Source organism: Zingiber officinale, chromosome 1A (assembly GCF_018446385.1).
Source record: "Zingiber officinale cultivar Zhangliang chromosome 1A, Zo_v1.1, whole genome shotgun sequence".
NCBI lineage: Eukaryota > Viridiplantae > Streptophyta > Magnoliopsida > Zingiberales > Zingiberaceae > Zingiber > Zingiber officinale.
Window position 1 is genome coordinate 178,842,189 of NC_055987.1, and position 144,179 is coordinate 178,986,367.

The following is a 144,179-nucleotide window of genomic DNA, read 5'->3' on the forward strand; positions in this document are numbered from 1 at the left end:
CGAAATTCTATCTGTGTTGGCAATGGCTCTGCCAATGGCTCTGCTTACTCAGCCTAATACTGAGCACTTGGAGCTGATCTCGGCGCTTGGTCTTTCAACCTGCTCTCATCCGCTAACAACGGTCGCGGTGAAATGGAAGCCCATTCAGGGCGCCTGGAATGGATTCAAGCACCTGGAATCCGAGCGCTTGAATTAAATCCAAGCGCTTGAAATGGTCAACTCAGAAGTTGATTATTCTTCATTCCCGTTGCTTGGGTGATGCTCCAAATATCTAGAATTGAGTTCACCCGATCTCAACTCCGCCCTTCACTTTGAGTAGGCTTCCTCTCGACTTCTCGTCCCTCGGAAGCGCCTTGTGTGTCTTTTCACTCCACCGGTATACTCTTCTGCAACTCCTCGTCTCTCAGATGCACCGAACATGTTGGCTTCCTTCCTGTGTCATTCTTCTCGCTCGTTGCGTCTTTCGCTCGACTTCTTATATTCCTAAGTTCCCTCCAACTTAGATGCAATGCATCAAACACACAGGACTTAACTTAACTTGGTTGATCAACATCAAAACTAGCCGGGGGTACTTACAGTATGATGCTTCTCCAGAACTTCGCTGATACAAGAAATATGAAAAATTACCACGGGTATAATGCCGACAGAGTGACTAGCAGGTTGGCTCGTCCGGAATACTAGCAAGTCGACTCGGCCAGGATGACTAGTGGATCGACTTGACCGGGAAGAGTGACCAATTGTCTCTGCTAAGAAGACTAGTAGGTCAGCTCGGTCAGAGTGATTGGTGGGTCAGCTCGATCGAAATGACTAGCGGATTGACTCAGTCAAGATAACTAGCGAGTCAGCTTGATCGAGAAGAGTGGCGGATCGGCTCAATCGTGAAGAGAGGATCTCATTTTGATCAACATTCCAGTCAACTCACCAATAATCTAGCCCTCGCCAATATTAGACAAGATCACTCACATTGACCCGATATTAGACAAGATCACTCACATTGACCCAAATTTCATACATCATACTACTATTTTATATCTCTAAAATTAGTCTTCTGTTTTTTTTTTTAATTGTGCAACACCATTGCATTTTTCAGCCCGATCTTGAAGGATGAGCTTGGGATTGGTCCCAGTGCATGAGTCATGGCCATCATAGCAACAGTCATGTCGTGTTGGGCCTGGCTCAGTTCCATCTTGGATCATGCATGGCCCACCCATTGGGTATACCTGTCTCTGCATAGCTCAACCCATGAAACAAGTTGGGTCAGATCTAAGATTGTTGACGTGCCGTGTCAGACATCACATATTTCATGTATGAGAAAAGACAAGACCGGATCACGGGCGATTCAACTTATTGGACACATCTACAATCATCGTAGCCGCTGAAGAAGAAGATGCTACTCGAGAAAATTCCCCTCCTCACTAGATCCTTAAGCTCTCTCTCTCTCCAGGATTTCTGCTGCTGTTGCTGCTCTCGTTGCAAAACCAAGACTCGGATAGTATTTTAAGCTGGTGTTTTTCTGCCCTTAATCTACTTCATCCTGTAATTTATTTTCTAGTGCCCACACAAGATAAGACTCCAAATTTGAGCCCATTGACTGTGCCTAGAAGGAAATTGGCCAGCATGTGAGTTAGGAATATTGATGAACAACTAACAACTCGCGACCTAGTCAAACTTCATCAGTCAAATTAAGGCACCTAAAAGGACTTAAAATTAAAATAGATTAAGATAAAACAAAGGATCATGAACAGCCAGTCCACCTGTCCACTGCATTGAGACCAATCATGAGATATTGGTCTTACTAAATCGTGTTATAATCAAATGTGTCAGTGAAAATTCAACTTATTTTCTTTGATATTCCAGATAAACTGGATTAATTTTAAATTTTCAGGTTGATGATTTACGTTTACTCAATATGCAAGTGTCAGACAAAAGACTACCTCATTTTGTTTGTTATAGCTCCTTCTAACCGTCGTACAAATCGTTGGGTGTCCGTTCAACAACTGACTGATGGCTATGTGAATATTTTTGGATTCAACTACGTCGCCAAATATTTGGGTCTCTAACCAACGGAGTCTCTTTAAGAGATAAATCAATGCCCAGCTAAAAGGTCAAGTGCTAAAATTGAAATAACAATGATGATAATTTCTTGATAAAATTAAATGAGAAAAAATTAGAAGGACGTCCGAGAAACATCGCATTAATCTTATTTTAAAAAAAATTGAAATGACCGCTCATGATTTTATCTTGAAAATATTTTTAGATTTAGCATTGTTATAGAAGTAACTTTTATAATATGTAAAAACTACGGGAACTTTTACAATGCGTCAGTTAATTTCTACCATGTGTAAGAGCTATAATAGGTAGCTATTACATGTTTATAGATGTTAGTTTCTACATATTTAATCATAATTAAATTATTTCATTTAAAATATAATGAATATCATAGAATGTACATGTTTATTTTTCTCATTAAAAATATTATTTTAATTAGATCATTATTTAAAGAAATAAAATTAAAATGAAATAAATTTTGATGGATTGAAAGCGCTAGAGGGGGGGTGAATAGCGCTCGTGGCTATTTCGTTTTTCGAAATCGTAAAAGCTTGTTCAGAAATAACGCAGCGGAAAGTAAATAAAGTGGACACGAAGGATTTACTTCGTTCGGAGCCTGTGACGACTCCTACTCGAAGGCCCGCGATCCTTGATCGCTTCCGGTGGGCAACAACTATAATTCATAAAAGCTATTACAAGCTAAGTACAATTTAAGCAGTAAAGAATATTGTACCGACAATAAAAAGACTAAAATTGAAGCTCCGGGTTGTCGTTGCAGCACTTCTGAGTCGAGACGTTAGCAGCTTGTCGCACGGAGAATGCTTAGAAGATTGTTGTTTCTAAAGCTGCACCTCAACCCTCCTTTTATATGAGGTTCCGGGCGCCTGGGACCTTTCCGGGCGCCTGGAGTGTGACGTGGCCAGCCAACCAGGTTGCTCCACGTCGCGAAGTCGCGCAGGGGATAAAAGTTGGTCCCGGGCGCCCGGACCTCCTTTTTCCAGGAGCCGCTTCTCCTGCAAAACAAGGTTAGTCCGAGCAATTGCATACCCTGCAAGACAATGTTAGAATCTGATAGTTCATAAGTGAAAAAGAGCTGACAGTCTTCGGACTGTCCGAGTCTGACTTCGGATTTCCAACCGAAAACCCTAGGTCGACCCGACGCCTACTGTTCCCTCTACGAGGAACGCGTCCTCACCTACTCCACTCAGGAGATTTACCTAGTGCCAGTCCGGTCCTTCAGACCGACTGGACTTTTCGCCTAGGGTTACCACCCCCTAGGACCTAGGGTTACCGCCCCCTAAGATTTTTCTCCACCTAGGATTACCGCCCCCTAGGACCTAAGGTTACCGCCCCTTAGGGTTTTCCTCCACCTAGGGTTACCGCCCCCTAGGACCTAAGGTTACCACCCCTTAGGGTTTTTCACCTGCCTAACCGCAGCTATGACTTTCCTGAAACACTCATTCAAACATGTTAGATCACACACTAACTTAACTTTGAATCCTTTGCCATTATCAAAACTAAGGTTCGATCGTCGGATGCTTCCTACACCAACAATCTCCCCCTTTTTGATAATGGCAACCGAAATTCAATGTTAAGTAAAAAATATGCAGTTATGTATAAGCACAAGAAACAAGATAAGCAAGATAAACATCAACATAGCTCCCCCTTAATATAAGTTTATTCTCTTTGAATTTTTTTTACTAATAGCCATAGCTCTCCCTTAATACAAGCTCCCTTTAAAATATTTTCTTTGAATTTCTCTACTCTCCCCCTTTGCCATATATCAAAAATGAGCTAGTTTTGAAAAACTTAACTTTTCAAGACAGAATTTAGCAGAAAACATTTTAACTTAGGCAAGGAGCAAGTGAAAGGCAACACCTTAGAATAGCAACATTTTTCAAAATTGATTTTGCTTGAAGAGATTTTGTGATATAGCAAAAAGGAGCTCTTTTTAACTTAGTGTATTTTGAGGAGTTTCCAAAATTTTCACAGAAAAATTTTCAAAACACAATTTTCAACTTCAGAAATTTTCCGGGAAAAAAATATTCAGGTTTTTAAAGAAAATTTCCAAGGAAAATTTTCAACTTAAAGAAGTTAATTGCAGCTTAAAAAATTTTTTTCAAACTTTAAGGATTTTTCTAACTTAAGAAAAAAAATTTTTAACTTAACGAATCTTCGAAAAAGTTTCAGCTTAAACAAAATTCCAAAAAGAATTTTCAAAATAGGGGACACTTGAAAGTTTTAAATTTGGAGAAAGATTTTGAAAAGCTGCTTAAGGCATGTTTTTGAAATGAATTTCAAGAATACTTAAGGCAAAGGAGAAGCGATAACCTTAATGTTTAATAGCTTGCCATTTTGTTTTAGTAAGGTATCAGAACCCTAAAGACCAAGCATGAGTCAAGATTTGTTTTGATCAGGTGTCAGATCCCTTAAGTACAGACATGCTTAAACTTTAATATTGCCTCTAGAGAACATCTTGCCAATTAGCTAAGTTTAGAAAATAATTTAACTAAGTTTAGGTAGAGAAAATTTAATTAAGTACTTAGCTTTGAAAACATTTAGCTTATAGGGGAGTTATAATTTGAAGGTCAGGTCATAAATAATTTTAATTTTAAAGCTAAAAAATAGCTTGAATTTTCGAAGATATGCCAAAAATAGTTTTTGATTTTGAGGTCAAGTCAAAATTTTTAAAGAAAAACTAATTTTAAAACTGACTCAAAATCACTCCCCCTTAATTAATGCCTTAATAAATTTTTGAGTTCAGGAGTTCAAGCATAAGAGGTTAAAAAAATATTTTCCTAATTTCCATCTCACTCATTCTAGATTAACAAGCATGTTTAGCATATGAGTGAGTGTGAGATGGAGTTTACTTTAATTTACAACATTAAAAATATCAGTTAGAATTCCAAATAGGTGACCATTATTTTGAAGATTTAAAAATTAATTGAGTTTAGAATTTCAAAGAATTTAATAACTTCTGAAAAGAGTTTTGAAATTAATTTTTCAGAGGATATTTCAAATGATTTTTCAAATAATTTTTGAAATAATTTTGAAATTAAATTTTCAAGGGATTTTTCAAATGATTTTTCAAAAGATTTTGAAATGATCATTTTTCAAATTAAGTTTTAAAATAATTTTGAAATGATTAAGTTTTGAAATTAAGTTTTAAAGATTTTGAAGATTTCTCAAATAAATTTTAAAAGAATTTTAAAAGATTTTGAAATGATTTTGAAAAGATTTTTCAAATAATTTTTAAAAGAATTTTGAAATTAAGTTTTAAAGATTTTGAAATGATTTCTCAAATAAATTTTTAAAAGATTTTTGAAATGATTTTGAAATAATTTTGAAATTGAGTTTAAAAGATTTTTCAAATAATTTTGAAGTTAAGTTTAAAAGATTTTTGAAATAACTTTGAAATTGAGTTTAAAAGATTTTTGAAATAATTTTGAAATTGAGTTTAAAAGATTTTGAAATGATTTTGAAAAGATTTCTCAAATAAATTTTAAAAGAATTTTAAAAAATTTTGAAATGATTTTGAAAAGATTTTTCAAATAAATTTTTAAAAGAATTTTAAAAGATTTTTGAAATGATTTTGAAATAATTTTGAAATTGAGTTTAAAAGATTTTTCAAATAATTTTGAAGTAATGTTTAAAATATTTTTGAAATAATTTTGAAATTGAGTTTAAAATATTTTTGAAATAATTTTGAAATAATTTAGTTGAATTAACTAGTCATCTCACTCGATCTAAATTTTCAATCAGGGAACCCTATAATTGATGTGAGATGAATTATGGTTGAATTTAAGGGTCTGGTTTAACTTTGTGTTAGATTCAGGTTTAGCTTTGGGTTCAACAAGTAAGCATTCTTTGGATAAACTTCTGGGCTATGGTGAGTCACAAGGTACTCATTAAAGTAACCATGCCTTCGAGGTTTCCCAAATAGTCCTACCCATTGAGCTTAATACTAAACCTTGGTCTAACTAGTTAGGATCCATTTAAGGGTAGCTTCGGTCAGTTCCACTTGGCCAAATGCACCAGGTCGAAGTCATATCTTCTTAGACATGCGATGCCCAAGTTTTCCCAACGTACTATCATCCAAAAACTTTACCAGTACTGTGGGTCAAGTTAAACCTAGCTCATTTTGATCTAACCTTAATTACCCTGCCGGGTAATCTACTCTTGTTTTACCCATTTCGGGTAGATTAGGTTCAATTACCCTATCGGGTAGTTCAGTTGGGGGTGCCAGCGAGTCTAGATCCTCCATCTATTTTTATTTAACTTAAGTTGAAATTTACTTTTAATTTGAATTAATTTCGAATTGAATTTCGAATTTAATTTAATTTCAAATTTTTAATTGAATTTTGAATTTTGAATTTTTTAATTTAATTTTGAATTTTGAATTGAATTTTGAATTTTGAATTTAATTTTGAATTTAATTTGAATATTAATTTGAATTATGTTCTTAATATTATTTTTCTATTAGCTCCCCCTGGATCATAGCCTCGATATGGTCTATCAAGGTAATAGACTTGATCCTTGGGGACCCAATAGTGACCATTTCCAACTTAATTAACCAAGTTAGATTTTGGCACCCATGCTTGGACAATTTTTCTATTATTTCTATTAACTAGCGATAAATATGATTTGTATTTTATTTTAGTTTTAAATCCAAGTCCAGTTTTGTTGTAAACGGCTCGCTGTTTTCCAAGAATCAGATCCAGATTCTTGGAGCCCAAGGTGAATCGTTCCAACGTGTCCTTGAGTTCTTTAATTTGAGCTTTCAAATTGGAATTTTCTTCCTCAAGTTGTTGGACTTGAGTTGAACTTCCAATTTGAACTGACTCAGTTAAAGAGCTCGAGCCAGTCGCTTCCTTAAGGGCTGTTACCTCCTTTTGGAGCGACTTAACTCGGACGTTGGATTTAGCCAACTTTTTTACTAAGTAAGGTAATAATTCATGCAAGTTATCTAATTGAAATTCTGCGAGTAGTGAACTTACAGTGGGTTATGGTCCTTCGGAAACTAATACGGATTCGTGGCTTCGATCAGACTCAGTCTCGGATTCGCTCTCGATTTCTGACTCATACTCGGACTAAGTTTCTGCCACGGTTGCTTGTACTGGTAGAGCGAGGAAGCTCGTCGGTTCTTCTTCGTCGGACCCGGATTCATCTGAAGACTCGGACCATATCTTTTCCTCTGTCTTACTTGTACCTGCAACCATCGTAATACCTTCCTCGGCCGAAGTAGTATTATTCTGCTCATCTAATTCAAATAAATCATTTATTAAATTATGCTTACTTACTTGAGCGTCGGAAGTGCCCTCGTGTAGTTTCATCAACTTTTGCCACAACTCTTTTGCACTTGCGAAAGGGCCGATGCGGTTCAGTTCTTCATTGGTTAGGCCACATTGTAGCATGCAGGTTGCTTTGGCATCGGCTTCAACTTTTTTTATTGTGATAGAATCCCAGTTAATGCATGAGATAAGTTCTCCGGTGTCGTCACGTGGAAGTTCGAGTCCGGTCTGGATGATGATCCACATCTCGACTTGCGTCTTGAGGTGGTATTCCATCCGATTCTTCCAGTATCCAAAGTCCTTGCCAGAAAAGAGCGGCGGTCGGACAGTGCAGAATCCTTCTTGGAATGTCATTTTAAAAGAACCTTGCACACAAAAAATAGCAAAAAAATGTACTAGGACTTGATCCTGGATTAGCAGTGCGGTATGGAAGGATAGAAATAGAAGTTCACCAGTTTCGAGAAAAAATAATAAAATAATAATAAAATATTATTAAAAAAATATTTAAAAATATTATTTCAAATTTTGCCAAATTCAATATTTTATCAATACTAATAAACCGTGAAAGGATAAAAATGAATTTTTCAAAAATAATTTTGGAGGGAAAAAAAATGAAAGGCGTATACAAACGACAAAGCCACGAAAGATGCTTGAATGGTGGTTACACCAGTTCAAAGCGACCCTGCTCTGATACCAATTGATGGATCGAAAGCGCTAGAGGGGGGTGAATAGCGCTCGTGGCTATTTCGTTTTTCGAAATCGTAAAAGCTTGTTCAGAAATAACGCAGCGGAAAGTAAATAAAGTGGACACGAAGGATTTACTTCGTTCAGAGCCTGTGACGACTCCTACTCGAAGGCCCGCGATCCTTGATCGCTTCCGGTGGGCAACAACTATAATTCGTAAAAGTTATTACAAGCTAAGTACAATTTAAGCAGTAAAGAATATTGTACCGACAATAAAAAGTCTAAAACTGAAGCTCCGGGTTGTCGTTGCAGCACTTCTGAGTCGAGACGTTAGCAGCTTGTCGCACGGAGAATGCTTAGAAGATTGTTGTTTCTAAAGCTGCACCTCAACCCTCCTTTTATATGAGGTTCCGGGCGCCTGGGACCTTTCCGGGCGCCTGGAGTGTGGCGTGGCCAGCCAACCAGGTTGCTCCATGTCGCGAAGTCGCGCAAGGGATAAAAGTTGGTCCCGGGCACCCGGACCTCCTTTTTCCAGGAGCCGCTTCTCCTGCAAAACAAGGTTAGTCCGAGCAATTGCATACCCTGCAAGACAATGTTAGAATCTGATAGTTCATAAGTGAAAAAGAGCTGACAGTCTTCGGACTGTCCGAGTCTGACTTCGGATTTCCAACCGGAAACCCTAGGTCAACCCGACGCCTACTGTTCCCTCTACGGGGAACGCGTCCTCACCTACTCCACTCAGGAAATTTACCTGGTGACAGTCCGGTCCTTCAGACCGACTGGACTTTTCGCCTAGGGTTACCACCCCCTAAGACCTAGGGTTACCGCCCCCTAGGGTTTTTCTCCACCTAGGGTTACCGCCCCTTAGGGTTTTCCTCCACCTAGGGTTACCGCCCCCTAGGACCTAAGGTTACCACCCCTTAGGGTTTTTCACCTGCCTAACCGCAGCTAGGACTTTCCTGAAACACTCATTCAAACATGTTAGATCATACACTAACTTAACTTTGAATCCTTTGCCATTATCAAAACTAAGGTTCGATCATCGGATGCTTCCTGCACCAACAAATTCATCGTTATAAAAACTAGAAATTAGCATCTACACATTGTAGAAGCTAGTAATTAGCTAGTTACTACATGTTGTAGAAGTTATATGTTAATTTCTTGACTAATGTTTACTCGAAATGTAATGAATATCATCATGGAGATGGAGTCTTCATCATTTATTTTACTCATTTAAATATTATTTTAATCAGATTATTTTTCAAAGAAATAAAATTAAAATATATAAAATCATTGTTGTAAAGATTGATTGTTAACTTCTACACAATTGAAGGATGTGATAATGTAAGAATATTTTAGACAGTTTATATTAAATGGAACTTTTATTTAATTTTAATTGTAAACTAGGGGTTTATATATGATTTTACAAATGATGAGTGTCCTTTAAATTTCAGCTCAAATTAAAAGGCGTAACATTGCGCAAGAGAAGCCGTGCAAGTTTGATCTGGGAAGACATAATCAAAGTAGCTGCGTCATCTCTATAAACCCTCCACCAACCACCCTCAATAGCTCCCTGCCGACACACATGAAAAGGAGACTAGATTAACATTATAAATAGCAAAGATCTAAGCTTAAAATAACCCCCAAATCCAATCTATCAAGTCATGAGCGTCCTGTGGTCTTGTTGGATGGGGGATCTTATCACGTGGGCGTTTTCCCATCAAAATCGTCGCGGCCACTGTTCAACATTTTGACAACACATCTTTAACAATTATTGACGATTACAGAGGGGAGAAAATGAGAACAAACGATTCACGAATTTTGAATGCTGAAGGAACAAGCCAGTGTACAGTTGTTGGTAATTAACACCAATAATGGAGATGCATGGCGGCATGGGCTAGCTTCGATGGTCAGTTGACGCGTCTGCAGTTGGTGCGGACCTCTCCGGGGTAGCCGGTGAGGACGCCGATGGCGCTCATCTTGACGATGGAGGCGGCGAACTTGAGCTGGAAGCGCTTGTAGTTGGAGGCGAGTTGGTTGACTTGGAAGGCGGTGCTGGGGGTGGAGAGCAGGGTGTGGTCGGAGGTGAAGAGGCCGCGGTTGCGGAGGACGAGGCGGTAGTAGTGGTTGTCGAACTTGTGCGGCGTGTGCGGGTCCATCGACACCGTGTTGTTGCTCTTGGCCGGGCACTGCTTCCTCAACGCCCTCGCGTACTTTCTGTCCAGCGTCGGGTCCTGAGAATCCAGCCGCTTCTCGAAGGCGTCGCAGTGCGCAATGCCCACCGTGTGAGCTCCTGCAAAGTCCAAATTAACGAGTTTAATTCATTTAGCCAGTAGATATATCATGGCCGATCGATTGGTAGGGGTTAATTTATAATTCACCAGAGAGGACGACGAGATCTTGCTGGCTCAGGCCTTTGGAGATGAACAAGTCGGTGAGCTTGGCGAGCTTAGAGTTCGGCGACGGGAGGATGTCGGCGTCGGATTCAACAGAGATCCGGCCATCTTTTCTGCCCGACGGCACCCTGTAGTGGATTCCTCCGTACTGCGACACGGCAGATTAATGAGTCATTGACGAAGCCACTAACTAGCTGACTAATAAGAGGAAGAAGCAGGGGAATTGAGTCAGAACAAAAACAGAGGTCCTCACATGAACAACGGCGTCTCTGGCCGCGAATGCGAGGAGGTCAGCGCAGGAAACGACTCCCTTGCAGGCAGCTTCCAGCTTCTTCTTCACGGCGTCGATAATTTCGAACCCCTCCAGCTCGAGGTTGATCTTCGCGTCCTTCTCCGCTTTGCTAGTCTTGGTGGAGTCTAAAAAGATGGAACCATCACAGCCCTGCCACAAAATATATATCGCACATGCCCATCAGCGTTCACAACTTCCATGGATGAAGTTGATGACTGAATTAATTGCTTACCCTGACGAAGCAATCATGGAAAAGCATCCGAAGCAGGTCAGCTCCGACACCTTCATCATCCTTGAGGGCCTTCTCTATCTCCTCCCTCACAATCTCTTCAGCTCGAGGGCAACTGTGGGAGTAGTAACCAACCTGGAGCTGGCCTTGTGCTCCCACTGCGCCAAGCCACAAGACCAAGGCAAAGGCTGCCAACATCACTCCTCTTCCTCCCAAAGCCATATCGTCTCACACCTCCACTCCACAAGCTAAAGTACCAGTCTCAATTACTTAGTTCTCACTGTTGCTCAATTGAAGAACGTGTTTCATCACCCTCCTATATAGCAATTAGCAAGGTAGGTGCAGGCTTTTTTAATTGGTCCTCTTGCATTGCTAGTAGCTAGCCGCCTCTATCCATCATGTGATTCTCTTCGAAGAGCTGGAAGCCATTGCACAACAGCCAAATAAGCTGGTCCCTTCACTCGTATGCAAAAGAAAAGTATCCTGTACCAATGCATCCTCTCCGCCATCATAATTAGACCAATGACAACAAGGTACAAATAAACATTGATTAAATATTCATCTTGCAAATATTAAATTGGTGCTACAATTACAATTATCATTAATCTCCTTATTTCATTGTAGAAAAAAAATTAAAAGTCCAAATTAATCTCATAGTCTTTCAAAGGGAATATATTTTAGTGGTTGTGGTCATACATTTAATGAGATATTTTATATCTATTAAAAATTTACCTCCTGAGTTATTAAAATAATTACTCATATAGGTATCAACTGTACTAATTCATGGAGACAATCATATTTTTTTATAATTTCTATAAAAAGATTATATGTTGATCTCGGATGCCCAACACGATCGGTCTCACAAATCAAGAAACTGAACAAATCATCAAACAAAAAAAAATATTTTCTATCTTTAAGTGAATGGATATGTATTTCTTGAAATGTTATTTTCACAAGCATGTGACATCTCAACTCGATACCACCTAACATTACACTGGAAAAGCAACGAATTGCTCCTCCTGTCAAACACGATATTGATGCAAACAAAAAACAAAAAAAGGAATGACATTCTAGGTCTAACACCATATCTATCGATCTTGGGGTCTCTTCTTTTGATTCCTCCAACAAACTATCCAATCTTGACAAAACCTACTCTCTTTCTCTAGGTTCTCAAAATACAATACCTTCGTGAAACCAACCTGCTCCATCCCCATCAACGACCAACTCTAATGGTAATGTTCCTCAATGCACACTTCCCCTAGGTAACATTTATGCTCAATGTTCATCTCGTCATTGTTGGGGCCATTGACATCACTAGAGAGGTAGTGATTTGCTTTGTTTCACTTTCTTTGATTATGTGCTCATCTATAAGATGTTAATGCACAATGAAAAATATAAAATAAATACATAAATAAAATACAAACACAACAAATCAATTTTTATGTAGTTCAGAATATCTGGTTATACTTCACAACCTAGCATCCTAGTGATAGCATTACAATACTTAATCCTTCTCGGATATCTTCTCAAAGCAGAGAAACCTCTTACCATTTCTGTTCTTATAAGCAACACAAAACAAAGACAAAAATACAAGTGAAAATAAATAAATTGAAATAAGCAAGTTTACATTAATTAAACGTTTCCTTAATTAAGCATTTTTAGTTGCTTTGGATTACCTCCTGAAGGTCTAGAATGCAACAACATTTTTTGTCCTCTTTTATAGGCTTCAAGTTGTGGTTATAAACCATCCAATAGTTGACTACTAGCTCCAATCAATCGATTGATTTGATCAAAATTGAACATTACTCTACCCAATGGCTTCATCTGAACAACAGTTGACTAACCATCTCTATCAATCGACTTATGACAATTAGTAGAGTTGATCAGTCTAGTTTCAGACATTCTATTTGTTCAAATAATGTCATTAGTCAACTAATCATCTCCATCAATTGACTGATGACAATCAATCGAGTTCTTGAATCGAGCCAAAAACATTTTGCTGACTGCAACAATATCATTAGTCGACTAATGAACCACATCAATTAATTGATCACACTGGAAATTCCTTAAACCCCTCAAATCTTGAATTCATGATTTAGGGTTTATCAATCGATTATTGTTCCATAGTAGCCAATTGATATTGTTGGTGCAATTGACCTCTGGTCAAGGTTGACTAAGCTCGAGTTGAGAGTTCGATATTTGATCAATATATTAGTTGGACAAATGAGACGTCAAGTAAGTCAAGGTTAACTAGATATTTAACAATCGATCAATATTTAAAATCGGTTGAACGAAAAGTCAAGCAGGTGAAGGTTGATCGGATACTTGATAAGATATGAAAAGTTTAAGTGGGTCACGGTTAACCAAATACTTGGCGGTTGGAAGTATAATAGGGAGTTGGTAAGAGAAAATCTAAGTGGATCATAGTTGACCGGACACTTGGTGATTCGAACTCCAATAGGAGTTGATAAGTGGGAAGTCCAAGTGAGTCATAGGTGACCAGACACTTGGCGGTCGAACATCCAACACGAAGTTGGCATGAGATGGAAAGTCAAAGTGGATCATGGTTGACTAGATACTTGGTGATAGAAAGTCCAAACAGATCAGGGAAGACTAGATATTTGGCATGGATAAAGCCCTACTAAGTCAAGAGTGACCGAATACTAGGCTCGTGAAGTCTTGACAGATCAGGATTGACAAGTCCAAAGATGTAGACTCATTGACTTCTATGCAAGAGGACTTAGAGGTTGAGAGGAATTCAACATCCAAGAAGGAAGTTGAAATGACATCCAAAGATCATTGACACCGGAATAAGAGAAATTCTCAACATCCGAAGTAAATAAAGAAGAATGTGTTCCATCTACGAGTGGAGATAGTTCAACTCATAAAGGTATATAAATTTTGTCCATTAAAGATAAAATTCATATTATATGCTTTGAGTGTAATAAAAATGGACACTACAATAGCAAATGTCCACAGTTAACAAATAACAGAGATCAAATGGTACTAAGGCAAGGGAGAAGTCAAAGAAAGTTGAATTCTTAGTGTGAAAGGGAAAATAGCATACTGCATGTTTCTCATGCAATCAACGAGGGAACTATCGAAACAAATGCCCAACGGGAAGGCACCAAAGTAAAGACAATGGAGGAAGCTCAAACCTAAGGGGAGCTTCTAAGGTATCATTTAAATGTAATGTCCTTGTATCATAATAAAATGCATGCTAAAAATAGATTTTATCATCTTAATATCCATTATCATGAAAATAGAAAGCATGATAATTCTAAAGATAATCAAAGTCATATCATGTTAGAACAACCTTACCTAAGGATATAATCAAAGTCATATCATGCTAGAACAACCTTACCTAAGGATAGGAAAGTAGAAAATAAGTCCTCTCGGGATGGACAGTTGGCTAGTGCATTGTATTGTTGTCACCATGAGCTCTGAGGGTCAAATCCTGGTTAGTAGTTAGGTGTCTGCCCTCTGCTATGCGCTATTTAACTGCCCAAGGCTAATAGTAATCCGTAATTTACCTCTTCCATGTTCACCTAGGGATGGATTGGCAGAGATACTGGGCGAATGAATCACCTTTTGCAAACAAGAAGGTAGAAAATAATTTAGGTAATAATCCAAAAAGTGTAAACACATGCCTAGGAAGAGAAATCATCAAGGAAGACATAATAAATCAAGAATAATGAATTTAGAAGTTAAAAACTAAGTCTTGAGGTCAAAACTTGATTATTTGGAGAAAACTTTGAGAAAGATGAAAATTTTGTTTAAATGGTCAAATAAAAAAGATCTAGGTTTAGGTAGACAAGAGTCATCTATCGATAAGAAGGGTTTGATGAGATACCAATACAAGTCCAAAGAAAGCATGGTTTCATTGCAAAGAGTTTCATATAGTTTTGGAATAAATCCTAAATCTAGGAGTCAAGTCAAGGTGGCAGGGAGGTCATCCCTAGTATTGACCTTGATGAGACTACAATGAAAGAAACATAGACAGTCATTAGAAAGGTATCTAAAAAAGTTATTCTTAATAAATACATAGTATACCCAAGGAGCTCCAATAAGTATTGGATTCCTAAGAGTATGATTCCTTCATATTAGATGAGTTTAGGATGTGTTAACCTTAATTTAAAGAGTTAACTTAATTATGGTAAAATTGACATCTTAGAGCATTTTCAAGGTATTGTGATATCTTGAGAATAAATATTTAAATTGTATCCTTGAGGATTTTGTAGGGTACCAATAAGAATTGAAGTCTTGAGATTGATCAAAATTGACACAAATATGATAGAATCATAAAGTGTGTCAAGTGTAGGGTTTGGCATATTTGAGGGAGATAGGGTCACTTATGTCAAATTATATATTTGACATAATGATTAGATGATGACACTTAAATTGGAAATCTAGGTATTTTTATTATCCTATCATAATTGTTATACTTTATGTGTCATGTCACATTTCATGATGACATACATTAATATTATATTTTTCCCATAAAAAATAATACATGTCATATCATACATGCATTATTAAGCATGTTCGATCTCTTTATGACGTTATGCATTGGATGTATGTCATATTTATTCATATGCTTAAATTGTAAGTCTTACAATTAAGGACAAATGACATTAGTTGACAACCTAAATAAGATAGTCAATTTAAAAATATCTAGATAGAGATGCATAATTCCTTAGATTTAGGAAAAAATAAATTTTACATCTCACAAATACCATAGGATGACTTATGTATATATTGAGACACATTATATACAAGCGAGATTTTATGATGATGACTAAGTTCAAGATAATGTTGATTTGGTGTATCAAAATAAGCTTTAGTTTTATCAAAACAAATGAATTTTGTGTTAACCAATCATGAGAAAAGTTAATATACAAGTCATATGCATTTAGCTCATAGATCATGGTTAAAAATTTGGTTTGAAATCATTTTAAAAGTATTTTGAAAAACTTTGGTAAAGTCTATCATTGATAGAAATCATCATTGATTAAGTTGATACAAAATTAGAGTAAATCATTGAAGTTTTTAATAGTTTCTAACTTTGTATTATTTTTTAAAAATAAGATATATTTTCATATAAAATTATTTTTTTCTAATAATGTTTGACTTAAATAATGTCCCTATGAAATTTCTTAATTTTTTAAAAAATATAGAATTACTTATGCATTTCTAAAGTTGGTCTGAAATTGAGGTGCAAATTTTCACATAGTCAATCGATTGATGTTGAGTAGGAGTCAACTAGTGATTGTGTTTTTGACTAAAATAGGTTTGTTTAAGTCTTTTAAGTTCACTCCCAAGTATCTTAATTATCTGTAACTCTCGGATATGCTTAGATAAGCATTCGAAGGTGATTTTCTTGATGAAAATGAGAAAGGGATGTTAAAATGGGAAGAATATGGAACTGAGGGGAGGTTTAGATTCAAATTTGAATCTTTAACCTCGTGACTTAGATTTTGAAATTTTCTAAATCTTTAGGAACTTCAAATTATTGTTGGTGCAATGATTAAAATTGAAACATACTTTGAGGGGGAGGTCCTCCTTAAAGGCATGATTTTGATATGAAAGGAGGAGAATACAAGAATTTGAGGATTAGTGAATAAATGAAAGATTGTATGCTCAAGGTTGGGTATTGGAGAAAATGGAAAGTAGAGAACCTCTATTGTGGTGTTGGAAGTTAGGAATGGAAGAAGAGAATAGATTTTGAGAAGAGATTTTTTTTATGTTGCCAAATGGGGCAATTGAAGGGTTCAAGTAAGGTAACCTTGATTGGCATGAGAAGTAGGATATTAAGCTAATGAGTTAACCTAACTTAAACATATTGTCAATATAAAAAAAGGATAGATTTTTGATATAATCGACCCCTAGTCAAGGTTGATCAGATTGACTAAGCTCAAGTTGACTAGAGTTGGGGTTTCAATATTTGATTGATATGCTAGTTGGTCGAGTGAGATATCAAGTAGGTCAAGGTTGACCAGATGCTTGACAATCAATCAATATATTAAGATTGATTGAGAAAAGAGTTAAGTAAATCAAAGTTGACTGGATACATGATAAAATATGAAAAATCTAACTGGGTCACGATTAAGTAGAGACTTGGTAGTCGGAAATCCAACGGGGAATTAGCAAGAGGAAAGTCCAAGTGGATTATGATTGATTGGGCACTTGATGATTAGAAGTTCAAAAGAGAGTTGGCAAGCAGTAAGTCCAATTGGATCATGGGTGATTATACACTTGGCAGTAGAAAGTCAACTTGAAGTTGCACAAGACAGAAAGTTCAAGTGGATCATGATTGATTGGAATCTTTGTGATATGAAGTCCAAACAAGTTAAGGAAGACCAAATGTTTGGCATGGATGAAATCCTAACAAACCAAGGGTGATCGAATGTTGGGAAACAAAAGTCCTAACAAGTGATGAAGGACCGGATGTTAGGTGAGTATCGAAATCTCGATAGGTCAAGATGTATCGGATGCTAGACAATGGAAGCCTTGATATGTTGAGATCAACTGGATAGTAGGCAAGATGAAAATTCATCCTTAAAAAGACTATAATAGGATTGGAAAATCCTAAACCCCAAATTCGAGGTCAGGAGGTTCTGGAGAATGAAAATGGGTTGGGAGTACTCACGTTGCTCAAGCAAGTTGTTCGTTAGGTTGGATCTTAGCAACCCACTCAGGCTCGAGAGCCGGTATTCAGTCGAGTTGGCACTCAAGAACCTACACGGGTTCAGGACACGGGAGTCGACACACAGGAACCCACTTGAACTCAGGGTGCACGAGCAAGTGTCCAACGCCCTCTCAGACTCTAGCGACTCGAGTTTGGGGTGCTCGAGAGAGCGCGAGAGTCGGCACACAGGAACGCACTAGGACTTGGGGTGCTTGGGAGCACACTCGGAACTCAGGCTACTTGGATACACAAGAAACTTGGGTAGTTTGCCGACCTAGGCTTCAGCGTTTGACCACTCCCACAACCCACTTAGGCTCGGGTTTCAAACTTCAGATTTTGGCCTTTGTCATTTGACTGCGACCTCAACCCACTGGAGATCTAACATTGACAATCGACCATAGAAAACTCAATCGATAGTAATCAGTCAAATGATGGAGTGATCAATCAATTGATGTCACTAGGGGTGAGTATTCGGTTAAAATCAAACTGAACCGAACAAACCGAATCCGAATCAATTGATTTTTTTTCAAAATAACTAAACCGACTAAATTTCTCAAAAAAATTGAACAAAGCAAATTGATCAAATATCGGTTAATTCGATTTTCAATCGAATTACCCAAATTGGCCAAATAATTTTGACCCAATTCAATTTTGTGTTTGTTTACATGTGAATATATTTTGACTCCAATTAAAAACAACTGAATTGTTGAAAGAGATTTTAGGATTGTTTCATCTTACATTGTCTATTTTTATAAGTTTTAATTGTTGAAAAGAGATTTTAGGATTGTTTCATCTTACATTGTCTATTTTTTATAAGTTTTTATTCGTTACTTATTAGCTTCGTTACCTGGTCCAAATGCACACATAGCCTTGGTGCCAATTTAGATGCTATTAAACCATTCAATCATTCAATGTTAATTAACATGATATTCTACTCAGTTTTTAAATTTAACACTTGACTCGCTTTCGACTAAAAGATTGTTCAAGCCATTTGTCTAAAAAAAAACTAAAAAATTTCTCAAGATAAATGAAATTTGATCATGAAAACAACAACACAATAGCAGAAATAATAACTTGAAGGATATCTAGCCATCGTTAAATAGTTGAATTCAACAAAGAATTCATATGTCATATAAGATCAATGATTACTAATTTCAAAATATCGAGTAAGTAGGTATCATAATTTTATATTTACCCACAATGTAGAGCAGTTATTGGCTACTATGGCATAAGGATGAGGGGACTAAGGAGGAATGAGCACTCGAGCCAGTGGTGAGAGTGACAGGAAAAGGGAGGGCTGAGCAGTGAGTAGGTGCTTGGCGACGGGAAGAGGGAGGGATGAGCAAGGAGGACCGACGGAGAGAGCGACAAGAGGATGGAGGGCTATTGAGCAAGGAGGACTGGCAAAGAGAGTGACGGGAGGATGGTGTTGGTGCAACCTTAGGTCAAGGTTGACCTGGTTGACCCGACTCGAGTTGACCTGACTCGAGTTGTATTTTGATGTTTGACAAGAACAAAAGAGTTGTATTTTGATAGGAGATTGTTGGTACAACTGTAGGTCAAGGTTGACCTAGTTGACCAAGCGTAAACCTTGGTCATGGTTTCAATGTTTAACAATACAGAAAGACATGTAGACATGGACAATGCAGGTGCAGCTGTCCATGCGGAGAGATACTGATCAGGGTCTGATCAGGTTGGATGAAGAAGAGTCAAGTAGGTCAAGGTTGACCGGATACTTGACTGGGGAGTCCTAACTGGGATGTTAGGCAGTTTGGAAGTTCTGGTGAGTGAAGTCAAGCAAGGGAAATCCAGATGGGTCAAGGTTGACCAGACATCTGGTGAAAAGTCCAAGCAGGGAGTTTGGCACGGGAAAAGTTCAAGTATGGAGAGTTGGCACGGAGAAGTCCAAGTATGGAAGCTTGGCACATGGGAAGTCGGAGAGGGCTCGGAAGCTCGTTCTCCGGACTGTGGTCAGAGAGGGCTCGGGAGCTCGTTCTCTGGACCGGATGTGGAAAGTCCTGGTGAGTGAAGCCAGGCAGACCGATAAGTCCTGGTGAGTGAAGCCAGGCAGTGGGAAGTCCTGGTGAGTAAAGCCAGGCAGTTGTGAGAACCCTAGTAAGTGAAGCTAGGTGAAAGTCCTGGTGAGTGAAGCCGGGCAAGGGAAAATCCAGATGGATCAAGGGTGATCGGACATCTGGTGTTGAGAATGTCAAGTAGGTCAAGGGAGTGATCGGATACTTGACACGAAGAGAAAAGTCCAAGTGGGTCAAAGGGATTGACCGGACACTTGGTGGGGAGTCTTAGCAGGTCAAGGGAGTGACCGGATGCTAAGCATGATGTACCAACAGGTCAAGGTTGACCGGATGTTGGTTTGGAAGGTTTGGGACTTGGTTTGGGCAAAAACCAAGCTCTGGATCGATCAGTGGATCGATCCAGTGATACACTGGGTATCTGGATCGGTCTGGTGACCGATCAGTAACCAAACAGTAGCCTACTGAGTGTTATCTGATCGGTCTGCAGACCGATCAGGAAACAACGATCAGAGGCAAGAAGTTCGGCAGAAAAGCATGTTGATCGGTCCCATGACCGATCAGCAGCACTCTAGACCGATCAGGGTGGAGCCTGATCGGTCCAGCCCTAGCCGTTGTGACTCAACGGCTAGGTTATTTCGGGCTTCTGTGTTCTGGTCTTTTTGCTTGCAGGTTCGCAGGTTAGCCAGGGTATCAGGGGATATAAGAAGAGATCGAGGGTTGCTGACTACTACTCTTCTTCTTCCTCCTCGAGCTGCTGTTCTTCTGAAAGCTGTGCTTGAGCTTTGCTGAGCTCTGAAGCTTCGGGGGAGCTTCTTTGACTGAGTTACTTGTTGGCATTCGTCCGTGAAGTTCGTGCTTCATCCGAGACTTCAGTCGACGAGAAGGCAAGCGAGTATTTGTACATTTATTGTGTATTTTGTTCTTGCTCTTCTTTGTACTCCTTATTGCTGTTGCAAAGTTCTTGTGGCGAGGTTTCTCCACCCATAAGGAGTTTATATTAGCCGGTTTTCCGGGGACTCATCCACCGACGGATTGATAGGCTTCGTCCACCTTACGGACACGCCGAGGAGTAGGAGTTTCATCTCCGAACCTGGTTACATCATCGCGTTGAGGTTTGATCTTCTTGTCTTTGTTTCTATTGTTTTATATTCCGCTGCGCTAACCCTAATTTGTAGAAAGAAACATGATTTTGAGGTCGGCTATTCACACCCCCCCCTCTCTAGCCGCGATCATCGTTCCTAACAGATGGAGGGCTGCTAAGTATGGAAGACTGGCAGAGAAAGCGAGGAAAGGAGGAAGGGTTGAACAGTGGGCAGGAAGGAACGCGGTGATGCTCAGCAACAGGAGGAGCGACGGCTAAGCAAGGAGGATCGGCAGAGATGTGGAGTCGCTCGACGATGGGAGGAGGGAGGGCTGAGCAAGGCGGACCACTGGAGTTGTAGGTTCGACGAGATAGCGACGGGAGGAGAGAAGGCTAAGAAGGACGAACCGGCGGAGTCGTAGGTGATCGACGGCGAGAGCAATGAGAGGATGGAGAACTGGAGCCGAGAGGGGAACGTGAGCGGCGAGGGAGGAGATTGTCACGAGCAGAGTGAGGAGATTATGGATTTTAGGATTCACATAGGATTTAAGTCTAGTTCGGGTGGATTAAAATTTTGGTTTTTTCAGTTTAACCAAATTAAAAAAATTAAAATCGAAATCAAATCAAAATAATCAATTTTTTAACCAAATTAATTGAAATTCTAAATTAACCAAACTGAAATTAAAAAAATTGGTTGGTTCGATCAGTTTATTTGATTTAATCAAATTTTTGCTCACCCCTAGATCATGTCACTATTTGAACGACCAAAAAGTTCAAAACTCGATTGTGAGATTCAACTGATTAGTTAACAGTCAACTGATAGTAATGGATAATCAAATGATGTTGAGGTGGATGGAGTCGTTGAGCTAACTTGTCAGAGTAACATTCAAATCTATAGTTGATCAATCGACTAATGGGTAAAATTAGTCGATTGATAAATGGAAATCAACCTCAAACTGAAGGATATAAAAGAAGGGTTTTGAGGAGATTTTCCCTGTCGATTCTGTTGGGATTGCAAAGTTACAAACATAGTCTCACATTGAAAACACATGGGAAAGATCATGCGTTTATAAGAGAAAAGATATCTCCATTGGCATGAGACCTTTTGGGTAGAGTCCAAGAGAAAAACCATGAGATCTTAGACCCAAAGTGGATAATATCATACCATTGTGGGGATATCTAAATTTTTTTCGATACTAAAATTAGTATCAGAGACCGGACTGCCAGAAGGTTTAACCACTGACTGTGCACAAGAGCTATGGTCTGATTAAGCCATGTGGATACAATATTGACCTCGAACAAAGAAAGTGAGGGCTTCTATGTTCGGATCAAGAGGACCAGACACCAGACAGGGGCAGAAAGACCTGGTTGGTCGAGGATCAAACGTGGGAAGTCTGTGGTCCTTTGTTTGAGGGGGAGATTGTTGGGGTTGGAATGTTACAAACATAGTCTCACATTGAAAACATATTGGAAAGATCATGCGTTTATAAGAGAAAAGATATCTCCATTAGCATGAGGCCTTTTGGGTAAAGCCCAAGAGCAAAATCATGAGGGCTTAGGCCTAAAGTGGACAATATCATACTATTATAGAAATATCTAAAATCTTTTTGATCCTACAAGTTCTTGGAGGTTTGAGTATGAAGTACTGCTATATTTTCGGACCAACAAGAGGCAATTTCAAGAAGCAAGAAAGAGCTCAAAGTAAGATTCATGAAAAGTAATTTACTTTCATTGTATTTGCTTGTATCTCTTGTATTCACTTGTATTTTTTTGTAAGGACAACTTGTAAGAGATTTTTACACCTTCAGAAGATATCTAAGAAAAAGAATGATAGTAGTGGTAGTCATTAAGAGTATCCCTTGGACAGTAACTGTGAACTAAGTAAAACCAATAATATTGTGTATGTGGCGTCAAGTTTGATTCAAGTTTTTTGTTGCTCATTCAAACAATGAGCATGCAATATCATGGAAGCAATAGAAGCTATTTACCTCCCTAGCTTTCATGGGACCTAATAGATATCTCTAATTCATCCTTACCAACGTTGAATTTTTACTTTGCCTAGCATATAATTAACTTCAACCTATCAAGACTTTCTTTGCCTAGTATATAATCAATCTTGACCTTTCAAGACTTTCTTTTCCTAGTTTTTGGTCAACCTTGACTCATTGTAATTTCACCATTGCCTAGCATCCGATCAACTTTGACCCACTAAGATTTCGTTATTGCCTAGCATCCAGTCAACCTTGACCTATTGAGACTTCACCATTATCTAGCATTTGATCAACTTTGAATTGACAAGACTTCATTACTATCTGACATCTCGTCAATTTTGACTGGTTAGAACTTCACCATTGTCAAACAATATCTGATTGTCCTTGATCTGTTTGGACTTTTCTTCTCATGTCTAATATCCGATCATCTATGACCTATTAGACTTCCATCATTTGCAAGTGTTTGATTAACTTTTACTCACTTAGACTTCACATCTCATATTATATGTTTAATTCTCCATGACCCACTTGGACTTCGCCCTTGTCAACTCTCTTTTGGGCTTCCAATTACCAAGTATCCAATACTCCACAACCCATTTGGACTTTACATCTTATTCCAAATATCCGATCAATCGTGACCTTCTTAGACTTCTTCATTTTCAAGTATTCAATCAACCCTGACTTACTTGACTTTTCACTCAACCATTAACCATTGAAACCAAAATAAATCTTAGTCAACCTTGACTTGAGGATCAATTGTACCAAGAATCTTCCTCTCCAACAATCTCTCTTTTTTCTTAACTTCTCGCTCTATCATTAAACATATTCATCAAATATTAAAACACAACTCGATCGAGTTATACATAAACAACTGTTAAACATTGATTAAAAGAATTCTTCGTTGTATTAAAGATGTTATTCTACATAATTTTCTCTTATATAGTCAATCAGCATGTGAGTTGCATATCTATAGTAATGCAGAGTGGGTTGATTCTCTGGGAGATGTACATACAATCTATTAGTGTGGATACGCAGTATTTGTTGGGACATAATTTAATTCCATGACATTTTAAAAACAACCTACCATATCTTATTCAAGCTTTAAAGTTGAATATAAACTCATTATTAATGCAAATCTGAGATCATTTGGCTTGGAGCCGTATATATATATTATTGTAAATCTAATTTTTTATTATGCTTTCACAAAATATAAAAAATTTGATTTTCACTTTTATTTAGAAACATTTGAAAATTCAACAATGGTTAGTTTTTAAATATCCACGCATAATCAACTGACTAACATTTTACCAAAGTATTAGCTAGATAATTTTTAGCATGTTGGCAATTAAACTCAATGATTAACATCCTATATTTCCTGTTTGATCTAAAGGGTGATGATTGTAAAATTAATTGTACGGCTCCAATTTCACAATTAATTTAAATCAACAAGAGTTTATTATATGTACTAAAAGATAATAATTAACATTCACCTCATGTGATTCAGTATCGGCCCTCCGATTAAATACATACAGATAAATTATGAGGATTTTGTTCAACAACAATAACACATATAAGGAGTAAGTTAATCAATGAAAGTACCACACCTGTTGAAAATCAATCCTAGATTTATCTGTGATAACAAGCGTTTATTATCAAACAAAGAACATTTTGTACTACAATTGTAACTATCATTATTCTATATTACATTCACGTAACATATTTGTGATGATATTTTCTATCAAGTAATCAATTTCTCTTTTTACAACCTTTTCTACTTTGAGATACTAGCCATCTCTATCTATCCTCGTGTGTTTCTAATCTAATTGGTTCTTCATGGGATAATCTAATAATTAGCACATGAGGTGTTGTCATCATGAGTTCGAATCTCACGGCAAAATCGAGGTAAATGTCTTCCTTATATGTTAGTCACTATTTCAAAGATTAGTAGTCGTTCATAATTTACCTTCTCCGTATTAATCCTAAGATAAATTAATGAAAACATTGAGAGCAAATGTATTCACTTTTTACTGTCACCGTGTTTCTAATCTAATTGAAGAAGCCATTACACAACAGCCAAACAAGCATGGTCCCATTATACATCACTCATATTACAAAAGAAATGAAAAGAAAACAAAAAGAAAAGTAAACTGAAGCTTTATGCCCTCCTCCCTCCTACCTTTTGCAGCACGTACAGGAATATTAATTAATCACTGCTCTTTCTCTTTAGCCCATTTCTTTATTTATTATATGCCTTGTCCCGCACATAAAAGACGGAACACAGGCACAGCCATGATCACCGGACCCATGCACGTTGGTTGATTAAGGGCATATGCTACATATGCCCGCATATATACCGACGCCTAGAGGAAGATGCAATCGTCAAACTAATTAATTCACTAACATGGCTGGCCCACTCCACCAACCAGATAAATTATTTAAATGGAACTCAGTTGATGAATAAAGACACTGTAACATGTCCTCCAAAGGACAGTGACACTTCATCTGCTGAGTTAGTAGTTCATCAACGTAACTTTCAATTTCGGACGTTTATTCATTTATTTATATGCCACAATACGTAATGGGGCAGGGTCATGGATGCACCACACTGCCGGTCGCCTGGGTATCTCTCGTTAAATAACTTGGAAACTTCCATCTGATCAAGTGTGACAGACGTGACAGTGATGATGACTGGGTGTAAAGTGTAATCAGGTTGGCTATATCTATCTATTTTTTTCTTTATGATTTAATTATTATTGATTCTCCTTTAATTTCTTTCCGTTCTCCATCTTTTGCTTTGGTTATAATCAAATCCCTGAGGCATTAATATAATGCAAAGTAGGAGTTTCGGTGTTGCTTCTTTTTAGGGCGAATAAGGCGGCCTCTGCTGAATTTATGAACAGTTGGATCTATAATTAGTTCACTGGGTGGCGTGCGTTGACTGACGAACAATTGCGTGAACTGATTGATCAGCTGAAATCAAAGTAGAAGAAGAGAGAAAGCTAAACAGAATTCCAACCAACACGTGGTAGCATATAAACGACGGCAACTCTCCCCGTCGTATATATCAGAAGTTTCCATGAAGATGATCCTCGCTCATGGAGAAATATTATTACATCGATAGTTTCATCAAGGTTACTGACGAAAGGATGACTGACACTGTTTTTCCTCTTCTTCAAGCGAAATTAAAGTGGACCACTCCAATGGGATAAGATTTCTGTCGTGGAAGTCTAAACCGACAAAAACAAAATTTTATATTTTTTAAGGGAAAAAACACATTTTCAAAATATATCAAAGTAAGAAAATAATCTGATACAAATTTCAAATTTTACATTTTAAAAATTAAATAATGAAATTAACTAACTATTTCATTCAAATTAAGATTAGACGGATAGAAAGTCCTAGCTACGATTAGGTAATAAAGTCCTAATCCAGATGACTGGATAAAGTCTTGCAAATTGAAGATGTTGGGTGAAATCCTAGAGTCGAGGACCCTATGTGGGAATCCTAAGGGTCGTATACACCAGGTGGAAGACTAGACGGGTCAAGGAGCGGGCGTCCAACATGAAGTCCTGATGTCTCGGACACTGAGCAAAAAGTCCAGACGGTGTGGAGGACCGGTCTGGCAAAAGGTAATTTCTCTTGAGAGAAGTAGGTGAGAACGCATTCCTCAAAGAGGGAACAGTAGATGTCTGTCTGACCTAGAGTTTTAGCGAAACTCGAAGTTAAGACCAAACAGTCCGAAGACTGTCAAAACTTATGATTTTTATATATTATTGCCTACACTAACCCTATCTTGTAAAAAAAAAAAAACTTGGCAAAAATGGTGGTCCAAGTGCCCGAAGGATGTCCGGGTCTCGCAGTTCGAGCGCATGGAGCTATTTTGGGTGCCCAAACAACTTTGATCGTAGAAGAAGCTCGAGCAGGTGTCTGTCCAAGCACCCTGGCGGTCCAGGCTCTCGGAGGTACTCCAGGAGCCTGGACAGTCAAAATTTGATTGACATGTTGAGCTGGAGCACGACAATTGGCCGACCCACGTCAGCAGTCCAAGCGCCCAGAGGGGGTCTAGGTGCCCAAACGTGGATAAACTTCAGGGATGAAGTTTTGACGAGAGCTCACCACGTGAGCACAGTCCAGACACCCGGGAGGGGATCCAGGTGTCCGAATAGGGCTATAAAAGAAGGCTTTGACCAGTAATTTCATAACATTATTCCAATCATCTTCCGCTCTTACACGTTGCTTAGAAAATACTTCTACGACGCCCAAACACTGCTTTGATGACCGAAGGCTTGATTCTTCAAATCTGTATATCATCGGTACATTTAAATTATTTTAGTTCTTCAAAAGTTGTAAATGCTCTACTTGTACTATTTCGAGCTGATAGTGATTGCCTATTAAAAGCATTTAACGAGTGGAGATCTTGTAGTAAGAGTCGTCACAGGCTCTGAACCAAGTAAATCTTGTCCTTGTTAGCATTGTGTTTTCTTTTCTTTATTCCACTACCGCTTTTTCAAGGAACACTTTGTGGGCATTCATGGTGGATGCTTATAAAGTTTCTAAGGATCACTCTTTAATTAGGTTAGATGAATTATTTTTTAAATTTAAACTTCACGAACAAACTAATGTACTTCCGGTCGAGAAAGGTATTGCGTTAGCTGCAGGTACAAGCAAGACAAAGAAGTCTAGAAAGAAGTACAAAATTGAACATGAGTCTTAAGGCAAATCTGACTCGGAAGAAGATGACGAAATTACCTCCGAACTCGTGAAACTAGTTCGGAAACTAAACAAGAAAGAGAGGGGCTTCACCAAGCGAGAGATCAAGAAAGTGACTCAGTCGAACACGAAGGCTAAATCCGAAGTTACTTGCTTCGACTGCAAAAAGAAGGGACACTACAAGCCAGAGTGCCCAAACATGAAGCAAGGAAGAAGCCATTGAAGGCAACGTGGTTTTAGCCATTGGAAGAGTCAGACGAAGACGAACAAACTCAACCAAGCTTATTGGCACTACCGGTACAAGCTCATGTTGCCGAGACTGAATCTGAGTCCGAGAAAAATCATAAGTTGAGTCCGAGCAAGGGCACGAATCCGTATCCGGTTCAGAAGGTTCCTAATTCACTATAAGTACTTTTTAAATTAGATCACATAATTTAATTTCTTACTTATCTAGAAAGTTGGCCAAATCTAACCTCCGGATCAAGTCACTCCAAGAGGAGGTCAAAACCCTCAAGAAAAAGACTAGCCCAAGTTTATTAATTGCGAAGCCAAATTGGAACTCCAACTCAAGTCCAACTTGAGAAAGAAAATTCTAATCTGAGAACTCAAGTTAAAGAACTTAAGGAAACATTGGAACGATTCACCTTAGATTCCAAGAACCTTGACCTAATTCTTGGGAAACAAAGAGTTGTATACAGCCAATCCGGACTCGGATATAAGGCCAAACATCGATTCAAATCATACTTATCCTTAGTGAATCAACTAAATAGAAAATTAGTTCGAGCATGGGTCTCTAAGTCTAACCTAATTAATCAAATTGGACTCAATCAATATTAGATCCCCAAGGATGAAATCCATTATCTTGATAGATCTTATCGAAGCTATGATCTAGGGGGCCAATAATAAAATTATTTTTGTTATTAACTAGACATGTTTGATTTACTGTTTTCTCTATTCATGCTTAGCTTAGGGTAGAAAAGGACTTAGGCTTGATCAACACTTGGCTAGTTAGACCTTGGATTTTTAGAAAGAAAATTAAATATTCAAAATGCTTTGTCTAGAAGTAGTTGTTGCTCCAATACCTAAGGAGGCCTAGTATCTCATCACAGTTTAGAAATCAATTATTGAAATTAATGTTTAATTCACTATCTGTTAAACCTTAGTCTAACTCAAATGTAAATCAATTCTTAGATTTAAATATAAATTGAAGATAAAATAATCATCTTATAAAACTTATAAGGGTCCCTAATTGACAATCTAGAAAAGGGTGAGATGAATTTAGATTTAAAATAAAAATTAGTTAACCTTAACCAAACTTAAATCGAATCAAATTAAACTTAATTTAGCCTTCAAAAATTAATTTTTAAATATTCATTTTCAAATTTTAATAAATTTCAAAATCTTACTTATTTTTAAATATTAATTAAATTTTAAATTAAAATTAATTTTTAAATTTTAATTAATTTCTAAATAAAATTCAAACTTAAATATTTTCCAAAATTCAAACTTAAATTTTTTAAAAAACTTAAATATTTTTAAAATATTTTTCAAAATTAAAACTTATATATTTTTCAAAATTGAAATTGAAACTTAATATTCTTCAAAATTAAAACTTAAATATTTTTTAAAATTAAAACTTAAACATTTTTAAAATTGAAAATTTAATATATTTAATAATCCATACTTAAATCTCTTTTAAAATTTAAACTTAAATATTTTTCAAAGTTAGAGACAATGTTCTCAAACTTAAAATTAACTTAACTCTATCTCACACAAACTCATAAGCTAAGTATGTTTAATAACATAAACTGGGTGAGATAGAAAATCAGGAAAATAAATGATTATTAAACTTATTTTTGCATGCTTGGACTCTAAGATCATAGTCATTAATCAATGTATTAATCAAGGTATTAATTAAATTATTTATGCCTATTGTCTCTTATAAATTACTTAAACTTTTTAAGAGGGAGAGAAATAGGGTGTTAATTTTTTTAAAAAATTAAATATTTTCAAAAATTAAGTTTTTTGAGGGTTATATTTCAAAAGAAAGTTTATAAGTTAAGTTCTTTCAAAATTAATTACTTCTTCAAATTTTTAAAATAATTGTTTTTAAAGCTATGCATTTAAATAAGCTTTTTTATAAAAAAAATATTTTCAAAGTTAAGTATTTAGATAAGTAAGAAATCCTTTTCAAAGCTAATTAAGTATTTTTTAAAAGAAATCCTTTTCAAAGTTAAGTATTTAGCTAAGTTTTTTTTCAAAGATTTTTTTTTTTAAAACTAAGTATTTGGCTAAGTTTTTTTTAAAGAAACTCTTTTTTGAAAAGAAAGTTAAGTGCTACTTTCAAGAGGGAACTAATTAAAATTTTAACTTTTCAAATTTAAAGTATTATTTTAATTTAACAACTTTTCTCTCTATTTAGTAGTTGTTTTTTATTTATGTCAAAGAGGGAGAAAGAGGTTAAAAGGAAAGTAAAAATGCTTTATTTTGAGAAAAAATAATACTTAAAGGGAAGTGAGCAACATTTTATTTTTACCTTGAAACTTGTTATTTGTTCTACATGCCTTACTATTTTTATGTTTTTACTTAACTTTGAACTATATTATCATAAATCAAAAGGGGAGAGATTGTTGGTGATGGAGACACCAGCTAACCAAACTTGTATTTAATATTGGTAAAAATTTAAAGTTAAGCTGTGTTGTTATTTTAACAAGTTAAACTGAGTGTGCAGAAAAGTTCTAAGTAATCTTAGGCAAAGAAAAGTCCTAGTTGACACTAGACAAGTGGAAAGTCCTAGCTACAATTAGACAATAAAGTTCTAGTCTAGGGGACTAGGCAAAGTCTTAGCGGGCTAAGGATGTTGGGTAAAATCCTAGAGTCGAGAATGCTAGGAGAAACCTCTAGGGGTCGCAGACACCAGGTGGAAGACTGAATGGGTCGAGGAGCGGACGTCCAGCATGAAGTCCTGATGTCTCGAACGCTAAACAAAAAGTCCAAATGATCTAGAGGACTAGTCTGGCAAAAGTAATTTTTCTTGAGAGGAGTAGGTGAGGACACATTCCCCGAAGAGGGAACAGTAGGTGTCGGTCCGACCTAGAATTTCAGTGAAACTCAAAGTCATGACCAAACAGTCTAAAGGCTGTCAAAACTTATCATTCTTTATATTATTGGCTGCACTAACCCTATTTTTCATAAAAAAAGACTTGGCAAAAATGGTGATCTAAGCGCTTGGAGTTCAGGCATCCGGAGTTGTTCCGAGTACCCGGACATCTTTCATCACAGAAGAAGCCCAGGTGGGTGCCTGTCCAAGCACCCTGGCAGTCCAAGGGCTCGGAGGTGCTCCTGGCGCCCGGACAATCGAAATTTGATCGACATGCTGAGCTAGACCGTGATGACTAGCCGACCCACATCAGCGGTCCAGGCGTCCGGAGGGGGTCCGGGTGCTCGGACATGGATAAATTTCAGGGACAAAGTTTTGATGAGAGTTCACCACGTTAGCACAGTCCAGGCGCCCAGGAGGAGATCCAGGCACCCCGGACAAGTAAAATAAGGCTTCGACTATCAACTTCATAACATCATTCCAATCATCTTCCGCTCTTGAGCGCTACTTAGAAAACACTTCCATGACGCCTAAACGTTGCTCCGACGATCGAAGGCTCAATTCTTCAAATCTGTAGATTGTCGGTACATTTAAATTATTTTAGTTCTTTAAAAGTTGTAAATCTCTACTTGTACTATTTGGAACTGATAGTGATTGTCCATCGAAAGCACTCAACGAGTGCGGGCCTTGGAGTAGGAGTCGTCACAAGCTCTGAACTAAGTAAATCTTAGCCTTTTAGTATTGCATTTTCTTTTCTTTATTCCGCTGCCGCTTATCTCTTGAAAGTTTTAAACAAACATGAAAGTCACGAGCGCTATTCATCCCCCTCCCCCTCTAGCGCAACGATCCTACAGTTTGGACTTTTGTTCAACATCCGAGACTTTTAAGAATTTTCGTTGAACGTCTGAATCTTGACCCGTCCAATCTTCCGCCTAGTGTCTGCAACCCCCAAGACTTTCACCTAGTGTCCTCGACCCTAGGATTTTTGTCCAATTTCTTCAATTTGCCAAGAATTCACCCAATCCCACAGGTCAAAACTTTCTTGCCTAGCCGCAACTAGAGCTTTCCACCTGCCTAGTATTCACTAGTACTTTTAGCTTACCTAAGCTTACTTAGGACTTTTCTGCACATTTAATCAAATTTGTTAGAACAACAATAAGTCTTAACTTTAAACTCTTTGCCATTATCAAAACTTAGGTTTGATCATCTGATGATTCCTGTAATAATACTATGGAACTCGAATTTCTAAAAATTTGAAATGAGATTGAAGAGGTGAGTGTGTAGAAAAAAGATATGGTGAGAAATCCTAGTCCTAAGTCTCTTACACGAAGTTATAGACCTATGTCAATTGGCACAAAGTTTGAAACTTTCTAAACCTTTTGAGCAATATTGAGAATCTTTTATAATGATAACGTAGGGCACCCTTGGACTCTAAGGTATTATAGAAACCTATAGGAGTTGAAATGAGTCCGATCAGAAATCTCTAGGTCAATCAATGAGTTTTGACTAAAACCCATTGATAGACTTAGATTTTTAAATTTTTGTAATGAGATGAAAGTGTAGAGTGTGTAGAGTGTGTAGAAAGTAGATAAGGTGAGAAATCTTAGTTCTGAGTCTCCTGCATGAAATTATAGACCTGTGTCAATTTGCTCAAAGTCTGAAACTTTCTAAAGCTTCTGAGCAATGTAGAGAATCTTTTACGATGATAATAGAGGGCACCCTTGGACTCCAGGGAACTATAGAAACCTATAAGAGTTGGAATGAGTCTGATCAAAGCTCTCTAAGTCCATCAATGAGTTTTGACCGAAACTCATTAATGAACCTAGACGACTTGAATTTCTAAAATTTTATAATGAGATGGAAGTATGGAGTATGTAGAAGGTATATATAGTATCCAATCCTAATCCCAATACACGTAGGCAAAGTTATGATCGTGTGCCAACTAGCATAGACTGTGGTGCTGGTTGTGGGTGAAGCATGTGAGAAGCAGCAACCCATTCGATGGCATTCTCGGTTGCAAAGAGGAGCATGACGGTGAGCTTCTGCAGCAGCACTCATTGTTGCCTCCACCGTCGTTATAGCAGCAGGCTAGCGGGAAGAACAAAAAGCTCTACCACCACCACACCACTTGCCATATCCAAGAAATGGAAACGTAAGCATACCACTCAACGATCCCCCTTGCCTCCATTGTTTTTTCTTCCAGCTATAAACTTGAAAGAGATGAAGATCATAATTTATTCTAGATAAAATGCATGAGTATATATATGAATATTTAATACAGTCGATCTTAATTAACGAATAGGTTATTTAAGGAATGTTACATGCTTTTCACATGTAGAAGCTTGTTATTGCGACCCTCTCGGGGCTGAGAACACCATCGAGAGGGCTACCACTTCTCACATGCTTCATCTACAATCAACATTGTGGTGCTAGTTTCTGAATACCAACACCACAATGGTGTTGGTCATCGGAAACTAGCACCACAATCTGTGCTAGTCGGCACGCAATCATAATTTCGTCTACATGTATTAGAACTAGGATTGGACACCATATATACCTTTTACACATTCTACACTTCTATCTCATTGTAAAATTTTAGAAATCCAAGTCATCTATGTCCATCAATGAGTTTCGATCAAAATTCATTGATGAACTTAGAGATCTCTGATTGGACTCACTCCAACTCCTGTAGCTTTTTATAGTTCCCTAGAGTCCAAAGGTGCCCCTCCGTTATTATCGTAAAAGATTCTCAACATTGCTCAGAAGGTTTAGAAAGTTTTAGGCTTTGTGTAAATTGACACGGGCCTATAACTTAATATTGGAGACTCATAACCAAAACTTCTCAACATATCTGCCTTCTATACACTCCACATTTCCATCTCATTACAAAAATTCATAAATCCAAGTTATCTAGGTCTATCATTAGATTTTGATCAAAATTTATTGATGGAACTAGAGAGCTCTAATCAGACTCATTCCAATTCCTGTAGGTTTTTGTAGTGCCCAAGAGTACAAGGGTACCCTCCGTTATCATTGTAAAAGATTCCCAGCATTGCTCAGAAGGACTAAAACATTTTAGACTTTGTGCCAATTGACATGGATCTATAACTTCGTGTAGGAGACTCATGATCAGGATTTCTCACCATATCTCCCTTCTACACACTCACCTCTTCCATCTCATTTTAAATTTTTAGAAATCCGAGTCTCCTAAGTCCATCAGTGAATTTTGGTCAAAATCCATTGATGAATCTAAAGAGCTTTAATCGAACTCATTCCAACTCCTATATGTTTATTAAGTGAATCTGAATTCAAATAAGCCATTATTTACTATTTTAAGTTCCTCCCAGTAATGCTCAAAATTATTTAAAATTTTCATGATACTGTGGTGCTATTTTTCAAAAATTAGCACCAGAGTGATGTTGATATTTAAGTTGTGGTATTGATTTTTGAAGACCAGCAACAAAGTAATTTTTATTTTATTTTATTATTTCTTTGTATTAATGAAATCTCATTAATTTTAGTTTATTATTCTTTTATAATTAGATATTAAAAATGGAAGATATTAAACAATAGAAAAATTATTTAGATATTTTATTATTTTTTTTATATTTTATAAAAATTCATTAAAGTTTCAAAATTAAAATTAAACAAATTTAGAGTGTTAATTAAAATATAAATTAATTTGAGAGGAAAGAGAAAAGAGAAAAACTAAGAGAGAGGAAAGAGAAAGATTAAATATTGCTTACAAATGAGAGAGAGAGAGAGGAAAGTGAAGAAAAAAAAAAGTTAATAATTGTTATAGGGATAAAATTGTAATCAAGTATGTCTTTTGAGAAGAATGAAAATTGGATACACCTTTTGGGTAAAACCAAACTTGAAGTACCTCCTTTGGAAATTTACTAATTTTTGAATTGCTCCAGTCTTCTTGGCATTGAGAACAATTCAATTTTATATTGTGTCAATTATTAGTAACATTGTTATTTTATAATATTATTTATGTATATTACCTTTTGGCATTTTTACACTCACTTTACAATTTTTTTAATTTAATTATCATCATTATTTTATATATTTTCATTTATTTTCATATTGCTTAATTTTAGTTTATTATTCAAATTATTTTTTCCAATTTTAAGTTTTATTTTAATTTTTTGCATACTTTAAATCTGTTTTTAAAAATAAGATCTTTATTCTATTTATATTAAATCACTTTGAGAAATTATTTTTAAAAATAATTTAGCTCTAATCATCTATGCAGATTTTTTTAATATGTTAATTTTATTTTATAAGCTCTAGGAATCTAATTTTCTAAAATAGTGCATCATATAAAGATTATCAAACTATGTACTAATTATTAAAAAGATAAGATGTAAGAGAAGAAAATAAAACTATATCATCTCGGAAAAGAATTTTTAAAATAAAATCCTAAAAAATTAAGTGCCTTAGTGTATTGAGTTGTTGTGTTTGTTACGATGAAGAAACTTGTTAAAATGTAGGTGTCACTAAGATGAGCTGTCAATTCTAAGTATTGAACTAGATTGATATTTTTTTTGGGTGAACATTGAACGATATTTATATGAATGAATTACATGTGTCCAAAACATAGTTGAGCAATTACAATATAATGATTCCATAATCACAGTATTAAATTATCGTAGATTATGAGCCAAATATCATGCATGTGCTTTATCATGATTAACGTATAAGATATTGTCATCATGAAATCTGGGGTGCAAATTTTGATAAAATTAAGGTAAATACTTCCCTTATGTGTTAGTCATTATTTCAAAGGCTAGTAGCCGCCCGTGATTTACCTCCTCCATGTTAACCTTGAGACAGATTGGCGGGGGTGCTAGGGGCAAGCGTATTCACCTTTTGCCACCATAATTTTTATACACCTGCTGCCCAATTTCTTAAATATACATAGTTTGATTCTTAGTTACGGTGTATTATAATGTATTTTCCTTTGATGGGATGATAAATTTAGGATGTTGAACTACTAAGTCATTTATTACAGATACTTTCAAATTTATCTTAATGACCTATAGAAACTATACAGTAGGAGTGTAACCTTTTTTTTAAATTTTCTTGTTTATTTTTTTAAGCAACTGGTTATGTTAATCAGATTTTATTTTTAGGATTTAGGGATTGAGTAATAGTCTTAATCTAAAAAAAAATTCAAAACGAAAAAAAGAAATAAATGCTCACAGGATGTGCGACATGCAGAGCTCAGCATATGTGTGTGAGAGATATATGTTCAATCAAATAGCATGTAACATGGAGTATAAGCATATGATTTCTGTCATAATTCATTAATTATAGAATGATAATGAATCAAAAGCATAATATTCACCTAGAGCAATTAAAAATATGTATCACGAATAACACATGGCATGAGGAGATTCTAATTGATATGCCAAATCATCTTTCCGTATTCATCGATGCAACCTAACCCAATTTAAAAGGATGAAATGATAGATTTAAGATCCTAAAATAAGTTGGGATTAATTGAGTTGCTAGTGCTTTGTCTTTAACCTAGTTTTAAACCAAAGATTTGGTTAATTAAAAATTATAAAAAATAATTTATCTACAGAAGAGAATTTACTTTATGGTTGCTTTCATTTGTTGCTTTTTTTTATTTGTTCTTATCTCCTTGTTAAGTTGTTATCACTAGAAATTACCAGTAAAGTTAAGTGGTTGCACCTCTTGGATCTTTTTTTTCTAGATTTATCATTAATTCAATATCGCCCTAATGATGTCTCCTTCTTCAACAAAGGAAATTTAATCTAAAAGTTCCTTATGACAATTGAAGTATTATTACTTTTTATTTTCCCCCTATTTTTGATCATTTTTTGGATTTCACTAATGTTCAAGTTCTTATTCTTTTTTATTGTCTTCTAATTCATGTGAGTTGTATGGATATCGTCATTGTTATCTAATGACGAAGATGATAATGATGATGATGGTGGCAAACTATCTTTGTCACCTTCTTCTTATGTCACAAGCGCTAGCTACCTCTTCTTTGGTCTCCTTTGAAATTCAATTTGACTCTTCATAGAGCTTCATTTGGTTAAAAAATGGTCATCTAAAAGGAATTTTTAAGGTTCTTGATATTTTGTAGGCATCCTCTATTGAAGTCAAGAATATTGTCCTAAAGAATATCTTCAGAGTAAAATGTACCAATCATGATTGACAATTTCCTCTCTAAGTACAATCAAACCATTATAGATTTTCTTGAATCATCCATGAATGTAATTCATGGGCTCTCTTTCTTGCATCTCGAAGTTTTATAATTCATTCATCAATAGGTCCCTCTTGCTACCATAGAGTTGAATGTTCCTTGATGCAATTTAATGATTTGTTTCTCATAGCTCCTTTGCATTTTGAAATGGTTTCGACATTGTAGAGTGATGATAGCCTTTGCATTTTTCTTGGAATTTTTTTTTTCTAAGTTGATTGTTTCATCACCTCCATCAATCAAAATCTCAAAATCTTTTATTTACGCTCATCCATATATCAAAATCTATCATAAGAGACTCTATTCTCAAGCAAGGTGTAAAAGTCATCATCTCTATCGAAGAAGATGCTAATCAAATGAGCAATTGAGCTAAAAAGTACGAGTAAAGTAGCACAATACAAAGCAAAACAGGAACATTAGTGTTATCGAGTGAGCATTAAAGCAAGATCTCGACGAGGTGAGTTAATTTGTCAGTAGCATTGTCTATTTTCTTCTTTGTTTAACTTTTTTTTTTTTGTCGTCTATTCACATCTTTGGCTCAATCGAGTCAACCTCCCTATGGAAATAGGCTTTTAATCTTCATTGATGCATTCCAGTTCTTCCCAACAAATCTATTAACCAGTGTTTTAAATACATTTAAGGAGAGTATTAGCCCAACCATAAAATTACTATCGAACTGTAGCTTAAAAGTGACAAGTAAGGTATACATATAATAGGTCTTTAATTTTCCGGGACCGGGACGGGGGACATGGAAACTTCATGCGCAGCAGGCTGCCCATTGCTTATATTGGTTCATCCAAGAAATCAAATTAGGTGGGTCCATCCATGCATAGCCAATCACGGGAAAAAAAAAATGTATGTATGTCCCAATGACAACGAAGCGTGCGAAGAAACAAACGTGAGGAAGGAGATGCAGATGAAGTTGATGCATGCATCATATTAATTGCCACATCGAGGAGCTGTCTTTACTTGCGCTGCTCTCTCTAGCTGTCATTAAACAAAATAAAAGCAAAACGACGCCTAACAACTCTCTCGGCCGTTTGTGTAGAAACTCTACTTGTACCACACGCAATACTCTTCATTTTTTATTAAACTTTATAAAAAGACTACACGTGATTATTGTGTCTAAGACCGAAAAATATGTGCAAATAAAAATGTCACTTCACCTGACAATTGACAATTGACAATTGTAATACTCATTCAAAATTAGGCATGATCTAAAATATATATGTATATACTTTTTTCCAAAATGATAAATCGAAAATGCTTTTGGGAGGGCTGGTGGTAGTTCAAGAGAAAAACAGAGTTATTAGTTTTTCCACCTATCCTATCTGAATATTAAAAAGATGACCTACTAATTTACGTGGATAATTTGTTTATAAATAATTGATTCTTCGATTTGAAATGAAGCTCCTCAATGATATTTTACATAATCAGTCAATCCAAAGAAACATTAATGATTAAAGATCAGGGAAGGGATCTCTGATAAGATCCTCCGACATTCAAGTAAGTACAGTTTTCTTACAAGTGGAAGAAAAAGAACAATAGTGGATGTGCGAATGAAGGTTGCAGATAAGAAAATTACGTACCTTGTCAACAGAGAGGACCCTCTTTTATACCACCTCTCATGATCTATGTGACCATGAGATGGCTTTATGCGTCAGAGTTTGTTAGGTAGTTCCTTAAAGAGCTTCCAAGGAATCTTTTGTATATCCACAAATGTACATCTTTTTATCATTTATAACTAAACTTTTCTGAAGTCATTAAAGGGGGGATGTCGTTATAGATGAATCATCGATGAAAAATCAGATAAACTCCAGAGGAGTTTCCAAAAGAATATTCCCCGACAATTATGTAAGGTTGTTAAAATATTGTCGGTTGTTTGTCTGTTGCATATATCTCGGTTAATCTGGAATGTCGGTCATATGTTTGTCATTATATTCTATCATAGTATCTCGGTCGGTCCATAAGGCTGGCTATATTGCTTGCCATTGTATTCTGTTATAGTATCTAGCCAGTCCATAAGACTGACCGTATTGCTTGTCATTATATCAATCTGCCCTATCGTATGTTAAATAGTATAGGGATCTGTTCTAATATAGTGCCCTGCCAAAGGTTCATTCAAGAAGTTGTATGGTAGATTACGTCAAGATTTATTTTAGAGACAAGATGACATTAAGTAACTAAAACTCGGTCAACCTGTGTCTGACCGAGTGAATATGCAAAGTTTTCTAAGGATAGTGTCTTTAAGCCAGCTTGATCTTTACCAGGTCGGGCGTACACGGAGATTCTTGTGTTTAATTGACCCTCGTCAGACCAATCTTATACTAAGAGCTTTATAAGGCCAAGTGTCTTTAGGCCCGCCCGGTCTTTATCCGGCCGTGTATATACAAATAGCCTTGTATTCGATCGACCTTCATCCAGCTGATCTTATACTAAGACTTGTATGAAACCAAGTATCTTTAAGCTCGCACAGTCTTTGCTCGGCTAAGTATGTACAAATAGTCTTGTGCTCGATCGGCCTTTATCCGGTCAGTCTTATACTAAGACTTTTTATAAGGCCAAATGTCTTTAAACCCGCCCAGTCTTTACCCGGCCGGACATACATAAATAGCTTTGTGTTTGATCGGCCTTCATCTGGTCGATCTTATGCTAAGACTTTTATAAAGCTAAGTGTCTTTAAACCCGCTCGATCCTTATCCGGCCGGGCTTACACAGACAGTCTTATGTTCGATAGGCCTTTATCCGACCGGCTTTATATTTTTGTGAGGTTAAGTGTTGCTAAGCCTGGTCGACCCTTTGCCCGACTTGCTTTCCTTGAACTCGGTCGGCTATTAACTGACTGAACACACTATTTTTTATTTTTTGAGTAAAACCCTAAAATCCTTATATTCAACCAAGTTCACATCCGATTGTCCTTATCTGGACGTTATGCTATGGGGTCGCACGGGCAAGATCTGATAACTCTGAGGCCAGATGATCAACAAAATCAAGTGTAGAATGCTCATCTATTTTGATTTTGTCTATCACATCATCTTGATTTTAATTATTACAGTATCTTCTGGATCAATTTGATATGACATGTATCATCCACTTTTCACCATGTGGATTCTAAAATGTTGCAATGCGTATGATTTAGATAAAATATGAGAAAATTTGCATGCAGCCCCTATTGATAAATAAATCTTTGCATGCAGTCTTCATCCATAAAAATCTTTATTTTCACTCCCTAATCAAACATATTTACCTAATTGCCCATGATATTTTTAGGTATAAAAAATCCAAAAATCAGTATAATTCCTCTTAAATTCAATATACGATTCTTTTTTCACTTCAATTGGATGGAAAATATACTAGATTTTCTTTAAATGATACTCAATCGAATGAAAAATATACTAGATTTTTTTTAAATAGTAAATGGTGCTAAATTTATGAGGAATTATATTAAATAGGAAAAAAGTTGTGCTCAATTTAATAGAAAATATATTCAATTTTAGTTTAATGTGATGAATTTAATAGGAATTATACTCATTTTTAGATTATTTGTACCGAAAAAATATGAGGGTTAATTTTGATAAAAAAATATAGTCGATTCTAATATAAAGTACTGGATTCTAGTGTAAAGTGCTAAATTTAATCGGAATTATACTCGTTTTTAGACTTTTTATACCTAAAAAAAAATCTGAGGGGTAATTTAGGTAATAATATTTACTTGAGGGAGTTGAAACAAGTAATACTTTACATGCAGGGAATGGAAATAGATTTTTTTATGATGGAAGACTGCATATAAAATTATCATTATGATTAGAGATTTTTCTCTACTTTATCCATAAAATATTAAACTTTAAGAGGAGAAAATGATAAAATATGAAATAAAACTTTTAAAAGTAATTTATATCGCTACGTAATAAATCTCATTCCTTCCCGATTAAAATTAAATATAAAAAAAATGAAAATATCAAAAGCATTTTGTCCTTAAGTCGCAATTTGGCATAGGGTGAGTTAGTCGGTCAATTCGTTTTCCAACAAAGGTTGGGCTGTCGTTGTTTATTTGAGAGGGCAAATTGAAATATTTTGATCTGCATCAAGGGAAAGAAATAAAGTTCCAAAGTGGAGGTCGCTCACATCAAATTGCGACGTTGCAGTGCGACACTATGATTGTTTATCGACTCCGATCCTTCTTTCGGAATCGTGAGTTCAAAGCGTTTGACTCCGATCGTTTTTGTCCGACAAACAAGAGGAGTTTGATCCCAATTAAAGTTAACTAAAATATACATCCGTCTTGTTTTGACTTAAGATAAACAGTGCATAATTGAATCAGATGGACAAGAGACGAGTAGAAAAAAAAATCACCTGCTACTGAATCGTCTACCGTGAACTACGTATATGATCCTTTAAATTGATGTAGGACAGTAAACCTAATTTTAGGTTTTTCAAATTTATCTGATGAGATAATCAAGTAGAATCTAAAATAAATTATTCACCATCTTTGTTCATAAATAACTAGTTGAACTCATGTGTTTAAGTTTATATCATGTGTCAAATTTATTTATTTAATTTAAGAAATTATTTATATATTAAATGAATATAAATAAACTCAGATCAAATTCGCTTATGAATATATTTAATTCATTTATGACTCTTAACTTGATTCTCCATTAATAAGAGGGTCAAAATAATATAAGCACTGCCTGCTGGCTTTTAAGATGGCAAGAAATGACAACTTGACTAGTTAATTAGATTGATAAAGTGTAATGTTCATGAGTTGGCGCGTAATTGATATCTAATGTTTATTTTAATAAATGATATCTATTGTTTATTTTAATAAATTTTAGGATTGTAATTGATATCTAATTTTATTTTAATAAATTTTAGAATTAATTCTCAACATATATAAATAAACATCTTATCCCATCATACAAAGAAGTGCTAAATAAAGTATCTCTCATAATTTACTTATCTATATCTTACCACTTATCTATATCTTACTATATGACCGATAATATTAAACCGTTTAAATCAACGACATCACTTTCTTTGTTTTTTTCAATAGGACTGCAGCAAATAAATCTACCATGTAAGAAACCCAGGAATCCAGACAAACGACCTTTTTGATAGAGATTGGATCAAGTCAAAATACACGCCAAAAGAATAAATAAATATGAAAAAAAAAAACAAATAATTTCGTTATTCTGGACAGAAAAATGCTGTCAAAGAACAATCCAGGGAAATATCAGCGCTAAAACAATTATGTAAAATAAAAAAAACAATAAGTTCGATGATGCATGTGTCTGCTGCATGAATAACTAAGTCTTAAAAAGGACTTTCAGGGCATTCACTTCTTGAGAAAAAAGAAATACAATAATGCTGTTTATCCTAACAGATGAACATAAACTTCTGGGAAATTAAGCTTGATAATAGGAATCAATAACACTACAAAAAACAACTGAAGTAAGGCAAGATTGATCTTGGATATTCCTCAATGCCTACCTATTGTCAGGGTAACATCTATTAAGAAGCTCAAGAAGAAGAGTGGCTGCTGAATCCTTCGCCTTCTTTACACTAGGCATGGGCTCACCAATGCATTCATCAGTCCAGCCTCGATCGGATGTATTAACACGAACAGCATAAACAAATCTTTTGGCATGAGCTGGACCACCTTCATTAACACAATGGTACTGTGGCATAGGCCATTGCCGTCTTAAACAAATGTCATTAAGGGTTTGCCTGGTGAAAATCTGAACACCATTTTTTTTCTCTCCATTGTCCATATCTTTAGTCATTGCATTTTCCTCTTTCTCCTTCAGAACTACTAGTGCGTTCCTTGCAGCTAACTTTTGTGCCATCTTCTTCTGTGGGTTTTGAGCTATTCCAATTTGAACCCCATCAATGAAAACTTCGACAGTAGCTATATTACCTGTGCGTGTCGCTTTGTATTCTAAACCTTCAGCCTGTTGTTGGCAGCGTTCCTGAAGTTCCCTTACAGGATGCATGGGAAGGGTTTCTGGTGTCACCATAGGATGCAACAAAGGTTGGAAGACCTATGATACCATGAAGCAGAAATCAATGAAAAGATCATTATGATAATAAAAATAACAGGAAATAATGTTAGTAAAGATGACATCCATTGGGTTGAACATTATAGAAAAATGATTTTGTAAACCGATAAGAGATTACCTTCCAGACAATAAATGCATCACGTTCATTGTCAAGAAAAATTGCACCTGCAATAGACTCGACAATATCTCCAAGTACCTTGGGAGCCTTGCAATCTCCAAGCCCAAAATAGTTAAAACCTTCTTTTGACAACTCATCTTGAATATCTTTCACGAAGTCACGTATCTAGAAACAATTCACAATAAATTTACTATTTTAGTATGAAGACTCTCTACAAACTTATGCTTCAAAAGAATTGTTATTCAAATTGTAAAATGAAAAAAATTAAGAGAGCAAATAAAGAAACCTGTGCTTCCAGAGCACTTGAACCATGACGTAGATACGCGTGCAGCTTGTGCTTGACTGCTACACGTGCAAAGTTCTCATTATTCACAGCTGCAGCTCTCAAATCTGTCAAACGGCCAGGAGGCAAGTTGGTGTAGGTGAAAAATAGATGCTTTGTAATTAGATGATCTAGTACAGCATCACCAACAAATTCAAGTCGTTGATAACAAGAGACACCCGATGAGGGACGAGATGCATGTGTTATGGCTTCAACAAGCAAACCCCTATCCTTAAACTTCACATTAAGTGCACCTTCTATTGCTTCAAAATCAACACTCCTCATTATGCTTTCAGGGATATTGTAAGGCTTCGGGCAAGGAAAGTCCTTGGGATCTAAATCCACTTGAATACCAATCCATCTCATGAGATGATTTGCAGCATTTTCCCCACCTTCAACATAATACACACCAATCAATGCTTCAACAACATCAGCTAAAGTTTTACTAGAAAGAACCCTGTAGCAGCTTGAATCACTCTCCACTTCCCCATCTTCCCTCATATTTTCTATACAATCATCAGCATAGAAATCCTTTTGTGGCTCAGTCTCAGCAGCAGGACATTCCTCATCAAAAATGGAGTACTCTGTTTCCTTACTATCTTCATCAAAGACAGGGAGAACCCCAGGGGCAGCCCATCTAGATGGAGCAAACCGATCAGCCTGGATATACGATTGAAGTCCTTTATTTAATGCATACTGGTACAGAACCATGTTGCTAACCATTTGTTGCCTCATCCTTGTAAGTTGGCCCTCATGCTTCTGGGGGTACTTAAGGAAAAGAAAGATACTAACTACCCACTTTAGGTATGCATCACCAAGTAGCTCTGCTCGTTCATAGCAAAAGGTCTCCTGACATGAAGCAGCTGTCAAAGCTTCTAATATCTGTATAAGATATTGATCACATCAGCTGAGAGATGTAGCATGAGAAATTAATTAGAGTGAGCAAATGAAATGTACAAGTGAACTCAAAACAGTACCCTCATAGCAGGAACAGGATATCTGATCATATCCTTCAGCTGAACTGCCAGAAGCATACTCTCAATTCTCCTCATAATAGAGGGTAACCTCTGCGCTCCCCGAACAAGGGCACCAGGGAGTGGATGAATGAGACATAGCTCTGGAGGTAGATACACATAGTACGTTTTGTCTAAATTCTCTTCATTTTCAACTTCTGGTCACAACACAATTTTTTTCATAAGAAATAAAGAATAGCAAGTGTGATATGTAGGCAAAAGCAAATGAGTTATAGCAATACCCTCCGAATGTTCAAATCGAGGCGATAGAAGATTCTTGCAATAGGAGACTCCACGACCTCTTATAAGAGGTTGTTTCTTATGCCTCAAATCTACCCCATACCTGCAAATACAACAATCTAACTGCTTCAGAATGCAAGGAAACAAAATGTAAATTAATCACACTTAAAAATTTTGGTATAGAAAACCTATATAGCACTGAGACCACTAATTTGATTGAAGAGGAAATACTACGATATTTATCCATTGCTAGATAGATGTATACCCTCTTGATATGTATTTATCAAATACTATAATATTTGACTGATCTAGATATGTTAAAGACTAAAATATGATCAGAATCTTACTTCTGTCTGTAGTAGTCAGCATATGAGCTGTACTCCAGTGGACCAAGATAACCTTCCTTCCTAGGGAAAGAATTTTCGGCATTCATTTCATACCGAACAGAATCCACATAAAACCTTTTCCCTGAATGTGCAGCAGTTACAATCCTTCCAGCTAGATCTTGTACATCAATGCAAGAATCTGCCAACTGCAGCTTTTCTTTGGAATGGTAAACATCTGTGGGTTCTATAGAGTCTCGACTTGGAAGCAATCCAGAAGCTTTCACAACATCAAACTGTGCAATAGCCCCTCTAATTCCATATGTTGGGTGAACTTTGTGACAAAAAGCCATGCCATGACGTAATTTCCCAAATCCGTACTCCCTCCTATCTCCACCCAAGGTTCTCTCATTAGTACCAAGATAAACATCAGGACGTGCTCTCTGAAGAGGATTATTCCATGAATTTGTCTCCACTATCTTCTCAACCAAACACCAGTCAATTCCTTCCAAAGGATTATGATATTTCTCAGCTATCAGGGGAACAAAGAGATATGCCTTTGCAGGATCCCATGGAGTAGTCGACGGATCAACATCAACATCGAGCACAATGCTCATAAGTCTAACATGAAAGCTCTTCAGTGCAGCCAGCTGGATAAAGAAAAAGAAGATTAAGTAATAATAGTTCAGGCCAAATAGTGAGAATTAGTAGTTTAATTTTTTTAAAAAAAATAAATTTTATAGAAGTTTAATAATTTTTGTTGTTAGATCCTCCTCTTATATAGAAGATATTTAACATAATTTTTGAAACGGTAATTGTAGTGTAGGAAAATTTAGTTCAAGTTTATTTTACTTTAGTTTCTTTCTTTGTTTGCCTGCATTTTATCAGGTATAGGATTGCTTAATATTTTTAAATTATTTTCAGTTTTATTAGGGTTGGAGCTTGATATTCGATTGTAGGTTCACTCTTCTATGTTCATCCTTGGAGATGTCATTGTATCATGCCTGTGTTGGTGCAGTCCAGTAGAGCCTCAGCCAACCAGGTGCCTCGTCGGGTTAGGCACGACTTGACTCAAATCAGGTTGTGTTAGCACGACCACAACCCGATTTGAGTCAAGATCAAGCAGAGTCAAAGCCTGGACACCCTTTTTCTTTTAATATTTATGTTTTAAAATATATTTTTTAAAAAAATAAACAATTAATAGAAGTTTTCAAAAAAGTAAAATAAATATTAATATTATTAGAAATATTTAATATTAATAACTCGCATTTATAAATAGTTTATTTAGGTGGGCCGCATTCAGCCCACGGGTTAGGCTAAGCCTGATACTGTGTTGGGAGAGGCATGGCTTGTATACCTGACCCAACTTATGAGTTGTGTATATGTTGCTCGACCTGAACCTTTCGCTAGGCTCAAGTTTGATACAACCCAGCTTGTAGATGGCTGGGTTGTGTTTAGCATGACCCATAAAATGATAGGTCAAGTGGCCTAGCTCAGTTGGTACCTTTATTTCAACCTCTATCACTCATCTTCTCACCTCACCTATATCCTACAGAAATCACGTGTACCACCATTTTGGAAACCATGTAATCTCCTCAACTACCTCCTCGCACGACTCTATCACCTTCTTTTGTCAAATCAACCTCACCTCCACCACCACCACCACCTCACCTATTGTCTTACATTCACATCTTTATTGCCACAATGCAAGATCGTCCTACCTATTACCTCATGCTACCAACCTAAGATCTCCAACTAGCCTACCGCCATACCCTTTGCCTCTCAACAGCTCCACCCCACTCCAATGGGGTTGGCTAACTCCTAGAAGCAACACCTGTGGCTTATCATTCACACCTCTATTGCTTATCGTTGTTGCACTTCCACCACTCTGGAGAATTGCAACTCATTGCATCTTCTTAAGCATTTTCGTAGCAATCACATTTCTGCCCTTTACCAGTGAGCTGACTTATCCTCATGCACAATGCGTATGACTTCACTAGCAGCACCAATGTAGGCAACTTCTGTCGATGCCCACCACTAGATCAACCCTCCAAAATACATCCCCCTTCCACTACTCCAATCCCACTATTTGTGGATCTTCGTGACTGACAAAAAACACATGCATCACAACGAAGTAGGCGATGCACGTGTGAATGCCTCTTCTACGTCACATGGAGTCTTCTTCGGTTCTTCGGTGTACAGAGATTTCCTCTTCAATTTGTGAACGAAGTCCCCTTTTCTACTGACTGAGCAAAAGCAACTGATACTCTTTAATCAATTCTACATGGATCTTTTCAAAAAAAAAAGTTGATATAGCTCATAAAACAAAACCATTTGGGGTCATGAACAAAGAGATTTAATTTGGTCCAAGTTTCAGTATTGTGGAAATTTCAAAGACTGAATTGTTCTAGAAACAATATAAGAGTCGATTCAGATCTACAAGGTGAATTGCAAGATAGAAAAGCCCTTTCAACAATTGATTAAGATTAAAACTTCCTAACAACAAAGGCTGGCACAATCTGAGAATTATTTTTGTTTCTCACAATTGTCCTACTTATCATCATACATTATTCATCAAAAAGTAAAAAACCCAGCCATTACAGTAATATTATAAAGTAATATAACACTATAATTAGTTAAGTTTTATTTTTTTAATCAGCAAATATAACAATTAAAAAAGATTATCAAGATTATAGCTATACCATGTGAAATTATAACAAAATATTTCTGGAATATTTTGGTTTCTAAATATTTGTGAGATTCATTATATTCACAGAAATTTAGAATTAACCAAAAATATAATTATATAAAAAACATATGTAACAAATTTGACAATATGAAACAAGAAAATATTTTATTGCTACAAGCTTAAGAGTACTGACAAACTATAGATAGATTTTGTAATTTTAAACTAGATAGATTACAACGCTAATCATTAATTTCACACAAGGATTTATACAAAAATTTTGAAATTCATGAGAATTAATACAAATTTTTCATTAAAAAATGAGTAAGTTTTATTGATGACACAATGGAAAAGCAAGTCTTAACATTCTCTTTATATATATATATATATATATATATATATATATATATATATATATACAGAAAGAACGAGGTTAGATTTATAAGGACTAAATGAAACAATGTAAATAGTTTTAATGAATATTACATTGGTACACATAATAATTTTACAAATAAGATGCACACTCACCCATAGTCTGATGTTTAGACATTTAGAGAAGAATTAAATCACTTTTTCAAAATTAATTCCAGTATAGATCTACGAATATCACAGTAAAACCTCCAGTTTTGACAGACACTACAAACCTAAATATATTTCTTAATTGGCTAATTAAAGGGTAGCCCGGTGCACGAAGCTCCTGCCATGCGGGGTCCCGAGGAAGGATCCATTGTACGCAGTCTTACCCTGCTTTTTACAACAGGTTGTTTCCAGGATTCGAACCTATAACCTTTTGGTCATATGGCAACAACTTTACCATTGCGCCAAAACTCCCCTTCTTCTTAATTGGCTAATTGAGATAGAAAAATATTTTGATAGGTACGACATGGCTTGTGTCAAACAAGCATATTTGCCAAAAGCAAAATTATAAAGCTGCTAAGTAACTTTGGCAAAGTGTTCAAGACAAATTAAATTGATATGGGCAATCATCTACATGGCATTTGCCTAAAGTGACACATTCTGTGAATTGTATTAAACGGACAATCAATCTTGTGTAGAAAAAAAAACTATAAATTTGAAAACGCATTGTGATACAAGGAAGAATCTATGTTAAATGGATTTAGGCCAAAAAATTAAAGAGAAGGAAACTTATTTTTGTCTACGTTAATAAAGTCTTCATAAAACCGTAGAGAATGACTATTGCACATAAGAGAATGAATAATGCTCTCCACATGGAATATTACAACCAGAGAAGCAAAACCCTTGATGATGTAGCCTTCAAAACTCCTCCCGTTAATTTGACCCTTTTGAAACGTTGACATATTACTAACCATAATTTAGTCTGATTGTTGTTGCCTAGTGAAGCAAAATATAGAATAGAAAAAAATATATATATGACTAATAAAATTAAGTGGTGGAATTAAAAGCTGAAAAGCAAAACATATTTAAGGCGAAAGTAGAAGTATAAACATTAGGTAAAATATCCGATGACTTCAATACGACATGGGATTAAATGATATCAAAGTTAAAAATAATAGTTACGAGTGTACTGAGTCAAAGGGACATGCACCACCAAGTAAAGAATCCTGATAGTAGAATGAGAAAGTATAAGAGAAAGTGAAAGAAAAACAAATAGCTTATAAGGAATTATATATTTCTAAAAACCTAGAAAATTTTAAAAAATATATAATAACAAAGAAAAAGACTAAGAAAGTAATGAATGAAGCAAAAAGGAAAAAAGAAAATTTTGCATGATTATATCGAAAATTGAATACAAAAGAAAGGCAAAGAGACATTTATAGAATAGCTAAACTGAGAGAAAGGAAGACAAGAGATCTTGTCCAAATAAAATGTATTAAAGAAAAATACAATAGGGTATTAGTAAACGATAAAAAAATAAAAGAGAAGTGGAAAAAATATTTTCATCAATTTTTTAATGAAGGTTTAGGTGACCAGCTTAACTTAGGCAATTTAAGTAGGTCAAATAAGTATAGAAATTTAAATTTTTATCGTAGAATTCAAACTTTAGAAGTAGAACAAGATTTAAATGGGATACACAATGCAAAAATCATTGGGCAAGATGATATTCTAATAGAGGTATGGAAGTGTCTAGGGAAACAAGATATTAAATGACTTACAAAATTATTTAACATAATATTGAAAACGAAAAAAATGTGATCAATGGCAAATAAATACTCTAGTTTCCTTATATAAGAATAAGGGAGACGTATAAAATTGTACAAACTATAAAGATATTAAACTAATGAGGCATGCCATGAAACTTTGGAAAAAAGTAATACAAAAAAGATTAAGGAAGAAGACAAAAGATTGAAAATCAATTTGGATTCATGCTTGAAAGATCGACAATAGAAGCTATACATCTTGAGCAACTAATTGAAAAGTTTTAGAAAAAAATAAAATCTACATATGGTATTCATTCACTTAGAAAAAGCATATAATAAAGTATAAATTGTATAAAGAATTCTATAACAAAGAGGTGTTAGCGTCAAGGTTTAAAATTTCAACCCGTGCCGAGATTTCGGTCTTGGACCGGAACGATACGGTTTCGATACCATATCATGTCGATATAGTTTCGGTATTTTTTAAATATAAAATATATTAATCAAAAACTAAAATATTTAACATAAATATTTTAAAAATAAACAATATAAAAAATAATCTTTAAAAAAAGGAAAAGATATGGAAATAGATAAATAAATAAATAAAAATTTTATTATAATTTTTAAATTAAAATAAATGGAATATAAAATTAATTAGATAATTTTATTAGGGTCTAATAAAACCTCTCTAGATTATCTCCATCATAGCTAGAAGTTGATTAAAATAATTAACCTAAGTTTAATTAAAAAAATCTGAAATCTGACACCACTTGCGAGCCCGCACAACTTCGACACTACCGCGGGGTTACGTGACCCCTCAGCCATGATTGAGAGGATTGCGTGACTCCTTCGACATGACCGCGATAATCGTGTGACCCCTCTACAGCGACCGTAGGGTCGCACGATGCCTCCGCGGAGACAACGAAAGGGTTATGCGACCCCTCCACTACTATTGCGGGGTCGAGCAACCCCTTCGCTCCGACCACGGGGTCGCGCAACAAGTTGCAACTGTCGCGGGCTTGGTGTTGGGTCGTGCCGGTGCCGGTTGTCGAGCGGAACGAGATGTTTCGCCCGTTTCGATTGTCTCAGTACGACACTTTAAATTAGCGTAACATATATTGAACTAATTAAGGATATGCATGAAAATGTAACGACCAGAGAGAAGATTTTTGGCGAATTAACTGAAGCAATAAAAATAGGATTACATCAAGAATTAATTCTAATTCCTTATATGTTATACTAATTATGGATGAATATGTTGTTTGTTGGTAGATGAGACAAGGAGTAAATGCTAAATTAAAATCTTAGCGGGAAACACTAAAAGTGAAAAGTTTAGGTTCAGTAGAATAAAGACATAATATATGAAATTTAAATTTAAGCAATATTAAACATAATGAGATAATTATCTCAGAGCTTTAAGTATTTAGGATCATTTTTATAAAATGATAGAAGGATTAAGAGAGATGTCTAACATAGAATACAAACATAATGATTAAAATGGAGGAGAGTGTCGAGTGGTTTATATGATCGTAAATTACTTCTAAAACTTAAAGGAAGTTATACAAAATAGCGATTAGACCTACTATGTTATATGACATTGAATGTTGGACTATGAACAACACATAAACAGAAGATGAGAGTTGCAGCGATGAAGATGTTAAGGTGGATGTGTGGACATACGAGGATAGACAAAATAAGAAATGAGAGCATTAAAATAAAAATCGAAGTTACATCTATTAAGGAAAAACTCGTTTAAGATAGTACGGACGTATACTTAAACTACCAATAAATGCTTCAATTAGGTGTTGTAGAACTATGACAAATATACACATCAAACAAGGAAGAGAAAAACCAAAAAAAACTTGATTAAAACAATAAAACAAGATAAATTTTATTTAAGTATAGATGATGATATAGTAGGGGATAGAACTCATGGCATAAAAGGATCCATATAGCCAACCCCACCTAGTGGGATAAGACTTGGTTGTTGTTGCTGCCACCGTCTAGAAAGTTTAAAAGAGAAAATTAAACAAATTAACATATAATGAAATATTCAAATTAGTAAATCAACTACGACTTTCTTTGGAATAATAACTCCGAAGCTTGTCAAGATAGAGAATTCATTTTCTTGTTCACTACTTGCCACCACATTGAAAGTTCTATAAGTTGATACAAGAGACACATGATGACACTGAAAAGTGTCCTTAAAAATACCTAATGATATAGTAGACTATCAGTTTTTCATTCATAAACTCTAACCATATCATAACTACCTTACACCAAAGACATGAACCCTTTGATGAGGTAATCTTAGAAGAAAATCCTCGACTGACACTCCTGAAAAGTTTGATATGTTATTGGCTAAGTCTTACCAATTATAACACTAATTCATGTTACCCGAAGTCTAAAAGAGAGCATTAAACAGTGATGAAGTCTCATCAATTATAATTGCTTCACGTTACTTTAAGAGTCTAAAAGAGGATATTGAACAAACCACACAAAAAGAACTAAGAATGCACCACATACATTTGAAAATTAACAAATTAATTATGACTTTCTTTAGAATAATATAAAGCTAGTCAGTGAGAGTCTATTTTCTTGCCCACTACTTGCCATCATATTACTAGTTCCATTAAGTCAATATAAGAGACACGTGAATAACGACAATGAAAAACACATGAATAATTATTGGAAGTACCTAATGATATATACTCAATCTTTTCACATTCATAAATTCAAATCATTTCATAACTTCTTTAGGAGCCTTTGTGTTTGATTTATTTATCTAAATTGTGAGGAAAAGTGACTAATGCATGTTTATTTGTCTTATCAACTTATTTAAACATAAGTTTATTTTTCATATTAGAGAATAAGCATCTGTCCTTTTATCTTAGACTGTCTCAGGTCATGCTTCTTCATTTTGATGCTAACGAATGCATTCTTAGCATTATCCTTTTCACAACTCATGGCTACCGTGGGGATACATATATAGGATCGAGTAAGGCATTAGAGAGGGAGTAGTGTGATCTGAAAAACACAATTAAGAGTGCAAGATATTAAAAGGAGTTAATTAAACAGCGATATAAAGGAAGGAATAATATATAAAGAAAGACTCGGTTCTTTTAACATGGTTTGGAACCTATGAGTTCCTACTCCACGACATGTAGACTCGTAAGATGAGTCCTTTTCTCCTTCTCAAATCCTTCCAAAGGTGGAGAAACCTCTTGCAAAAAGTCTTTGCATGAATAAAAGCAATAAGTGAGAGAAAAGCTTTTGGAATAAGTATCGAGCTTAAATGTTATGACATTAAGCTCAAAATGAAAATAAAAATGAATTAAATACAATTGGGGAGTAGAAAAGCAATAGAAAAAGCACTTTGTTGCAATAGAACTATTATTGTAGGAGTTCCCCTTGCTCCTTTTATAGAAACTCCAAATGGCCATGAATAAACTCCAACAACTATTTTGCATTAATGTCAGTCGAATAAATCTTACCATCAGTCTGCAAAAACTTGGATCATGAAAGACTTGTCTGCAAGCTTCTCTCCTTAGTCGACTAAATGCCTTTCCAATCGACTCATATTCAAGCTAGTCAACTCCTCCAGATAAAAACGCAAGCTTTGTTTTTTGAGCAATTACAAATTAAGTCACTGAAAATTCTTATTAGTTGACTCCAAATGCACCTAGTCAACTCAAATAAATAAGATTTTATTCAAACGATATTATTTTTAAAATTACAGCATTAACTCAATCGACTACCCAATGACTCCGCTCCAAATTGAAACATTCTATTTGTCTAAGATAGAGCCTCAATTGATACTCAGTCAACTAAATCAACCTCAATTAATTATATTATGTTTTGAATCAAAGTTATGTACTCAAAGTCAAAATACATATCAACCTCCAAAACTTCATATGTTGGATAATAAACCAACCTTGACCTACCTCCTGTTAAACTTAATTGTACACCAAGTATCTAATCTTAATTGATTTTTTTTGCATTTGTCAACACCCATTGGACTTTTCTTTTCTGTCAGCCCTTGTTAAACTTCTCTTCTAGGAAGTATCTTGTCAACATACTACACCTGCAATGAGTTAGCAAATATTCTACACCTGCACATTTGATCAACAAACACAATGTTAACCTTACTTAAACCCTTTACTAACCACATCAAACCATATGTTGAAGCTCGATCACTTAAACCATGATTAAACCAATAATAACACTTTTCCACCTCGAGATAAAGTCTCATCATTTTCTTATTCATTAGTGGAAGATCAAAAAAGATGAGAATAAAGTCAAAGGCTTAATTCTTCAATCTAATTTTTAGATTGCTTTAGATGTAAAAGTTTAGGCTAAAAAATTAAGTTAATATAAATGATGATATAATAGAGGATAGAGTCCAATGTCATAGTAGAATCCATATAACCTACCTCACCTAATGGGATAAGGCTTGGTTGTTATTGTTGTTGTTTAGATGTAGAAGTTTATTTTGGAATATCCTCTTCTTCAAGAAGAGATCTCTAACTAGAACGATACAATTTCAATATTGATATGATTTCGAAACTTATTTAATTAAATTATTAATGATAACATAATTAATCTTATTTAGTATAAGATAATTTTAAATTGACAATTTTATTTAATGGGTTATTTACTTAATAATTAATTAGATGGTTAACCTATTTTTTTCTTATGCTTATATTTGTTGAATAATTTGCTAGTCTTAATACTTTGAGTTAAAAATGCTTGCAACCAATTAGTTTTAATTTTTAGTTTTAGTCACTTGTATTCTATATACTTCTTTGTTTTATAATAATTTACACTTATAATCTGCCTAACTTTCGCAGCTAGAATGTCGAGCAACTATAAAATGAGGCATTACCTTGTCTCTCTATAATGTGGCATGTTTTGTTTTCAAATTTGCAACATTGGATAGGAGTACTTCCAGATTTGATTAAGAATGTAAAATATTAGAGGGATGCGAGCTTTTTAAAAAATTAGAGTTGTCAAATTAAGAATAAAATGATGCAGGCTTGACTTACTCAAATTTTAAAAACAATTACCTTTTAAATTGAACTAGATATTGTTTTTTAAAAACCTTTAATGTAATCCTATTAGTGCACACTTATTGCAATTATTATGCATCGTCAATGGTATTCTAATAAATGAATTTTAAAAAATGAAAGAAAAGTAAATGAACTCTTTACTCAACTTAATCAAAGAAAATTTCATTTAATTAAAACATCGTATATTGATCAAATATTTTTTATTTAATCAAAGTGGCGTGCAACTCTAGATGTTGTTCAACACCTTAACTGAAGTCAAGAGAAGACAAGAAAAAGAAGCTCGACACAAAACCCTAATTTTTCCACCCTTGCTCACATTATCTCTCTCAGTCTCTCCTATTGTCATGGAAGTTTTTATAAAAAAAATATCTATGATGTTAGATACCAAATTTTATATTAATTTTTAAAATTTTAGATGGCTAATTAAGTTGTTTCGAACCATATTTTGGTTTTAGATGCTGAGAAGTCAATTTATGATTGGATTGAGCGCATCAAGGAAGCATGGTGATCAAAGTCAAGTTGGTTTGAATCAAATTAATTTGGACTTATTTAGGTCAGTATAATGTTGAACCCAGTTTTTATAAGGATAGTCTTGTTCACTAGTGTTAAATTAAGTTAGCAAATTTTAGGGGAGCATAGGAATTTAATTCACTCTCTCTCTCTCTCTCTCTCTCTCCGTGTACTTCCTCTTCTCCGATTCCTCTACCTCACTTGCTCTATCACCAACAGCATGCTACACATGTGCCATTCTCTACAAGCCCTCAATCCTCTTCTCCCGTCTCCACTAGCAAACCTTCTCTCTCTCAATCTCACTCCTACTCTCTCTATTCTTTGTGTCTCTATTTTTGTTGCGTGTGATCACCACTGTTTGCAAAAGTGAAGCGAGCTCTAATGTCAGTATTGTCCCGCGTGTCAATTAGCAAGTGAAATGGTAAATTCCACCTATGCCAGTACAACCCAGCACTTCAATTCTTGCTTTTTATCCTATAATTTGATTTATTTTCAATCTTATTTTGATTAAGGTCTTTAATAAAATTTCCTCTTCATGAGTTTAGATCTTCGTGAGAAATCGTCTATTCCTAAGATTATATATCCCTCAAACTGCAGTGGGTAATAGTTTTTCACCCAGTTTTACTTCGCTTTTGTATTACATCACAAATATTATTTAAATCAAATAAAAATTTGCATACCTGAGTTTCTACAAACTTTATGGTTCCCTGGAAGACGAGAGATGCCTTTGTTATCATTGTTCTTGCGACAAAGAGATCCATCATCATCGATAAAACCTGTAAGGACAACATGATTAAGAAGTAATTTCAACAAATCATATAAATGCTATGCTAAATTGGCTGAAGAATACCTCTGCATCCAGTTCACTTCCAAAAAGTATAGCAAAATTTGAAACTTGTGTAAGGAATGGGTCCTTTGTAGTTCCAATGTCATCACACTTCACAGCATACATATATAACTCATCCTCTGAATTGTTGCAACCCTCCTTCCCAGACAGTATCCATTCACCCTGTATTTACAAATTTCAACATGTTGAGTATATTCAACCAACATTTAGAAAGATAAACCACCAGAACAAATGAAAAGGCTATTCATCTATCATGCATATGGAACAACCATGATCAAGAATATCACAAAACTTTAAAATTAAGATATTGCACCAATATACTTGAGACTGATCAACCTGCTTAACCTTCCTATGAGTCTCAGACTCTCAGTTCTGCAATTATAATTCCTCAAGTATTTATATAGAAAAATAGCCATGTTAAACTTAAAATTTTGGATATATATATATATATATATATATATAAAACACTATTCTTAATTATTCTTAATATACCAAGACAATATTAATATGTTGAATCTAGCATGTAAGTCAATTGATGACTTATTCTCACGAGTCATAGATATAAGATATCAAATTGACACATGAGTATATATTAGAGAATCTATATCGAATTGACCAATCATGAGAAGTTTCATGGATCGTTATATGAGCGTCATAAATATTCTCATAGTAACTATTAGTATAAATAGTCCTGAAACCTGAAGTCACTACAATTCCCTACATAAATAGTTATATACTTTGACATCGACAAACATCACCTATAACAAGATGGTAAAAACGTTCACTGGTATGCAATGAGCTATGCAGAGGGATGAGTGATGTAGACGGGATTTGTCTCTTCCATATAACGGAAGAGATATCTCTAGGCACTTTGATTGAATAGGACTATTGAAACGCATGGTCATACTCAAATAAATCAATATAAGATATTAAATTTATTTCGTTAAGTGAGTCTACTTAGAGTAGGGGTGTAATCGAGCCGAGCCGAACTCTTGAATGTTTGAATTTGGCTCGTTTATAATCGAACCGAGCTCGAGCTTTATTTAACGAATATATTCATGACTCACGAGTTTATTCGAGCTTAAACGAACTTAATAAATATAAATTATAAATTTAAAAATTCATTAAAAACTAAAGTATATATTGAGAGAAAATTATAATATTCTTATTAAAATTTATAATTTTATTCTAATAAATAAATTTAATATATTTGTCTATATGTTTCATAAATAAAGTCTAAAATATATAAATTCAATATTAAAACTATTATTTTTTATTTAAAAGTTGATTCATGAGCTTAACGAATATGTTCACGAGCTAACGAGCCGAATATTGTAAAGCTTAAGATTGGTTTGTTTATCTTAACGAGTCTCATTAAACGAGCTCAAACGAGCTTTTATTGAATCGAGCTTCGAATAGCCCATGAGCGACTTGGTTCATTTACACCCCTAACTTAGAGGTAGAGAAACACATAGATTGATGAGAAGATGACACGGTCTATACCTCATGAATCAATCTAGATATCAAGGACAAGAGGAATGAGTTATACAAGATAATGGTAACAGACAGATTAGGTTGGATCTCGATATTCTCATCACTTGGGTAGCAATAATGCATTGCTAGATGCCACTCATTGTTTGTGTATCTAAAATAGTTTTAGAAACACTACCAACTTTACGAGAACTTAATGAGTCACACACAAAGAGCATGTTGATTTAGAGATAGGTTTATTTTATGGTTTCAAACCTTAAGCTTATTGGATTAATAAGTTAATCTAATTGAATTAGCTCAACCCACCTAGAAAGCCCACTACAAGAAACCCTAATGGTTAGGTTTTCTTTTTGATATTCACCTTAAATAACCATCTTTTTAAAGAAGGCAAGAAGGTGAAGAGTTAGCTTCTTCTTTGATTGCCACCTTAAATAACCATCTCTTTATTGCCACCTTTAATAGTTATCTCTTTAAAGAGGACAAGAAGGTGAAGAGTTAGCTTCTTCTTAAATTGTCACCTTAAATAGTCATCTCTAGCAAGAAGTAAAAAGTGTGTGAGACTCTCCAAATTTCTAAGTTCGAGGGATAAACGAAGAACGTGCTTGTGTGGATCTCTAGAGGCACAAATTCTAATCACGCTCAGATCAACCGGACTAGCAATCTTGTAAGGATTGTTCACGCATCAAAGATAATAATCCTATTCGCTAAAATTGTTACAAGAGTAGTTCTGCATTCGCATAAATCTCTGAAGGGATCAATTTCCGCTGCATTTTTAATTTTTTTTTTTTTTTTTGCTATAGATCCCAACAGTATCAAGAGCGTTGGTTCTCTAATGGTATGGAAAGGAAAACAACTGGTTCCAAGCAAATTGCCTCGGCCTTGAGGAGCTCAGTCTATTTGTGTATTTCCTTTATTAGTTTCGCAAGTTTATTTGTATAGTACAGAAGCTAAATTTGTTCATCTGCCGGAAATAATTTCTAGAGAAATTTACATTTAAATCACTCACCCGTAGAATAGTTGCCACACCTTCAGGATAGAACTCTCTGTGCCGTGCTGTCCCAGGAAGAGGATCGCCCTCATCAACCTGCTCTGCCTTTTCACCTTCTTCTCCACTTCCCTTATCTGGCAAAAGCATGTCGGTAAATGCTCCCATCTCATGTAATTTCTTACAAGCAGCTAAACAAACAGCCTGTATGTTACAAACTTTTTAGACTAGCAGAAAGAGGAAAATTTCATCTGAAAGACAAAAAGCTTCATGCAGTACCTGTTGGGCTATGCGAATAGAACAGCATAAAGGACCCTCTAACTGTTGAAATGGTGCATTGCAAGGAAGTTGAAGCTTACACGAGTATTCAGTCAACCCTCCTGGTCTCTCGTGCCGTTGAATAATAAATTCAGGCCGAAGTATTGAATATCTAGTTCATAGGGCACACATTAACAAGAGAAATTAAGAAGTAACTGAAAAACAGGTGGTTTCAGAATCTAAATATTAGACACCTGTCACTTGGTAATTGGGAACAATAGAAGTGTATGAGTCCAACTGCAGAGTTCAAGCTTACAATTGCACCAGTTGATTGAACTTGGTACACAGACCCTGATAATGTGTCTGCTGAAGATAATCTCTGAATATCCTTAAGATGACTAAGATCTGTTCGCTCTATAGCTTCTTTTCTTAGTGTCTCCTCACTATTACGAGCATTTCTTAAGAAAGTTTCATGTGACAGATTCCCTCTGGAATTGAAAATTAAGGCTTCATTATCAAGCAACCCTTCTTAAAATAACACTAAAGCAATTAGAACTTGGAACTGACCAACAAAAAGATACATATTATATACCTTTCAATCATCAAAATGTAGTCAGAGCCAGGCTTTCTAGCACGACCTCTTGATTGAATATAGGCCAAAACTGTTTTTGCAAGGTCAAAGCGAATAACAACATTGCATTGCCTAATGTCAAGTCCTTCTTCAGCAACACTTGTGGCAACCAATAAAGTAATCTGTAAATAATACACAGCCACAATATTGGATATGAATTTGCAAATGAACATTCTAAACAGATCAAGTTTAATCTAAGTTTTTGCTAATTTTGAGATTGAAACATCTACAAAGTTTAACATTGATCTAGATTTAACATTGAAGTTTCATGAAAGATCTCAACATTGCTAGATTTTATATTGGAGTTTCACAAACATTCAATTTCACGACTCAAGATTGTAGCATGGATTTATTATTTCCAAGTATTTTCCCAAACCTTGTTGAAACCATTGCATTTTAATTATATTCCACATAATTAACTACAAAATATTGAAGATATCATACACGGCCATCGCGGAATTGAGCAATTGTGTCTTGCATTTGACTTGTACGCATTTCCTGATTGTTGTTATGTCCTATCAGACTTGCACATTTAATAAAACTTAATGATGGGAGTTCTGCAAAGACCTGCAAACATGCTTCAACTCTATATCAGCATTTTTCTAATAAATAATAGAATCCTTTTAAAATAAAAATAAATAAATAAAATAAATAAATAAAAAGATACAAAAACCAAGATAGGAATAACCTTTGGAAGGACTAATGCCGCAACAACACGCTCAACAAAAATGATGGCATGAAAGTCCTCAGTGTGCTGATACTTGAGAAGTATTTTAATTAGTGCTTGCACCTTAGGAGTAACTTTCCCATCTGCCACAGCAGCACCTATTATGACATCTACATGTTCTCCACCAGAGACCGCTGAAAATGTATAGCAAATTACAGAGTGATGATACATGTAGCAAAAACAGCATTCAGTGCATATCAACTTGTATCAGATCTAACAAACTTGAAATTTAATAGGTTTAAAACCAAGACTAGGATGATCACTCAAAACAATGAGAAGGTACCAAAATCTCATAAAAACATAAATTTTGGGAGGCATTAAGCATGCATCTTGGCTAGCTAATCACTCTGTATGCTGTAATGAAAATGTATTGCAGAAAAAGCAAGCCAAGAACACGAGGTCAATCAGATTTGGCTGAACAAAATAAAAGGTTCCAGTTGAATTAAATTTCAACCTGTTCAACCAAAAAAACAACCTAAGGGATGACTGATTGAACCCTTTGCCAACTTTCAAGAGACTACCTAAGTTTGACATGGCCCTCAAAAGATTCTTCCAATTCAATATGCAAGAACCTTGTGACTGATAATGTCAGCATTGATCCACTAGTTTATCATATCAAGCTAGCAAGCAAAGAAGGTTCAATGGAAAACATAAGACATTGATCAGCAACGTGATTCCAACTATCAAATCTCTATTGAAACCAATTAAACAACAATAGCAGACTAGTCAACGAGCAGAATATGTCATATCATGTTCATGACTTTTGTCATGTCAAGAAAAGCATAGCTAAGAGTGAGCCACATGAAAGCTCACCAAACACAATCATTATAATAATAGTTATAACACATTATATGATTAGAACACACAACAGAATTCAAGTTCCTACAATATTTCTAAATCTAATGCTTGTGGTTGTGCTAATTCATATAGCATTCTCACTAGTGTTGATTGAGTGTTTGTCAACAAGATGCAAACATTTGTCATTGGTTGACAAATGTATATGACAGTATGACCTAACAGTAGCAAATACCCCAAAAACAATTTGAGATGCCCATATGACTTGCTACTCATTTAGTTGAAGCTCCTACTGTAAGGTCTCACTAGTGTTGAATGGTAAAATTAGGAAGTTTTTGGGATAAGCCTATTAGGCTTTGAGGGAGCTTGTTTAGGATATCAATTAAGTTAGGAGTGAATAGATTCAATTAACCTAAGATGGAGATTTATTAACCTAAGTATATAAGTCTAAACTAAGTCCTATTCATTCCCTCATTATCTTCTCATCCTGATTCTTACCCCCCTCTCATCTCCTCCGCCTCAACCCAAGCCCTCAACCCGTGCCCTAAGCCCCGGCCAGCCGTCGCCGCCACGCCGGCGATCTCCTCGGTGAACATCACCACAAGTCGCAGATTTCCGCGACCACCTTTCACCACCGAGCGTCATTCTGTGGGCTAGAGTTCCCAGCAGCGGCAAGAGGAAGGCAAGTAGATTCCTCTAGTAGGTATGGGATGAGTGCTTTTCCAGTAGGGTAGAAAGATGAACCAGATTCTGTCTCTGTTATGAAATCAAGGTTTTCTTACCCGGTTTCTTCTCTTTCTGCTGCGGATTTAGGGAGTTGTTACCCGGTTTTCAATTATTTCATTGCCGCCTTGTAATAGTTTTGTTTCATTGGAACGGATTGGGAGTTGTACATCGCTGATGGTTTTATTTCCTTGCACCGTCTTCGTGAGGGTTCTTGTTTTGATTTCTGATCAGATTTGGAAGGTGGGGGTTCAGATTGGATGTGGTATTTGTTTTCCGCAAGTTAGTTGTGAATTGGGGGACAGAGCTAGGAGATTGTAATGCAGGATTTCTTGGGTTCATGCTCCTTGTGAGGGCTACAAATTTCTGGACAGAATGGAAGTGCTGATTGGTTGCGTTGTGTTTTTGCTTGCTCTTTGGGTTGGCTTCGGTTTTGTTGAGTAGATTGGAAGTGATGTTTTGGTTGTATGGTGTTTTGCTCCATGTGTGGGCTTCGGTTTATGCAGAATGGAATTGTTGTTTGGGTTGTGTGTGTTTTTGCTCCTTGAGACGGTTTCAGATTGCAGGGCAAATTTGCTTTGTTTGATGTTGTGCTCTCTTTTCCATGAACTCAAGCTTTTGGGACAGAATTAGTAGAGTAGAAATTTGTGTGGATAAAGTAGTTGTTCTTTCAATATTCCTAAGATATCTAGATGGGAAGAACTATGCATGCTTTCTTGTATGGAATGGTATGATTGAGTATGTATCTCCTATAAGGATAACTAGAAGATTATGAGAAGTGACAGTACGGGATGGACGCCCCAGGATGAGCTCCGGGGAGGGTCCTTCCAAATATGACTGATGATGCAATGTACGATGACTTCGGCTAGACGAATATAAGTTCTCCTAAGAGGTACCTCTCGGTGGTTCATGATTAGGGACCAAATAAATGTACTCTACTGACAGTCACCACATTTGCATCATGCTTATTTATACTAAGTTATGTTTAAGTATTCTTTTATGAGTAAGTATGCCATGCTCAAAGTTCTCGAACTTTATTCTTACCAAATGAATGCCTAAATTTCCTCTTATGTATAATTAAGTTCATCCTCCTTATTTCCTAATTTTTGCTACTCATGTCATTTACCTACTAGTGCAATACACTTGTTGGGTTCATGGACTCGTGAAATAAATGATTAGGTGAGGAAGATGTCACCAAGGATGTGGAGATGGAGTAGCTGAGGAGATGAGATGGAATGCATTGTTGAGCAATCCCAATAGTCCGTGCGACCATGTATTTTGGTGTTTGGGCAAAGGGTTTAAGTTAGGTTCACCCTTGTATTTGATATGTGTACTTGAGTTGTGCAGGACTGCAGGATACACATGTGACTCAGGTTGATGGCTTCTGGTCCAGTGAAAGATGGAGCATCCGAGGGATCGTGGACAAGGCAGTGAGGACAAGGGCTGAGGGAAGCGATTTCGAGGCATACGCGAAGGATGGCATTGGGGACGAGCCGCGGGCTTGTATGCATCCGAGGGACGAGAGCCAAAGGAAGTAGACTTGAAGGCAAGAGGTCAAAGCTGCGAAGGAAGTATCAAATGAGTCGTAACGGTGAGGATCCGAGTGCTGAGTGATTGTACTCGGGTATTAGTCGACTAATGGTTTCAGCAGTCGACTGGGCAGTCGACTGATGCTTTTGTTCACTCAGCCATTGTGGAGCAGTCGACTGCTACTTTTAGCAGTCGACTGGTATCGAACCGTTAGGATCAACTGGTAGGCGGGGTTTCCAACCCACGGGCTATATAACCAAAGCTTGGGAGCTTGGTTATAGCTGACGAAATTGGACTTGATTAAAGTCTAATTAGTAGTCTACAAGTGCTCAAGAATTTCCCTTGTGTCCAAGAGGTCTTGGTCAGTTTGTGATGAGGTTTCTGGTTTGAGCTAGTCGGAGTTTGCCGGGGACTAATCCACCGACGGATTGAGGGATCGTCCACCTTACGGACAACCGTGGAGTAGGAGCAAGCTATCTCCGAATCACGTTACATCGACGTGTTAGCAGTTTGCTTATTCTTTCTTAGTCTTTGTATTTCCTTTAGTGTTTAGCTTGTTTGTTTTGTTTGTATTCCGCTGCGTAAGCTAACAAGTATAGGAAGAAGCGATCATTTGGGGGTGTCATCTATCTAAACCCCCCCTTTCAAGCCAGCCACTGATCCCCTACATGCATAGCACACTATCCGGGGGTCCCCAAGAGCATGTTAATAAATTTTGTCCTTTGATTTGATTATGTTGTTATGAGTTGGAGACTGTTGGTTTGCCTATTCTGGTAGGAGTCCATGAATTTTCCATTCGAAAGGTATATGTTGAGTTGAGGTTCACATGTGATGCAATTTTATTTATGTCAAAAGTAATTGTAGTACTTTATGTTATGGAGTCTCAAGTAAGGAGTAATGTTGATTGACAAATGTATATGACCTAACAGTAGCAAATACCCCAAAAACAATTTGGGATGTGTTTTTTTCAACTTTATTTGTTGTGATTTACATATTGGATCGAGCCCAACTATTTGCTACATAACCCATATGACTTGGTACTCATTTAGTTGAAGCTCCTACAAAATTTTATTAGTCTGCTAATGACAAAGTCATGGCCGGTCTCAAGTCCGGATAAAGGAGGAGAGTTGCGTTAGGCTAGGCCAACGTTAAAACTATAGCAAATGTTCAATAAATGGATCCATTAAACTATTGTGTTAATACTAGGTTGTTCTCGGAAAAGAGGTCCAACTGTAATATCTCGACAAGGACCGTTACATCTCTAGAACCCGGGCATAGTACTAAATATGCAAGATTTAGCGTTGCAGAGTCCGACTATAACATATCGACAAGGACCGCTACGTCTCCATAAGAACTTGAGTGTAGTGTTAAATAGGCAATAGTTCTCACACCATAAGTTGGATAAGAACAAATATGATAGGAATACTAATAGTCTAATATTTGAAACATGGAATATAGAAACCCTCATTGGTAAATCAATGGAAGTACTAGATACAATGATTAGAAGAATAATTAGTATTTTGTGTGTACAAGAGATAAAATGAGTAGTTAAGAAGTCAAAGATGATAGAGAACTCAGACTTTAAGTTATGATACATAGGAAAGAGTAAAGTAAGAAATAAAGTGGGTATTATTGTAGATAGTTCATTAAAGGATGAATTTGTTGGAATAATTAGAAAAGTGGATCAAATTATAGCCTTTAAGATAATAATGGCGAAAGAAACTATAAACATAATTAGCGTATATGCACCGCAAGTAGGATTAGATAAAACTATCAAATCAAGGTTTTGGGATGACTTCAATGGAGTATTACAAAACATTCCGCCAAATGAAATGATTTTAATAAGAGATGATCTAAATGGGCATGTCGAAGTGAAAATGAAGAATATGAGAGGATATATAGGAGTTATGAATTTGGAACGAAAAATGAAGAAAGAAAAACTTTATTAAATTTTACGATAATATATGACCTTATATTAGCTAATACATTTTTTAAGAAAAGAGAAGAATGCTTAGTCAGTTCAAAAATGCGAATAATAAATCGCAAATTGACTTTCTTATGATTAGGAAGAAGGATAGAAAGATTTGTAAAGATTGCAAGGTCATCCTGAGAAAGCTTAACTACTCAGCATAGGTTAGTAGTGTTGGATATACGCCTCAAGCATAATATCAATAAAAAGAAAATATATACAAATCCTAGAATTAAGTAGTGAAAATCAAATGATATGACGCAAAATATATTTAAGGAGAAGGTAGAAGTACAAGTATTAAGTGAAATATATTACATTGGATAAAATGGTATCAAAGTTGAAAATAGTAGCTAAGAATATATTCGTTGAGTCAAAAGGATATGCACTACTAAATAAGGAATCTTGGTGATGGAATGAGAAAGTACAAGAGAAAGTGAAGAAAAAATGAATAGCTTATAAGGAATTATATATTTGTAAAAACGAAAAAAAATTTAAAAATACATATATACAACAGCCAAGAAAGAGGCTAAGAAAGTAGTGAACGAAGCAAAGAATGAAACTTTTGAAAAATTATATTAAAAATTGGATACAAAAGAAAGAGAAAGAGATATTTATATAATAGCTAAAGTGAAAAAAGGAAGACAAGAGATCTTATCCAAATAAAATGTTTTAAAGATGAATGTAATAGAGTACTAATAAGCGATGGAGAAATCAAAGAATAGTGGAAAAGATATTTTCATAAGTTTTAGGTGACCAACTTAACTTAGGTAATTTAGTAGGTCAAATGAGTATAAAAATTTAAATTTTTATCGTAGAATTCAAACTTTAGAAGTAGAACATGATTTAAATGGGATACACAATGAAAAAATCATTAGACCATATGATATTCCGATAGAGGTATGAAAGCGCTTAGGGAAATAAAGTATTAAATGACTTACAAAATTATTTAATATAATATTAAAAATGATAAAAATGTATGATCAATAAATGGTAAGTGCTTTAGTTTCCTTATATAAGAACAAGGGAGACGTATAAAATTGTGCAAACTATAAAGTTATTAAACTAATGAGTCATACCATAAAACTTTAGAAAAAAAGTAATAAAAAAATATTAAGGAAGAAGACGACTGAAAATTAATTTAGGTTTATGCCTAGAAAATCGACAATAGAAGTTATACATCTTCTTAGACAACTAATTGAAAAATATCGGGAGAAAAATAAGATCTACACATGGTATTATTGACTTAGAAAAAGCTGATAGAGTTCAAGAGAAATTATATGGAGAATTCTAGAAAAGAAAGGTTTTAGCGTAACATATATTAAATTAATTAAGGATATGCACGAGGATGTAACGACTCGAGTAAAGACTTCAGGCGGAATAACTGAAGCATTTCCAATAAAGATAGAGTTACATTAAGGATCAGCAAGTCCCTATCATTTTACACTAATTTTAGACAAACTCACTACACACATTCAAGATACAGTACCATAGTGCATATTGTTTGCAGATGATATTGTTTATGGTAGATGAAACACGTAAAGGAGTAAATGATAAACTAGAATCTTGGCGGAAAACATTAAAAAGGAAAGTTTTAGGCTTAGTAGAATAAAGACAAAATATATAGAATTTAAGTTTAACAATATTCGACGTAATGATACAATTGCAAAGATAGGAGATGATGAGTTATCCAGAATCGAGAGCTTTAAATATTTAAAATTATTTTTGCAAAACGATTGAAGAATTGAGAGAGATGTCTTACATAGAATACAAGCAGGATAGTTGAAATGGAGGAGAGCGTTGAGTGTTTTATATGACCGTAAAGTATGTCTAAAACTTAAAGGAAAGCTCTACAAAATCGTAGTTAGACATACTATATTATATGGAGTTAAATATTGGACTATGACACAAACACATGTACAAAATATGGGAGTTACAGAGATGAGGATGGTAAGGTGGAAGTGTGGACATACGAGAATAGACAGAATAAGAAATGAGAGCATTAGAGAGAAAGTCGAAATTACATCTATTGAAGGAAAACTCCGAGAGACACATTTAAGATGGTCCAGGTATGTACTTAGATGACCAATAAATGCTCCAGTTAGGCGATGTGAAATTATGATGAACACACATATCAAACGAGGAAGAGGAAGACCAAAAAAGACTTGGTTAGTAATAATAAAATAAGATAAAATTTATTTAAGTATAGATGATGATATAGTACGAAATAGAGCTTAATGACGTAAAAGGATCCATATAGTTGATCCCACCTAGTGGGATAAACCTTGGTTGTTGTTGTTGTAATAACAAAGTGTGTGTAACTTATATTTTTATATTTAACATTATGAAAAAAAAAAAGTTATACACAAGATGTGTATTAAAGTCATCAGAGAAAAACTACCCACTAAAGGCACTAACTGACATTACATCAACCAGTGAAATAACTTTAATGATTAATTAAACCTATTTTACATCACACTAGTTTTATTTGGGAAGCAAGACATTGGAATATTGGATATTTCTGTATTGGACTAGCAATGTGCTATCGGTCCAAAACTTGGCTGGAAATAACTACCTAAGCTGACCATGCATATAAGCACCTACATGGTACCATTCTGGCTAAGGTTGTGCATGTATAACCTGAAATTTATAAATCAAACTAAACCAATCCGATTAAAACCAAAAATTCAATTTATCAACTTTATCAGTTTGGTTTCAATTTGCATACTGCGTAAATATTGGTTTTGGTTTGAACTTGCACAAACCATTAAAACTGAACTGTTAAGTCTTCAGATATATATATATATATGCGAGAGAGAGAGAGAGCTTAAATTATAATTTTTGATTGATTTTTTATTAATTTAACTATGGATGCAAAATGAAAAGTAGGACCCAGTGATATTCCGATAAAGGTATGCAAGTGCCTAAAAAAATAAGATATTGAATAACTTATAAAGTTATTCAATTCGATATTGAAAACGAAAAAAATGTCTGATGAGTGGAAATACTCTAATTCTTTTATATAAGAATAAATGAGACGTACAAAATTATCTAAACTATAGGGATATTAAACCAATGAATCATATCATAAAATTTTGGAAAAAAATAATAGAAAAAAAAACAAAGGAAAAAGATCACGATGACCAAAAATCAATTTGGACTTATACCTGAAAGGTCGACAACAGAAGTTATACATCTTCTTTGACAGTTAATTGAAAAATATCGAGAACAGGAACAAAACTTACATATGATATTCGTTGATCTAGAAAAAATTTAAAATAGAGTTCAAAGAATCCATCTTTTATACTAATGATAGACACATTCAAGATACGATACTATGATGTTTGTTGTTTGCAGGTGATATTGATTTAGTAGATGAAACCTGAAAAGGACAAAATGCTGAACTCGAATCATGGCAAAAAAACACTAGAAGTGAAGGTCTTAGGTTTAGTAGAATAAAGACAATATATAGAATTTAAGTTTAGTAATATTAGACGTAATGGTTAAGATAAGAGATGACGAGTTGTTTGTAACTGAGAGCTTTAATTATTTAGGATCATTTTACAAAAGCGGGAAGGGATTGAGAGAAATGTCAAGTAGAATGTTAAAAAGGAGGAGAGCATTAGGTGTTCTTTGTGATCATCAAGTACCTCTATGACTAAAAGGAAAATTTTACAAAATGACGGTTAGACATGCTATATTATATAGAGCTAAATGTTGGATTATGACTCAAGCACATGAGTAGAAGATGAGAGTTGTCGAGATGAGAATGTTAAGATGGATGTATGGACATAAAAGAATGGACAAGATAATAAATGAAAATATTAGAGAGAAAGTTGGAATTGCACATATTGAGAAAAAACTCCGAGAGACGTATTTAAGATGATACAGACATGTATGTAGATACCAATAGATGCTCCAATTAGGCGATATGAAACTATGACAAATGTACATATCAAAGTGGATGAGAAAGATCAAAGAAAACTTGATTAGCAACAATAAAAAAAATAAAATTTATTTAAATATAAATGATAATATAGTATGGGATAGAGCTCAATAGCGTAGAAGAATTCATATAGTCATCCCACCTAGTGGGATAAGACTTAGTTATTGTTGTTGTATTTATTTTTAACTATAAGTTTCAAACAGAATCAAACTAAAAGTTTTTCGTTTGGTTTTAAACTGACTAAAATAGTTCAGTTTTGGTTTGGATTTTTCAAACTGAAATCCTTTGTTTGGTTTCAATTTTCTTCACCACCCGATAAACCAAAACATGTCCACCCTTAATTCTAGCAAAGCATTGAATAGATCACTGATCGGTATCTTAAATGAAGGCTATAGGAGTGGCATTATTCATCGTAAATTACAATAAACTATTCTGTTCTAGACTTCTAGTGAATAATCAACAAGTTCAAACTGCTGCAGTAATAAATAACCAACTATTTGATCTAACAAATTTAGTGAACAGCGGGTATTTTCCCATATTGAAACTACCTCCAAAAAGCTAAATATTAAATACAATTATAAGTGGTTATATGAGTTTTTATTTCTTGGCTGTAAATCTTAAAGTGTTGAAGAGATAGAAAAGTTTTCTTGAAGAGTTCGGCTGTAATAAGAGCAGGCATACTATGCATACTTTCATATAGATATAGTAATATACGTTCACTTGCACTTGTGCAAAAATTATATTCCAAAATAAGGCAAATCCTAAACAAATATCAAACTTTTTAAAAAGTACCAACCATAGTTATAAAAGTCTTAAAATTCACAATTTGAATTGCACAATTTTATTTGATCCACACCCAAATCAGTTTGAACAATATGAGTGAATTGTTTGGGTCAAGAATCAGTGTGACCCAATATGATTTGAACTAATTCAGTACCAATCAATCAATTTTCAATTCTAAACTTAGCCATTAATTAAGTGTAACTTGACAAATAAATAGTTCTATATAATTAATTTAGGTTAAAGAATCTTCATTCCTTATTCTATTTGTGATTCATCTTCAACCCTTCACATGTCAATATCATCTTCAACTCTTTAAATACCAAAGGTTGCTAACTTCATCGGTGACTCATTGTCAATAACACTTCGGTCATCAAAGGATAACTTCCAAGTGGATATCTGTCAACTCTCTCATTAGATATCTCACAATCAGGATCAAGTTCGTTTGAAGCTTCAGTGGCTTCTTCCGCATGTGTCTTCAATCAAAGGACAAATTTTAATGCTGATTTTTGCAACCAATTATTGACTAGAGGATGATGATGTCCATGATTGTATTTCTTATGCATCCTAACAAATACAACCCTCATCTAGTCATCTTCTACAACCATCATCTACATCTATACTCCTTGAGAACATTCATCCTCTATTGTCCTAACTTCAACCAAAGACATCAATGTCTCTCAACCCTAATCCTCAACAAGCACCATCGAACCTATTGACCAAGACATTAGAGACTTCATCTTTTATAAGAAATTATCGAGGAAGAAAGTGAAGAGGAAAAAAGAAAAGGTCAAGATAGTTAAGCTAGACCAAGATAATAAGGATAATGACATTTAAAGTAGAGAGGATATGGCGTGATTGTGATATATCTCTCTTAGAGTTATCTATACGTGTGTGTATGCTCATACAAAAAATAGATAAAACATTTAAGGACATTTTGGGGATATTAATCTAATAATATAGCCGTTAGTCTCTTTTGTTACATAATTCATTTTAATTATTGGTGACAATATACTTTATTAATCATAATGGATATTCTTGTAAATTTTAGTTAGTTTTCCTACTTATTTATCTGTTTAGCGTCAACCTTATGATTCACGATAATACATGATTTGTAAAATCACCAAAAGAATTCACGATTTCAACCTCAATCAGACAACCTTGCTGCTACAAATTTAACTATTAAGAACACTGACCATGACTGTTAGGTAGTTCGCCCTCCTCAATTTCATCAGCCTTTTGAGCATCAGAGATATGCATATCAGCATCCTTTACACCATTCCCATTGGCAGCACCTTCGGAAAGCTGGCATTGCAGCAACGCAACAACTTTCTTCAGGTATGATTCTTGAAATTTAACATCAAGCTGGTAATTAGCCCTTTCATCATTCTGCAAAACTGTCAAGAAGGAAACTGCAACCTGAAAAAATGTACTGTCATATGTCACTGTCGCAAAAGAAAATATGAAGCAATAATGATTAGAGACCTACCTTGTAAGCACACCACTGCCCAAGCTCACCTAAAGCATAATTAATAGCCCGCAACTTCTGTATCAAATTAGCAGCACCATCACTTTCTGTCCTCTCAGAAACACCATACACCAATCGCAGTTCATCTTTGGAACCAGCATCTCTGGCTCCCATAAACTGCCACTTACTTTTTCTAGAGCTTGAATGAGCAGTTTGTTCGACTTCAACTTCCATTTGTTTTATTTTCTCATGAAGGGACCATAAGACAGCTGCTTTATCATATTGCACAACAATTTCCAAGGGCATTGGGACATGTTTCTCCAGCTCTCTCCTATCCTTCACTGTACACACAATAGAATCTAGTTTCGTTTCAAGATTCCTAATCTTGATTGCACAGTCTTCCTGACTAGAAACTCCTGTAGACAATGGGTAATAAGATTTACTGCTACTCTGAAGATGGAACTTCCAGATGAAATATTATGATTAAAAAAAAAGTATAAAACTGTGTACATAATCAAGCTGGGAAGACTATTAAAAAAAAATCATACCTTTCAAGTTGACAGGAGAAGCTGTCATACCAAAGACAGCTGGTCGATTATCTTTTGAAGTTGTATGATAGAACTCAGACATCACCAAAGAATACGGATGCTTTTTCACAGCATGATGGCATTCGTCCAAAATTAAAAGATTAATTGATTCCATTTTTAGTATACTGTGCCTGAGAATGTTCAACAAGATTTGAGCTGTCATAACTAGAACCTGCAATGAAACACTCTCTTTAAATACAACTAGAGTGCGCTATCAAAGCTCTAATAACAATTTTTCACTTCCGACTTTGCTATCTACAACCATTACAACATCAGATTCCAAAATGCTGCAATAAATTTTATACAATCATCAAGTTGAAACATTGAGGAATGCCACCATAAGGTGATGAAAACTTTTAACAGCAGACTTTAAAGCATACATGAGAGACTAAGAAAACCAAATGCATGAACCTACAAAAAGAATTTTTCTCTAAAAAGCAAAGATTTTTCAAAGAGGAAGTTTATTATCCTAGTTTTAAAACTTCACCTAATTGTTAGGCGACCCTTTTAGAAGGGGGCTCAAGCCGATCACCTAGACGGCCCAAGCAATCCACGAAACAACAACAACCAAGCCTTTTCCCACTAGGTGGGGTCGGCTGTATGAATCCTTTTACGTCATTGAGCTCTATCTCCTATTATATCATCATCTATATTTAAATAAATTTTATCTTGTTTTATTGTTGCTAACCAAGTCTTTTTTGGTCTTCCTTTTCCTCGTTTGATATGCATATTTATCATAGTTTCACATCGCCTAACTGGAGCATTTATTGGTCGTCTAAGTACATGTCCGTACCATCTTAAACGTGTCTCTCGGAGTTTTCCCTCAATAGATGCAACTCCGACTTTTTCTCTAATGCTCTCATTTCTTATTTTGTCCATCTTCGTATGTCCACACATCTACCTTAACATCCTCATCTCTGCAACTCTCATCTTCTGCTCGTGTGCTCGAGTCATAGCCCAACATTCAGCTCCATATAACATAGCAGGTCTAACTGCGATTTTATAGAACTTACCTTTAAGTTTAAGAGGTACTTTACGGTCACATAAAACACTCGACGCTCCCCTCCATTTCACCCATTGTATTCTATGTAAGACATCTCTCTCAATTCCTCCATCATTTTGTAAAAATGATCCTAAATATTTAAATCGCTCGGTTCCAGGCAACTCGTCCTCTCCTATCTTAACAATTGTTTCATTACTTCTAATATTGCTAAACTTAAATTCCATATATTGTAATCTACAAAGCTTAAACCTTTTCTTCTGTGTGATTCCCACATTTTTACTCCTCACGTATCTACCAAAATAATATCATCTGAAACAAGAAAGTAAATCAGTTCTTCAATTCTCGTGTTTAAAGCCACAACATTTTGATCTATGTCTATTTTATCGTTAAGCAACACGTTGACTAAGTCTCCTTCGTTACATTCTCATACACATCCTTAATTAGTTCAATATATGTTACGCTAACACCTCTCTTTCTAAAATTCGCCATATAATTTCTCTTGGGACTCTATCATACGCTTTTCTAAGTCAATGAATACCACGTGTAGATCTTGTTTTGCTCCCGATATTTTTCAATTAATTGTCTAAGAAGATGTATACCTTCTATCGTCGACTTCGGCGTAAACCCAAATTGATTTTCTCACATGGTCTCCTTCCTTAATCTTTTTCTATTACTTTTCCCAAAGTTTCATAGTATGACTCATTAGTTTAATACCCTATAGTTTACATAATTCAGACGTCTCCTTATTCTTATATAAGGAACTAGAGTACTTATCCTCCATTGATCGGCATTTTTCTTTTCAATCACGTTAAATAATTTTGTAAGTCATTCAATACCTTGTTTCCTAAGCACTTCCACACCTCTATCGGAATATCATCCGGTCCAACTTTTTTTCATGCATCTCATTTAAAGTTTGTTTTACTTCTGAAGTTTGAATTCTACGATAAAAATTAAAATTTCGATGCTCATTTGACCTAATTAAATTACCCAAGTTAAGTTGGTCTCCTAAACCTTCATTAAAAAGTTGATGAAAATACCTCTTCCACCGCTCTTTTATTTCTCCATCGCTTACTAATACCCTATTACATTCATCTTTAATACATTTTATTTGACTAAGATCTCTTATTTTTCTTTCTCTCACTTTAGCTATTCTATAAATGTCTCTTTCCCCTTCTTTTGTATCCAATTTTTGATATAACCGTTCAAAAGTTTCATTTTTTTCTTCACTCACCACTTTCTTAGCTTCTTTCTTGGCTATTGTATTTTTTTTTTTAAGTTTTCCTCATTCTTACAAATATATAATTCCTTATAAGCTATTCGTTTTTCCTTCACTTTCTCTTGTACTTTCTCATTCCACCACCAAGATTTTTTACTTAGCGGTGCATGTCCCTTTGACTCACTGAGGACACTCTTAGCTACTATTTTTAACTTTGATACCATCTTATCCCATGTTGTATTAGAGTCATCATATATTTCACCTAATGCTTGTACTTCTATCTTCTCCTTAAATATATGTTGCTTCCCATCCTTTAACTTCCACCACTTAATTATAGGAATTGTATATATTTTCTTTTTATTGATACTATGTTTAAGGCGTATATCCAACACTACTACCCTATGTTGGGTAGTTAAGCTTTCTCCAGGGATGACTTTGCAATCTTTCCAAATCTTTCTATCCTTCTTCCTAACCATAAGAAAGTCAATTTGCGATTTATTATTCCCACTTTTGAATGTGACTAAGTGTTCTTCTCTTTTCTTAAAAAACGTATTAGCTAATATAAGGTCATATGCTATCGCAAAATCTAATATAGTTTTCCCTTCCTCATTCCTCGTTTCAAACCCATAGCTCCCATGTACTCTCTCATATTCCTCATTTTTCACTCCAACATGCCCATTTAGATCACCTCCTATTAAAATCATTTCATTTGGTGAAATATTTTGTAATATTTCATCTAAGTCCTCCCAAAATCTTGATTTGGTAGCTTCATCTAATTCTACTTGTGGTGCATATACGCTAATTATGTTCATAGTTTTTTTGCCACTATTATTTTAAGGGTTATAATTCTATCTCCTTTTTTAACTACTCCTACAACTTCATCCTTTAACAAACTATCTACAATAATACCCATTCCATTTCTTGCTCTACTCTTTCCAGTGTACCATAACTTAAAACCTGAGTTCTCTATCATCTTTGCCTTCTCACCTGTCCATTTTGTCTTTTGTACACACAAAATATTAATTTTCTCCTCATCATATCTACTACCTCCATTGATTTACCAGTGAGTTCCAGTTCCATGTTCCATGTTCCAAATCTTAGATTATTAGTTTTCCTATCATATTTGTTCTTATCTAACCTATGGTGTGAGAACTCTTGCCTATTTAACACTACACCCAAGTTCTCATGGAGATGTAGCGGTCCTTGCTGAGATATTACAGTCGGACCCTATAACGCGAACTCTTGCATATTTATCACTACACCCGAGTTCTGGAGATGTAGCGGTCCTTGCCGAGACGTTACAGTCGGACCCTGCAACGCGTTCCTTCCGGGGAACAACCTAGCATTAGCACAATAGTTTAATGGATTCATTCATAAAATATTTGTCATAGTTTGACGCTGGCTGGCAACCTAACGCAACCCTCCTCCTTTATCCGGGCTTGGGACCGGCCATAACCGGTCATCATGACCAATCCACGAAAGCCTAAGAAAAAATATTTTTCTAATAAAATACTAATTTAATGATTATAAAGTACTCATAATTCTCCCCATTACCCCATCCCAAAAGACTTTGTTCAGCTGAGCCTCCCACCTAATACTTATCTTCCCTAAGTACGTTTTCCCAATTCTCTTACATCTTTTCAAATTTATTATTAAATTTTTCAATATTTGATCACAATACACTTAGAATTTTTTTTTGTAATTACTTTTTAGTTAAAATATGAAATATGAAACAGTTAGTTGTTGTTATGTATCTAGTGTATACTAATATCAATTATGACTTATTTATTTGTGATTAATTATGACATATTTCTTTGTGAGTGTAAATTTGTTTACAATTGTTCTATCTATATATATATATATATATATATAGACACACACACAAAAGAAGTATTAAAAAGCGGCTCCAAGATGCCTGGCGCCTGAGTAGGCAATAAAATATTATTACAAAGGGACTTGAGCAATTGGCATTAAAATATTATTAAAATAAGATCATACAATCAAATCTAAAATCATAAAAGTTAAAAGAGTTTTAAATGGATTCACAACAATAGACTAAAAATTTTAAAGTACTTAAGAGGATAAAGAAAGGATGCACAAAGTTCCCTCCAATACGAGTCCCAGGCTAAGAATTCTAAAATAAATAAAAAAAAACAGAAAATAATCACAAATTTAAAAAAAACATTGTAGGGCTAAGAATATATGTTGAAAAAGATTAGGAATATATGAAGAAACAGAAACAATAGAAGCGGTTGAATAAACTTAGTGCAAGTAAACAAATCTAAAGAAGGTGTGAAAACCAAAATTAATTGAAGGGCTAATAATAAATGATAAAAAATTATAAATATATGAAGGAAAAGAAGCAATAGAGAGGACATGAAACAAAATTTATCTGAAAAATAGAAGAAAAAAATGGTTGACGTTGGGTGAAGAGGAAGTGTGAGCATTGCTAAAATCAATGGGTTGAGGTGACGTGGGATGTTAAACAATTAAAAAATTTAGGATTATTTTTATCAACAAATGAGCCTAAAACTTAAGAGATATATATATATATATAAAATTATTTTACCCTAAACATGCATGGACCTCATAAGCAATTCGCTTAGGTAAGTCATCTACCGAGCCCAATAAGCCAATTAGATTAGGCTAACTTTTGAAACACTCTCTTACTAAGGATCGCCTACCACCTAAGCCGCTTTTTAAAAACCTGTATATACATATTAGTTATTTTTAATTTAATAGTCTTCTCTTCTCATAATGGTAAAGTTGTCTCCATGTAAGGTCACTAGTCGAGTATCGAAAATAGCCTCTAGCAAAGCAAGATAAAGTTATGTACAATAGACTCTTGCCTAGGACCCCGTATTGGAGGGAACTTCATGCATTGGACTGCCCTTTTATTCTTCTCTTCAACCACTTAAATGTTACACAATGAGTCAATCGCCTACCGATGGGAATCACCTTTATAAACTTTGTTTATTATAATTGTTGTTGACTCCAAATAGTTGAATTTACACTACTTAATGATGCAATAATTGTTTCTTGAAAATTGTATCTCAACAAGACTTATCAAAATTATTATTCTTTTTAAAATATCTCAATTATCATTAGGTTTTCCCATCAATATCTTGCTAAATGCAAGAAAGTTAAGGTTCAATTATCATGTGTGCATGTTTTTTTCTCAATCTTTACACAACATTACACACTGATATTGCAATTAGCGTATAACTTTTTATTAGAGTACTTCAGATGTTGCAAGAGAGATTTTAAATTGAACCAAGTTATCATTGATACTTCTAGAAAGATCATAAATGAACAGTCCATCACACAATACAAGTATCATTCACAACTGACTTTGGGCACCTAATTAATATCTAAGGATATGATTTTGGACGTGCCATAGAACACCATGCACAGAAATCCAACTTTACATGACTAGCTCAGAAGCATTTAGTTCATCTTACCATTCCTATAGATGTATAGAAGGAAGAATAATTGGAATGGCTAATAAAATTATTGTTTTAGTGTTAGAGGATTTCAGCCACAAAAGAAATCAACATATGTCAATATTATGTGAACTGCTAAATGTGGTATAAGCTTTGGATAGGACCACAAACAATGAATTCGGGTATTTAGCTAAGAACCTTGAGATAATACCATGCTAGCACGGTTGACTAAAACTTATTTTATATTCTTACAAACTTGTGAAGCTAATTAGTCTCACTTTGGTTTAAAAATCGTAAGCTAGATTTAGGCTAATGTGGATGAATAATTAGCATGACTGAGAGGGTGAACCAAAATAAAGTGAATACCATGAAAATAAATCAGATAAATGCTCATAAGTAAAAGATATGATTATGAGCACACTCTCTCAAAAGCTTGTGGAGACCAACCAGGTAAACCACCTTGTGCTAGCGGGGTTAAGGAAAGGAAAAGATCTCCCCAACAGCAAGGGGGAAGAAAATGCAAAAGGAAGCAAGATGACAACAAAAATTTGTCAGCAACACTTTCACTCTATTTTGTTTGTCAGAAAAAGAGAAAGGGAAGAAAATAATTGAAAATTTTTTTTCTCCATTTTCCTTTATATTAATTCTATCAAGCTTGCAAAAAAAAACTAAATGAGCAAAAATCAAAAGTGTGCCCCTATTATTGTTTTTATCAAAAGGGTGCCCCTTTTTAGAAAAAATATCAAAATAATGCCTCAGCGTATTTCTCATTCCGAAAATACTCTTATTCCAATGTTATGTTGTTGTAGCAGCTATGTCGTAATTGTTACGTGCGGCAGCTATGGAATAGCTATTACAATGTGTTAAAATAAACCGGCTCAACTTAATTAAAGTTACTGTACATAGAAAATTGTTATATCAAAATACTTTTTAATCAACTTAGTCAAAATTACTTCAACTCAATCAAAATCAGTTTAAAACTATTATAACAGTTATTCTCAATAGCTGCTACAAGTTGTAGCAGCTATGGTGTAGCTGCTACAATTGTAATAGCTACGGACAATAGTTGTTATAGTAGTGCTGGCCCGATTTTAACCAACTTGAAACAATTTTGATAAGTTCAAACAATTTTGACCAAATTGATAAAGAGCATTTTGACAAAATAGTCCATTAAGTGTTGTAAATTTGATTAAATTAAGGTAGTTTATTTTAACATGCACGGGTATAAATGGTAGTAGCTATGACATAACTCTTACCATTATAGCAACTATGGATAATAGTTGTTACAACAATGTTGACCTAATTTTGAAGTTGAAAGCAATTTTGATCAAGAAATTTTGACCAAGTGATCTATGTGCAATAATTTTGATTACAGGGTGGTAGCTTTGCTACAATAAGGCAAGGGGTTGATTTCAGGCGTATGCCTTGGGAAAAAAAACTCCTCCCACCTAGTCACTTGGCGGCCGACTATAAGATGACCCATGATTTACCTCCCTTCACATAACCTGGGACGAACTATGAAGAGCACCTACAATAATTTTGATTAAATTAAGCTAGTTTATTTTAACATGTCATAGTTTCTACAACAATGTTGGAATAAGGGTATTTCTAGATAAGAAATATATTAGGGCACTATTTTAATATTTTTTAAAAGGGGCACCCTTCTAACAAAAAGGGTGATACGAAGTGACCATTTGATTTTTGCCCAAATTAAACTTGGCTTACAATGGAGCTCATATCCAACCTTACAAAAATTAAAGATATTTTCTTTTCAAATATATTTATGATTTTTTATGTTTTTAACAAATAAAAAATCAAAATTTAAGTTTCCTCCCCTTCCTTTCAAAGAAACAATTGAATGGAGAAATGTATTTCTTTCGTTCGAGAGAAATCAAAACTAGAGAAATCTTTCTTAATCTTTTCCTAAGAGTTTTTCTCCTACCCTTTCTTTCCCGTATCTCCCTTATAGGAAATAGGTCTTAAGGAATATGATCATGAACACACTCTACAAAAAAGCTTGTACCAACCAACTTGGTGGACCAAGTTAGGCAAACTAATTAGGTAAACCATCCTGTGCTAACACTCAACTAAAAGCTATCAAGGCAATATGAGCAAATTTACCAACCCACTACACTTCCAATGAAGGACCTTGAGAATGAGTTACCTGTGCGCTGCCTCAAAAAAAGGTCAAAAAAATGCAATACTTCCTGCAGAAGACTCCAGGTCAGTTTTGAATCAGACATATTTGTTCAAACAAACACATTCTGCCTACATTAGGATATGATCTTTGCATTCTAAGATGTATAGTCTTCCAAACAAGTTTTAAAGCCTATGGTTGACTGGATGTTGATGTGGGTGGATGTTCTATGTTGAAGTGTGATTGAACCAAGGAATCCATAGTCATAATCAACAGAAAAAAGTACCTATAAAAGAAATAATGGACGGAAAGGAACCAAAAGAGGGATTAGAAAAAAATAAATTTTGAAAAACAATATATGCTTGTGCATTTGTACAATTGAACTTGCAGTTTATTGTATTTATCCTCATAAGAATATGTCTGAACCTGAAAGCTGGCTAAAGGCGTATAATGAAAGAGTGACGACTTGCAGCCTAGATAAGTAGGTAAATTTGGCCAAAATTGGAGGACCATCCTTGAAACATATTCTACATCTCAACAGATCAAGCATATTCTACATCTCAACAGATCAAGCCAGTGATACCTTGAGCTAACTCCCTTTGAAGGTTTTCTTGTGAAAATGTCGATCAGGAACCTACTAATACTATATGCTGGACATTGGTTCCAGGATTTGACCAAGGAATATGTTGTACCAACTGATACAGGTGAATGCATCAATCCAATATATAGACTATAGCAAATCCATGTTCAGCCTTCAGCAAAAAATCCTCATGAAATAACCCAAAGACTAAAGAGGGAAGTCAAATGAATTAGCTTGCTGGACTGACAGCTTGGAAGGTTAGTTCTAAAGAGATGATAGCTCATGGGATGCAGAAAATGTTTACTTCAATAGAAGAATTAACAAGGTCATCAGCATCTAAGCAATAGTGAGACTGATGGATCAATTAATCAAAATAATACATTAAGGACCAAAATAGAGAAAAGAGTTTCTTGCCTGTTTCGACTCAAATTCACGTTGCCATCTTCTGGCATCCCAGAAATCCTGACCTGTCTCTCCGCAGTAATGCCCAACTTTATACCCAGTCCTTTCGCGAATAACCTCAGCTTGCTAATAACAAAATTCCTGATAAATAGAAGATCAACAAACACTCAAAGATATAACCTTTTCTGACCCAATACCTGGTATACAAGGGGAACCTTTGGTACCAAAAATACTGCCAGAATCTTCCTATTTTCTTTGAGCATCTCTGTGCAGACACTTTGGATAAGCATTACTGCAATCAAAGTCTTCCCTGCGCCAGTCTCCAAGAAAGCTATTGTGTTCCTCATTTTGGCCTGCTCAAGAACATCTAGCTGGTACTGACGGGCTTGCTCCTCAGTCGGCTTTTCTCTCTTCTCTTGAGGTCTCTTCTCGGGGCTCCTCCTAGCCTGCTCTGCGTTATCAAGTTTAGTCTTCTTCGCTTCCCTGTTGGCACCTGATTCCCATGAGCCAACTCGGAAGATAACCTTACCAGACTTATCCCGCTCCCAGTACCCTCCTCTGCTATCCCTCTCCCTCCACTCCCCACCACCATCCCGCTCTCTCTTTCTACCCCACTCGCCGTCTCTCCTCCTCCAATCGCCACCCTCATCTGGACGTCGCGGACGACGCCACGCTGAAGATTCCCTGTAGCGATCACGGCGATTAGCCCCTCGCTCATCCCTCCGATCGCATACTTTCTCCTTCGTACTATTGTACTTCCTCCCACCATTCCAAGCGCTTCCATCCTTATCTTCTAACTTGACAACTTCACGGCGATCCTTAGCCCCATCGCCTCCACAACTGTTCTCCACAGACAAACACTGTTGGACAACAAGCTCAGCTGCGACGGGGACGTTACTGGCAGGTTCCACTGGCGGCGACAGCGGCATGAGAGAAGAAGGGAGTTGGTCGCCATTGATGCTGTCGAGGATGCGGTCGATCTCGCCGAGGAGGCCTTCCTCGTCGGTGTGGTCGAGCGAGGGGAGGGCGGAGGGGTCGAAGTCAGAGAAGTCGATGCCGCAGAGTCCACTGCCATCGTCCTCGCATACGTCGAACCAATACGAGACCGGATCGCCGCCGCTGACAAGAGTAGCCGCGTCGCCCACCACCCCGGACAATGTGGAGTCGCCCCCCATCTTCTGCGCCCCTCGACCCCTAAGACTTCTGCTCCAAGCAACCCGTCGGAATCCCAAAATAACAACGAGATTAAAGACAGAGGGAGAGAGAGGCGGTGATAAACCGTACGAATCACGCAAAAAAGCGAGAGTGTGTGTGTGGGCGACGAAGGAATCGAGTTCCTGGATTCGGCGGTGTACCAACGCGTCTCTCTCTTCTTTCTTTTCCCTAGCTCGCTTTACGCATCCATAAATTTTTTTCTATTTGGCCCCCTTTCGAGACCCGCTTGCTCGGCCGCCGCCTCCGCGAGAAAGCGGAGAGATTCTTTCGCTTCGCTGCCACAAGTGCAACTTGCAAGCGCTGGGAGACGAAACCACGCAGGATAGCGAAATAATTCGGAGCCACCTCCGACCGCGGTTAGGTTAATATCAATGAGAATAATAAAAATTAATTTAAAAAAAAAAAAGTTAAGGCGGTGTTGTCCATGGTCGGTTCTTGCCTTATTGGCCCATGCGACGCTGTCATGGCTTCTGGCTCATCAGCTGCGATAAATTTGATCAGAACTCAGAAGCTACTTTCCTAGCAAAATTTTAAATAATGACCTGTTTACAATTTTATCCGCGGGATGCATAGTTCATTTAAATCATAAAGCGGAATTAATGTTAAAAAATTGGGGAAAAGTAAGGAGAGTAGTGCAGATGTAGCTGTTGTGCTCTATTATGTCAGTTCAGAATTTCCTATTTAAGATTTTGCGCTTGACTTGTTGATGTTTTCATACGTGAAATTAGTGGAATATACACATCAAAAACTAAGTAGGCATTAATAACTCTCCTTAATGTCGTTGTCTCCCTGCAAGTGTACCGACCTTTGCCATCTAGAAGAGTGAAGAGGACCTTCTTTCTCTCTCTTTTCCTCTTTAGTTAAGATCAAGCATAGCTCTTAAATGACTTGCATCAAGGCAACAATCCCCATAACAAAATCATCTTCAAACTCCCATTTGACCATTAGCCACATGATCGCTTTAAGGCAATAAAAGGGATAATCAATTGGAAGAAGGAGAGGGGAGCTAGTTTCTAGATAATGCTCACTTTGGACTCACCCTAGTTCAACTTGAGGTCTATTCATTTTGTTCTAATTAAAATAATTTCAATTTAAGCAAATGAACTAGTTGGCCAACGCACGTAAACCATAATTAGCCCTTTTAACTACTAATTCCTAATCTATTCACTCTTAGGTATATAAAAGTGAAGCACTTGATGAATTGGTAGTTGATACCATCGGTATTTAGCTGGCTCCAAGTAGGGTTGTAAACGAGTCGAGTCGAGTCGAGCCGAGTTTTGGGGTGTTCAAGTTTATTTGATAAGATAACCGAGCTCAATTCAAGCTTGGCTTGAGCTTGACTTGAGCTTGGTTTGAGCTTGGTTTGTTTAGATGTTACCAACCTCTCAATTCAAGCTTGTTTGATTGTTTAAAACTTTTAATTGTTTGATTGGTTATTAAAATTGATAATTTAAATTTATTTATTTATTTTATTTTATTATTTATTTAGCATATTGAAAAGAGTTTTATTAATAAATATGGTTCGTGAACATTGTTCACGAATATTGTTCATGAACGTTGTTCACGAACGTTAACGAGCTGAACACATATGTGTTCAAGCTTGTTTGTTTAGTTTAACGAGTTATTCAAGTTTGTTTGTTTAATTAATCTTATGTATATTGAACGAACATAAACAAGCTCTTATCAAGCCGAACATCAAACTTGTTCATGAACGCTTGGTTCATTTACAACCCTAGCTCCAAGTCAGCAAGATGCATCCACGTGTCCCTACCCTGAAGCACTTCGTCACACTCCGTGCTAAGTGGATTTTTATCGCCGCATCATCGCAATGACATTTTTGCCGCAACATTAGAAGTAGAAGAGAAAAGTTGCTCTTAGTGATTGTATAAATCTCATGGTAACAATTTCAATTTAAATAAGTAAGCTAATTTACTAATTCACAAATCAAATCTCACAATTGTCCTTCTTAACCACTTGCTCCCACCTTCACTTCAAACCGTACACACACCAACTCCACCTATTCACTTTATTTAAACTTCCAACCATCTAAGCACATCGTGAGTCATGACCAAACTATAGGATTATAATGGTCCAACTAGGAGGGAGGATGAATAAATGAATGCCAATTCTTGTACAATTACAAACTCAAAACAAGGTTAGTAGTGAGTGTACATGTGTGAAAAATATATATAATCATGATAGACGAAATAATACTAAGAATACATATGAAAGTATAAAATAAAGACAACAATATTAGCATTATAAACTATATATGGTCCAGAGAGCTCATTTATAGTACTCCATAACCTATGACATATTTGGTGCATCACCCTCATAGGATTCCACTAATCCATCTCTTCACAAGAGGCAATGGGGTAAATCTCTATAATTTTGAGTATGAAACCTCTAAGGTACTAACCTTGACCCAACAGATGGAATTTCCACATGCTCTCAATGACCTTGACCCAACATAGAATTTCACCAACAATACAGTAATATAAAATTTTATCACCTCTCCTTAACGATAGTAATGTAATCTAAGGGAAGAGAAATATATTACTAAGAGCTTAAGGCTTAAAGTCTTCTAATCCTTGTTCATGGATAATTTTAATTTGGAAACCCAATAATCTTGAGTACAAAAGAATTTGATATGAAATGGTGAGTTCTAAGTGCCCAAAAGTTTTCTAACAGTTTATATAATATGGGTTCAACGAACACTTATTGGATGTCTCTTGTCAATTGGAATATCAACCCAATTAACAAAATAATACATATTCAAACGTTGGACTCCAATAGCTATATTATTAATTGACTAAAATAATCTTTCAATCAATTGATTATTCTTCCAATTGATTGAATAATCTATCTAGTCAATTGAAGTTCAAATAGAACCTCTATTACATAGAAATTGACATGATACTTCCAAAAACCAAAATCCTTGATCAATGGAGGGAAGAGAAAGAAATAATAGCAATTGGATCTCGAGAATTATGTCCCAACTTTTAGTCAATTTAGCTTTATTTTAGGGATTGATGACTTAATCATTTAGTGACTTCCAATCTATTAGAGCATAAGTATAAAGTTTTATTACCCCAAACACAACTTTTAGTTGACTGCTATAGTATTTTTTATTGATCGCTATAGTGTTATAGTCAATTGTCAATACTACTTCAATAAACTATCGATAATATTTCTAGACTAGGCTAATCGACTTATAAGCCCCATAAGGTGTGCTATTATCTAGGACATTAGGCATTAACAAAAATAACTTAGGAATATCTCAAAGCTACAAGACTTTAATGTAGGATCGTAGACGTGCTAGAAGAGGAGGGGGGAGGGGTGAATAGCACGCGTTACTTTTTCACTCATTTCATAGAACACAGAATACGCAGCGGAATAAATAATGAAAAGACAAACAACGCTAACAAGTTTTTTTTTACTTGGTTCGGAACCTGTGGTGACTCCTACTCCAAGGCTCGTGATCATTGATCACTTTCGTTGGGCAATCACTATATATTCGAAAATTGAGTACAAGTACAAATATACAACTTACAAGTATTGCTCAAAATTAAACTTGTTATCAACAACTTGGAGAAATAAAACTTCTAGCTTGATCGTCGTTGGAGCAGCGTTTAGAGGTTTTCAGAGTGCACGCAAGAGCTCAAGTTGTTCTTCAACAATTGTTGTCGAAGCACCTGGTCGAGCCCTCCTTTTATAGCCAAGCTTGATCTGATCCAGATCCCCTGATCTCGGGATCAGGTTTGACTCGTCGTTGATCGGTCGACCGATCCCACCTGAATCAGTCCGCCTTCCGGTTCTTCTACTCAGATATACTTTCTTCGTTCGGTCGACCGATCCTGCAATTCGGTCAATCGATCCCCAGCACATCTGGTCCAATCGACTCAGCTCGGCCACGTCACCGCTTATCCCCGGTTCGGTCGACCGATCCCGAGGTTCGGCCCACCGATCTCAAGTTCCATCGACCGATCCAACCCGAACATCAACCTGCAGAATCATTAGTCTTCCTGCAAAATAGAGTTAACACATGACAAAGAATATGTAAATAAATAATTTTGACAACTTTCGAACTGCCCGATTTTGACTTCGAATTTTCTCCGAAAATCCTACGTCGAACCGACGTCTACTGTTCCCTCACAGGGGAACGCGCTCTCACATACTCCTCTTAGGAGAAGTCACTTGTTGTCAGACCGATCCTCCAAACCGACTGGACTTTTGCTCGGCGCCCGATGCTTCTGGTCTTCATGTTGGATGTCCGCTCCACGACCTGCCCAAACTTCCACTTGGTCCGCAACCATCAGGATTTCAACCTAGAGTCCCCGACTCTAGGATTTTGCCCGAAGCACTCGACCCGTCAAAACTTTCCACCTAGGGTTACCACCTCCTAGGACCTAGGATTATCACCTCCTAGGGTTTTCCACCCGCCTAACCGCAGCTAAGACTTTTCCTCACCTAGGGTTACCGCCCCGTAGGACCTAGGGTTACCACCCCATAGGATTTTCCACTTGCCTAGAATCCACTAGGACTTTTACCTAAAAACACTTAGGACTTTTTCTGCAAGCTCAATCAACCTTGTTAGATAACAAGACAACTTAATTTTGGACCCTTTAATATAATCAAAACTAGGTTCAATCGTCGGGTACTTTCCGCACCAATATTTAATAATTAAACCTCAAGTAGTTATACCATTACCCAAGTGATCACCTCATTAATTCTAATAGTGCAATCATAGCCTAAGTCATCATGATTGATTATGGATTTTAATATTTAAGCAAAAGATTTAAATTAAACTATGATATGTATTTGATATGTGTGTTAAGTTGTGCAAGAACTTGACAAGATGCATATGAAACAGATGAAGCTTGTGACTCCTTTAGGTTGAGTGTGGATGATGAGTTAGCATGGCCAAAGCAACACACTTAACAACTTGGAGGTTAGATATAGTTTTAAAAAGGTTGGCTCAGGGACCATAAGACTATAATCATTGAGGTAGTGTTGAAGTAGCTCATGGAGCTTAACTGGGCGTGGTCAAGTTAGTTGATTAAGTGGCTCAAGGTCCACTAGAAATCGAAGAAGGATGGAATGAGACTTCTAAGAGATCATACACCAAGGATTCAGTGTTTCTAAAGGATCAATGGTGACATAAAAGGTGAATATGTTCGTTCCCAGCGCCCCCGTCAACCCGTCCCAGGCCAACACGGAGGAGGTAAATCACGGACAACTACTAGCCTTTGGAATAGTGACTAGCACATAAGAGAGACATTTACCTCGATTTTGTCGAGATTCGAACTCCGGACCTCATGATGATAACACCTCATGCGCTAGCCACCATGGTATCTGAAGGATAAATAACCTAGTGGGAGATGGTCTTGATAGCTAATTTAAATTGTAGAAGGTAAACTCATTAGCAAGTTGTAAGAGTTGAGAAACACGTAACCTTGAAAAAGGGTGGTTCTCAACTCATGCAAAGACTAGAGCATTAAGATGATCATAGTTGAGATTCTAATTGATTAGATGTTCCCATTCAACTAATAAGCTAAGTTGACTAAAAAGAGTTGACTCAAGCTTAGTGGCTCATGAATAAAATATTTTTATTTGAAGCCTATTCGATTGATGAATCAACAAGAAAGTCAAAATGTAGTCATTGATCTAACACACTGAAGCTACAATAGTCAGATGACCTAAGACCTACAGAAGATCAGTTGATTAATGGTGGAAGCTAGTAGACTAAGGTAATAATTGGCAAACTAAAGATTGTAGCGATTAAGAAAATAGTTGGTTGATGGTAGATCCAATTAATTGATTAGCAACATAACAACATAGTAGAAAGTGAAAGATGAAGATGTTGGAGGCTACAAAAGAAGAACTACGAGGAGCATTCAAAAGCCAACAATTTATTGATTGTGTAATCTCTTGAGCTTTTGTTGTACTTATAACAAAATCCTTTAAGCATTCACTTATCTCAATCTTATAAAGATTATTGTTGTTGTAAGAGATTTCTTCTTCTCAAGAAAGTTATGAGAAGTAAGAAAATGGATTTTTGGAAGTGACTCATTAATGAGTTAAAGGTTACAGAGTAGGAAAGAGAGTTTTAGACTATATTACATTATTGTGTCAGTTATAGATTAATTTATGAGTTTATGTTTTTCTATCATGCATAATTTATGTGCGAACTTGGTAAGGCATTAGCAACAATAGAAGTTGTTATTTGTAGGTTAACTTTCATTCACCCCTTGTAGTCATCCAATCACTTCCCTCACCAATCCTAACAAATACAAGCTACTTTAAATAATAAATCAAAGATTACAACATTTAATCATCAATAGGCTACATATGTCTTTGTCTTTAGCTCCTCCATGATTTGTACTTTCTCCTCCCTCTAGTCGAGCTACATTTCCTTAGTCTTCCAAACTTCTCCTTTCAGCTTGGGCGATATAATTTAGAGTTTTTTTTAGTGTCTTCTTGATTATGACTACATGACTCCTTGCTCTTGAGTCCTCCAAACTCCTCTTCAATTTGGTTTCCTACCCTTTGAGTTCTTTGAATTCCTCCTTAATTCAAACTATCTCCCCTTAATTAGATCCAAACCACTCCATTAGGCTACCTACCCTCGAGCTCTAAGTCCATTCGGTACGACTAAACTTATACATTTGATGCACCAATATCAAATATACATCAAACTTAAACCATATTATCAACACTACAACAAAAATGGCTTTTCGCAGTATGCAAATTCACTTTTCGTAGCGCGCATTGCGCGCTGCACAGTTAAAAGCTGTTGAAAGTCATAAATTATTCGCGGCATGCTTTTGCGCGCTGCGAATAGTATTTTCCGCAGCGCGCAAAGCACGCCGCGGATAATAGGCAAAGCACGCCGCGGATAGTATTTTTCGCAGCGCGCAAAGCACACCGCGAATACTATTATCCGCGGTGTGCTTTGCGCGCTGCGGATAGTATTTTCCGCAACGCGTAAAGCACGCCGCGAATAATAGTATCCGCGACGTGCTTTGCGCGCTGCGGAAAATACTATCGACAGCGCGCAAACATATGCTGTTAATGGTCTTAACTATATTAAAAAAAATTGACAAAAATAATAAATTAAAATTTTACAACAAATTTAGTGCAAATCAAATCCATACAAAATTAATAAAAATCATAGCTTTTCATTATACCACAAAAACTCAAAACATCTAAAACAATATATGAAATCTCTAACAAACTAGCAATTACATAACAACAATTCAACTTACAATCCAAACAAATTAGTATAATATGTATCAATCACACAATACTATAAATTTAGATAACCATGCGACCGTTCTTCCTATTGCATCATCGAGAAACTACATTTCATCATTTGGTCAAATTAGGTCCACCTGAAATTGAACACATGTACCAACTCACAAGTAAAAAACAGCTTGAACACATGTACAAGGAGGTACAGAAAAAATAATTTAGGCTGTATAAATAGAGATCTTAAGTATAGATTCTTATGAAAAACAAGATCAGTGAAATAAAATACTAAAGGAATCTAAAATGAGTGGACATGCTTACTATTTTCTCTCCAACAGCTTGAGTACTAGGCTCCCCATTTTTTTTCTTGTGACCTTCAATCCAAACTTGCAATCTTGTAATTTTTGTATCTACCAGACTTGTCTTTTCCTTAAATATAGAAATATATACAAAATCATTACAACACAATTCAAAAGATACATATATCATTACTTATTACTTAAATTATAAAAAATTAAAAATAATTACCATAATGTGAGTCAAACGAGCATAACCTACCTGAATGGAGAAGTCTAAAATCCTGTTAAGGCACTACCACAACAAATCTACTGATATTTTGAGCTGGAAAATCCAAATTGGATACGCTTCAGCTGTTACCGATAAGAATTAAATCCACATAATTATTTAACAAAGAACATACTGTTAGGACCAAAAGTAGCTAGAGGGGGGGGGGGTGAATAGCTCGTCGCGTTCGCTCGTTGCTTGACGTTGCTCGGCGTTGATTGTTTCTTCAAGAATATGCAGCGGAAAATACAGAAACAAACACACAACGCTAACACGGTTTGTTTTACTTGGTATCCACCTCACACGAGGTGACTAATCCAAGGATCCACACCAACACACACACCCTCCACTAAATAAAACTCTCCTTTATGGTAACTACCAAGGGCGGAGAAGCCCTACAAGACTCAATACAAGAAGAGAGGGAAAGGATACAAGAAATACAAGCTTACAAGCTTACAATGAGTATAAACCCTAACCCTAGCTTCTCTTCTTGGCTTTGATCCGCCTCTTGACTTGGAAAACTTCCAAGATCCTTCAAGAACTGGCGATCTGAGCTTTATGAGTGCTGTGGAGGAGCTGGCGAGAAATCTGGAGTGAATCGGAGAAGAGATGTCGCAGCCATCACAAGCCTGCAGCTATAAACGACGCCAACGGTCGGATCCCGATCGATTCGAATATTCCTAATCGATCGGGGAGGCTTTGGATCGATCCACGGATCGATCCAGAGCGCTTCTGGAAAGCGCCTGGATCGATCCACGGATCGATCCAGCGCTTATCGCGCGAAGCAGCCGCGTCCCAATCGATCCACCGATTGATTGGGACCTCTGGATCGATCCACGGATCGATCCAGAGGCTCTCTGTTCGCTGGGACAGGTCTGGATCGATCCACTGATCGATCCAGCACTTGATTTTTGTCCAAAACCAAGTCCCAAACCTCCCAAACCAACATCCGGTCAACCTTGACCTGTTGGTATGTCATGCCTAGCATCTAGTCACTCCCTTGACCTGCTAGGACTCCCTTACCAAGTGTCCGGTCAATCCCTTTGACCCACTTGGACTTTTCTCTGTGCCAAGTATCCGGTCAATCCCTTTGACCTACTTGGACTTTTCTTTCATGCCAAGTATCCAGTCAATCCTTTGACCTACTTGGACTTCCCAGCACCAGATGTCCGATCATCCTTGATCCATCTGGATTTTCCCTTGCCTGGCTTCACTCACAAGGACTTTCACCTAGCTTCACTCACTAGGGATTTCTATCTGCCTAGCTTCACTCACTAGGACTTCCTTCTGCCTGGCTTCACTCACCAGGACTTTTCTTCTGCCTGGCTTCACTCACCAGGACTTTCATACCGCCTAGCTTCACTCACTAGGTCTTTCATTTTGCCTAACATCCCAGTTAGGACTTCCCAGTCAAGTATCCAGTCAACCTTGACCTACTTGACTCTTCTTCAATCAATATCTTATTGTCAAACATCTAAACTCAAACCAAGACTCAGCTTGGTTACCCAGGTCAACCTTGACATGAGGGATATTGCACCAACAATCTCCCCCTTTTTAATGTTTGACAATACCACTATAACACTTACAATCCCATATGTAAGTTAGGCTAATCCCATAGCCTCCTTCTTCATGCCACTAGGTAATGAAAGCATAAATTAAGCTCTTCATTCTCCCCCTAAGAGGGCAAACTCCCTCTAGGTAATGAAAGCCTAACTTACTCCCTTTCATGAGTCCTTTCATTCTCCCCCTATGACCTTCCCATAGGTAATGAAAGCCTAAACTTAACCATACATTCTCCCCCTATTGGCACACATCAACCCATCGTTGGACACACATCAACCTATGCTCCAATTCTGGGCACACTTCAACAAATTCATTTGTTGAAGACTCTCCCCCTGAAGAGTTGCTCATCGTTGTTCACAACATCACTCGTTGTGATCAACACGATAATGAAGGTCCCATATCCTTTATTTATCCTTAACTTCTCCCTCAATGTAGACAACTACCCAACCTTGAGCATTATCTACCACTTGAGTGTCCACTTGAAATAATGAGGATATCCACTCCCCATTTCTCCCCATTTCAAGTTTAAATGCTCAACCTTGAGCAAGTTCACAACAGAAGGTTAACCACCTTCCAAGGTTCATGAAAAATAATTTTCATGTCTTTAAAGAGTCCCTCCCCCTAAAGACATGGTGGTAACTCCTGTCATTGCACCAACAATGACTTAGAATCCCTAAAACATTAGGAAACCCAAATTTAGAAGTTTTGAGGTTCAAATATTCAAAATTTGAAACAACCTCAACCTAAACTTCTACTTAGTCTTCGTTAACCAATCCATCCTTGTTTTCAACATGAAAACACCCTTTGTATGTATACAAATGTATTTAAGGGGTTTGGAATGGTTACCTAGACTCAAAGAGGTTCAAAGATGCTGAAATCAGGCCTTCCCAGCCAAAACCAGCAACTTGGATCGATTGAAGTTGGGTTCCAATCGATTGAACCTTTACGAATCGATCCATCGATCGATTCAGACTCCGGATCGATCGGCTGATCGATCCAGCGAGCTTCTGCGGGAATTGCCGTTTGAATCGATCCATGGATCGATTCAGAACTCAATCGATCCATGGATCGATCAGACTCGATAGTTGCTGAAATTCCATTTCAGTCAACTTCAGAAACCCCTAGAAAATTCTACAAAAATCCAAAAATTATGAAATTTCGTGTAGACATTATTTAGGGCATACTTAATCATGGAAAAATAGCTTTCTATGAAAATACATCATATTTTCAAAGATTGACACAAACTTGAAAACTTGCAAAAACTTTAGTGTTTTTCTTCAAGTTTGTATCTAACTATTCAATGGTGATTACTATCAAAAGATAGCCTTCACCAAGGTTTTCCAAAAACATTTTAAAACATTTTCAAAACCAATATCCCATCACATTCCTTGGGCTTAATGCACATGACTTGTACATTAGCTTTCCCAATGATGGGAAAACACATAACTATGTGTTTTGATGAATTTAAAACTCAAAGGAATGCACTAAGTCAACATCTTAAGCTTTGTTCATCATCCTAACATCTCACTTGTATCTATTGTGGACAAAACACATACAAGTCATCTTAGAGGTCTTTGTGAGATGTAAAATTTGGTTTTGCCCTATTCTAGGGATCATGCATATTTATCTAGGCATTTTAGAAATGTTAGACATTCACCTAGGATGTCACTTGTCAATAAGTGTCGTTAAATGCCATTTGTCCTTAATTACAAGGAATTAAACTTAATGCATGATTATGTTATGGCATACATCAAAAGAAAATAATTTTCAAAAGAAAATATCCTATTACTACATGATGTATGAATGTCATGACATGGTATTTTCGGATTTTTCATAATAAAACATGAATGCAAAACTAGACATGATGTCATGGCATATTATGGGCAAACAATCATGGCAAGATTTAGCATAAATAAAATATACCTAGATTAACTATCTAAGTATCCTTAAAGTCTTAGCTAAACTTACAACTTAAACCTAGATTGCCCTAAAGTGCTACAAGAGAATGTCAAAGCCTAAATTTGGCATTTCTAATTTCCTTGATTTAAATGTATGCCAATTGAAAATAAACATGTCCTCAAATGTTGGCATATTCCATATTTTCTTCAAGAGTAGCACTTTTAAATTTAAGGCCCGGATTGCCTTAAATTGCCTAAGAACATACCAAAATCCCAACTTGATAGTTCTTATGAATTTCCCAATATGTGCCATTTAAGATTAAAATCAATTCTTCCACCATTAGGCACATTTTACTCTTTCAAGGAGTAATCAATAGGTCCATTTCATTTTCAAAGGTTAACTAAAACCTTGAAAATGCTCCTTGAGTGTCAATTTCCTCAAAGTTGGGTTAACTACCCTTCTAATCGGAGTTGACACTCTCTAACCCATCTATGGGGTAGAGAAGATGCTCCTAGGAACCCAACACCTATTGGTGCTCCTTGGATGCTCTAGGTACTCACTAGGGATAACTTCCCTAGATACCTTCCTAGTGACCTTGTTGGGCTTCTTAGAAGCCTTGGTCACGTTTTCTAGGTCAACTCTAGGGATAACCTCCCTTGTGACCTTGTTTGTGACTTTCTTAGACTTCTTAGAAGTCTTAGTCACATTTATTGCAAAAATACTCTTAGGGATGACTTCCCTAGTATTTTTGGCTTGACCACTAGACCTAGGGTTTGTTCCATAACTATATGGAACTCTATGATAAGAGGGCACATCCTTCTTAGCCTTTGGTTTGTATCCCAAACCTCTATGGCCATTGGATGGCTTTTGTACCCCTAAACCTAGGTTATGCTCATTTTGCCCTAATAGGATATTTTCCATCCTTTTTAGGGTCTTTTCCATTTTATCAAGCCTTGATCTCAAGACTTGATTTTCTATCACTAAGTCCTTAGTTTTTGGTTTTTCATTTGATCCATGAGCATTTTTATTCTTGGGCTTGTATCTATTATCCTTAGTGTTCTTGCCCAAATGTCTATCTACCTTCCTGACCTTAGGTTGGGTAGTCTTGGCATGTAAAGCCACATGTTTTTCCTTAATGCCCTCATGCTTTCTATTCTTATGGTAAATTGCATTAAAATGATAAAAATTTGATCTATTTTCCTTTTTACCATAACGTAAAGGGGTAGGCTCAATAAATGTTACCTTCTTCTTTACCTTGGAGGCTCCCCCTTGACTAGTGCCTCCTTGAGCCTTGACCATCTTCTTCCCCTTGGGGCATTGACTTCGGTAATGCCCTTTTTGTTGACACAAGAAGCACACAATGTGCTCCTTGCTCTTCTTTGTCCCGGGGGTGGTCTCCTTGGGCTTCTCCTTGCCCTTTTGTGTCACTTGACCCTTTTTCTTGGCCAAGTTGGGACACTTGCTCTTGTAGTGCCCACTTTCCCTACACTCAAAACATATTATATGATTTTTATTTTTAATTGAAACATTTATACCTTCTTGTGTAGGGGTGGTGCTTTCTCCTCCATGTGATGTGGATGTAGGGGCTTCCTCTTGATCCGATAGTGATGCTCCTCCATTTGATTTTTCTTGACTTGTGGAGGTGGAAGCTTCTTCATCCTCTTCATCTCTTGACCCGGATGTAGAAGCTTCTCCTTCTTCTTGATCCGGTGTCACCAAGGATTGCTCCCTCTCAATCCTAGAGGTGGAGGCTTCATCATCTTGAATATGAAACAAGGAGTATGCTCCCTCCTTGTTCCCTTCGTTGCATTCCCTTGAGGATGAAGCTTCTTGGATTTCCTCTTCTTCGGAGGTTGAGCATCTCTCAACCTCGGAGTCCTCCTCTTGGTCTTGATCCAATGAGTCGCCCTCTTTGGATTCTCCTTGATTTGATACAGTGGAGGGGATCTCATGAATTCTTGCCAATTTGCTCCAAAGCTCCTTGGCATCTTCAAACTCTCCAATTTGTTCCAAGATGTTGCTTGGCAATAAATTGACCAAAAGCTTGGTCACTTTGTCATTGGCCTCACATCTTTGGATTTGGTCTTTGCTCCACTTGCTCCTCTTTAAAAGCTTTCCCTTGGAGTTCGTTGGAGCTTCAAAACCTTCCATGAGAGCAAACCATTGCTCTATCTCCATCATAAGAAAATTTTCGATTCTTGATTTCCAAGAATCGAAGCTTGTAGATGAATATGGTGGAGCCACCCTTGTGTCAAATCCAAGTCCATCTTGGAATTGCATCTTGAAGTTGAGCTTGATAAAATCTTGAACTTGAAGAATTTGCTCCAACTTCTTCACCCTCTAGCTTTTCTTGTTATGCTTGACCCTTCCGGAGATGATTCCGGTGAAGAGCGGCCTTGCTCTGATACCACTTGTTGGGACCAAAAGTAGCTAGAGGGGGGGGTGAATAGCTCGTCGCGTTCGCTCGTTGCTTGGCGTTGCTCGGCGTTGATTGTTTCTTCAAGAATATGCAGCGGAAAATACAGAAACAAACACACAACGCTAACACGGTTGGTTTTACTTGGTATCCACCTCACACGAGGTGACTAATCCAAGGATCCACACCAACACACACACCCTCCACTAAATAAAACTCTCCTTTATGGTAACTACCAAGGGCGGAGAAGCCCTACAAGACTCAATACAAGAAGAGAGGGAAAGGATACAAGAAATACAAGCTTACAAGCTTACAATGAGTATAAACCCTAACCCTAGCTTCTCTTCTTGGCTTTGATCCGCCTCTTGACTTGGAAAACTTCCAAGATCCTTCAAGAACTGGCGATCTGAGCTTTGTGAGTGCTGTGGAGGAGCTGGCGAGAAATCTGGAGTGAATCGGAGAAGAGATGCCGCAGCCATCACACGCCTGCAGCTATAAACGACGCCAACGGTCGGATCCCGATCGATTCGAATATTCCCAATCGATCGGGGAGGCTTTGGATCGATCCACGGATCGATCCAGAGCGCCTCTGTGCTCTGGAAACGCGCCTGGATCGATCCACGGATCGATCCAGCGCTTATCGCGCGAAGCAGCCGCGTCCCAATCGATCCACTGATCGATTGGGACCTCTGGATCGATCCACGGATCGATCCAGAGGCTCTCTGTTCGCTGGGACAGGTCTGGATCGATCCACTGATCGATCCAGAACTTGATTTTTGTCCAAAACCAAGTCCCAAACCTCCCAAACCAACATCCGGTCAACCTTGACCTGTTGGTATGTCATGCCTAGCATCTAGTCACTCCCTTGACCTGCTAGGACTCCCTTACCAAGTGTCCGGTCAATCCCTTTGACCCACTTGGACTTTTCTCTGTGCCAAGTATCCGGTCAATCCCTTTGACCTACTTGGACTTTTCTTTCATGCCAAGTATCCAGTCAATCCTTTGACCTACTTGGACTTCCCAGCACCAGATGTCCGATCATCCTTGATCCATCTGGATTTTCCCTTGCCTGGCTTCACTCACCAGGACTTTCACCTAGCTTCACTCACTAGGGATTTCCATCTGCCTAGCTTCACTCACTAGGACTTCCTTCTGCCTGGCTTCACTCACCAGGACTTTTCTTCTGCCTGGCTTCACTCACCAGGACTTTCATACCGCCTAGCTTCACTCACTAGGTCTTTCATTTTGCCTAACATCCCAGTTAGGACTTCCCAGTCAAGTATCCAGTCAACCTTGACCTACTTGACTCTTCTTCAATCAATATCTTATTGTCAAACATCTAAACTCAAACCAAGACTCAGCTTGGTTACCCAGGTCAACCTTGACCTGAGGGATATTGTACCAACACATACAAGAAACTAAGACGGAAAAGTGAAACTGTTCAACCAGAAGGAACAACAATTACATAATATCTTTCCGATCTTGTAGCAGCAAATCAAACTCGGAAAAGCAAGTAGCATGGAAGTTCCATCTCAGATATGCTCGTTGAGAAGAACTACCTTAGCACAAATCATGGAGCTTTCTAGATATATAGCAAGCTAACAGAGACCAAGCCAACACTTAGACGCCATCACAATGCAAGACCAAACACTACTGTGCGGAAAAGAATTAGTGCTATCAATTCAACAGTACATTAAAGACATGAATCTAGTGGCAGACTTATATATAACATGCTTGCGAATATAAGTAAATACCTCTTCATTCAAAACACAATTTGAAGATTATCTAGGTCTATGTATGTCATCTTAGGGTCCTCTGCCATTTTAGTATCAAATAGAGGAGTAGCCAGCTTGGGAGGGTTCTAAACAAAGGTGAATCACTCATTAAGACAAAAAATCTCCAAAACAATCAAACATGCAAGTTAACTTTTTGATTACCAAGAAAGAAAATCACATATAAAAAATTGATTCCTACATCATTATATTTTAAACAAATAAATATCATGTATTATTCACACAAGTTTTACAAAACTTGTAATTACAAAACTTGAAAAAACCTATCATTATATTTTAATTGGTAGAGGTAACTGACAAAGTTTTTCCTTGGTATTATGTCCTTCCATCATGTAATTGCCACAAAGTTAATTTTTTTTATGGATAACAGTATATAAATATGATCATTCTTTGGCCTGTGCCAAACAGATTTGCTATTGTTATAAGAGAGATAGTTCAATAAACTAGATTGCAAATGAATCATAGAGATTGCAGGAACCTAAGTTGAAAGAAAACATTTAATATGTCATCAAGATAATATACATACTAAACCTAGAACTCTATCATAGAACAAAACAAAAAAGATATTAAAAAAAAAAGAAGAAAATAAAGTATGGAAAACCTAGAACTCTTATCCTAATTGTTAGAAAAAGAGGTAGAAACTTGGGAAAATTAGGATATACACAAACCTAAGAGGAGATGAACTCTTATCTATTAGATTAATTCTAAACTAAATAAATCTACACACAATCAACAACTAATTACAACATGTATCAACTAATGATATACCAATTATACTAACTGATCTAGTAATCCAATTAACCCTAATTCCTACACCTTACCTCAAATCACAGCTACTGTTGATGCTGGAACAAGTAGAGCAAAACCAAGAACACCTACAGTACACAAAACCTCACCTCACAGTCGTGCTTGTTGATCCACAGCACTCAACCTCATTGGAATCAATCGGATCACAACAGGAGGTCAAGCAGGGAGATCACTGATCAATTAACCATCCTTCTAGCCTCTTCCCGGCAGCTCAAGAACACCTCCCTGATACCAACATCTCCAAATATGTAACCTAATTCAACCGAAAAGAAGAAGAGGATCGGTAACAGAGAAGAAGACCTAAGCTTACCTCAATCGGTTGTCTCCAGAAGGTATCGCCCAATCCGATCCACTTTGAGGAGCCACGGATCGTTATGTGAATAGCTCAAGAAGGAGGAAACGAAGGGTCAATCGGTCGGAAACAACCAAAACCAAGCCCTCCACCGTGCCCTAGCCACCTAGCCATCGTCGCTCACGCGTAAGAACCAACCGAGGAAGGGATCGCTCCATCGGAAGAGCTTGGACAGCGTCAGCACCTTCAAGAATCCGGCGACGGTCCTCAGGCGACGCGAAGAGGCCCAGATCGTCGGAAGCAGTTGCCCTCTGTCGGCGTCGGGTGCGTCGGATCTTCCGCGTGAGAGAAGAGAGAGATCGGACTGAGAAGGAGAAGGGCTTCGGCTGGATCTGAGCTTAAGGGTCGATGCCGGCAGAGAAAAGATCGTCGGAGCTGAAGCCTTACTCCATCGGCGTCAATCATCCGCGAGAGAGAACAGAGAAGAGATGGAAGTCGGGTCGCAAGGGGTTGGGGAAGAAAGGTTCAGCGTTTGGGAAAGAAAAAAAGGAAAAAGGATTATATAAATAAAACATTTCCTCACTTAAATGGTATCCCAAACAGGCTTTATCCGCGCCGTCAATTTGTCCCCTTAAAACCCGTCGTACGAGCTCGGAAAAATTTTCAAAAAATTTCTAAAAATTCTGAAAAAAATTTATAAGGTTATTTCCCAAATAACCTTATTATTTAAATTTTCCGATATCTTACAGCGTGCAGCGTGAGAAGTTTTTCGGCGCCGTAGGGAAAAGTGCGGAGGGTGTGACAAGTGCGGACGAGGGTTTGGATTTTTGCTAAGGCTAATTATTAATAGATTAAACTAATTATTAATGGATTAATAATGACATTTATTAGAAATGTCAAGATAAAGGATCTAACATGATATTTTATTTTATTTTTGTATTATTTTTAAATAAATGTCATTATAAGGTATTTATTATGACACTTAGAAATAAGTGTCATTAAGATAATATCACAATAGATCAATTTTCCTGTAGTTGGAGAGGAAGCGGCCATGGTTTCGGCGGCTTTGATCCGGTTTATGTTTTTAACCTAGCATTTTTTTTTATTTTAATTGTGTTTTTTTACTTATTACATTTTTATTTAATTACTTACTTTAAGTTTTTCTTTACTTATTTTTTTAAACCATGTTTATTATTGATCGGCTTTTGGGGTTGGATGTATTTTTTTTATTATTTACATATGTTTGTTTAATTTAATTTTTTTTAAAGATAACTATCTTTTAAACTATAATTTAAAAAAAAAATTAAAGTTGGTCAAAACATGCCGGGTCAAAACACATTCCTTTTAATCATGGTCGTAAATAATAATTTTTTATTATTATTATTTTTTAAACTAATCGCAACATGCTGCATGCCGTTAATAATTTTAAAAAGTATTCGCGGCGTGCCTATTTTTACATGCCGTTATTGTTATTAAATATTTATAGTATTAACGGCATACTTTTAATGTGCGCTGTTAATATCTAGACGTAATTTTTTTCCTTCTTTAAGTTTATACTATTAACAGCGCGTATCAATATGCACGCCGTTAATAATACTATTAACGGCGTGCTTTTAATGTGCGCTGTTAATAGCAAGCTGTGAAAAGCTATTTTTGTTGTAGTGCAAATTATCAAAATAATAAGGTCAATCTTAACCACAATAAAGGAACTAATGTTTCAATACAAACTACTTTAACCTAATGTCTTCTAGACAAGCTCTTCATCGAGATCTAGCCAAATTCTTAAACATAATAACATCTTAGAGGCATCCACATTATAGAGGTCAACCATGATCAAAGTGGGTTGGAAAAGTTATGCACCTTTTACAATATTAGCGTATGGAAAGCAACGATCGAGTTCTAAGATTTTGCAAACTTAAAATCAAGTACTAATATTCCTTAGTCTGTCCTATTAATGGATGGTCGAGACACACTCTATCTTATACAAACAAGGCGTGGCTTATTTCTGTTTGTTCCGTTGAGGCCAACAAAAGGGAGGTGAATTACCTGTAAGTATAATTTAAAACTATTCTCTTGCTACTTACTTAGCAACAAAAAACACACATTAGATAAATAAAGTAAAAGACATAAAAGGTAAGAGACACAAGGAATTACTATTGGTCTCATATGGCTTGCAAGAGGGGGGGGGGGGGGGGAATTGTCTGTAAAATAAAAAAATAACCCTTTTTTGATCTTTTAACTTAGTTAGATAGCGCAATTAAAATAAAGCAAAAATAAATTGAACAACTAAAAAAGGAAATAAGTAAGAAGACTATAGCATTTTTATTTGGTTACAATCTAAGTGGTTGTTAATCCAAGGCAGTTCAAAGTTCAATAAAAACCTCCTTCGATGAAGGCGGAGAAGACTCTTACATTCTTTGAAAACTCAGAAATAAACTAGAAAATGAATACAAGAGTTATTGTTTATTTCCTACCTCTAGAGATCTTTTTATAGCCTCGAAAAACTCTATCTGAAGCTTGAAGGCGCCTTCAATTGGATTCAAGGTGCCTTCAATGAGATACGTTTTATTGCCAAAGATAAAACTTTATCTTCGGCTAACGGTCATCTAAAGGGGCCTTCAACAGGCTGGAAGATATCTTCAACACTATTCATGGAAGGCGCCTTCCAAGCCATTGAAGGTGCCTTCCCTGAAGCAGATCAGCTCCTTAGCCGATCTTATTTGCGTGGGTGATGTTCCAATTAACCAGAGTTGAGATCACCTGAACCCAACTCCGACCTTCTCCTCGAGCAGGTTTCCTTCCCGGTTTCTCGTCCCTTGAATGTCACTTATGTCTTTCTTGTCCATTGATGTACTTTTTCGCAACACCTCATCTTTCGGATGCACTGAATCCATTGACTCCTTTCCCGTGCAATCATTCTCGTTAGCTATGTCTTCCGCTCAACTTCTTGTACTCCTAAGTTCCTATACACTTAGACACAAGACATTAAAGACAAACAAAATCTAACTTAACTTGATTGACCACATCAAAACTACTATGGGGTACTTACAATCTCTCTTTTTGATGTGCATCAACCCAAGTTAAAGTTAGGGTTAAACCAAAATATAATAACATGATTATGTAAAGTAAATTGCAATTATAACGATTTAACTAAGTTAAGAATTTTGCAAAATAAGTACAAGGATAAAAACTCTAAATTTTAAAAATATCCTAACTCCCCCTTAACTTGTACATAATTCTCTCCCTTTGATCACATCAAAAAATAGGGAAAACAGTTAAAAAAGATTTAAAATAATTTTCTAAGAGTACATTACAAGAATTGCCATTAATCTAATATTTTTCATAAATAAGTTTTAAAAATATTCTATTTTTACTAAATAATCTTCTGTTTTGACAAAAATAATTTTAAAAAAAATACTTTTTGGTTTATAAAAATGCTAAATTTATTTTTCAAACTTAAACGGAATAATCTATATCAGTAGAAAAATTTTCACAGTTAAACAGTATTTAATCAAACATAATTGATTGATCTCATTAGAACAACCTTATTTTTGAAAATAAATATTGAAAAATATATTTTCAACTCTAGAAATTATGCTAATTTTCTTGGATATGTAAAATAGATTTTTTAATGCTAGAAAAATCAAAGTTTTCAAATTTCTATTTTTTAAAATTTTTAATATTAAAAATTAACTTTTTTAAAAATAATTCATAATAATTCAGATAATATTCAAAAAATATCAAATTTTTTTATTAAGATAGAGAACATCATGTTTTATCATAAAAAATATTTTTTAAAAAAAATACATCTAAAAAATATTTTTAATTTTCAAAAATACTATTTTTGTTATTAAATTCATAGAAAATAACTTAACGATCAATAAAAAAATTTATAATTTTTCTTACAGATAAGTAATAAAATCTTGTTTCATAGAAAAATTAAGATCTAATTAATTTCGAACAAAAAGGATTCAAAAAAAATTATTTAAAAAGTTATAATTTAAAAAATTATTTCAAAAAAATTTTAAGCATGTAATGAAAATATTTAAGTAAATAAAAATTAGAACATGCATGAAAATTAACCTAAGCATGATTTTGAAACTCAATATAGGTTCCTATCTACTAGATTAATCAAAAAAATTCTTGATATATATTTTCTTGTTATTTTTATGATTTAATCATTATGGAATCTATAATACCAATTTAGTCTTCTAGAATCTAAAATTATTTTGTGGAGCGTATGTATTTGAACACGTAAGATTTCCTTTTGATTTTAATTTTTCTATCTCTTCTTTTAATTTCTCATTTTTCATTTTTAAATTATCATGCATATCTAAGGAGCATGAATTTGCTAAGTTTAATTTTAACCTAGCATTATCTTTTTCTAATTTTACCATATTTTTAGATAACATCTTAATAAATTTGAAAGACTGCTTAGGAGATAGTGCTCGTACCTCACTTACCTCGTAGTTTGTTCCTCCTCCTTCATCACTGCTTTCCTCTAAAGATTCTCCCCCTTCGTTGATGCTCATCTCTGAAGAACTTTTGGCGTGCCTTTGATGGTCTGCTATCAAGGCTAGTCCGACGTAGGCTTCGATCTCATACTCGGAGGACGACAATTCATCCTAAAGGAGATAAAAGAGAATTACCAGAATTGACCGGATCAAATCATCAAATCAAATCAAATTAGTTTTAGGATTATTCTAATAATTCTGTTATAATTATTAGAATAATTTTTAGAATTATTCTGTTATTTATTAATTGGTTAATTGACCGAGTACTTGTTTAAACCCTATATATTGTATTGTCTTGAGGCTGTAGAACCACCAATGAAATTTGAGGCAAATCTTTGAGGGCATAGATTTTCAGGATGATCAATGATGTGACAAATTTGACATTTTACCCGAGAGTAATCAAATCTTTTAGGGCATAGATTTCCAGTATGGCCAATGATGCGACAAATTTGACATCGGACTGAATTTTGTTTTTGACCTCCTTGATAGTGTTGAGTATTTGACATCTAAAGTAAAATAACTTATCTTGTAGAGAGACTGGATCGCCGGAAAGGGGGCCTTTTGCCTGGAGAAACTCCCCTTGGAGGAAATAGAAGCCTTGGCTGGAGCAACCACTTGTTGTCGACGTCGAGGTTTGGTCGACGTTCGGTGGACAGCGGCGGTAGCACAAAAGGAGAAGCCATCTTTGTCGTCTTGTTTTGCGGTTAAAAAAAAAAAAAGAAACTCCTCTTTTGTCTTGGGCGGCAGCAGAAAAGGAAGGGAAGAGGATTTGTGAGGGAGAATTAAGAAAAAGAGAAGGAACGAAGGATCATGACTCTGATACCATGTTAAAAGAATAATAGAAAGCAGATAAAATAGAAGAGTAATAATTAATCTTATTATTTGTTGATACTTGCCCTCAAGACAATACAATATATAGGGTTTAAACAAGTACTCGGTCAATTAACCAATTAATAAATAACAGAATAATTCTAAAAATTATTCTGAGAATTATTCTAATAATTATAACAGAATTATTAGAATAATCCTAAAACTAATTTGATTTGATTTGATGATTTGATCCGGTCAATTCTGGTAATTCTCTTTTATCTCCTTTACATCCCACGTAGCTTTCAAGTTTTTATGTTTTGATTTTGTTAGTCTTTTGCCCTTATCTTTCTCCTTCTTCTTTAGTTTGGGGCAGTCATCCTTGATGTGTACTTCTTCTTGGTAGTTGTAGACCGAACATTCCTTTTGCTCCGGAGATACTTTTTCGACTTGTTAAATTTATTAGTTTTAATAAATTTACTTAACTTTCTTACCATTAATGCTGCTTCGTCTTTGTCGATGGATGTTTCGGAGTCTGGATCGTCTGTTCTTGCCTTTAGGATAATTGTCTAACTTGACTCCTTTGATTCTGCATGTATAGATTCGTGAAGTTTTAAAGTGAAAAATAAATTTTCTAATGAACTTACCTCTAGATCTTTTGATATATAATAAGAGTCGACTATGGACGTCCATTCTTGTGTTCTAGGGAAAGCATTTAAAACGTACCTTAGTGAATCTCGATTTGTTATTTTTTTCTCCAAGATTCGTAAGTCTGGTGATTAGCTCCTTCAGTTTGGCATGGAGTTGCGCTACTGACTCTCCTTCTTTCAGCCAGAGGTTCGTCAGTTGGTTCTGGAGCAGATCTCGTCTCTCGAGCTTTGCTTTAGGCGTTCCTTCGTGTAGCTCCAAGAACTTCTCCCAAAGTTCCTTTGTTGATTCGTAATCTCTGATTCAATTGACTTCCTGGGGTGGAAGTACGTTTAGCAAGTGGGACTCGGCTAGTCCGTTCTCTACAAAGTCAGATTGTTCCTTGTTGGTCCATTGGTACTCTTCTTTTTCAGCTCCTTGTTGGTCTTTGGGGGCTACAAGACCATATTTAATTATTAAGAGTATTTCAAAATCTGTTTTGAAAAATACCTCCATGCATTTCTTCCATATCGCGAATTATCTCTTGAACTTTGGCAAGTAGATGCTTAGTTCGACCATCGTCTGGTTTGCTTCGGTTGACGATTAGTCCTTCTGAAGCAATTGAGATCTAATATCACTTGTTGGTTCCATGCGATTGACAAGAGAGGAGTGAATTACCTGTAAAATAAAAAAATAATCCCTTTCTAGATCTTTCAACTTAGTTAGATGTCGCAATTAAAATAAAGCAGAAATAATTTGAACAACTAAAGAAGGAAATAAGTAAGAAGGCTATAGTGTTTTTACTTGATTACAACATAAGTGGTTGTTAATCCAAGGTAGCTGAAAGCTTAATAAAAATCTCTTTCGATGAAGTGAAGAAGCCTCTTACATTCTTTGAAAGCTCAAAAATAAACTAAAAAATGAATACAAGAGTTGTTATTTATTTTCTACCTCTAGGGATCTTTTTATAGCCCCTGGAAAACTTTATCCAAAGCTTAAAGGTGCCTTCAATTGGATTCAAGGTGCCTTCAATGAGATAAGTTTTATCGTCTAGCCAACGGTCATTTGAAGATGTCTTCAATAGGCTAGAAGGTGTCTTTGCCACTATTTATGAAAGGCGCCTTCTAAGCCATTGAAGGCGCTTTCCCTGAGGCAGATCAACTCCTTAGCTGATCTTCTTCACGTGGATGATGCTTCGGTTAACTGAAGTTGAGCTTACCCGAACCCAACTTCAACCTTCTCCTCGAGCATGCTTCCTTCCCAGCTTCTCGTCCCTCGAACATCGTATATATTTTTCTCGTCCAGAGGTGTACTCTTTTGAGAACCTCATCCCTCGAATGCACTGAGCTCATCAACTCCTTTCTCATGTCATCCTTCTCGCTTGCTGCATCTTTTGCTCGACTTCTTGTGCTCCTAAGTTCCTGCACACTTAGACACAATGCATCAAAAATAAATATGACCTAACTTAACTTAGTTGACCACATCAAAACTACTATGAAGTACTTACAATTACTTAGTTTACAATCGAAGAGATTGTTAATCCAAGGCAGTGTAAGCTCACTAAAATTCTTCTTCGATGTAGACGGAGAAACCTCTTATAGAAGTTTGAAGCATGAATAGAAAACATAATTCGTAGATGAAAGTACAAGTGTCTTGTGCTAAATGAAGAAGACTAGAGCTCTATTTATAGCCTACTAGTCGAACTAGCAGTTTTGCTAATGTGGCATCTTCGGGCACCTGGACTCGTTCCGGGCACCCCTAGCTATGTACCTTATTTGCTCCCAACGGCTACGCAACGGTTTGAGGATAAAATTTTATCATTGCTCGAGTGCTTAGATTGATTCGGGTGCCCAGACTATTGCTAATGTTGACTTTGATGTCATCGTCACAGCAACGGGCACCCCTGCTGTGCCAGGGGGGTCCGAGGGCCTAGACATGGTCTAAGCACTTGGACAAGTCAACTCCGGGTTGACTTGTCTGGCTTCTACTCTGGTCGCTTGTGTGATTCTTCAGCTATCTAGCTATAGTTGAACTCACCCGAATCCAACTTCGATCTTCTCTCCTCGAGCAGACTTCCGCTCCGGCTTCTCGTTCCTTGGAAGTTCCACATGCATTCTTCTCATCCACCGATATACTCTTTTGTAACACCTCGTCCCTCAGATGCACCGAGCCCGGCAACTCGCTTCCCATGTCATTCTTTTCGCTAGTTGCGTCTTCCGCTCGACTTTATGTGTTCATAAGTTTCTATACACTTTGACACAGGATTAAATATAATAGGACCTAACTTAACCCGGTTGATTATATCAAAATTACACAGGGTACTTACAATCTTTCCCTTTTTGATGTGCATCAATCCCAAGTTAAGTTAGGGAAAAAAAAAGTAAACTAGCATAAGTATATATTGATTTTGCAATTTTACTATAAAATTTTTGCAATTATAACTAGTAAAAAAAATTTGTAAAATCTAAAATATATACCTCCCCCTAAACTCAATCTTCTTCACCTTTGATCACATAAAAAAAAATAAGGGTATACATTAAAAAAATCTATACATTTTTCTATAGATTATTGAAGCGATGACCAGATTGAGAAAAAATTTTCAAAAATAATTTTTCAAAAATTTAGATTTTTAAGAATTAAAGACCAGATTTGTCAAAAATAATTTAAAAATTTAAAAAAAAATTGAAAATTTTTATCATCGTTAAATAGAAACATTTGGATTAGGATAAAAAATTTCACATAAAACATAAATTTATTATAACAAAAATAATTTATTTTATACATAAATATGTATTTTTCTAGAATAAAAATTAAAAATAGGTTTTGATCTCCAAAAATCTTGCTAATTTTTATGAGTTCATAAAATTGAATGTATATTTGTAAAAAATAAAATTTTTAAAATTCAAATTTCAATAATTTTTATTATTAAAAAGTATTTTTTTGGTAAAAAATTCATAGGAAATTCATTAATTGTCAAAAAAAAATTAAATTTTTTTATTTGAACATAACATCTACTATATTATCATTATAAAAATTTTGAACTAAAAATTCTAACAAAAAGTTTGCACGAAAAAAATATTATTCTAAGTAAAGAAATTATAACCTAGTAAATCATTACATTAATAAAAATTTAATTTATACATGATTTTGGAACTCAATATAGATTTCTACCTACTAGATTAATCAGAAGATTTTATAGTATATAATTCTAAAAATTTTTAAATTTAGTCCATGTAAAATCTAAAATACCAATTTAGTTGTCTATTGTATTTATCATGAGAAATATGTGAAAGTTTTGAATTTAAACTTGCATTATCCTTTTTCAATTGTTCTGATTGATTTTTTTAATTTTTCATTTTCATCCTTGAGTTTGTTAAAATTTTCAATTAGACTTCTTGATCTTCCTTTAATTTTAGATATTTAGATATAGTTTTACACAAAAATCTACTTAGCATTTTAATACACTCATACAACTGATCTAGAGGAAGCTTACTTACCTGACTTACCATGTCGTTCTCGTCGGTAGACGCTCCCCCTTCATCATTGTTCTCCTTGGAAGTGACTTCATCTTCAGGTAGGTATTTGGCTATTAGTGTTGTGTTAGTGATCTCTTTAGTCTCGGATTCCTCTAATGACAAAGTGATGTCCATCGAAGAGTCGGATGACGAAGCGAGACCCATCGAAGAGTCGGATTCTTCTTTTCTTGGTTCTTCATGGGGTTTCAAGAATTTTTCTCAAAGTTCTTTTACATATTGATAGGCGTTGATTCTTCCGAGTTCTTGAGTAGGTAGCACACTCAAAAGGTGGAACTCGGCCTTACCATTTTCCATGAACTCATCATGTTATTTTTTAGTCAAGCAGTGCTCTTCGAGTTCTTCTTTATTCTTATCCTTGGGTATTTCAAAATCATATTTGATTATTAATAAAATATTAAAATTAGTTTTGAAGAATACCTTCATTCATCGTTTCCAAAATACGAACTCTCCCTCGAACTCTGGTAGGTAAATGCTAGATCCGGTCATTGTCTAGTCGCTTCAGTTAGCGGTTAGTGCTTTTGAGATGGTTGAGCTCTGATACTAATTATTAATTCTATTGAGGTTAGCCAAAGGGGGTGAATTGTCTGTAAGTATAATTCAAAACTAATCTCAGTGGTGCACCTTATTCACTTGCAACAGCTATGCAACGATCTAAGGATAAAATTTTATCTTTGCCCAGACGCCTAGACCAGTCCGAGTGCTCAGACTATTGCTAATGTGGACTTCGACATCATCATCGCAGCAACGTACGCCCCTGTTGTGCCAAGGGGGTCCAGGCACCTGGACATGGTCTAGGCGCTTAGACAAGTCAACTCTGTGTTGACTTGTTCGACTTCTGCTCCAGATGCTTAGGTGATTCTTCGGTCATCCAGAGTTGAGCTCACCCGAACTCAACTTTTACCTTCTCTCCTCAAGCAGACTTCTGCTCCATCTTCTCGTCCCTCGGAAGAGTCGCGTTCATCATTCTCGCCACTGGTGTACTCCTCCACATCATCTCATCCCTCAGATGCACTGAGTCCGTCAACTCGCTTCCCGTGCCATCCTTCTCTCTAGCTGGGTCTTCCGCTTAACTTCTTGTGTTCCTAAATTTCTGTACACTTAGTCACAATGATTAAATACAACAAAACCTAATTTAATCCGATTGATCACATCCAAACTTACCTAGGAGTACTTACAATTTCCATGGTGCTTCAAGGTGTGAAATGCTTCTAGGTGTCCATCTTGCCCGTGCCTCTGGGAGGCGTAGACCATATCTATAGCATTTATAGGTCTTTCATGTCGACATCTAGGCATTCTCTAGTATCTTGAGCTAATATATGTAAACTGAAGGAGGAAAGAGACTTGGGTTTCCAGGAGTTAAAGAGTTGGAACTTAGCTATGCTAGCTAAGGTACTTTAGCGGATTGAAGTGAAAGCAGATGCTCTTTGGACCACCACTATTTAAGGCGTATAGATGTGCAGTCTTAGGTAGTAGCCTCTACATACTCCTTCTTAATTACGAAGTTATTTTTGATATGAGACTGAATTCTTTCGGATGTGGGCTCATCGACTGTTGTTGGATAAAGATCGGAAGATTAGTTCACATAGGACTGTGGAGTGACTCGAGCATATAACTTCTTTAGACATCTTAGTCAAAAGAAGGTATGAGCGAACGATGTGGAAGACTTATTTGGAACCTAATCATTCTACCACTTGTTGGATGTTGGCCTTGGGCCATCTTTGCACTAGAGATAGGTTGGAGTACTTGGAGGATCGATAGTGTGCATTTTGCCGACAAGTGCTGGAAACACAGGAGTATTTGTTTTTTGAATGTCCCCTATTACTGAGTTATGGAGGAGGCCCGAGACCGACTTCATATGTGGTACTTTCAGACAGACTCTGAGGGTGTTTGGGAAATGTTACCATGGGAATAGGGTATTAATGGAGGCTCGACACTTGGCTTTGTCTTTATTAATATACTATGTGTGGAGAGTTAGAAATAAATATATCTTTGAGAATGAGCAATTGAATGTTGAGCGGATATTTAAGAATGTGAATATACATGTATATAGATCTTTAGAGGCGTACTCTGATATGATGCTAAAAAAAAACTAATAATCATAAAATGGAAGGTCTTGCAATACCATAAAGGTAACAAATATCAAAATTATAATTATCACAACACCATAACTCTTATAATAATTATATAAATTATAATTATTAAAGACTAACTAATTAAGGCATCTGTATTAGTTTGAATATTAATATGTGACATCTCTTCAAATAGCATGTCATACCATTATATTAACAACTCTCTTTTATTAACACACACTTATATTCATTTTAATATTAACATTGATTATTTGTGGATCACACTATCCATTTATTCATTTTTATTCTTTATATATAAAATTTATTTTCTTAAATTTTGAATTTTTTTATATAAAACTTGCTCTTTTAAAGAATTGAATTGAACACGATTAATATACAAGTGTTATAATAATCATCCACCTTGATTTATAACACTATTTAAATATTATAACACTCACATATTAACATCAATATGTTTTTATTATATATTAGTTAAGCATTAACTAATATAGTACTTTATGTCCATGCATTAAAAATGAGATATCACATTTAATTAACTCGTAACATAGTATGCTGGCACTTTATATCCGTACATTAAAATCGAGCATCCTTCTCAAGTGTCCATATTTCCTCGGGACAGTATTATGATTAAGATATAGGGTATTGTTACATGAAGTCTTGAGGTCAAAATTTGGTGTGATCGAGCATAATCTTCCCCATGTCTTGGCCATTTGCACTAATGACTAATAATCATCCGTGATTTACCTCCTCCGTGTTGACCTAGGAACGGATTGACATGGACACTGAGGGCACACGAATCACCTTTTATCACATAGAAGAGTACATTAAAAATGAGCATCCTTCTCAAGTGCCCATAGAAGAGTACACTTTTCAAGTATCCATAGAAGAAGATTTTATTGGAGTAAAGGTGAAATCGTTATTTAAGCAGCTTCTTCAAGACGATCTTATGCTTTTTGAAAGGAATAAATCTGTATTTATCCTGGCGCAATTACCCTTTACACGAGGAAGATTAGATAACTAGCTAATAAGACATTTTACATCTACTAATAAAATTAACCTTAAAATCTATTAAAATAACCATTTATGGAGCTCATAAAAGAGGATCCTAGTTAACTTCTTCGTCAGTACGTTGTTATTGTATATAGATTATTTCGAATATATTTTTATCTCACGGTATTTATGATTTTTTATGTGCTAAATCCATTGCCTAGGTATGCTTTTTTTAGATATTTTAAAAATTCGAGTGCGTGATATTGCCTAAAATCAACTTACTCTCAATTATCTCGATCGTCCCTGATAATTCGCTGAGCATGATGTTATTTCCTATACGGTGAGTTCGTCTTCCTCCGTAAGGCCGTCAGAAACTACCTGAATGCAGTTTCTTCTCTTGAGCAGATTAATCCAACAACATCGGATTAAGCGTTAAATATTTCCAGCTCGTACTTCTTTGTATCTCTCTGCCTCTAGGACGTGTATCCAATACCAGCACTGAACAAGCTAGGGACGCTACTTACTCGTCCAATAATTAATAGTTTAATTGGTATACATGCAATCGAGGTTAGAAATACAAAACTACTTATGAAAACAAGCACATGATTATTATATTTTTGTAGTCTCTTGTACAATTAATTGTGGAAACACTTCAGAATCGGATCATTCGCTGCTGCCAATAATGTCACTGTACAGGCTCTTCACCTTTGCAATCAGTGATTTCCTGCGATACATTCATATGAAGTATGAGGAGAAACAAATACCAAAAGAAAGAAATGGAACCTTTTGAATTGAGTAGTAAGTAATTACTACCTGTCAGACTCCAGAAGCAGGTTCTTATATACAAACCACTGCAAACAAAAGCAAACAACGTTACAAAGTTTTTGTGTGTGTGTGTAGGAAATTCAGTACTGCATTTGGCTCACCCCAGTGTATCCAATTCCTACTAGTTCAAGGGCACCAGGAACCAGGGGAAGCCTATCAATAGCCTGAACAAATAAACAAAAATAGATTTGAATCTCATATATTATATATAGTCAAATTCACCCTTCAAGATTATGATCTGGGTTGAGTTTGCCGTACTGAGACAGCGCCTCCTGCGGTCCACAGACCAATGATTCCAGCAAAGGCCAGGGCGCTGACTGTGTACTTGTCCTCAAGCTTGTCCCACTATACATGTAGATTGCAGATAAGTTCATTTCATGGTTATCTGAGATTAAGAGGGGGAAACCTCCCAAACACTTAACTGATTCTTGTATTTTCCTAACAAAGTCTGAAAGCTCAGGAAGCTGATCAGCAAACTCCGCAGTAGTAGTAGTTGTTGTTGCTGCTGCTGCTGCAGCTGTTGTTATCTCAACAGTGGCTGTTGTTTCTCCTGTGGCCTTCCTAATAAACTTTCCTGCTACTCTACGGCCTAAATCACCAAAATAATTTTAATTAAAAATCTTGAATTTTGCAGGAAAGCTATCAGTCTGTATAGTGTAGCACAAAGCCGATGCCGAGCTTACAGTTATAAGCAGCAGTCTTCCAAGCCTCTCGGATCTGCAGGCGGCTGGGCGAGGCCAAGTGGGGGGTGGGCCGCAGCGAGGGGAGACCGACAGCGTGGGCTGAGGACTGGCGGGGAAGCGGCTTCCCGTCGAAGGGGGGCGGCACGGCGAGGGAGCAGGCGGCGCTGTTGGCGGCGGAAGCCATGTTTATTAGCTCGCGTTGGCGTGGTCTTGGTCCTGCCTTTCTTGCTCTAATTAATTTCGGTACGTTTAAAATGGGGAGAAGCAGATAACTCGCCGGCAGTAAGACGTCCACCACTCGTTTACGGCTGAATTGGATGGTGCAGAAAGGGCAGTAAGAGGGGAGGGGGATAGAGTGGGAGCTAAGCTTAGCTGTGTGGCGTTCGCAATGTGTGGGTTCCGCTATGATAGATTGGTTAAGTGATCAAGAATTCAACTTCTAGCACGGTCAGGTAGGACCAAGGCTCGAATTTCTCACGGGATAATCATATATTCATATGTCCACCACTTAGTGATGTGTCTAATAAAACTCACCTGTGTTTTTCAAATTTATTTTGATGGTCTAAAGAAAATTTTTATAAGCTCAACTGATTATTTTCAGAATTAATCAATTCAAAAAATTGAACTTCATGAGAGTTAGGATTACAAATACCTAATAATCTCCTGTATCATTGCAAATGATGTTAATATTGATTTTATCTTTGACACGATGCATATTTTGTGGGGTCGATAGGATGATGTGGTTATAAGTCAAGGCCACAGGAGGGGTCAGAAGTCAAGCTAACCTGGAGGTCAGAAAGGTCAAAAGTCAAGCCTCCGTGGTCGGTCAACAGTCAAGATGACGTAGAGGTCAGGAAGGTCAAAAGTCAAGCCGCTGTAGTCGGTCAGCAGTCAAGCTGACATGGATAGCAGGAAGGTCAAAAGTCAAGCTTACGTGGCCAAAGTCAAAGTCTCAGCGGACGGGACGGTCAAAGGAGGGGATTATAAGACCAGCCCTGATAGTGGGTAATAAACAGGCCCGCGGGCCAGGTATAGCTAAGGACTGAGACTACAAGTAAACGAGTCTGGGCACAGACCCCGCGTGTAGGTCGGGACATCCAAGCCAAGGATCACAGGTCTGGACACAGACTTGACGTGCAGATCAAGACATCCAAGCCAAGGATCATAGGTCCGGACACAGATTTGGCGTGCAGGTCGGGACATCCCAACCAGAGATCAGAGGTCTGACACAGACCCAGCATGCAGGTCGGGATGTACAAGCCATGGATAGCAGCAAACAGTAAACGGGTCGGGACACAGACCCAGCGGGCAAGTCGGGACGTGCAGGCCATGGATAGCAAAACAGTAAATAGGTCGGATCATAGATCTAGCTGACAGATCGGGATGTAAAGACCGTACATCGCAGATGACAAAGGCGGGTCGGAATGCAAGCTTAAAACACATATCGGGACATACAAGTCAGATAATAATATATAAAAGCAGGGCGGGTACAGATCTCGGAAGGCAGACTCGGCGTCCAGACGCTACAAGACGAACAAGCCAAGGAATCATAACCGCTTGTCAGAGAATGTCAAAGAATAATCAGCATGTCATGGAATATTCTCACAGACATGGCTCGTTACCCCTTTTGATTCCATCGTTAGCTTATGAAAAGGTGCCACCTGTCATCCACCGCCAGACAAAGCCTGACAACAGACATTCCCTGACACCCGTCAGACCCAGAAACTTCCGTTGCAGTATAAAAAGGGAGGCTTTGTCCCTTGCGCAGGTACGCTCACTCTTCATTTTCTCACTAGTCTCTACTTTTGTCTTTTCTCTGTGATTTCTGGGGGAAAAAGTACCTGACTTGAGCGTCGGAGGGCCTGACCCGGAGACTTTTTCCCTGGTTTCTGGTCTCTAACGACTAGTGGATTCGTCTGAGTGTGCACAGAGCAACAACGTCATCATCCTAGTCATCTATCGCCTTCGGCCGCCCGTATGAACCTTTCCAGGAGGGTACTCTGTAGATCCAGCGCTTCGACGACTCTCCGTCAACTTTTCGCATAACAAGGCCCACTTTCATCCGACTCAGCTTCCAGACGGGATCATCTTCATTGTTATATTGTTTAAATACTTCACACGGGCCTCATCCTTACTTGAATTAACAAGTAGCATAAAATGAAGAGTATTACAAACTTTCGATTATAGATGCCATTATAAATTGAATCTAAAGGTATCACACTTGAGTCCTAGCAAATAATCTCAATTTTATGAATTTGTATGAAATGTTGAAGTTGACATTGTTGGAGAACAATATGTAGTTAGAGATTTACATGTATTGAATTTAAATTTACTGAATTAAATTCATTTATATGTTAAAATGACCTCAGCTGATAATCTCATATTTTCAGTATAGATTGATTTTTCTCAAGTATTGTCTGCGGAGTGGTTGAGTGAACAAACCGTCCATGCAGCAAAGTCCGAGCGTCTCGGACCAAGCGTCCAAGTGTCGAATGAATAGTGCGGTCGGGCCGACGGAGAGCCTGACCGGACAGAATAGCCGAGCAAGCTGAGCAACTGGGTAATTAGGCTGACCGGGTAGAGTAGCCGAGCGAGTGACGAGAGCGGTTGGGCGAGCAAACAATCGAGCAAGTGACGCGAGCGTCCGGACGAGCAGAAAGGCAAAGCGACAGAGCGAGTGGCCGGTCAGGCGAGCAGAAAGGGCGAGCGACCAAGCGAGTTGCCGGTCGGATGAGCAAAAAGGCCGAGCGACCTAGCGATCGAGCGAGCCAATCGGGTAGAGAAACTGAGCGACCGATGAATCGGAGTGGGCGAATGGACCGAGGCCTGCGAGGGTCATAGTTTCCTTAAAACAAATTCACCCACCTCCGCCTATGCTTTGAGGCTTCCGTAGATCGTCTATTTCTCAAGATACAACGGTTAACCATGATTCTAACTAAACATTGGTGGTCACGACGAACTGAGTGGTACCCGAACTATCACAGGCACTCCGCCGAGCAAAAGTTGTACAACAGAGGAGGAGAGAACGTAAGTGGAGAGTTTTTGTTGCTTTTCTGTGTGTCTATCTTTATCTATAATCACAACCTCCTTATATAGGAGCTAAGATCAACGACAACGTTAATGATCGATTAATGATCATTATTTGTCGAGCTGTGAAATGCCAGTGTTTCACTCTGACCGTTTTGATTATGCATTAATCTTACTTTAATGCATCCATTATACAAGAAGTAAAAATGTTTACATGACAAAATATTGGTTGTTCCACTTGGGTAAATTTTGCTCTTACTGGTCCGACATTCGACGCGCGCAGGTCGTGCTCGCACACGAGTCAACTTGGTTCAGTGCAATTTGGGCCCTGGATTTGCACCCCCTGCGCACCCACGCGTGAGAGAGAGTCTCTCTCCATGTATATGTTCGTATCATCAATGCATATGAATTAATATAAACCAATCATTATGTCAAGAAATTTTCAATGTAGGGGGCTGCTAAAGTAGCGGATCTATATATTTTTTCCATTGTAGAATTAAAGTCTCATTTATAATGGAGCTCTTTCCTCTTCCATCTCTTCTCCATTCACATTACTTATATTCAACTGACATATCTTAGCCAATCATATCATAATTTAGACGACTCGACTCTCCCTCTCAATTTTTTAATGTAATAGACGTAGGCCCTGGGTCTGGCCATGGTCGCAACTCTACCTGAAATTATGGCCTTAACGTTGATAAATAACTCATGAAAAAAATGATTAACCAGGCTGGGTAACGTTGAGCCTGGGATGATCGACCCGGCCATACGGAAGTTTTCCACTACCACCAGGGTAAATCGGGAAGCGCATGTGGCGGCCAGCCCAGAAACCCAGCATCCTTTGATTACACCCCCTATTTGGAGGAAAAATTCCTGCAAATATGTCGTAACTGGGGTTCGAACTGCGGGTACCTGGGAGACAACCTGAATGTCCTATCACGACACCATGGCCCGGAGACAAAAACTAAGATAGGGTAAACTTTTTAACGTGACTGGGCCCACCGCTTCGTGGCCCCATACTCCAAAAATCCCCGAAGGAATTTTTTGAGGAGCCTCAGTACCACGTATTCGACGGATAAAGAGTTGATAAGAGGGCTCGAACTCAGCACCTTAGTCAACATTGCCCCAAATTAAAGATTTTTTAATTGATAAGAGTCTGCGCAGGTGCAAGCTCAAACCTGACACCTCAGTCAATAAGTAACAATGTCATAACTAGAGCAATCCTAATTCAATTGTTTGATAAATAACTCATGATGAGCGCATGCCTAGAGGTCAAGCTGTACAAGACTATCTCCTCGTCCGCAGGATTATGCCGAGGGGCTCTAATGACAACCCACCACTTTCTTAGTATCCATTGTATTAGTTTTAAGTGCAACTATGGTGAGCATACGGTTGGAACTCTATTAGTGAGCTTATCTTTCTGAATTGGTGCCTGTCTTTTGTGTTTTTTCAAATTAATATTTTTAATTTTTTTTTTTTCATCCAATGACTTCCATAAAGCCTTGACTGTTCATATTAATTAAAAACTAAGAAAGATATGTATCAGATATAAATATAGTAATTTAGCATGATCCAGATCCTCATGTCATCCTCTATAACTTATTTAATAAATCATATCTCGAAAATATAATTAATTTATTAGAAAAGAAAAATGGAGAAACCTTGTGCAAAAGTTGTTATTCTTGTACAAAAAGATAACAAGTAAAACACAAAGAAAACTTGCAAGCAAGAAACAAAACCTTGAGAGAGCTTAACAAATAGAAACCTTAAGCTCCTGGGGTTTCATAATACTAATAAAATTGAACAAGCTGGGATTTAGAGCATAAAATAATCTTATGATGGTTGTTGGTTGAGCTTTCCTTGCCTCTCTATTTATACCTTAAAAACTAAGCTTGCATATGCTTCACACAACATTTTTGTTTAATTCGAATTAACTCAAAATTTTCTCCAATCAATAGAAATATTGAAGCCTTATCTTCTGACTACTATCTTCAATCAACTCAATTCCCGTTCGATTGACAAATATATTCTATTTAACTCAACTCTTATCGGTTAACTCAACAAAAAAAAATGTAATTTTTATTGACCCAAATCATTTTTAGACAACTCAAATTCACAATTGACTCAGATGACTATTAATGTAACCTATACTTTCACTAGTCAACTAAAGATCTCTTCAACTGACTCAATTCGACTATGAATGGATTCTTTCTAGCAATTGACTTCTAGTTAATTAAAGTCGCTTTAGTCGATTCAAGTTGAAATAGAACCATTCTATTTCTAAGCAAAACTTATTGAGTCTACCAAGTCATCTCAATTGTTTAGTCGAGTGAACTTAACTTTCATCCGACGGATCTACTCGTCAACACTTCAATCATTGATTACAACCAAAACACTTATTTCTTGATCAAGAATACTCTTAGATAAAAATTTACCCAATGCCAAGATTACAAGTCGTTTGTAATCTCTCACATCTCACATGCCAAGAGACCTTGCCTCCAAACCTTTTTCTATCTGACAAAAGATCTCATCTTTGAATCTTCCTGATATGTCAAGAGGTCTCACCTCTAGATCTTCCTCATCCACACTTGCCCAAGTATCCTTCTCCATTTGCAAGGTTCTCTTGGACTTTGTTCTTTGCCAACACCTATTGAATTTCTTTATCTATTAAGGTCCTTTTGGACTTTTTCCTCTATTAACACTAGTTAATCTTCTTCATCTATCAGCACATGTCGAACTTCTTCATCTAACAACACTTGTTGAACTTCTCTATTTGCCAAGATCTTCTTAGACTTCTGCGTATGTCAAACACCCCTTGGATTCCTCTTCCCTCGATACTTAGTCAACCTCAACAACTTATATTATCCTTACACTAACAATCTATTTTCTCTCGACAAATGTCGAGTCATCTACCTATCAAGTTTTTTACACTTGAACATTTGACATACATATTAATAAATACAACATAAATCTATATGTTGATTTTTGAGTATGCATAAGTTGTAACACATTTTATTGTTGCGTCTTGAAATCAATTTTGGAGAACTCACTATTCCCTTAGATGAGAGGGATCCACGATCACTATAATATCATCTTCAAAATTTTATGAAAATACATATAGATTTTTCTGCTAGGTTGTGATGTTGTTCGTTCTCACATTTTAGGCTTGGAATGACAAGTTAATTGGTTGACGATGTAGATCATGATTCTTCAATTTGCATATGCATCCATTGGGATATATAATCAAATTAAAGCACTGTTTTAGATCAACCTAACACTTAAAATTGTCATGGCACCCCTTGTAGTTTTAAACATGCTTTTGAGTAGCCACATTCCTTCTGGTAGTCTAGTATTTTAGATCAAACTCAATCAACATACCTTTTAAGTGGGCAATGCACCCTTAGAAGTTAGTTATTCATATTGTAGCTAGTTGTCAAACTTCATTAATTCATCATTTGAACTAGTCATAAGGTCGAAGTGAAAGTTGGATGTTATCTTTTTAAGATGATATTGATATCCCAAATATTTATGTTTGATCAACAATCATCTCTTAAAACATAATTACCTTGTTTCAAAATATAAACATTCTAAAGTTAAGACCTAATTAAGGAAATTAAAGTTCAATATCTTGGATCTCTTATGGAGGAGAACATAAAAGATAAAAATAACTTGAGATTTTGAGTGTCTTAGAATGAGAGTGTCTTTAATAGAGGGATGAGAGAGACAACTGATGGAGGCAAAAACTGAGATGCATCCCTTAATTTCAAATTTAAAATATTAGAAGTGAAATAAACTCAGAATGTTTTATTAGATCAAAAATTGGAAGCCCAGTTTCACGGGCTATTACCATGAATAGAGTTAAATTGGGCTGGGTTGTGCTACCAACCTAATAAACTAGGATGCTACTGGCCCATTTGGGTGTTCTTTCAGTCCAATTTTATAAGTCAAATGCATAATTCTTTTCCTCTAATTAGTACAATGCATATTATAATTTATGTGTACTTAGGTAAAGTATATATATCACCATTGCATTAGGATAAAATACCCTTATAATTTATCTATTTAAAATTTATCATGGTATTAATGATAAGCTCTTGAGATATACGATATAACTTTTTTACTTTAATATATGAACTATATTATGATTTATTTATTTATATTTTATTGTGAGACCAGATTGTTTGGGCAACTAAGATCACGATTTGCTCTAATACATGTTCTGATATATGGACTATGCTCTTACATGATTAAATAATTTGAATAAAATTAAATTCGTAGTTGACTTTTACTTCGTTATATTAGTTTCTTATTCAGGTGATAAATACATTTAAAATAATAAATTAGCGAAATAAATCATCTATTATTCCTACTCTATCTAATTAATAATGAAAATTAGTTTTTAACAGTTGGATAGGACAAACCAATAATAACTCATTATTGACATTTATTAGAGTTAATGTCCGTGCTCGTTAATTGTCAAACCAAAATAACATTTAAATTTTCACTAGAATACCTAAGTTTGCAAAGTACTAAAAATCACACGCTTTATTTTTAAGTTATTTTTTTTCAAATTAACAAATTATGTATCTAGGAAGAGCCAGAGTCATACCTGTGCTTGATGAGACATGAAGCACATATAAAAAATAATTCTTTTATTATGATAAATAATAATAAAGTTCAATTTACAAATAACAAATATACTAAATATATAAATAAATTAAAAATAATTATATTACATCAATTAAAAGTTAATAAATATTTAAAATAATTATATAAACACTACTCGCCGAACTCTTTCTTTCTCAATTGATAATATTGATAGCTCATTTAATGTATCTTGTAACATTGAGACCAATGCAGTGGCCGCAAGTAGTAGTGAGACAACAAGTAGTAACCACTATGTAATTAGGTCGCAATTCACACAAGCGATTGAGGTAGCGTGTGACAGCCTTGTGCTACGCAGTTAGGTCACGCAAGCAAAGACCAATCGCCAACCCGCGTCGAGTGAGATATAGTCATTGTGAGAATCGACACAATTATGTCGCACAAATGATTCTTGTTGCACAATTAGGTTACAATTAGTGTCACATTTTACAAGATGAAGAAGATTATGATTACCTCTTGTTCCGTGGATCGGTGCCTTGGTAAAAAGAAAGCCGGAGAAGAAATCGCGTGCAAAGAAGAACAACATCGGAGAAGAAATCGCGTGCAAAGAAGAGTCATGGGTCGTTACGTGCCTCGGAACTGTGAGAATAGGTTTAACGGCCATTTAGGGCCCATGTCTCTCATTTTTTTTAGTATAATTAAAAAAAAATGAGTCCTTCATTGGGCTGGCCCTGAGGCGATTGCCTCTCTGGCCTCATGGAAGTTACGACTATGGGAAGAGTATCTTCTCTCTCAATCAAAATATCCTGTCTCATAGTTACGATGTCACGATAAGATATTTAAATTATTATTCAAATATTCATATTTCAATTCCTAATTATGATAAATATATATATATATATATATATTTAAATCAAACGTGTAATCAAAGAATGTTAGATTTTTGGATTGTCCCCCGTGCACATTTACCGATTTATCCTAGTAATCGATGAAAAAAGTGCATGGCATCGGACTAATCACTCAGGGATAGTTAATAAAGTTAACTGAGGTTATTATTATTTTTTTAAAACAGATGATTGAGGTCCCAGATTCTGGTGCAGTGATAAACAAATTTTGGGATTCTTCATGTACTAGGATTAAAAATTCAGGACCATGAGGAATTTGCTTCTCGTGTTTAAATTAGTAGGACTGGATCTGGATTGTCATTTATACTTTTAAATTTAATACCGATGAATCTTTCAAGACCGGATTAATTACCTCTAATTATATTAATTAGACACCTTGGTACTTAGATTTTTAAAAAAAATCAAACAGGTGATAATGGTAAAATTATGGATGAGTTGGCCGAGCGACTGCTTAGCCGTAAAGTCACAATTAATATCAATCAGCTCGGCTGTGATTAAGCACCCACGGTCAAACAAAGGAAGAAGCCCGATGGCAAAGAAATAGAGTATTTGAGAATCCAATGCCCGATAATAATTTTAAAAAAATAAGGTGTGTGATTAAAATATTTTAAAATTTTAAATGTTTGGTTCATAGTAAAGAACTGTTTCAATTTTATTCGCGGGTAAAAGCTGCACATATACTTTTTCTAACGAACACTTCCAACCCAAGATTTCTAGGCGCAAGGGTAGAGACTGAAGTGCAACGTAGGGGATTTCGTGGTTAAAGCACTTGAAATACTTTCCAACCAAAGCTAGAAGAGCCCAAATCTTTCTATTAGCAAGGGATTCGATTGGCACAACATACAACACGTTGAAGCTTTAACGCCATCAACCAATCCTCAGGATTATGATACAATGGTAAAAATATTTAGTTATTTTTCAGTTATTCATAGTATAATTCATAGTTATAACATGTTTATTGAAATTTTTCTTTCAAATAAGACTTGTAATTAAGTAATATTGATTTTTGGATCGTTCACTATAAGTATTTTATGATTTATTTTTATATAATTAAATTTGTCATCTAGAGTCGACGTTACTCTACCAACCAGTACATTCCAGCATTAATGATTTAATGTATTTATTATTTCCTTTTAACTAGAAGAAAAAAGGAAAATTGAACAAGGCATGGTAATCTACTGGTTCAAGGACCTCAAGCCAATCAGTTGCCCAACTCGATTAGTGCACCGCCACATGGGGGTGTTCCCCTCGAGAATATTTCTTCAAACATGTCAGTGAGATACTTGACAGCAGATAGATTGAAGTAAAATAAGAGAAGACAGGTTCCAGATATAGACGACACCAACAGATCTAATTAGCAGCGCTGGTTTCAAACAATATAGAGGAAACAAAAGGCAAGGACAAAATAATACAATTAACCAAGCTGAAAAGTGACATGCATGTCCCAAATTTCTGAGGGGAAAAAATGACAATGGGAGGTAAAAATAGACTTTTTTTTTTTTTCATTCAATATTTGATAGAATATTACTAACTTCTTAATTATATGCCATTAATTCTACATTTTCTAACCACTCACTTTAATATTTTTTAATTTACATAGGATATTCAACTCTTTAGATCGATTAATCTTAAGATAATTGATTTGACATCATAAAAATTTTCATCGACCATCAAAATAATCAGAAAGCACTCATGGTCCACTCAAACGACCAACATTCTTAGATCCACTTTTTACTAAAAAAAAAATCTCTTATAATACACCACAATTGAAATTCAAACTTAGATCATTTGATTATCTATTGAAGTACCTAACCACTATTATCCAAGGCAAACTATATATCTACTAATTTAAATACATTGAACATGGACTTTCTTTAACCGTGATAACTAATTATGTCTACAATCACTAATTATCACCATGATTATTTTCTTTAATCACTATTACCACTAATTGCCAAATCATCAACCGATTAATTGAATTTTGAATCATTCTTTAACACTCTCCCTTGATTCAAAATAACAAATACGAAGTCGTAATCTAAAGTAATAAATTTATCTTCTGAAGGGACTTTGTCATAATATCTTCCATTTATTCATGTGTGCTACAGTACTTCTATATAATTTTTTTATTTATGATCAAGTCTCAAATGAAGTGTAGGCAAATATCGGTATGCTTAGTTCTTCCATGGAAAGTTAATTTTTTTTTTGTCATTACAATCGTTACTTTGTTGTCACAAAAAATATCAATTACATCTTTTTGTTGTTGGTAAAGATTTGTAAGAATTCTTCTAATCCAAACTGTTTGACATGACACTAAAGTTGTTACTACATGCTTTGTTTTTGGAGAGGATAATGCTGTAGTATCTTGCTTCTTAAATTCCATGAAATTGCTCCTAGCCCAATATTGAAAACACTAGCTCAGGGGCTCTTTCTATCATCCACTCAACTTGCCCAATTACTATCAATGAACCCTCAACCAAATTATATAATCCATGGTTCTAGCAACATAGAATAAAATCTTTTTGATACTCAAGATAATGTTTTGTGGTAATTTGCAAGAATATGAAAATTATACTAACATAGAAAGCAATACCTAATATAGTATGAGTTAAATAAATTAAACCTCCAATCAAAATTTTGAAAATTTTTTACATTAGCTTTGTCTGAACAATCTTATAATTGTAACTTTTCATTTATATTCATAAACTTAGTAGTTGGATTGCAATTAAGTTGAATCTTTTAAGAATATTTGTTGCATATTTTCTTTGTAAAATAAAAATCTTATCAACTCTTTACTTCACTTTAAAATCACGAAAATAATGCAATGATTCCATATCTGACATCTCAAATTTCTTCATCATATTAAATTTAAAATTAGCCATAAGACAACTAGAGGAGTTTAGCTTCTTCACATAAAGAGTGGGTTCATTTTCACTTCTTGTAAAATCATTTGTTGAAAGTATCCAGCAATCTTGTTATACCATGCTATAGGGCTTGTTTTCTCAACTTGTACACCTTTGTTTCCTTGCCTTCGATTATGAAACCTTTAAATTGAGCTATATAAGCTTCTTCTTGCAAGTCTCCATTCAAAAAAAGTAGATTTGACATCAAATTGATAAACAAACTAACATATTTATTAGGATATTGTGAGCTAGAGGGAGGGGGGGGGGGGGGGGGCTCTGATCAATTAGTCTATTGAATTTGCATAGCAGAAACTTTAAAATGAAACTAACATAGCACAACACAAGGTTAACAAGTTTGTTTTACTTGGTTCACCGACTCTTCCATCACCTCTATTGATTTCCTCCTTCTCAGACAAAATATGAAAATAGAGAAATCTTTTATAGTATGATTACAACACAAATAGAAAAATGAAGCATGCAAGGAGAGTTTATAATGATTTACTTGAGATATTTTGCTTCTTCTTCTTCTTCTTCTTCTTCAAAGCTTGCACCAAGAATGAATGTTCAACTCAAGAACTTCTGAACAAAAACTTAGCATGAAAAACTTTGGCTTGAGATGTAAGCTTTGGCTACAAATGGAATGTTTTTACTTCTTATATGAATGCTTGACTCAAATAGAACTGCATGCCTCATTTTAGACATCAGTCGACTAATGCACATTATTAGTCAATTGATATGGTCTCCGACAACAATTTCTCCTGTCGAACGTCCCCTAATGCTTTTGAATTCTGTCTGATTTTGTTGATAATTTGAACATTAGTGATGTGTATAATCCACAAGTGCACGATTGTCATCAAATAATAAAAATATCGATCCTATAGTGACTGTTGATTAAACACTAATTAACTTTACACGGTGAATTATTTAGATAATTGTAAGGTGATTTACGGTCACGTACGCTAGAAGAGAAAGAGAAAGCAAAAAGAGAGAGACAATTAGTGTAGGTAAGTGAAGGATGATAGATTATAGAATTTTAATTTCACTATGATGCTAATTAATGTCCCGATGTATTGTTCATCTACTTAACTCCATGCTTACACTCATGTAGGGATTCTAACTAAAATCTGACACAACTCCGCACAAGTCGTACTACAGAGTTTACTAAAGTTTTAACGCTATTAAAGAATTAACTCTAGAAAGTCTGGTTAAAGTGATACTCGATGGCCCCCTTGGTCATACAATCGTTAGAGTTATCCTATTTACTTTCTAACGATAGATTACTGTAATTAAGTAGAAGAGATAATCTAGACAATGTCCTTCTATCCTAGACATCTAGATTGATCAATTAAGGCATAGACCGTGTCATCCTCTAATCAATCTATGTCTTAAACTCCAAGTAGACTCACTATAATTAAATGAGCTCAATATCTCATATTGACTCATTTGGGTATGACCATGCACTTAGTGGTCTCACTCTATCAAGAATCATGATATCACTCCCGTCATATAGGAGGGATAGATCCCATCTACATCACTCACATCCCCCCTCTATCGATTCTTCACGATCCAACATTTTGTGTGTGGAGCTTCCTCGTTTCTGGGTCTTCATCTACCCTTGCATCTGATCATATGATTTGCTCGGGTTTCAATCTTTTGCCAACAACCTGGTTTCTTCTTGGACTTTTCCTACACATTCGTTACACAAGTGAGATCTCATTTCATTCGCCTTAACTTAAATGCTATCAGACATCAAAATTATATTTCCTGGGTATGATTGCATCAATAGTAGTTGTGCAACTAATGCTAAGATAATTCTCATTGTTTCCAATTGAGTGATTTGAGAAAAGGTTTCTTCTAAATCAATACTTTGCTATTGTGAATATCTATTTGTCACGAGCCAAGCCTTGTGTTTTTGAGCGGTTCTATTAGCATGATATTTTATTTTAAACACCCACTTCAGACCAATTACATTCTTGTTTTCAGGTAAATTCACCATCTCTCATGTTTTATTATTTAGGTTGCCATTAAGTCTTCTTTCATTGCATTCTGCCATTCTTTATTTGTTACCACTTATTCAAAAGTTGTAGGATCTGTAACAAAAAGAACAATGACTTGATTCACATTTTTCTCTCAAGGATCTAACATATGCCGAAGGTGTTTCATTAGAAGATTCTTGTAGAGAGGATAGACTGCCACTTCTTAAATTTAATAGTGAGGAAGTTGATGATTTCAAAAGAGATAATTCAACACCTTTAGTTGTTGGAGTTTTGTTCTCCATTAAATTATGAATTTGACTTTCTTCACCTTGTGTATTCCAATTCCAACTCAAATCTATATAAACAACTGTATTTCTCTTTATAATTAATTTGTCATTAAGAGAATTAATCAACCATTATGCTTTGGATTGATTGTAATATCCAATAAAAATGTAATTTTTAATTTTTTTCCCAAGTTTATGACGAAATTGAGAATAAATCAAAGCGACAATATAACCAAAGATTTTTAAGTGGTTTGTCGATGATTTTATAATTAACAATTCTTCATATAGTGTTTGATTTAAGACAATCCTTATTAGAGAAATATTCTACAAATAGATGGATGTTGCCATTGATTCGTCCCAAAAAAGATTTGAGAATCTTTGAGGTTGTAGCAGTTGTAATTTTTATGAAAATCATCTCATGTACTATTTTGTTGAAGCATGGATAATACTTTTTAATCTCTCTTCCTATTCTCCCTTAATTGACTTCCATTGATATTCTCATTGTCAAAGTCTCTCTACTAAATTATAAAGATCTTGAGAGCTAAATACAATCTTCATTTTGATACTCAAACTCAAAACACTTTCTTTAAAAATGAGAATAAGAGATTGAGAAACTACATTGATTGTCATTGCAAATTCAAGATATTTCAGACCTGCTTTGATACCACTTTCTAGAAGAAAAAAAATAATGGAAGGTCAAAAATAAGATAAGGATCATATTTTTTCCATTCAATATTAATAAAATCCATAGCCTATTTATATATTAATTATATAATTTAAACAACCCACTAACTATTTAATTTTAATAACACACATGTTGACTAATCCTAGGAATGACTGATCTGATCCTACGAAAATTTTTTATCAGTTATCAAGATAAATCGAGAAAGGTTTGCAGTGGGTAGTCTATCAGCTCAGCGTTTTTAAGTCAATTGTCTATTAAAAAAATTTATCTATTAATTTGTTGAAATTGAGATTTAATTTTTAGATGTCTAAAAAATTAAAAAGACGTTGCTGCACCGTTACCTTGGGTACTATATATCTACTTTTAAATACATTGAACATGAACAACTTTCTACTATCACTAATTATTACCATGATAATTTTTCTTAGCTATTATCATCACTAATTACCAATTCATCAATCCACTTATTGCCACCTACTCAATCATTCATTTAGAATCATTCTTTAACACCAACAACAACAATAAAAAACCATTTAACTAGCACGAAGGGTGGTGGACTACACGAGTTAGTGCCAGCTATGTGGGAGTATCGGGGCAGGGAAATGTGGGAGCGTCGGGGCAGGTTTCCCTGTCCCTTTTGAAGAGTTCGAGGCAGTGCTCTTGGTCTAGGTTCCTGCTCCAGAACTTCTTGTAGTACTCGTCGTAGGTGTAACTACGGTAGACGGCTGGGCTGCCGTCGGCGATGAGCTTCTCGGGAGGGCTGATGAGCACGCTGTTGCAGGGGCAGAGGAAGGACGCCACTGACATCCTTTCCTTGTTTGAGTTGACCACAGCTCGATGCCACACACTCTTGTACCTCCCATTACTCAATGCCTGCATGCAACATGATCGCTGAATTTATATAATCACTTTCATTACGTTAAAGAGGGTCGAACGGCCTGTTTACAAATTGTCTGTATTATATCATATAGATACTATAAATTGGACTTTAAATACTGTGAGATTAATTATAATTTAAAAAAAAAAAACAAATTTAAATGATCATGGGCCTTCATGTCGTTCAAGTGTGGGGTGTGGTGTCACCTGTAGCTGGTCCCCGATGTTGATGACGAATGCGTTGGGTTTGGGATCCACCGCGATCCATTTGCCGTCTTTGTGAACCTGTAAGCCGGACACATGGGGATCCTGCAGAAGAATGGTGAGGGCGTTGGGGTCGGTATGCGCTGGCAGGCCGTAAGTAAGCTCCGGCTCCGGGCACTTCGGATAGTAATTCATGGCCATATGTTGCTCTTGCTCCCCCAGCACTCTCACCAGGTACTCCTCCTCCAATCCTAAGCTCAACGATATGATTCCCAGAATTCGGAATCCAAGCTGGCGAACTTGCTTACAGTAACTGCCGAACACATCCCTGAAACAGATCAAGAAATTCAATCACGAAGAAATAATAGGATGTAGCAGAGACTCTTTAAATTAATACAGGTCTCCGGCCGCTGTCCCTTAACCTACCTTCGTTGTTAATTTAATGTGACTTACATGTAAGGATACAGTATTTTGGTTTGGATTTAGTTGTAAAATCCAATATATTCAGAAATGATTTTGCCTGATTTCTCTATTTAGAGTTTGGCCTTCCCACACAATTCAACTCGTCCTGTCTTGGTTTTCCCATGAGCCTTGGCATGTTAAGTAAACACGGAAAGACGACTTCTAACCGCGTGACCACGTCCCATGGCAGGCTGTAGGAATGAATTGATGTAACAGGGCAGACGACTGACACGTTTTGACCAGATTCGGCGCGCATGTTTTACATCGACGAATATATTTGATGTTAGATTCGAATAAATTTAAATACTAATGAATTCAATTTATTAATATTTATAAATAATATTAATCAATAATTTGTGGTTTTATTCATGAATAATTTATTTATTAATTTATATAAAATTTAATTCTCTAATATATATGAAAATATTCATGAATAATTTTATCAATTTTATATATTTTTTTTGAATCTAGTTAACAACAACAACAACAACAACAACAATAATAATAATAATAATAATAATAATAATAATAATAATTTTATAAATAAAAAATATTAATATTAATAATTGAACTCGATTAAAAACTGAAAGAAACTCAAAGTTCATTTCGAATTCTATAAAAATGAGAAAGGAAAAAAACAGGACTCACTTAAAAGAGGAAGGATTGGAAGGCCAGTCGGGGACGAATTCCTCGAGCGGGTAGCAATGAAGGCGGAGGTAGTCTCTCCAGTTGTGGACCGTCTCTTTCCTCACATTAAAGCTCGTGGACAGGCGAATTTTCTTGGCGGGATCGTCGGAGTAGAGCTTCGCTTTCTCCTCCGGCGGGAGGCGAAAGAACTCCAGGGTGATGGCCAGCACCTTCTTGACCAATTCGGCGTCGATTCCATGATTGACGACCTGCAGCGGGAGGGCAGTCAAGGAATAGCCAGCCGCTTAAGCAGAAGAGATGGCAAGTAACGATCGAGTACCTGAAAGAAGCCGTATAGTCGACAAGCCTTCTCGATTTGGGAGATGATTTGGGACTTGTCGGAGGCGCCGAAATCGACGACGGGGATGTTTGCGTCGGCGATGACGTGGTCGAGGTGGGGTCGTTCGTTCTCCGGCCTCACGTAGTTGCTGGGGATGGTGTCGTGGACCCCGGTCGAAAGAAGCATATCCGCCATGGCAGGCAGCGAAGGGAACGGAGAAGTGATCGAGAAGAGGCGAGGAGTGAAATTGGAGATGAATCAGGACTTAGGGGGCATTTATGTATTTACGTTCATATCCCATCCAAAACAGATTAAACTGACGTTGAACGGGTGATTAGTCTCATCCTATAAAATTTTTTTATTAGGACGTATTAAGTTTTAATTCAAGATTTTATACGATAATACCTCGTATCTTAACCGTATAAATTTTTTTTCAGAAACATATGTCGGTTGAAAATTAATACTATCCATTATAAAAAATTTAGGATAATACTAAATGGTTATGTCAACCTCTTTTCTAATTTGTAAGATTATTATTAAAAAATATATATATAATATCATATTTTATAATTTAATTATATTCTTCTCCCCTATTTTTATATTTAAATTTTAAAAATTATCTCTTCCTATATTAATGATTAATTATATTTTAAAAATAATATATATTAATTAAACACCTTATATTCATTTACTAGCTGGCAACCGTTAAACTTTATCAAAAATTAATTCAGATTGTTATTCAAATATCTATGGTTCGAGCCCTAGTTATGACGAATTTATAAAAATTTTTCTTCTAAATGAGGCACGTAACTAAAAGATACTAGGCTCCTTAGCTGTCCGCTGCGAGCGTTTCCTGATTTATCTTGGTGGTCGGTGGAAAACTTCCATGGGGTCGGGCCGGTCATCCAAGCTCGACGTTACCCAGTCTGGTTAATCAAAAAAAAAAAAAATTAGGCACGTCATAGTATGTATTTATGATAGTCAATTGATTTGTTGACGCAAGCTGTTAGCAATTGATTATTTCAGTATATAAGGGGCATATTCAATCAAGAATTTTAACTATTTTCATTGATTTTTTTTAGTAATAAATTTTTATAGAGTCGATAGATTTTTATTGACTTTTATAGAATTGTATAAAGTTATGAAAAGAATTTCATAGAGTTTTATAAACTTTTTTTCAAAGACTTTTACATATATTTAAAAAAAATTTTATGAAAATTTATGAATTTCATAATTTAATAATATCTTATATGTCATTATTTAATACTCCCGTCAAATATGATTATCAGGAAGAAAAAAGATTATTTTTATATATTTTTTAATTTAAAAATTATAAAAAGAATATTTAGAAAAAAATAAAATAGAATTTCTCCATGATCATTTTTCTTTTTTTTTTTCTTTTTGATTTCACACATTTTGATACTCTTTTGGCAACATCAAGAGATACAAATGATTTTCAATTTATGAAAATCAAATTTTTAATTAAACATAAATAATTAATTAATCAATACAATATCAATATCAAATGTCCAGATAATAAAAAAAATATTAAGCATTTGTGATATATTTTCAATAGTCTTTTATGGAAAAGGAAAAAAAAATCTAAGATTCATTATTGTCAATATGATGAACATCGCTCGATTCATTATTGTAACAGTGAGTTAAAACACATGTTGTCAACTTTAACAACATAAACAACCACATTACCAATAACAAAGTGCAACGAATTACAAGAAGGCGATAAACTACTTTTACAAGACTTTTGCGTCAAGCAAATAACGACGTGTGACTGTATCTATTATAATAGTCGAACAAATAGCCATTACAAATAAAAATAGGACATGGAAAAGGAGAAAGATGTAGCTTGAGGCTCTCCCGATTCAAATATGGAAGACTAAGGTGGCGGCTTTCACTCGTTGATACTGTTAGACAAAAACAATCTAATGCCGGAGATTTATGGGTATTAGTTGAATTTAAGCTGCACTAAATTAAATTCAACTTACAGTCGGAATGACCTGAGCGGATAATCTCAGGTTGCCAGCAGGGGCTAGTTTCTGCTACGTGCCAAAGAGCGGCTGGGCAGGTCTGTAGAGCGGTAGAGCAGGTCTGCAGAGTGGCAGACCAGAGCGTCAGAGCAGGTCTGGAGAGCGGCTGGCCAGATTTGTAGAGCGGAAGACCAGGTCTGCAGAGCGGAGTGACAGGACTGATCTGCAGAGCGGAAGACAAGATCTGCAGGAAGAGCGAAAGACCAGAGAGGTAGAGCCGGTCTGCAGAGCGCCAGACAAGATCTGTAGAGCAGAAGACCAGGTCTGCAGTACGAAACGATAGGGCTGGTCTAGAGAGTGGAAGACCAGGTCTGCAGAGTGGAAGACCAGGTCTGCAGAACGGAACGACAGGGCTGGTTTGCAGAGCGGAAGACCAGTTCTGCAGAGCGGAACGACAGGGCTGATCTGTAGAGAGGAAGACAGAGCAGCAGGGCAGGTCTGCAGAGCGACAGATCAGAGTAGCAAACTAGAGCGGCAAGGCAGGTCTGCAGAGCGGAAGACTAGAGCGGCACTTGATCTGGCAAAAGACAGATCAGGCGAGGAGACTGGCCGACCGGGAAAACTGACTGAGGTCTGCGAGAGTCGCAGTTTCCTTGAAACAGATTCGCCCGCCTCTGGCTGTGCTTCAAGGCTTACAAGGGTCGCCTGTTTCCCAGGATACAACGACCGACCGTGAATCCGACCAAGCACTTGTTGGTGCAGCAGAGACCGGCAAGAGGGGGGTGAATTGCTGAAAACAAAAATGAAAATACCCTCCTCGGATTTCAACTCAGAATAAAATGCAGTAGTAAAATAATAAAGACAGAAACTAAAAGCAGAAACAGGAATTTAACCTGGTTACAACCAAGGAGGTTGTTAATCCAGGGCAGTGAAAATCGCACTAAGAAAATTCTCCTTCTCTGAAGGCGGAGAAGCCTTTTACACTCTAATTTCTCAGAACTACTGCTAGGAATTGCTTACAGATTGATTGCTTGAGTTGTTATTGAATTCCTAGCTCCAGGGGCCTTTTTATAGCTCCTGGAAAGTCTATCCCGAGGGTCCAAGGTGCCTTCAACAAGGTTTAAGGCGCCTCCAGCTCGGTCAGCAGATAAAACTTTATCCGCAGCGCAAACGGTCAAAACAGACTGTTCAAGGCGCCTTGAACAGGCTTGAAGGCGCCTTCAAGGGCGCCTTCAAGCTTGTTTAAGGCGCCTTCAAGCTACAGTAAATTCTGCTACAGTAACTTTCTGCTACAGTAATTTTCAGCCTCTTTTGACTCCTTTTCTTCTTCGCTTTGACTTCCGAAGCTCTGTTCTTTTGGGTGATTGCGGCCAACCGAAATAGGGCTCACCCGAACCCAATTCCCGACCTTCTCCTCGAGCAGCCTTCCGTCCCGGCTTAACGTCCCTCGAACGCCGCGCACGCTCTTCACGCCCACCGGAGTACTCTTCCGCAACTCTCTCATCTTTCGGACGCACCAAGCCCGTCGGCTTCCTTCTCGTGCCGTCCTTCTCGCTAGCTGCGTCTTCCGCTCGACTTCCTGTGCTTCTAAGCTCCTGCACACTCAGACACAGGGATCAAACACAACAGGACCTAACTAACTTGGTTGATCACATCAAAACTACCATGGGGTCCAACAATCTCCCCATTTTTGATGTGCATCAACCCAAGTTCAAGTTAGGGTTAAAATAGACATAAAAAGTAATTTTAAAGAAAAATTACTAAACTAACAAGTTAAACATAATTTTTGCAATTAGTAAAATTGCAACACTTTTTATAAAAATAAAGGAAATTTTAAAATTTTCTAACTCCCCCTAAACATTTATAATAAAAGAAATTTTAAATTTATCTAACTCCCCCTAAACTTGTACTTTTCTTTCCCCCTTTGATCACAGCAAAAATGGGGTCTTAAGAATTTTCAAGTATGATTGAAGTTTTTGAAAATTTTCTAAGTTAAAAATGCTAAGTTAAAATAAATTTTCCAAAAAAAATTCTAAGTGAAAAAAAATCTTAAGTAAATGTTCCAAAAAAATTTCTAAGTCAAGTGAATGAGCTTTTAGAATTTTCCAGAAGAAAATTTCTAACCCAAAAAAAAATTAAGTTAGAATTTTTTTTTTAAAAAAATTTCTAAGGAATTTTTGTTTAATTTAACAAATATTTGATAAACTTTCAAAGCATTATTTAATTCTTATTTAATGTTTTTTCAGAAAGTTAATTAAACATTTTCTTTCAATATTTTAGCTTCCAAGTCGTGGCGACGCACTAGGTCTTCTTGGTTATTGGAGCAATAACCACTTCCTTAGACAAAGCTTCCATAGAGAATTTCAATGTTTAATTTTCTCACTTTAAGCTTTTAATTTTTGAAAAATTAATTAAGCACAGATTTTGGAACCCAATAGAGGTTCCTTCCTACAGGATTATTCAAAAATCTAGGGGGTACATAGTTTCTAGGTATTTTTCTAAGTTGACCTTGATGCTTCCTTATATACCAATTTAATTTATCATAAATTCTAATTTTTGACTTTGGAAATTTCTTTAAGCATGCATCATTTTTCAATTTTTCAATTTCTAATTTTAAATTTTCATTTTCTGATTTTAGATGATCATACATTTCTAACGGGCATGCTCTTGCTAGGGACCTTGATGTGTCCCTCTTCGTTGCAGTTGTAGCAGCGAACTGTCCTCTTTTTTTGATGATGCCTCTGCGATTTAAATTTATTAGTACTAAAAAACTTATTGAAGCGTCTTACCAGTAGTGCCGTTTCAGATTCGTCGATTGAGGCTTCGGAGTCAGAACTGTTCATCTTTGCCTTTAAGGCAATGTTCTGACTTGTCTTCTCTGCTCCGTTGGGTTCTGAAACTCGAGATTCGTGAAGTTTAAAAGTTGAAAATAATTGTTCTAACGTACTTACCTCGAGGTCCTTAGAGATGTAGTACGCATCTACTAAGGAGGCTCACTCTGGAGTTCTCGGGAAGGCATTGAGCGCGTATCAGATAGAATCCCGGTTGGTTACCTCTTCTCCAAGGTTCGTTAGTTGCGTTATCAGCTCCTTGATTCTCGCCTGGAGTTGCGCTACCTTCTCGCCTTGGTTCATCCGGAGGTTCGTTAACTGGTTCCGGAGGATGTCGCGCTTCGCTAGCTTCGCTTCGGAAGTACCTTCGTGAAGCTCTAGGAATTTCTCCCAGAGATCTTTCGCTGAGTCGTAGATTCCGATCCGATTTACCTCCTGCGGCGGCAGCACACTGAGCAGGTGGAGCTCTGCTTTTCCGTTGGCGACGAAATCGGCTTGCTCCTTCTTGCTCCATGTGTTTTCTTCTTTGTCTTTCGGCGCTGCAAAACCATATTTCATTGTAATAAGAATATCAAAATCCGTTTTAAAAAATACCTCCATTTTGCGATTCCAAGTGGCGAAGTCTCCGTCGAACTTCGGGGGATGGATGTTCGCTCCGGCCATCGTCTTGATCGTAGTGCTTCAGTTGGCAGTTAGTCCTTCTGAGGCGATCAAGCTCTGATACCACTTGTTGGTGCAGCGGAGACCGGCAAGAGGGGGGTGAATTGTTGAAAACAAAAATGAAAATACCCTCCTCGGATTTCAACTCAGAATAAAACGCAGTAGTAAAATAATAAAGACAGAAACTAAAAGTAGAAACAGGAATTTAACCTGGTTACAACCAAGGAGGTTGTTAATCTAGGGCAGTGAAAAGCGCACTAAGAAAATTCTCCTTCTCTGAAGGCGGAGAAGCCTTTTACACTCTAATTACTCAGAACTACTGCTAGGAATTGCTTAGGGATTGATTGCTTGAGTTGTTGTTGAATTCCTAGCTCCAGGGGCCTTTTTATAGCTCCTGGAAAGTCCATCCCGAGGGTCCAAGGCGCCTCCAACAAGGTTCAAGGCGCCTCCAACTCGATCAACGGATAAAACTTTATCCGCACGCAAACGGTCAAAACTGACCGTTGAGGGCGCCTTCAACAAGGTTGAAGGCGCCTTCAACAAGGTTGAAGGCGCCTTCAAGGGCGCCTCCAAGCTGGTAGCCTAATTTCCAGCTTGGTTTCTTCAGCTTCCGACGCTCCGTTCTTTTTGGGTGATTGCGGCCAACCGGAATAGGGCTCACCTGAACCCAATTCCCGGCCTTCTCCTCGAGCAGCCTTCCGTCCCGGCTTAACGTCCCTCGAACGCCGCGCACGCTCTTCACGCCCACCGGAGTACTCTTCCGCAGCTCTCTCGTCCTTCGGATGCACCGAGCCCGTCGGCTCCCTTCCCGTGCCGTCCTTCTCGCTAGCTGCGTCTTCCGCTCGACTTCCTGTGCTCCTAAGCTCCTGCACACTCAGACACAGGGATCAAACACAACAGGACCTAACTAACTTGGTTGATCACATCAAAACTACCATGGGGTTCAACAGCACTGGTGGTCACGGTGAACTGAGTAGCACCCGATTGCTATCACGGGCACTCCGCCGAGCAGGAGTTGCACGACAGAGGAGGAGGGGAAAATGGAGAGCCTTTGCTTTTTTCTGTTTCATCTGCCTATGATCGGAGCCTCCTTATATCGGAGCTTGGATCAGTGGCCAGATTTAATGATCTTAATGGTCATTATTAGCCGAGCAGTGAAACGACCACTGTTTCACTCATTATTACTTGGCCGGATTTATTCTGCATTAATCTCGAATTTAATGCATCAGTTTCACAATAGCAAAAAGATCTACGTGGCAAAATGTTGGTTGTTCCACTTGGGCAAATTTTTGCCCCGACCGGTCCGGCATTCGTGTGCGCAGGTCGCGCTCGCACACGAGTCAACTTGGTTCAATGCAAATCCGGGCCGTGAATTTGCACCCCCTGTGCACCCACGTGTGAGAGAGAGTCTCTCCCCATGCATTTGTTCACAACCTTAATGTATGTGAATCAATATAAACCAACAAAATTACCTTAAACTTCCAATGTGGGACTAAAGTCTCATTCACAATGGATCCTCTTTCCTCTTCCATTTCTTCTCCATTCACTTATTCAACAGATACTTGTATGTAAATCTCGCTAGAAGCCCAAAAGAGGCGGAGAACAAATGAGGGAACAACTTAGATTTCTATATATTTTCTACACCCCAAAACTTCTTTTCTAGCTCAGATTTTGATATATTCTCTACAACCCAAAACTTCAGCAGAAAAGACAGAGGAATCAAAAGAAAGTAGGAAACAAGATGGACTAATTGCACAAAAACGAAGCAAGATTGGACTTTTCCTCCATATACTTTCTGTTTCTCCTTTTCACTCTCCACGGCTTGTAACTTGAAAGTAAGAAAACGTCGCCAAGATAACACTACATGACGCGAAGAAAAACTGGGTATCCTATACCACACACCAAAAATTCTCCAATTGACAAAAGAGAAAAACATGAGAAAATATTAATTTTTACCATCACACATACAAACAAAATACGCACAAACAAATCATCGATCACACAATAATCAAGGTAGTTGATGCTCAAATGACAGTGGATGCTGTTGGTGTAGGAAGCACCAGACGATCAAACTTAAGTTTTGATTATGACAAAGAGTTTAAAGTTAAGGTTATTATTTAACAAGTTGAAATGAGTGTGCAGGAAAGTTCTAAGTGATCTTAGGCAAGGGAAAGTCCTAGTTGAGACTAGGTAGGTGGAAAGTCCTAGCTGCGGTTAGGAACGATGAAGCCTTGGTCTAGGGGACTGGGCAAAGCCTTGGCAGGTTGAGGATGTCGGGCGAAATCCTAGTGTGGAGGACACTAGGTGAAAATCCTGGCGGTCGCCGACACCCGGTGGAAGACTGGACGGGTTAGGGATCGGACGTTCAGTATAAAGTCCTGACATCTTAGACACTGAGCAAAAGTCTAGTCGGTTTGGAGGACTAGTTTGGCAAAAGGTAATTTCTCTTGAGAGGCGTAGATGAGGACGCATTCCTCGTTAAGGGAACAATATGCGTCGGTTTGACCTAGGGTTTCTGGGAAATCCGAAAGTCAGAACTGGATAGTCCAGAGACAAATAATTATTATTCATATTTTATTGTGCTAACTTTGTCTTATAGAGTATACTTTGTATTTGAACTAATATGTCTTGCAAAAAGTGAGATGCACAAAGAAAAGCTCGAATGAACGGTGTCCGAGGCGCCTCCGGGGCTGTTGGAGGAGTCTCAGTTGCTTTGGCCAAAGCTTCGTGCGGAGAGGAGCCAAACGCCTTCTAGGGGCCTGAAGGCGCCTTGGAGCAGGGATAGAAGAAGCCTTCCATGCGCTTGAAGGCGCCTTTGAAGGGATAACTTTCGTAGATTACGGAAGTTATCATCTCCGACGTTGCGAAGATAAGCTGCATCGCTGGAGGCACCTTCAAGGGGGTTAAAGGCGCCTTCAACAGCCCATAAAAGGCTGTTTTGAGCATAGGGATGAATACAACCCATTCTCGCAATCCTTCACTTGTGCACTGCTTCAAGGATGATCCTATGACTCTGCGATGCAACTCTGACGACTAAAAGCACGACTTTCTGGATCCTTAATTGTCAGTATATTTTACTTAATGCAAAGTTGTAATTCAATATACTTGTAATAATCGAACTGATAATGGATTGCCCAACGAAAGCAATCGACAATCCCGGGCCTTGGAGTAGGAATTGTTTAAGGCTCTAAACCAAGTAAACCAAAAGTGTCAACATTTGTTTGCTTTTTCTTTTCTTTCATTTTCGCTGCATTATTCTCTGTTTTTTGAAAAGTGTGAAAAAGCCGCGAGTGCTATTCACCTCCTCTAGCACATCTCAATCCTATAATTGGTATCAGAGCGGGGCCATTGTGAATCGGTACAACTACTGTTCAAGCATTTTTGTCGCTTTTTATCCATTTTTTATAAAAATAAATTCTTATGCCTTTTTCTATTTTAAAATCAGGATTGGTCAAATAACCTCTCCTAAAAAATTTGTCAATTCGTCAAAATTTTTCTTGAAATTGATGCAATACCATTCGAGCCGATTTATTATCTTATTTTCCACCACACTACTAATCCGAGACTAAGTCTTGGAACAAGTTTCATCATTTTTGTCAGAGTCTTTTTCTAAATGGTCCAGCAAGAAGGTTACATCACTACACGACCATCACTATTCTCCGACGAGGATTTCGGCTACTGGAAGAATTGAATGGAGTATCACCTCAAAACATAAGTCAAAATGTGGATCATCATCCAAACTAGCTTCGCGCTTCCTCTCAATGGCAATGGAAAACTAGCATCATGCAAAAACTGGGACTTAAGTCTAATGAAGAAGATCGAGGCTGACGCCAAAGCAACTAGACCCTCCAATGTGGATTGACCAAAGAAGAGTTGAACCGGGTGGGCTTGTTTAGCAGCTTTAAGGAATTATAGCAAAAGATAATTGAGCTGTATGAGGGCACCTCCGACACTAAGGTAAGTAAGAGAGATTTAATTCTTAATAAATTGTATAACATCAAAATGGAAGATGGTGAATCGGCAAGTCAACTACATACCTGAATCCAAGATCTACTCAACGACCTCCATGCGATCGGATAGAAAATAGAAAATCGCGACATTATCAAGTACGCACTTAATGCCTTTCGAAGGAATACTTTGTGGGCATCCATGGTAGATGCTTACAAAGTATCTAAGGATCTTTCATTAATTAAATTAGACAAGATATTTTCAAAATTTAAAATTCATGATCAGACTAATGCACTGCTAGTAGAGAAAGGTATTACTTTGGTTGCAGGTACAAGAAAAATACGGGAACAAAAAATTAAGTGCCGAACTGAACTCGAGCTCGAAGACGAATCAGACTCAGAAGACGATGACGAGATTACCATCGAGCTCGTTAACCTTGATTGAAAATTGTACAAGAAAAAGAAGGGCTTCACAAAATGTGAGATAAAAAAGGTGATCCAATCAAAGATGACACAACCAATCCCAAACTCAAAAACAAAGTTTAAAGTCACCTGCTATAATTGCAACAAGAAGGGACACATCAATGTGAATTGTCCAAACTAGAAGAAAGCGAAGAAGCAATGAAAAAAGAAGGCACTACAAGAAACATGGGATGAATCATCATCGGAAGACTTTGATGAAGATCTTGAATAGACAAGCTTCCTCACACTTTCAGCCCGAGAGCAAGTTGTCGAATTCGAGGCTGAGACAGAATCATAAGCTGAGTCCGAGCGAAGCCACAGATCCATATCTAGTTCAGAAGGTTCCCAAACCAATGTAAGTATATCTTTAATTAGATCATATAACTTAATTTCCTACTTGTCGAGTAAGTTAGCTAAGTCCAACCTCCGGTCAAGTCATTCCAAGAGGAGGTCAAAGCCCTCAAGGAAGTAACTAACCCAAGCTCCTTGACTGAATCAGTTCAAGATGGAACTTCAACTCAAGTCCAACAACTTGAGGAAGAAAATTCTAACTTGAAAAGATAAGTCAAGAAACTTAGGGACTCGTTGGAATGATTCACTTTAGGTTCCAAGAACCTTGACCTAATTCTTGGAAAACAAAGGGTCGTATACAACCAATCCAGACTTGGGTATAAAGCCAAACAAAAATTTAAATCCTACTTGTCTCTTGTTAATCGAACAAATAGAAAAGTAGTCCAAGCATGGGTCCCCAAGTCCAACCTGATTAATCAAGTTGGACTTGATCAGTATTGGATCCCTAAGGATTAAATTTATTACCTTGATAGACCTTATCGAGACTATGATCCAGGGGGAGCCAATAGAAAGACCATCTTTAATAAATAAATTTGTTTAATTCTTGATTTACTACTTTCCTTATACTTGACTAGATTAGGGTAGATAAGGACTCAAGATTGATTGGCACTTGTTTAGCTAGACAAAGAATTCTCAAAAAATAAATTAAATATTTAATTTCTTTAAAAGACTTTGTCTAGAAGTAGTTGTTGTTCCAATACCCAAAAAGGCCTAGTGCCTCATCACAGTTTGGAAGCCAATTATTGAAATAAATATTTAATTGACTAACTGTTAAATCTTAGTCTAACTCAAATATAAATCAATCATTAGATTTTAATCTAAATTAAATATTAAAATAACCAATTTGCAAAACCCATAAGGTTCCCTGATTAATAAACTTGAAAAGGGTGAGTTGGAGTTAAGTTAAATTAGTAAAATTAAATTAAAACTAATCAAATCAAATTAAAATAAAACTAATCAAATCAAATCAAATTAAAACTAATCAAATCAAATTAAAATAAAACTAATCGAATCAAATCAAACCAAAATCAAAACAAACCCAAATTAAATATAAATAAAATCAAACCTAAATTAAATCTAAATCAAATTAAACTAAAATTAAATTCAATTAACCATCTCACGATCACCCATAGGTATAATATGATTCATAACTTAGACATGGTGAGATGAAAAATTAAGGGGTTGAATTCAATCAATTTATCTTATAATATGTCAAAATTGGATTCAAATCAAATTTTTTATGTGTAGGAATATAATGATTTGGACCAATGGATGTTGCAAAGTGGATGCTCCAGACACATGATTGGAGACCGATTGAAGTTCACCAAGTTAAAATTCAAGAATTTAGGGTCAGTTGTATTTGACAATGACGAACAACTTAAGATAATTGGAATAGGTAATATCGAGCTGAGTTTCGATTTTATTATTCAAAAAGTTCTATTAGTTGATAAGTTTAATTTTAACTTACTTAGTATAAGTCAACTGTGTGACTCTGGATACTTAGTAATATTTTTTAACCTTGAATGTTTAATTTAAAATATTGAAAATCCTGAAATTACACTTAAGGGAATTAGAAAAAATAATATTTACATAATTGACCTATCAACCTCCTCACTAAAGTGTCTCTTGACACAACAAGAGGAAACCAAATTATGACACAGAAGCTTGGATCACACTCACATTAGACTCATTTCAAAGATGAGTTAAAATAGTTTAGTTAGAGGTCTAACTAAATTAAAAAATTTAGAAAATATAATTTGTAATACTTGTCAACAAGTTAAACAAACTAAGTCAACCCATAAACTAACAAACCTAAATAGTATCAACTCAATACTTGAGTTCTTACACTTAGACTTATTTGACTTATATGGAGCCAAGTCACTAAGTAGAAACTAATACTGCTTATTAATAATTGATGATTACTCAAGATTTACTTAGATAAAATTCCTAAAAACTAAAGATGAAACCTTTGAAATCTTTAATAATTTCTATAAATTAATAGAAAATGAAAAAAATATAAAAATTAAAAGACTTAGAAGTGATCATGGGGTGAATTTGAAAATTATAAGTTTACCGAATTTTGTCAAACTAATGGATATAATTATGAATTTTCATGTCCTGGAACTCTCCAACAAAATGATCTAGTAGAACGTAAAAATAGAATATTACAAGAAGCTGCTAGAATCATACTAAACGAATATAACCTAAGTAATCAATTTTAGGTAGAAGTAGTAAACATAACATATTATATTCAAAATAGAATATTAATTAATAAATTTTACAATAAAACCTTCTATAAAATATATTATAATAAAATTCTTAACTAAATTATTTAAAGGTATTTGGGTGTAAAGTCCACATACTAAACACTAAAAACTATTTAGATAAATTTACATCAAAATCAGCAACATGAATCTTTTTAGGGTACTCCACAACCAGTAGAGCTTATAGAGTCTATAACAAAAATACTCTAAAAGTTAAAGAAAGAACCAATGTAATTTTTGATGAATAAAATAATTTACCTAACTCAATCAATGAAAATATAAGAAATATAGAAGATGATGAAGATAATGAAGTCAGACCTAAATCAAGTGAATCACAAGAACTAAGTGTTAACCTTGAAATAAGATCACCTAGGGTAAGAATCTGTAACAACCCAAATTTCCTCATTACAAGTCCTAATAGTACTTATAAATAATTAGAAATACTATAGAAATATTCTAGAGATTTTTAGAAATTTTTAGAGTATTTTTATGTAATTTTCGGAGTTCGTTTGATATTTTTACCAAAAGAAACAAAGTTGAGGCAAAAAAAGAGGCCGTGTAACGACCACCCTTCTTACTACTACTACTCTCTAAGGATGACCGTTACTTATCTATTAACTCTACTTAACCGGTATAATTAAAAATCCTCGAAGAAACCCTACCGAAAAATTTCGACAGAATCTCCCCTGTACCGGTGACCATAATCATTAATACATGACATAATATACACAGCCACAAGCGGCTGGATCACACATCAATCAACCATGCAGTATAATAAATCCAAAATAAAGGAAACAATACCACAACTCATCACACCATATCACAATTCTTCTACTATGTCCTAATCACATCAAAATAACAAATGTTATCTCAAATACTCCTATCATAGCAAAAGACAATGGAGACTAAAATAAAACTTCTTTCCTAGTCCCAAGGCTTCCATAGTCCTGGCATCACACATCCTTCAAACACCTCCTTGTCGCCTTCCTTTCTATATCTTTTCCTTTCCTGTATCTGCAGTAAGAGGAAGTGCAGTCTATAAGCAAAATTTGCTTAGTAAGCGCTATCTAACTCACAAAATCTCGATATGCATGTATATAAATGAAAACATGCTAAAACTGAATGTTAACATGTAAAGCTACTCATGCTCATACATAGCAAAGGAATCATACTAACTGAAATACTAAACATGTATAGCTAATCATGCTCATAAATAGCAAAGAACAGTAAACTAACTCATGCTCTTCTATTAGTAAAGAAACATACTGAAAGGCTAAACATGTAAGGCAAGTCTATACTATCATGCTTGCATAAAGAACTTAACTTACTGAATTCTAAACACCTTCTGTATCTTATTTCACTTGCTTAAAGCCTTATTCTTTAATACTTATGTGAAACTTATTTTTTTACTTGTTCAAAAGCTTATACTTTTAATACTTCAAAATAATAATCAACTTCTTCTTGGGCCCAGGCATAGTACTATCTTATGCGCGTTCCCTAATAGGTTGGGGTAGCGAGCCACCAATCCTAAAAGAGCAGACCTTGGTCTACCAGGGCCAAGACCTTGGAATTGGACACCTGGATTTGTTTAACGACAACCTTGTGAAGTCGGGTACTAGCCTCTTCTTAAAAGTAAAATACTTATAATCTTAATTACTTCTTCTTTAAATGCCTTGGCATTTTAATAGACACCTTGTGTGCTAAAATCCCTAAAGTCTTGACTTTGGGATCTACTTAAGGCCTTGGCCTTTTCTTTCATTTCTTTATCTTGATAATACTTTTCTTTATCTTTCTTATACTTTTTCTTAAACCCAAAACACTGTTAGGGTACTTTCGTATGCATCTATGAATGAAACTAACTATGTAACACATAACCATGCATAAAATACAAAAGAAATCTGCACATACAATACTTATTAAAAATCTGCACAAATGCTTAACAGAAATCTGCATAGTAGCTTGATAAAAATCTGTATAATAGCTTAACAGAAATCTGCATACTAGCTTAACAAAATCTGCACTTGTTTAACAGAAATTCTGCAAAGAAACTTAACAAAAGAAACATATTCTGGCTAGTACAGATTTTCATCGTCTCTCAAACTTCCTTTCCATAATATGACTAATACACAGCTTATCTGGAATTCACTCAATAAAGATAT

At 36.1% G+C, this 144,179-nt stretch overlaps 4 protein-coding genes and 1 long non-coding RNA gene across 7 annotated transcripts; all 5 read right to left on the reverse strand.

Moving 5' to 3' along the window:
* Window positions 1–9,822: 9,822 nt before the first annotated feature.
* Window positions 9,823–11,257, reverse strand: LOC122038524 (peroxidase 5-like). Its single transcript, XM_042598313.1, has 4 exons — window positions 10,945–11,257; window positions 10,674–10,862; window positions 10,406–10,568; window positions 9,823–10,317 (listed from the first exon to the last, which is right to left on the reverse strand). Exons 1-4 carry the CDS (start codon window positions 11,161–11,163, stop codon window positions 9,935–9,937), a joined length of 954 nt encoding a protein of 317 aa, XP_042454247.1. The 5' UTR covers window positions 11,164–11,257; the 3' UTR covers window positions 9,823–9,934.
* A 30,758-nt stretch (window positions 11,258–42,015) lies between these two features.
* On the reverse strand, window positions 42,016–82,300 carry LOC122038525 (endoribonuclease Dicer homolog 1-like). 3 transcript variants are annotated; one of them, XM_042598315.1, is made up of 19 exons: window positions 80,952–82,300; window positions 80,767–80,880; window positions 71,935–72,145; window positions 71,408–71,802; window positions 71,115–71,337; window positions 60,140–60,312; window positions 59,896–60,018; window positions 59,413–59,573; window positions 59,075–59,308; window positions 58,842–58,992; window positions 58,584–58,766; window positions 56,090–56,248; window positions 55,920–56,015; window positions 44,882–45,507; window positions 44,537–44,637; window positions 44,259–44,449; window positions 43,246–44,163; window positions 42,960–43,124; window positions 42,016–42,823 (listed from the first exon to the last, which is right to left on the reverse strand). In XM_042598315.1, exons 1-19 carry the CDS (start codon window positions 81,927–81,929, stop codon window positions 42,269–42,271), a joined length of 5,757 nt encoding a protein of 1,918 aa, XP_042454249.1. In that variant the 5' UTR covers window positions 81,930–82,300; the 3' UTR covers window positions 42,016–42,268. The 3 variants fall into 3 exon arrangements, with proteins under 3 accessions (XP_042454249.1, XP_042454248.1, XP_042454250.1); XM_042598314.1 differs by having other exon boundaries at window positions 44,259–44,452; window positions 80,952–82,299; XM_042598316.1 differs by having other exon boundaries at window positions 44,259–44,452; window positions 71,935–72,104; window positions 80,952–81,094.
* Window positions 82,301–89,529: 7,229 nt separating this feature from the next.
* On the reverse strand, window positions 89,530–98,709 carry LOC122012792. The gene is made up of 4 exons (XR_006120327.1): window positions 98,573–98,709; window positions 98,352–98,487; window positions 89,779–89,870; window positions 89,530–89,649 (listed from the first exon to the last, which is right to left on the reverse strand). It is a non-coding gene; the product is annotated as an uncharacterized LOC122012792 (long non-coding RNA).
* A 12,908-nt stretch (window positions 98,710–111,617) lies between these two features.
* Window positions 111,618–113,003, reverse strand: LOC122012798 (protein CURVATURE THYLAKOID 1B, chloroplastic-like). The gene is made up of 6 exons (XM_042569441.1): window positions 112,627–113,003; window positions 112,366–112,532; window positions 112,202–112,288; window positions 112,045–112,107; window positions 111,932–111,969; window positions 111,618–111,842 (listed from the first exon to the last, which is right to left on the reverse strand). Exons 1-6 carry the CDS (start codon window positions 112,808–112,810, stop codon window positions 111,782–111,784), a joined length of 600 nt encoding a protein of 199 aa, XP_042425375.1. The 5' UTR covers window positions 112,811–113,003; the 3' UTR covers window positions 111,618–111,781.
* Window positions 113,004–127,462: 14,459 nt separating this feature from the next.
* Window positions 127,463–129,715, reverse strand: LOC122038526 (flavanone 3-dioxygenase 2-like). Its single transcript, XM_042598318.1, has 4 exons — window positions 129,521–129,715; window positions 129,202–129,449; window positions 128,095–128,419; window positions 127,463–127,884 (listed from the first exon to the last, which is right to left on the reverse strand). The coding sequence occupies exons 1-4, from the start codon at window positions 129,713–129,715 to the stop codon at window positions 127,588–127,590; spliced, it is 1,065 nt and encodes a 354-aa protein (XP_042454252.1). The 3' UTR covers window positions 127,463–127,587.
* Between the last annotated feature and the right edge of the window lie 14,464 nt (window positions 129,716–144,179).

Bases quoted from the DNA above. Each gene is read 5' to 3' on its own strand.
- LOC122038525 (XM_042598314.1), bottom strand. From the start codon at position 81,929: ATGGGGGGCGACTCCACATTGTCCGGGGTGGTGGGCGACGCGGCTACT. The intron at 80,881-80,951 runs GTATTGGGTCAG...TTTTGTTATTAG, and splicing joins AGGTTCCCCTTGTATACCAG to CAAGCTGAGGTTATTCGCGA. The intron at 45,508-55,919 runs GTATGCAAATTT...TTCTTTATCCAG, and splicing joins TAAAGTTTGTAGAAACTCAG to CTGGCTGCACTGAAGAGCTT.
- LOC122038524 (XM_042598313.1), bottom strand. From the start codon at position 11,163: ATGGCTTTGGGAGGAAGAGGAGTGATGTTGGCAGCCTTTGCCTTGGTC. The intron at 10,569-10,673 runs GTGAGGACCTCT...GCCGTGTCGCAG, and splicing joins CCAGAGACGCCGTTGTTCAT to TACGGAGGAATCCACTACAG. The intron at 10,318-10,405 runs GTGAATTATAAA...TGGACTTTGCAG, and splicing joins AGATCTCGTCGTCCTCTCTG to GAGCTCACACGGTGGGCATT.
- LOC122038526 (XM_042598318.1), bottom strand. From the start codon at position 129,715: ATGGCGGATATGCTTCTTTCGACCGGGGTCCACGACACCATCCCCAGC. The intron at 129,450-129,520 runs GTACTCGATCGT...CTCCCGCTGCAG, and splicing joins GACTATACGGCTTCTTTCAG to GTCGTCAATCATGGAATCGA. The intron at 128,420-129,201 runs GTGAGTCCTGTT...GATCTGTTTCAG, and splicing joins TCCAATCCTTCCTCTTTTAA to GGATGTGTTCGGCAGTTACT.
- LOC122012798 (XM_042569441.1), bottom strand. From the start codon at position 112,810: ATGGCTTCCGCCGCCAACAGCGCCGCCTGCTCCCTCGCCGTGCCGCCC. The intron at 112,533-112,626 runs GTAAGCTCGGCA...TTGGTGATTTAG, and splicing joins GAAGACTGCTGCTTATAACT to GCCGTAGAGTAGCAGGAAAG. The intron at 111,843-111,931 runs GTAGTAATTACT...AATGTATCGCAG, and splicing joins CTGCTTCTGGAGTCTGACAG to GAAATCACTGATTGCAAAGG.